General features: G+C 34.9%; 5 protein-coding genes, 2 long non-coding RNA genes and 2 pseudogenes across 8 annotated transcripts; 3 read left to right on the top strand and 6 right to left on the bottom strand.

Annotated features, from left to right (window-relative positions):
- Window positions 1–193: 193 nt before the first annotated feature.
- Window positions 194–2,875, bottom strand: LOC145960053 (uncharacterized). The gene is made up of 5 exons (XM_083079325.1): window positions 2,709–2,875; window positions 1,682–1,858; window positions 1,363–1,426; window positions 1,027–1,266; window positions 194–375 (listed from the first exon to the last, which is right to left on the bottom strand). The coding sequence occupies exons 1-5, from the start codon at window positions 2,835–2,837 to the stop codon at window positions 194–196; spliced, it is 792 nt and encodes a 263-aa protein (XP_082935451.1). The 5' UTR covers window positions 2,838–2,875.
- Window positions 2,876–16,544: 13,669 nt separating this feature from the next.
- Window positions 16,545–17,752, bottom strand: LOC145960787 (uncharacterized). The gene is made up of 3 exons (XR_014435465.1): window positions 17,658–17,752; window positions 17,498–17,579; window positions 16,545–16,691 (listed from the first exon to the last, which is right to left on the bottom strand). It is a non-coding gene; the product is annotated as an uncharacterized LOC145960787 (long non-coding RNA).
- Window positions 17,753–19,428: 1,676 nt separating this feature from the next.
- LOC145960788 (uncharacterized) lies at window positions 19,429–66,496 on the bottom strand. Of its 2 annotated transcripts, none has more exons than XR_014435466.1 (3): window positions 66,225–66,496; window positions 65,994–66,054; window positions 19,429–19,494 (listed from the first exon to the last, which is right to left on the bottom strand). It is a non-coding gene; the product is annotated as an uncharacterized LOC145960788 (long non-coding RNA). The 2 variants fall into 2 exon arrangements; XR_014435467.1 differs by lacking the exon at window positions 19,429–19,494 and adding an exon at window positions 26,367–26,769.
- LOC145960781 (uncharacterized) lies at window positions 23,573–24,271 on the top strand. The gene has a single exon (XM_083080489.1). It carries the CDS (start codon window positions 23,573–23,575, stop codon window positions 24,269–24,271), a length of 699 nt encoding a protein of 232 aa, XP_082936615.1.
- LOC145960796 (uncharacterized) lies at window positions 24,844–25,742 on the bottom strand (annotated as a pseudogene).
- On the bottom strand, window positions 51,310–57,713 carry LOC145960795 (uncharacterized; annotated as a pseudogene).
- Window positions 66,275–68,122, top strand: LOC145960782 (uncharacterized). Its single transcript, XM_083080491.1, has 3 exons — window positions 66,275–66,740; window positions 66,825–67,161; window positions 67,479–68,122. The coding sequence occupies exons 1-3, from the start codon at window positions 66,537–66,539 to the stop codon at window positions 67,592–67,594; spliced, it is 657 nt and encodes a 218-aa protein (XP_082936617.1). The 5' UTR covers window positions 66,275–66,536; the 3' UTR covers window positions 67,595–68,122.
- Window positions 68,123–73,121: 4,999 nt separating this feature from the next.
- On the bottom strand, window positions 73,122–75,182 carry LOC145960052 (uncharacterized). The gene is made up of 4 exons (XM_083079324.1): window positions 74,174–75,182; window positions 73,686–74,054; window positions 73,288–73,556; window positions 73,122–73,220 (listed from the first exon to the last, which is right to left on the bottom strand). The coding sequence occupies exons 1-4, from the start codon at window positions 75,180–75,182 to the stop codon at window positions 73,122–73,124; spliced, it is 1,746 nt and encodes a 581-aa protein (XP_082935450.1).
- Window positions 75,183–102,878: 27,696 nt separating this feature from the next.
- LOC145960599 (uncharacterized) lies at window positions 102,879–104,741 on the top strand. The gene has a single exon (XM_083080179.1). The coding sequence runs from the start codon at window positions 102,965–102,967 to the stop codon at window positions 104,708–104,710; it is 1,746 nt and encodes a 581-aa protein (XP_082936305.1). The 5' UTR covers window positions 102,879–102,964; the 3' UTR covers window positions 104,711–104,741.
- Window positions 104,742–141,046: the final 36,305 nt, after the last annotated feature.

Here is a 141,046-nt window from a genome sequence, read left to right as displayed (position 1 = left end):
TCGTAATTATCCGGATTTATTGAACGTTTATAAAATTTTTGTCGCAAATTTCGAGAATTAAATATATCAAATAAATTGTTGATCATCTGCAGAAATTCCTCTGTTGCTTCAGATTGCGCAAATGCATCTACATTTAACACACTTCTGCATGTTTTAAGTGCACTCGCAACATATAAACTAAATAACATATAAACTAATATAAACTAAATATTTGGGCTGCTAAGCGAACATTCATCTTTTTTTTGTGATATTCTATATGTCCGATTCGTACTTTGTTAGCCATATGTAAGCCTTCGTTTTCTTGCATTTTATGCAGAGATACGATATATTTCCATAATATATTTTCGTCATTCTTATTTATAATATTTTTTTTATCTCCAAAAGTCCATGTCTGTAAATTATTAGGATTTAAGTTGCATTGTAAAAGACGTATCATACTTAAATTACATGCTGCACCATCAAACGTTAAAGTTTTTATATGTATTCCGCAATCATGTAACATTGACGAGCATTGATTTACTAAATTAGCTTTTTGTTCACCGTTTATGCCATTAATTAAAAAATAACCAACTGGTATTTTCCATAATTCATTAATGCCGAAAATTAAAAATACTAACGCTTCTTTTGCAATACTGCACTCATCACTCGCAATGTTATTGCCTACATCACAATAACCGGAAAACTTTTTTCCATCATATTCAATATGTTGTCTTATTGCCATTTCGTCTAACATAAGAGCACCAAGTAATGTATGATTTGAATTTTTTACACGTTCTTTAATATATGCTAAGGCTTCCTGATTAAAACCAGGTTCACCATCTACACAACAATACCATTTGCTTAAAGTTCTTGGATGCGGAAGGCATGAATCAAAAGTTTCTCTAACGTACGAATACGCTCGTGGTGAATAGTAATGCAACGTTATGGCAAAAGTTCGTAATGCGGGTGAAAACTTGCGAGTGAGTGGCATTCCTTTTGATTTATAAATTACTCGTTTAATTAAATTTGCATTTCCTGCTGCAATACCTTTTAAATTATAAAATTCTTCTTCTTGCAAAAAATTTTTTTCCTTCAAATGTGCAAAGATGGTTGTCATTTTTGCTACCTTTTTTTCCAAACGTCTTGTTCTCTGTTTTAAAACTTTTATTTTCGATTGGTAGTGTGTTTTCGTTCTCTTTAAATCTTCTCTTAATTTTACCTTTTCCGGTGAGTTATGAATTCTGCGAGGAGATACTGCAGTACCTTTACAAACTTTGAAAGATTGTGCTAAGAAAAATAAAAAAATTTATTGTATATATTGTATAACGCATGTAAACAGAAAATATTCTTTTCTATTGCATGTCATATCTAGAAAAAACTTACGTGTTTGAGTACTTTTTTCTGCCATATTTTTAGTAACTGTTTTTTCAGGTATAGATAATATTGACTGTAAATAATACACATTAAAGCTTTAAAAGCTATTTATCTTACAAGCAAACAAAGCTAGCAAAAAAAATTATCTTAGAAAAAAATAATTTATATTATATATAATATATATATATATATATATATATATATATATATATATGTATATAGAAGACAAATTAAAGCATAGTTTTAGGCTTATTTAATATTTTCTGTATTCTAAATTAAGGAAGACATTTTACTGTTTTTATTTAATTTCCTCAGCCTATATGTTTACCTGTGTAACATCAACAATGTCCTGTTCTGTTATTTTTGTCTGATCAACAATCTGATCCATAAGTACAGGCATCATAGAATCTATTTTACTTTTCTTAAGTGGTCTGCTATCATCGTCTGTCTCTAATTTTCTGGTGCATTGTTTCTTGCACAATGTTGATGTTGATGCTTCTTCTAACTACAAATATTAACATGCAACGTTTTCGTAATACATTTTTTTACGTTTAATAAATAATTAATTAATCTAATTTTTAAAAGTTTTACAAAAGGAATTGCATCTTCTTTTAAACATATGCGTGTTTCAAAAGATCCATAGAAATCTTCTTTTTGGAAATGCAACGAACATAATGTTGAATTTTGTGTTATGCAAGCTTCTGTTATATTTATAGCTGTACACCAAGCTTTTCTTTTTATTTCATTTTTGGGAAAACTATAAACATTTTCTCTAGATTATATTTTATCCTATATTTTTTAAGTATATTCCGGTAAACATCTTTTTATATATCATTTTATATATATACAATAAGCTATTATATAATTATATCATTTTAATAAATGATTTTTACATATAATTATTACATATAATTTTTACATATAATTTTATATAATACTGGTTGACTGTAATTATATTTATGGACATATTTTATATATGGTATATTATATTATCATTTATATATAATTATATATATATAAATTTTGTCTACCGGATAGCTATTAAAAAAAAATAAATAAAAAAAATAAATAAATAAAAAGGTGAGGAGTTTTCGTAATAATTATAAAAATATGATTCAAAAAAAATTTTAATTTATTTATTTTTGTTTATTATAGACATACATACATATATATGCCTTTGTTATATACATACGTAAAAAATGATATTTTTTGTATTTTTTCTATTTCCTCCTGCTTCTTCGATTTTCTCGATGATCTATTGTTACATCCTCTCGCTATACAATGTACCATTTTTATAATATTCTTATGCGTCTCAATTATATTTTTTATTCTCCAAAATCACAACACGTGCTTACAACGGACTTTTTGTGCGATGACTGCTTGTCATTATACTCCGATTCTTCACCCTCCTCCCTCCACCTCGATACTCCAAATAATGCTGGCATCGTCCGGTAGATAGCAGCATGAGTGGCCCATACAAACATGGCCGACGATCAAATCCCCCTCCCCACCAGTGCTTCACCCCCGCATCACCAAGCTGGCCCTAATGTTCTCTCCTTTACCTCCGTGGTAGGGAGCCCCGGGCAAAAAGAGGGGGCCAAGTGGGGCGCCATCCCTTGGCGCTAAGCGGTAGCTTGGGTTTGATCTCTTGACGCTGGTCGATAACTTACGTCTATTCTCTTAGTGCTAATCGGTAACTTAGGTCTAGTCTCTTAGTGCTGGTCGGTCACTTAGGGCTAGTCGGTAACTTAGTGCTAGTGCATGCAGTGCCATCTCTTGGCTGTTGTTCGAAGTTCAGTGTCACGACGAGCCTTAGCGCGCTTTTCAAATGCGCTAAGAGAAACTTAGTTAGTTTTTATAGAGAGGACATCGCGAAAAAATTAGGCGCGGGATGTGACATCTAATGTTTTCGACGTCCGCGCTTGAGCTCCAAGATAAGGGGACTCGAGAATAATAGTGAACGCGAATATTACTAAGAGCATTCATTATTGCGAGCGTAATAATTATAAAATAATTAACTATTGTTAATAACATAAATATATATATATATATATATATATATATATATATATATATATATATCAAATAAACCGAATACTACAATATATTCAACAAAATTTTAGCAATAACAAATTTTAACTTGTTTAAAAGGAAAATTATTAGTACGTACTAATCTATTAAATAATCATAAAATGAAGTTATACATTGACAATTCATATGAGAGACTAAGAATCTAAAATCATGCACTAGCTATATATATATATATATATATATATATATATCTATACCCAACATAAAATAAACTACCATATAAAATTAATATACGCAAAATTATTGCTTGCTAAATTATTAAGACGTCTTATGAAGCGTTATAAGAATGAATTCACTTACCAAGAGATAAGCGACCCTCCGAGCTAAGAGCTCAATTGGCGATAAGATAAGAAGTCCGGCGCGACTGCCTGGCGCGACTGCCTGACGCGACGGCCACCTGCGTCCGCTGCGATAAAATTAACGCGCCACATCCTTTGTTCGAAGAACTGCAACAATTAAAATACTTTTATGTTACAGTGCTACATAATTGCTACTAACAATTATTTCTTTAATGTTAATCAAAAATACTGTACATATATACACACACATATATATATATATATATATATATATATATATATACTATAATAGTTATAGTGTATACAGGGTGGCCCATTTTAATCCATCCAGTCGAATATCTCGAAAACCAAGCCCGGGAGAGAAAAATGTTTCAGACAAAAGTTGTTTGGTTTTGAGGGGGCCATAAGATGGTACCATTGGATTGACCTTGAAGAGTCATTTGATGGTCACGTGAAGGTCACTTCAATTTTTTTAAATGGAACACCCTATATATTTTTGCACATTCTTGTAACTTATCTTGAGAGCTTTCCAAAACACTATAATTAAGTACCTTTTCGTTAAGTACTTTTAGAGTTATGAGGCTTGAAATAATTTCTTAATTTTACATAAACCGTAAAATATCTTGTAAAATATTCATTTTTCGATTATCTTACCTTAATACCTTTATGTACAAAATAATGAAAGGAATCAATTGGTGTAAAGAAAACAGTTGTCTTTAAGAAAAAATATGGAATTGTTAATTGCAAATTACATTTTTTTTTTCGAAACAATTATGTGTTTTCATTACACCAATTGATTCCTCTCATTATTTTGTACGTAAAAGTATTAAGGTAAGATAATCGAAAAATGAATATTTTACAAGATATTTTACGGTTTATGTAAAATTAAGAAATTACTTCAAGCCTCATAACTCAAAAAGTACTTAACGAAAAGGTACTTAATTATAGTGTTTTCGAAAGCTCTCGAGATAAGCTACAAGAATATGCAATGACAAATAGTAGGTTCCATTTAAGAAATTGAAGGTGACCTTCATGTGAACTTCAAATAACTATTCAAGGTCAAACCAATGGTACCATCTTATGGCACCCTCGAAACCAAACAACTTTTGTCTGAAACATTTTTCTCTCCCGGGCTTGGTTTTCGAGATATTCGACTGGATGGATTAAAATAGGTCACCCTGTATATATATATCGGCCTACAAGTTCAAGACTCTACAACTGCTAGTCCAACTATAACTCCGATATCAAATGATCAATTAACTTCAACTCAAAGCTGCCAGATCTCCGCCGCAAGCAATATGCAACACGTCGTGGAGGGAGTAACGAGGATGTGAGCGTAAGCGTACGTGTGAGCTCGGCGCTTCGGCTAGCTTCGGATAGTAGAAGAGGACAGAATACAGTCTTTTATCTTCTTCCTACCAACGAAAGCGACAGCCGACGCTCGACGCTACACGCTGCACGCTCCTCGATATCTCGATATGCGCTCAATGTTTCTCTTACAGCTTTTTTATCTCGTATATGTTTATAATATGTATGTGTCTATATATACAGGGCGATCCTGAAAAACGTTATGTCTGTAAAATGACGTATTCCTGACACCATTCTAAGACAATTTTTCCTTTACCAAAATTTGATTTGAAGCGTAGTTTTTGAATTATTAAAGGAAGTAGTTAACGTATGACGGGTCGAATACAAGAGGCAGGCAAGGGTGGCGCGATTCACCGTCAGACGCGGGTGCTTACGCGGGGCGCCTGCTGCGATCAGCTGGTCGCTATACACATACAGACACACATGCGAACACATACATTCTCTCTCTGTCTGTCTGTCTCTCTCTCTCTCTCATTCGCTCACTCACCTGTAATTTTTTTTTTTTTACGAGAGAGGGGAAAATGCATTTTATGCATACCCACCGGTCGATCCAGTGAGTTATGTGGGATTCGAGTACCAAGTCGAATTACCAACTCGGTACTCCCTACCCACTAAAAACCCCTCTCTTTTCACGAATTTCCTTTGACACACTGTCCGTCTGACTTCCCGAGATCTGTTTTCATATAACGTCAAAAAATAGTTATCATTACCTTGTTCGATGACTTTTGATGTATTGCTGTAATTGCTTGAAGGAGAAATGAATTTTCCGATAGATCATACGTTCTCAAATTTAACGTAGATATCACGTTGCAAAAGACAAGAAATCCACTAAATTATTAACTGAAAGTTTTTCTTCTTTCATGAACTGTATTCTTTTATAAACTTTAACGTAATCACATTTATTTACTCACTCGATGAGACGAGAAATTTACTAATGACTCTATCACTAATCACTATTAATCACTGTCGAATAATAACTGTTGGCGATTAAAAATCACTCGATGAAAGAAACACGCGCGGACACGTTACTACACGACGCGACGACGCGACAATGCGACGATAATTATTCGGCGACTGCAAGCAGTTTTTTGTCATGGTAGGTTGCGGTAGGTTAATGTACTACTGTCGCTATCGAACGCGATCATGTGTTCGATTGAAGAATGCGGTAAACACAATAAACATTTAACATATTAATATTATTATCATGAATGTGTGTGATATCCATACATCGTATGATATCTATTTAAAAATTAATTAGATTAAATAAGTGTTTTTAAAATATTTACTACTTTTACTATTATCATGTAAAATATTAATATTAAATATTTATTTAACTATTTTATTTATTTATTTATTTATCTATTTTACCTATTTATTTTTAACTATTTATTATCAATGATCGAAAATCAGACCGATATATATATATATATATATATATATATATATATATATATATTGTATATGTATATATATATATATATACACATACACACACACACATATATATATACAGGGTGATTCAAAATAACCCCCTTGTCCCTGAAATGACACATTCTTGAATCAATTCTAAGACGATTTTTGCTTTGGCAAAATTTCGTCCGAGGCTTAGTTTTTGAATTATTAAAGGAGATAGTCAACGTATGACAGGTCGAATACAAGAGGCAGGCAAGGGTGGTGCGATTCACCGTCAGACGCGGGTGCTTACGCGGGGCACCTGCTGCGATCAACTGGTCGCTATACACATACAGACACACATGCGAACACATACATTCTCTCTCTGTCTGTCTGTCTGTCTGTCTGTCTGTCTGTCTCTCTCTCTCTCTCTCTCTCTCTCTCATTCGCTCACTCACCTGTAATTTTTTCTTTTTTTTTTCGAGAGAGGGGAAAATGCATTTTATACATACCCACCGGTCGATCCAGTGAGTTATGTGGGACTCGAGTACCAAGTCGAATTACCAACTCGGTACTCCCTACCCACTAAAAATCCCTCTCTTTTCACGAATTTCCTTTGACATTCTGTCCCTCTGACTTCCCGAGATCTGTTTTCATATAACGTCAAAAAATAGTTATCATTACCTTGTTCGATGACTTTTGATGTATTGCTGTAATTGCTTGAAGGAGAAATGAATTTTCCGATAGATCATACGTTCTCAAATTTAACGTAGATATCACGTTGCAAAAGACAAGAAATCCACTAAATTATTAACTGAAAGTTTTTCTTCTTTCATGAACTGTATTCTTTTATAAACTTTAACGTAATCACATTTATTTACTCACTCGATGAGACGAGAAATTTACTAATGACTCTATCACTAATCACTATTAATCACTGTCGAATAATAACTGTTGGCGATTAAAAATCACTCGATGAAAGAAACACGCGCGGACACGTTACTACACGACGCGACGACGCGACAATGCGACGATTATTATTCGGCGACTGCAAGCAGTTTTTTGTCATGGTAGGTTGCGGTAGGTTAATGTACTACTGTCGCTATCGAACGCGATCATGTGTTCGATTGAAGAATGCGGTAAACCCAATAAACATTTAACATATTAATATTATTATTATCATGAATGTGTGTGATATCCATACATCGTATGATATCTATTTAAAAATTAATTAGATTAAATAAGTGTTTTTAAAATATTTACTACTTTTACTATTATCATGTAAAATATTAATATTAAATATTTATTTAACTATTTTATCTATTTATTTATTTATTTATCTATTTTACCTATTTATTTTTAACTATTTATTATCAATGATCGAAAATCAGACCGATATATATATATATATATATATATATATATATATACAGGGCGATCCTGAAAAACGATCCGTCTATAAAATGACATATTCCTGACACCATTCTAAGACAATTTTTCCTTTACCAAAATTTGATTTGAAGCGTAGTTTTTGAATTATGAGCAAAAATAGTTAGTAAATCACGCGTCGGGTACAGAAGGCAGGCAGGAGCGGCGCGGCGTGCCGCGAGCGCGGGCGCAGCTGACCGCCCGACGGGTGATTATCACCGCATGAGTCGCTAACTATTTTATCTTATAACATAAAATTATGCTTTAAATAAAATTTTGGTAAAGAAGAAAATGTCTTAGAATTACGTCAGAAATACGTGTTGCTTAAAATAACGTTATTTTAATAATGAAAAGTTGTTCCGGATCGCCGGCCGTCCGACGTTGCAATCAGCTGATTGCTACACGCGATGTGTGTATGGCGGAGTGTGTGCGTAAGAGAGAGAGAGAAAGAGAGAGAAAGAGGGAGAGAGGGAGGGTAGGAGGGACAGACATTCATACACACGCACGCACTTTTTTTCTCGCTCTCTTTCTCTCTTTTACGCAACACTCATACACTCTCTCATTCAGTCTCTCACTCACACTCTCTCGATCACTCACTCACTCACTCACCTGCTTACTCACTTGCTCATTCACCTTGTAGCAGCGTAGCGAATCTTCATGCTATGTATTGTTGTATCTGCTGCACGGTTATGATTGCTAGAGATGCGCGACACATTGAAATTTTTTCGATTATTAGTCTCACACTCGATTGACACAATACAGATTACGCGATAACGAGTTTACTGTTTATTCACTCACTATTGATTTATCGATACCAAGAATTACTTTCAAAGAAACGCGAATGCAAACAGCACATGACTCGACGCGAAGCGACGGACCGCGGAGACTGCGCGACCACAAGAGTTATGTTGCCAGAAACGCGACACGCGACATCTAACAAACGACTTGCGCGTGGCGCGTGATTGACGCGAGATAAGACGAACGATCGGCTAAAACCTTCGCATTGCGAATGCGGTAGAAAACATGAAACGTATAATGACATACTTAAAAAATTAATTATTTATAATAAATAATTTATAATAAATAATTTATAATAAATAATTAATTTTTTAAGTATGTCATTATACGTTTCATGTTTTCTACCGCATTCGCAATGCGAAGGTTTTAGCCGATCGTTCGTCTTATCTCGCGTCAATCACGCGCCACGCGCAAGTCGTTTGTTAGATGTCGCGTGTCGCGTTTCTGGCAACATAACTCTTGTGGTCGCGCAGTCTCCGCGGTCCGTCGCTTCGCGTCGAGTCATGTGCTGTTTGCATTCGCGTTTCTTTGAAAGTAATTCTTGGTATCGATAAATCAATAGTGAGTGAATAAACAGTAAACTCGTTATCGCGTAATCTGTATTGTGTCAATCGAGTGTGAGACTAATAATCGAAAAAATTTCAATGTGTCGCGCATCTCTAGCAATCATAACCGTGCAGCAGATACAACAATACATAGCATGAAGATTCGCTACGCTGCTACAAGGTGAATGAGCAAGTGAGTAAGCAGGTGAGTGAGTGAGTGAGTGATCGAGAGAGTGTGAGTGAGAGACTGAATGAGAGAGTGTATGAGTGTTGCGTAAAAGAGAGAAAGAGAGCGAGAAAAAAAGTGCGTGCGTGTGTATGAATGTCTGTCTCTCCTACCCTCCCTCTCTCCCTCTTTCTCTCTCTTTCTCTCTCTCTCTTACGCACACACTCCGCCATACACACATCGCGTGTAGCAATCAGCTGATTGCAACGTCGGACGGCCGGCGATCCGGAACAACTTTTCATTATTAAAATAACGTTATTTTAAGCAACACGTATTTCTGACGTAATTCTAAGACATTTTCTTCTTTACCAAAATTTTATTTAAAGCATAATTTTATGTTATAAGATAAAATAGTTAGCGACTCATGCGGTGATAATCACCCGTCGGGCGGTCAGCTGCGCCCGCGCTCGCGGCACGCCGCGCCGCTCCTGCCTGCCTTCTGTACCCGACGCGTGATTTACTAACTATTTTTGCTCATAATTCAAAAACTACGCTTCAAATCAAATTTTGGTAAAGGAAAAATTGTCTTAGAATGGTGTCAGGAATATGTCATTTTATAGACGGATCGTTTTTCAGGATCGCCCTGTATATATATATATATATATATATATATATATATATATATATATATATAATAAATATATTATACAAATATATATACAAATATAAATATATACTAATTATATTACAAAAATAAATTATAAAACTATTTAATATAATAATTGAACTTGTTTTCTCCATACATATACATTTAAAATAATAAAATAAAAAATTTAACGAGTGTGTCGATTTTCCACACCACCCACGGGGTATCACCAGTGGCGCGTTAGGTTTTTTTATGTGGACCTTCGCCTAGAGCCCTATTATACATAGATATAACATTGTATTGATATGTATAAGAGGAAAAAATATCTAGGAATAAAGGATAAAAGGAAGAAAATATTGGATAAATAAATATATTCTATTAATTATTTATTATTTTTTATTATCTCTTTATATATAATATTAATAATAATAGTAATTTTTAATTAAACTTGCGCCTCGGCCCCAGCTGCCTCTTCGGCCTCGGTCGCCTCCTCGGGCCCGGCCGCCTCTTCGGCCCCGGCTGCCTCCTCGGCCTCGGTCGCCTCCTCGACCGCCCGCGATGCCCCAGCCGCCCCTGCTGCGCTACGCGTACCAGCGGGCACGGGCCCGCCCGCCTCCTCTTTTTTCTTGTTTATTTTCTGAAAAATAAAACAAATAAATTATATATATATATATATGTATATAATTTTATAAAATATAATTTAATATAAAAAATAATGTACTATTTTGCTCCTGCTGTTGCTCTTCCTACTGTTCCTGCGGCGACGGCGGCTGCGGCTGCGGCTGCGGCTGCTGCTGCTGCTGAAACAATTGTTGCTGCTGCAACAATTGTTGCAGCAGCTGCTGCATATTAGGTGCATCCTGCAGCACCAGCGCATTCATCTCTTCATTAATTTCTTCTATAAAATTATTAAGAAAAAAGATTATAACAGAAACATTAAAATTTCTTAATAATTTTGTATAAATAATGATTTACTTACGAGACATTATGTCCAATCTGTCGCCGTGCTGAGCCGTGGTGAACAGACACTGAGGCACACTCGGCATTTGTTTCATGCCGTTTCATTTGTTTTATACCGTTCATTTGTTTCGCGGCATTTTTTTTCATCAGATAATCTTGTCGCCTTGTACTGTCAAGTAAACGTATTTTTTTATACGTGCTCTGAAATCTTGGTGTTCAAGAAACTATCACAATCCCGATTTGTGTGTGAGTTCTGATTATTTCAAATTTCTATATATCTATATACAGGGTGAGCCATTTTAATTAACGCACACAATTATTTCGGAAACAAAGCATTTTAGAGAAAAATGTTTCAGACAAAAGTTTTATGGTTTCGAGGGGGCCATAAGATGGTATCATTGGTTTGACACTGAAGAGTCATTTGAAGGTCACGTGAAGGTCACTTCAATTTTTTTAAATGGAACACCCTATATATTTTTGCACACTCTTGTAGCTTATCTCGAGAGCTTTCCAAAACACTATAATTAAGTACCTTTTCGTTAAGTACTTTTTGAGTTATGAGGCTTGAAATAATTTCTTAATTTTACATCAACTGTAAAATATCTTGTAAAATATTCATTTTTCGATTATCTTACCTTAATACTTTTACGTACAAAATAGTGAGAGGAATCAATTGGTGAAAAGAAAATACATAGTTATTTTTAAGAAAAAATATGTAATTTGCAATTAACAATTCCATATTTTTTCTTAAAAACAACTATGTGTTTTCTTTTCACCAATTGATTCCTCTCATTATTTTGTACATAAAAGTATTAAGGTAAGATAATCGAAAAATGAATATTTTACTAGATATTTTATGGTTTATGTAAAATTTAGAAATTATTTCAAGCCTCATAACTCGAAAAGTACTCAATGAAGAAATACTTTATTATTGTGTTTTGGAAAGCTCTCGAGATAAGCTACAAGAATAAGTAACAAAAAATAGGGGGTTCCATTTAAGAAATTGATGGTGACCTTCACGTGTCCTTCAAACGACTTTTCAAGGTCAAACCAATGACGCCATCTTATGGCTCCCTTCAAGCCATACAACTTTTGTCTGAAACATTTCTTTCTAAAGTGCATAGTTTATGAAATATTCAACCGATCCGGGACTTTTTGAACACCCTGTATATATTCTATAGATATATTCTATATATCATTTTTCATCTTTAGCTTATTTTATTCACTCTTCTTTAATTCTTTGTTTCTGCCTACTTTTTTTTCACAAAAATGTGTGATGAATTAAGAAAAAAATCTAAGCGAAGCTTTTCAGATGCTTGACTCAATGATGATCGAATTAAATGTTGGATACGCAAAGTAGCTTTTAATGAGAGTTTGTATCATTGTATTATATACAATAAAAATATTTCGTGCAACACACATGTTTTAAGACATGCGGATTCTGCGTGTCATAAAAATAATATTAAAGAAAATAATTCATCTTTAAGTACTGATAATAAAAATAATAATAAAAATTCAGATAAAAAAATATCCGAAAAATATGAATTTCAAGAACAATGGCTAGAGATTGAATTATTTAAGCCATGGTTACGCAAAGTATCACATAATATAAATTCATTTTTTTGTTTATTTTGCGATAAATCCATGAGAGGTGATTTATCAAAAATTTATCGTCACGCAGAATCCAAAGCACATATAGAAATATGTAAAATTAAAACAGAAACAAAGAATACAAACGAAAATATAAACATAACAGATGATTCCCTTTTGTCGTTTGAAGAGCGAAAAAAAATAGCAGAAATTCGATATGCTGCATTAATTGCTGATAAAAATATTTCGCATCAAACTGCAAAAGAAATCCTCAACTTTTTTCAACATATTGGAAAAGATCCTAATGTGTTAAAAAGCATGAGCATGGGCCGAACAAAATGTAAAAACATTATTACAAATGTTTTGTGCCCAGTTGAAACAGATCGTGTCATCAATAAAATTCAGAATACAAAATTTTCAATTTTTATTGACGAAACATCTGATATAACTAATGATAAATGGATGACTTTTCTTGTTCGATACGTTGATCCAGAGACATTAGATATTCGCTCACAATTAGTTAAATTAATTGATATTGATGCCAAAGATTCAAGTGCAGAAAAGTTGTTTGAGGCATTTAAATGTGAAATGTGGAAATTACAGATACCATTTTTAAATATCGTAGCTTTATCATGTGACAATGCATCTGTTATGACAGGAAAACATTTATCGTTTAAAAAAAAATTAGAAGAAATATGTCCACATTTATTAACATTTTCATGCCCATGTCATTCCTCCGCATTAGCAGCGCATGCTGCATGTTCTAAAATGCCTGCATATTGCGAGGAATTTCTAAAAAAAATTGCTACTTATCTCAATAGCAGTCCAAAATGTACGGCTATTTTCCGTGAATTTTGTGAGTGTTTCCAAGAAACAAATCGCAAAATATTGAAATTATGTGATACGCGCCGGCTTTCGCATTATTATGTATCGAATATTATGTATCGAAAGACTTCTTGAATCTTGGGATACAATTAAATACTTTCTTACTGAAATGGTTGTGAGCGAAAAAACAAATTCTGCAGAATATCTATTGTCTATGATGAACAACGTAGAGATAAAAGCTTATTTTTTATTTTTAAAATACGTTTTGAATTTCTTTAATGCATTTAATGCATTTTTTCAAGCATTAGAAACAACGATTCATTTATTGCATCCAAAATCTTTAAACTTTCTTTTCCAAATCTGTCGAAATTTTATAAAAGAAGAATATTTAAAACCATTTTCTTCAAATATTATATTCTCATTAAAAGAAAATCAAAAACCTACTAATGAAATTATTTTGGGATCAGAATGTGAGGAATATCTGAACGAATTAACGCTGAAAGATCACATAAACATAGTTACAATTGTTCGAGAGAATTGTTTAATATTTTATGTGACTGCTGCAGAAGAAATTCGTAAAAGATTACCTCTAAATAATATATTTTTATCAAAGTTACAAGTCTTTCGATCATATATAAGTTTATTTGATAACAATAGAGAAACATCATTCAATGATGTTTCTTTTATAGCTAAAACTATCGGCGGTTTTGATGAAGATGATTTAAAGAAGGAATGGATGGCCTTACCATCAGATTTTACAATGGAAGAAAAACAAAACTTTTCTAAATTAAATTTCGACAGCATGTGGAAAAAAATTTTACAAAATCGACACAATAATCTTGCTAAATATCCCAATTTAACAAATGTTATAAGTATTATTAGATCTCTTCCAAATTCAAATGCCGATCCGGAAAGAATGTTTTCTCTTTTAAATAATTTAAAAACAAAAAAACGTAACAGTTTTTCGTCAGCTACTGTTAATGCTATTTGTGTATTTAAATCTGCATTAAAAACGAGAGGCGAGACAGCTATCAAAATGAAAATTGATGAAAAGCATTTGTCTCTTATGTCAGCGGATAAATTATATGTTACCGTTGCTAAAAAAAATAAAAGTATTTTAAGGTTACATGCTGCAGATACTATTGACATAGCTGGCCCCTCATCTCATAAATAATAAATTTATTAAAAACATTACGCTTGTAAAAGTAAGTACGTGAAAAACATCTTGTCTGTGTAACAGACATCATATTTGTGGAAAGCAAAAGTATTAAAAACATCTTGTCTGTATAACAGACATCATATTTGTGGAAAGCAAAAATATTAAAAACATTTTGTCTGTGTAACAGACATCACATTTGTGGAAAGTAAAAGTATTAAAAACATCTTGTCTGTGTAACAGACATCATATTTGTGGAAAGCAAAAGTATTAAAAACATCTTGTCTGTGTAACAGACAACATATTTGTAAAAAGCACGAGTATAAAAATTATCTTGTCTGTATAACAGACATCATACTTGTAAATGACAAAATAATGCAATGTGGTATAATAGGGCTCTAGGCGAAGGTCCATATAAAAAAACCTAACGCGCCATTGGTGATACCCCGTGGCTGGTGTGGAAAATCGCCACACTCGTTAAATTTTTTTATTTCATTATTTTAAATGTATATGTATGGAGAAAACAAGTTCAATTATTATATTAAATAGTTTTATCATTTATTTTTGTAATATAATTAGTATATATTTATATTTGTATATATATATATATAATAAATATATTATACAAATATAGTTATGACTATATATAGACACATACATATTATAAACATATTATACGATAAAAAAGCTATAAGAGAAACATTGAGCGCATATCGAGATATCGAGGAGCGAGCAGCGTGTAGCGTCGCGCGTCGGCCGTCGCTTTCGTTGGTAGGAAGAAGACAGAAGACTGTATTCTGTCCTCTTCTACTATCCGAAGCTAGCCGAAGCGCCGAGCTCACACGTACGCTTACGCTCACATCCTCGTTACCCCCTCCACGACGTGTTGCATGTTGCTTGCGGCGGACATCTGGCAGCTTTGCTTCAACTATTCTTTTTATCCCTGTGTGCTTACGTTAATTGGACATCTCACTTACGCGCCCCTTTCATTTTGACAGGTGACCCCCTCACGAACATCGTAAGTAAACAACCCTCGGGTAAAAATTCAATTGAAAAATATAACGGAAATCATTTAAATTGATAGAATTCGAACACTCATTTCTCATTAATAGATGGTGAGCGCCCATCGACACGATCCTATCACGAGGCGCGAGTTTCCCATTCGAAGGCGCGACGCTTTTAATAGAAACCCCCTGTTGCGGCGACGATTATTTCGAGACGAATTAACAAACTCGCGCACGTTCTTCGTTGATCACGACGAGATACCCTTGGACATTACCCAAGCCCTCGACGAGCGTCAGGAAATCCCTTATAATCTAACGTTTGCCCCCTTGACAACCGACGAGAGTACCGACGTCCATGCAGATGCCATACCTGCCGGGGAGGAACTTAATGACGAATCATCAAGCACCACGTCTGGGATAAGTGACTGTCCAACGATAGAAGTGGACCTGGACAACCCAACAGTTACCGTTCCGCCTGGACTACTTTCGGCATGGGAAAGAAATGCTGAAATCCGCAGGACCATCGATAGGGAAATACAAGTCCCTTCTCCTACGTTAGACGCACTCTCCGGGTATTCGACTCCTAATTATTCGCCAGTACGACCTGAAGAATTCCCCCTTGACTGGTCCCCTGAGCGTATCTCCCCAATTCAAGAAGGATTTGAAGATGACGAGGTCAATATAATTCTTGACTATCTAAACTCCGAAGAATTTTTAGATGAAATCGTCGAACCATAATCTGTATTATAATGAAATACCGTCAAACCGGAATAAATAAATCACTTGTTTAAGAAGAAACCGGTCATAAAATGTCATAAAATTATAAACCTGTAAACAAAAGTATGTACTATAGGAAAAAGTATACACAGAATAAATAAATACAGAATTTATTGTTAACAAAACTAGAACTACTGTTTCGGCTCATTCCCATCCTCCTGCATTCCCAAGATCATATCGCGCAGATTACTCTGAATCTCTCGGCGTCCCAAGGTATAGCCGGTCTAGCAGGTTGCCTTAAAAAATAAGTAGAGAGATAACCTCGTTCATCTGCAAGGGTAAGTCCCGCAGGCCTGAAACAAGGGAACGAGGAACGTTAGGACGTAACATATGCTTCGAATATTTAACGAGGATATTGAATAAGAGTTGGAGACCAGAAATTAATTAGAGTTCTCAAGAAAATGTTCAATGGAAATTTTGCTCAATTAATTATGCTTTATTAATTAAGAAATATTTGAGCTATTAATTTGAAGAGTTTATTAATTGTATTTGATTATAATATAGAAAGGTTTATTATTTGGTCAGTACTGGTCGCCCGCTATTGTATTCTTGGTTATGTACAAAACTTTCGCGATTGAATAGTCGATGTGAATATATATATATTTTCATAGCCATCATATCTTCAATAATAATTTCGAAAATAAGAGGTTAAATTTTGAATGATTGATAATTGATATTAATGTCTGGTCCTTGGCAACGGAATATTAATATTAACATTAATGGTTTAAAGGAATCTTATGCTTTAATTCTTTAATACTACATTATAATTGCTTTGACTATATAGAATATTAATCATTCTCTCCATTATTATCATTATTACTAATATTCAATATTATATAAGGCAAAGTTAACAAAGATTATATATTTAAAAAGATTTTCGTTGCGGGACGTAACACTATATTATAATCAAATACAATTAATAAACTCTTCAAATTAATAGCTTAAATATTTCTTAATTAATAAAGCATAATTAATTGAGCAAAATTTCCATTGAACATTTTCTTGAGAACTCTAATTAATTTCTGGTCTCCAACTCTTATTCAATATCCTCGTTAAATATTCGAAGCATATATAAGTCCATGAGAAAAGATGCACATACGTATATGTTCACTGTCGCTTCAATGTTAGAAATCGAGTTGCCTATATCCATTAACCATCTCGAAATCTTGATATATCGATACCTGAAAAATATAATGAATAAAAAAAAGGGAAATTATTTAAAATATTATAAGGTAAAATATTCATAAAATAATACATACCTGAATTTTGTTAATAGACGATCTTATGATCCTGCATGTATTCTCTTCACGATAATATAGTCAGCTTGCCATAAATAAGCTGCAGTAATTCCGAATCTTGAAACCTGAAAAAAATAATAATTAAATAATATTTGGTTGAGAAGCATAACCTACAATAAAAATGCTAATAAATATTTCAAAAGCCAGTGCGCATAAAGAAATTATTAATATAAAATGTTAATAAACGTTAGAGTCATTTTGCCTTGAAAAAGACTTGTTAAATTAATGTTCTATAGACGTACATATATATATATAGAAAATATAAGACCAAATAATAAATAAAATGTATTAAATTAATTAAAGTATTAATACTTATGAATAATAATTTCTATTGAGACCTTTAGTAAAATAGTAATATGAATAAAAATCTTAATAATGTGAATAAAATCTTATACATAACTTTACTGCATGTAGAATTATAAATCTTCTTATAAGCGTCCAAGGTTAGCCTTCGCTTGCTCCGTTATCTTCCCTCCGTCCGGTGCGTCAACACTTGCATCACCCGACGGACGTGCTACGCTGGAAATGAAAGAATATTCGTTAATAAAATTTCGAGGCACAATACATTATAAGTAATAAAATTACATATATATATATATATATATATATATATATATATGTAAATTTAACGTTAAAATGCATTATCCAATTAAATATAAAAATTGATAAACGTACCAAATGAATTTTTAAGCGAAATATTATAAATGCTTTATGCAGCAACCTCATAAGTCCATTTGAATGAAGCCATTTCTTATATGCTTTAGGCCTGCATATTGTCCATAAAATATCCATTAGCTTATGTCCTTTCAATTATTCATATCAAGAGACACGATAGTGTCTCGCGCCAAGTTCATGCGAAGCATTCGCGCGGCACTCCGTGTATCTATACGCGAGTCGGACAGTTGAGAGTAACTCAGATTATCGGATTTCAATAACGGCTGAACGGATCGAATTCTTACTAGCCTTAATCGATAGAGCGAGTTTGAATTGTATAAAGAAAGTATCTTTATTTTTGCGCTTCGTGATCTATAAACGGAGATATCATAACGCAAAGTCTAAATCTGAAAATTTTCAATTAAGAAACATCTTTATCATCATCGTCATTAACGCACATGTACACAACACATAGAAAGAGAAAACGTACATTTCCTATTCTCGAAAGAAGATTGCGCTAGCGACGCTTTGCGATATATTAATGACATGTGTCATTAGTGACATGTATCATTAATTAATCGCATTTTGAGAAGTGATAAATAATAATAAAGTGCAAGTTAAATAATAAATAATTTTTATCTTTTTTTATTTTTATTTTATTTAATTATCATTAATAATCGCATTTTGAGTAATGTTAAATTAAATAATAAATAATGATAATAATTAATTAATAAGTTAAATAATAATAAAGAATAAATAATAATATATAATATAAATATAGAATATAAATTATGAGAGAGAGACAAAGAGAAAGAGAGAGAGGGTGAGAGAAGGAGGGAGCGAGGAAATTCAATTTTAGAGAAAGAGAGGAAGAGATAAAAACAAACTCAATATTTAAATTTATTTATTTACAAATAATTAATACAAATAATTAATATTTTTAATTTTATTTTTTAATTTATTTAGATTATTAATTTTATCATAATTTAAATAATAATAATAATTATTATTTAACACTAAATTATTAAGATTATTAATATTATTTTTATAATTTATAATCAAACTATTTTAAAATAATTTATTAATAATATTTCTGCAATCTTCTGCAACGTCAATTGGCAGCTTCTGCTTGGGATCATCACATCTGTAACAAAGTTTAAAGAAATATATATATATATATATATATATATATATATACAGGGTGAGCCATTTTAATTAACGCACGTAATTATTTCGGAAACAAAGCATTTTAGAGAAAAATGTTTCAGACAAAAGTTTTATGGTTTCGAGGGGGCCATAAGATGGTATCATTGGTTTGACACTGAAGAGTCATTTGAAGGTCACGTGAAGGTCACTTCAATTTTTTTAAATGGAACACCCTATATATTTTTACACACTCTTGTAGCTTATCTCGATAGCTTTCCAAAACACTATAATTAAGTACCTTTTCGTTAAGTACTTTTTGAGTTATGAGGCTTGAAATAATTTCTTAATTTTACATAAACCGTAAAATATCTTGTAAAATATTCATTTTTCGATTATCTTACCTTAATACTTTTACGTACAAAATAATGAGAGGAATCAATTGGTCTAAAGAAAACACATAGTTGTTTTGAAGAAAAAATATGTAATTTGCAATTAACAATTCCATATTTTTTCTTAAAAACAACTATGTGTTTTCTTTACACCAATTGATTCCTCTCATTATTTTGTACGTAAAAGTATTAAGGTAAGATAATCGAAAAATGAATATTTTACAAGATATTTTACAAGATACTCGCGCTTGGAGGAACTAAGATGGAGGGTGTTCTCGCGCGAGCCGCGGCGAAGCGAAGGCCGTCTCGAGATCTCGAAGTTGGGCGCCAGATACGGTCTTTCACGTATCAGTTCGCTAAAACGCCAGAATAACGCGAAAAACGTTAGGCTATTTCGCCACGGGCCGACTAGCTCACCTAACGGTAGAGGGGCAGGGTCTGTTGAAAAGGATATCGAATTATTTTATGCGAGGCTTTCGGTAATTACGAAAATCGACAAACACAACGGAATTTAACAATCACGAAAAACGACCACTCAAATAAATTACGCGAGCTTAATATAAAAGAAAATATAACAAATTTATTCAAGAAAAGAAATATAAAAAAATATAAAGTAAAAGAAATAACAAATTCAAGAAAGAAATAGTAATGACAAAAATTAGCCAATTTGAAATAGCGAAATATAACAGATGTTAACAGAACTTCGACAATGTGAAATAACGGAACGTATAACAGATAATTCTTCGATAGCGGTGATAACAATAACAATACGAAATCGAGACCATAAGAAAGCTCTGATATTTGTAGTTTTTCTGGCCCGTTTTTACGGCCGGACTTTGCGAGGCCGAACGGCGAAAACGTAACGGAAATTTCGACAATCTCATTGACGACTCATTTTACAGATCTATTCCCTTTGTTCTTTCACTCGCTCTTTTAATCGACAGCAATATGTTCGAAAAGAGGCTTAATAATTGAGCGAGAGTAATCAAGCAATTTGCGAAGACGGAAAATCTGGCTTGCGACGAACACGTTCGATGCGATCGAGAATCGACAGCCGTCGGACGCCGTTTACTTTCTTTTCGGCGTAACGCTTTTTACTTACGCGAAGCCCTCGAATTTCGGCGATTTCTTAATTCACTGTAATCTATTATGCACCGCAACACACTCACACGCACGACAAATATCTCGCAATAAACGCAAATCATACACGTAATGAGCGCGACAAAGACAGAACGATATTCGCAACGTCACGATACGCACACGGTCACATACTCACATACACGCTAATTAATAACGAAAATCGCACGAAGATCGATTGCGGGGATGTCTTACGCGGCTTCGACAACTCTTTTCGACAGCACGGATAGCGAACGCATTCCCCGCGATTTACCGCGCACGTGGTCGATATACGAGAGTCGTTCGCTACGCGTTTTACGACACCCCGAATCCCGGAGAGAGACGAACGGTTCCTTATCGACTACGGCTGACGTTACGATCGTCCTTGATGCCTCGGTCGCTTGTCTCCGGTCGCTCGAAATACACGAAAATCGCGAGCTCGGTACAAAACCCGAGCGACAGCGAGACACGAAAATGGCGACGGCGACAGAGCGGCCGGTCCGCGGACGGAATCGCGTACGTGGCTTACAATTATGCGATGGGCAACCTCACCGATACTTTCTCCCGCAGCCAGAGGGATGTTCCTCGGCTCGTCCTCTCGTTCCTTGACGGCGACACACTTACGACAACGACTTTACAAAAGCGACTTTACGCTAAGAGCGCCCGCACCAGAATGATTCCCTGGATAGCGGCGTCAATCCTGCGCGCAGGGGTGCGCGGATTCGAGGCCAATTCGAGCGCCGCGACACGCGAGATATTAATGCGCCCCGCGATAACGCCGTATCAGGGGCTGTAACGGCCCCGATAATTTGAAAATCTTAATGTCGGCGACCCTGCTATCGGCGGTCTTCCTGAGGATCTTTTGTCCTCCGTCCTCGGAGGGTAGCGCCGATTCGGCCCGGTGATCCCGGTCCCAGACAGCTGTTTCTAGGAGACTTTTCCTCCCTTAATTGAAGGGGGCGAATTCCACCCGCGATTCTGCGCTGTCCGGATTCTCGGGCGCTATCTCCGCTCTCTACTCGAAGGCTGGGAGCGCCGTGTCGGTGGTCGCAAAAGATTCCTCTTCGATTTCTTCCGGTTGTTTTCCGGCGGATTGTCCGACGTACAAAATAATAAGAAAAAATACAATTAGAAAAATGCGAAATTACAATAATAGCTCGTCTCTCCGGAGATGACGATACGGCTCTCGCTATCTTTTTCTGGCGCGGCCGCTCGGCTCGCGCTCCGTCAAAATATTCGGGGCGGACGTGCGTCGGGACGGCAACGTCACAACACATATATACATATATGTGTATACATATTGGGATCTGACATGGGGGCGCAGCCTATATGCATACGTCATCAACATGGCGCCGAGAAGCCCATGCTTAATATAGTGTTGTTATGAAACAATGTGATATTTTATTGATTATGTTAATTAGTATGCAAAGCATTTGTCATTGGGCTGGTACAAATCCAGCCCAAAGAAAATTCGTTGAGGATGAAAGGGTATTTCAAGCAGGGCATATAATTAAATGCGGTAAAAATATACAAAACTGCAAGAGTGATGTGGTTAGCTTTACTGCTTTATGCTTGCAAACGTCTAGTCTGAAAGAAAATCCTCATGAAATTAATGGAAAAGTGACGACAAGTGGAAAAATTGTATTTTGTACATGTTCATGCAAGGCCGGTTTAGGAGAAAAATGTAAACATATCATAGCCACTCTACTGTACTGCTACCAGTAAGTTCAAATCTCAAGCTAATGTTTATACTTGATACTCTTTGAAATGCATGTTATCACTTATATTTAAATATCTATATATTCATGTATCTTATGTAACTAAATATTAAAAATCAATTTTACATAAAAATTATATTCATAGGAAAGGAGAAGCACTTGAGACTTTATCTTGTACAGACAAGCAGTGTGGATGGAAGCAAGTTCACCAAAAAGCTCTTGATAATTACAATGCAGCTCCACTTTTACAACATCAATGCTTTCTACAACCTAAAAAAAAAATAATAATGAAAAGTGCTACAATTGAAAAAAATGTTGATATTGAAAAGAGTGCAGAAGCCGGAGGAACAACAGAAGATTTAAAAAAAAGATTTAAAATGTATTGAAAATTCAGGCTCTTCGGCATTGCTCAAAGTAAAAGAAAAAAAACATGCTTCTACACTAGTCATGGAAATTTCTGAGATTCAACAGTCGGATATTAGAAACCTTATTATTAGAAAATTGCCAGACTCTGCTTTGGCAAAGCATATGTAAGTTTAGTATGTAATAACTAACTCCATTTTAAGGAAATCTCTAACTTTATGAAAATTATTTTAAATTTTAAAAATATTTGTTAATAAATTTTGTTTTAAGATACTGAAACATATGTTAAAATTTTAAATCAAATATATTATTTATAAATGTATAAAATAATTCAATGCTTTAAAATATGATGCTTATTTATATCTTTTATTAATACATATTTTATAGATCCGGAAGGCACAATCAAATCACATTACAAGAAAAAAGTAAGACTACTAATATTGAGAAGGAGGTTATAAGAATGATTTTTCAATATCAAGACAATGAAGTAATGCAAGCGTTAAAACAGCTCCAAGTGAATGCGTTACAAGAATGTTGTGAAAATATTATAAATAAATTATCTAGTGATCTTGAACAAATATGTGTGGATACCAAAGAGTGGTTTGCGAAATGGCTTGAAGAACGACAGTTTCGTATAACTGGTTCGATTTGCTATAATGTGTATACTTACACAAAAAATAAAAATCCAGATTGGAAGAAAAAGTGTAAGGATACTTTTACGCCAAAGGCTTTTAAGATTGAGTATACAGAATATGGTAAAAAGACTGAAGAAGAAGCTCGGAATGCCTTTAGGAAGAGTACCAATAAGATAGTTATTGAAATTGGATTAGTCGTGTCGAGGTTAAATCCCTGGTTAGCATACTCTTCGGATGGAGTTATCTTAAAGGACCAAAAGCCTGTAGCTTTATTGGAAATAAAATGTCCATTTAAAGGTAAAACAAGAAATATCACAGATACTGTGGATAGTCAATTAAATAAATGTCTTATTATAAAAGGAGAAAATATTCTATTGAAAGAAAAGCATCGGTACTATGGACAGATTCAGTTAAGAATGGTAGTGCTTAATTTAAATTTAACTTATTTTGTTATTTATTCTGCTTTTGATAAAAAATTGCATACTATAAGAGTAAGTAGAAATGATATATTTATTACTAAAATGTTGACAGCATTAAAAAAAAGTTTATTATAATATTATGTTACATGAAATATGTTTAATGAAAGATAGCGGAGAAAGCTGTGAGAAACATGCTAGTGATACTGTTTAATAATCGTATGAAGTTAAGTAAAAGAATCTTTATGCAAACTTCGGAAGTCTTTATTTTAACTTTATAAGTCTTATTTTTACTTTATAAGTCTTATTTTTACTTTATAAGTCTTCGGAGCAACTGTTATGTTTTATGTTTTTTTTTTTATACATTAAGTATGTTCAAGTTTTTACATTATAATGTTTTTGTTGCACGTTGTTCAAAAAAGATTATAATATAATATTTTATTATGAAAATGTTTATTATGTATAATGTAAATACAATACAAGAGAGTATACTATGTAAAACTTACTATATAATATAAATGTAAAAGTTGAGTAATAAAATATCAGTATTAATTAAGCTACTTATTATGACTTTATTTATCCTGTGCAAAGCAAAATTTGTTACAATAGAAACGTTACAATTTCAATTTCAATTTCAATTTTTTTTTTTACTTGTATATTTTTTAATTTTACATAACCTACATACATTATAAAATTATTACATGAAATTTTCAAGTTTTCATAAAATTTTTATCACTCAAAATTGGTGAACTCATATTTATTGTAGCACAAACAACAGTAAAAATGTCTTCCAATATCGGTACAAGTTTAACAGACATGGTCGAACCTAGAATTTTAAAAGTTTTTATCCTCTGGTTAGATCTTTCGATGTGAACTCTGGCTGTAGCAATTTTAGATGTTAAAATATGCTTTGCTTAATTGTTTTTTATCTTTCAAAAATGGTGGTCTTATGCATTTCAAACGATTGATTTCACACACTTTATCTATTAAAAATCCTCGATCAACCATTACTGCATCATTTGGCTCCAATAATTTTATTAAGTCACTTTGTTGAAAAATAGTTGAATCCGTTACTCTTCCACCATAGGGCTTACTAATGTAAGTTATATTTCCTGCAGGTGAAACACCAGTCATAATTTTGCAGGTTTGAGAGCCTTTGTAATGCGAATATGTTATTATTTGGCAGCAAAGATTTGCTGGTTTCTGAATAAAAATTTCTGTGCAATCCAATATCACTCGTACATCTTCAAATCCTTCAAAACACTGAGGCAAATTTTTTAATATTTCTTCTCTTGATGGCCATGGAATTGCTGGTTTCAAGCACTTACTTAATATTTTTACTCTATTATAGAACACTCGCTGGCAATGTTTTGCTGAGTAACAGTTAAATATAATCGCTAACAAACTATAAGATACATTTTGTTTTAACTTCATGTACGTCATTATTACTCTATCTCTAGTGTTCATCCTGACATTATTTTTTTCAAATTTATCTTTGTATACTAACTTTATAGTGTCAACAATAGTGTTTAAAATGTCAAAAGATTCGAGGCCTGTTAAAGTGCTCAATTCACTATCCTTTTAATATTTTGAAGACAATTTAGATTTAAATAATCACTGTTTACTTGCACTTCAACATCTTTGACTGATGGAGTAGAACATGTGTCTTTTTCATTGACTTTAAATTAATATTTACTTGCACGTAAGCATCTTTAGTTGTTAGAGCACGAGTACATGCAGTCTCATCAATTAACATTTCACTTGCAGACTGTATTACAGAATTATTTTCTTCCTCATTTACATTCTTTTGCGTTTCATTTTCACTTATTTGTTCACCTTTTTTTACGTGATTCTGTAATTCTTCACTTTTTTGACTCCGTCTCATTCGTCTTTTGCACCGTTCTTCATTTGCTTTGACATTTATTTTCTTTGCACTGCTTACAGGTAAATTACAAGATGGAACTGCATTTTTCTTCAAGAACCTTTTTTGTGACACAGCATCTTGACAAAAAAATCATAATAATTATATATATTGCAGTATAAACAAACTATTTGCATTGGTGGTTAACCTTACTTTTTGTAAAATATTGCTTACCTGGCAGTATGTAATCAGTTTTCTTGAAATGTAATGAGCATACTTTCATTCTTGGTGTGACCACTTGTACTTTTAAAGCTATTTTCCATGCTTTTAATTGATCAACTTTTTCCGATTTGCCAAATATATTTTCAACGTAAACAACGCATTTGTTTGGCTTCGGAAAACGATGAAAACGTAGGCTTGTATTTTTATGTGCTTTACTTCCACAACCATTCATCACACAACGATCTGTATTTAAACTTTTAGAACTCAGAGAAAATATCCCGCAATCCATAATAATAATTAATTAATTAATAAAATAGCATTACAGGGCATAGCATTACTGTTTGCTATGCAAACAGTGGGCTTCTACTACTTTTATTTTTCGCCACCAGATGTCATGACTACGGATGTCAGATCCCAATATGTATATAGGTTATTAATAAATTATAAAATATTTGTATACTTTACCACATATTAAAGTATAATGTTACACATCCTCCACGTCCGCGACCACGTCCACGACCTCCTCGATTCCAACGAGCAGTTTTATGTTTTACTAAAAATTAATAATTAATAATTAATATATAATATGTTAAAGGATTATGTATTTACATATTTATGTATTTATATATTTATATTTTTATTTCTTTCATTTATATTATTTATATTTTTATTATTATTTCTTTTATTTATATTAATTATATTTTTGTATATTATTTTATAGTATTTATATTATTATTTATATTTATTTATATTTTTATAAATTTCTTTACATAATTTTCACACTTACATTTATTATTATTAATATTGCTATCATTACTATTTATTAATGTTGTTATTATTATTATTACTATTATATTTTATATTATAATATTATAATTTATTAATATTATTTATTACTATATTTACTTTATTATTATTATTATTATTTATTTATTCATTATTTATTATTAGTATTTGTATTATTATTTATTTATTATTATATTTATTTAATTATTATTATTTTATTATTATTATTTGCTCTATTACTTATTTTTTATATTATATATTTATATATTATTTAATATTTTTCTTTAAATGAACTTTTATTCTAACATTTATTTTTATTGTTCAGCGGAGGTTGCATTTCGTATGCTTGAGTTGTAGTGCCTGATTGTGGCCACTGAGCCTGTTTTAACAGCTCAGCTTGCGGAGGTTGCGGAGATTGCAAAGGTTGCGGAGAAAGTTGATGTTGTCTTTGTAGCTGTCCTTGTTGCTGCTGTTTTTTTATTGTTGCAGCTGCCAATTGGCGTGGCAAATCTGCCACCTTTACTTTTAATACTTCATTTTCGGTGGCGAGACTTATTTCCTCCAAATTATCTTCCTAAAAAAATTTAAATTAATATTTTTCTGTCATTCTTTTTGCGTGTGTATGTATATGTGCGTTTTGGATGCGTGTTGTGTGTGTGTGCGTGCGTGTGTGTTGCGTGCGTGCGTGCGTTGGCATTGCGTGCGTGCGTGCGTGCGTGTGTGTTTGTGTGTGCGTGCGCGTGCGAACGTGCGTGTGTGCGTGCGTGCATGTGCGTGCTTGCGTATATTTGCGTGTGTGCGCGTATATGTATGTATTTATGTGTAAAAATATAATAAAAATTCGTACTTACAATTTGCATTTTATTTGTGGATGATTACTGCGGCTTTTCCGGCATATTTACAATTATTATTTTTATAATTATCTGATTTTTGAAAGACACAAGAACTGGTGTACTAAATTATTAAAATAAAATGTGGTAACTATGGTAATAACTGCATTTTCACTTTTCCGCGATATTGATTAACTGTCAAGTTTGCTGTGACTTATTTCATTCGTGTTATCTGACTTGTTTTATGACTATTTAATTGTCAATTGTGAGAGAAGATTAAAAAAGACGAGAAAGAAGAAAGAAGAGAAAAAGAGGTATAATTGTGAAAGGTATTTATTTAAAATGTATAGGATCATAAATATAGGTATGTATATGTATATATTTGTATATAAGTAATTATAACAAATATAAAAAATAAAGATAAGACAGAGAGAGATAAGAAAAAGATAGTTAAATATTGTTAATAAATATTACTGATAAATATTTTGCTTTTTTTAGAGTTAAAGAAAAGTTGAAATTTGTTGAGAGAAGGAAGAAAAACATATAAAAGCAGAAGATTGCAAGGAAGGTTGAGAGAGATTGAAAAAGAGAAAGGAGAAATAAAGAAAAGTATGTATTTTTATGTATAGATATGTGTATAGGGATATATATATATATATATATATATATATATATATATATATATATATATATATCCCTATACACATATATATATATATATATATATATATACAGGGTGGGCCATTTTAATCTATGCACCCAAATTTCTTTGTACCTAAGACAGATACGGAAAAATGATTCAGACAAAAGTTGTTCAAGATAATGGGGGTCACCTACCTGTGTAACTAGCTTTGACCTTGAGACTACTTTTCAAGGTTATTTGAAGGTCAGAGTGGTTTTTTAAAATGGGAACCCCTATTTCTGACACCGGATTCGAAAAGAGCGGAAAATTTTACGTCCGAAATGATATTTTGAAGTTTTTTTCGTGACCTTGAGAAGGTCAATTTAAGGTCAAATGCTAAATAACTGCCTGGTAGCTGTTTATTTAAATTTTCTGGCGGAATAAACGTTGTGAAGGTACCTTTATAAGAAAGATCGAACTGGAATGTGACAACAACCTCAACAATGTTGACCTTGACGTTATTTTTCAAGGTCATTTAAAGAACAGAGTGGTTTTATTAACAAGAAACTTTATTTTTGATACCGAATCAAGAAAAAATGAAAAATTTAACGTTTTAAGGTTTTTCATAACATAAAAAGGCCATTTAGTGTTTCTTATTCCACAAGCTCTTAGTAGCTGTTGCTTTACATGAGTTAACTTTACTTTTAGCGTTACCCGGAAACAACGACGTGGACGTAGCAAGTTCTGTTTCCTTTGGGGTGCTTGATTAAAGTGAGTCCCCTTGCCTCTCACTATTCGGGGTGCTTGATTAAAGTGAGTCCCCTTGCCTCTCACTATCGTTACGATTATAACTTTAACCACGAAGCAAATGTTCGAAGTTGCCTCCATTTGCTTCAAGGCACAAAGTTAAACGCCTTTGAAAATGGCGTACGGTGTTTTTCAAAGTCAGCCTTGGAATTGCTGCGCATGCTTGACGAATGCGGTTTTGCATGTCAGCTCTAGTTGTGGGTCGTTGTTGAAAAATAACATTCTTTAAATAGCCCCATAAATAAAAATCTGGAGATGTGAGATCAGGTGAGCAAGGAGGCCAATTAACTGGACCTCCTCGTCCGATCCATCTCTCATTATAATTTTCATTTAAAAAGTCCTGTACGATTCGTGCGAAATGTGGTGCTGCACCATCGTGCCGAAACCACATTCTTCGTCTTGTTTCTAAATCAACATTTTCCAATAATTCTGGCAACCAATCTCTTATCAACTTCAAGTAGCTTTCTCTATCAACATTTCGCTCAAAAAAGTAAGGACCAATTAAATATCCATTTACAATCCCACACCATACCATAAGGCTCCAACGAATCTGATGGTCTACAGATCGATGCCAGTGAGGATTCTCGTCTAACCAATAATGGCAATTGTGCCTATTCAGTTGTCCGTCACTATAAAATGTAGCCTCATCTGAAAAAAGCACAAACCTGAAAAAATCTGGATTATTTTCTATCATCTGCAAAGCCCATTGGCAAAATTCAATACGCAGTTGAATATGACGTTGCTTTAATTCTTGCACTAACGTTATGTGATAAGCATGATATCTAAGGACTTTTACGATTCTTAAAAATGTTTTTCTTGGTATACCAATTTCTTTTTCAACTTGGCGACTACTGATATGAGGGTCAAGATAAACAGCTGCAAGAATAGTTACAACACGAGGATCATTTTCGTTGTACTCGTGGCGCCTACGTTGGCGAGTAAGATGTCCATCACGAGCTCTTCCAGTTAAACTGCGTATTGTCATATCACTAGGGTGTCTTCTATCTGGAAAGCGTTCATCATAACGCCTTGCTGCAGCACGATAATTGTTATTACATTCTCCTAAAACCATTATCATATCAACAATTTGATTGGGAGTATAGTCAGTCATTTTTAGGATTTTACTAAATTTCCATACGACTGAGATAATGAAATGTTAATCGAAATTAAACAGACTTACAAAAAATGAGAAATATCGAATAATTACCGACACGTATTTTGAATGTACACACTGATAGAAAAAGTTCGGTATTCCAGCGAATAATTCGGTAGCGCAGCGAAATTTCGATACTAGTTTTGGGTCAGCGAAAGTTGCCGCTTCTGCAGCACAAAGCACAAAGTTAAACGCCTTTGAAAATGCATATTGTAGCATATTGTAGCCATTGGCCAATTCAATTGGCTGCAGAAGCGGCAACTTTCGCTGACCCAAAACTAGTATCGAAATTTCGCTGCGCTACCGAATTATTCGCTGGAATACCGAACTTTTTCTATCAGTGTGTACATTCAAAATACGTGTCGGTAATTATTCGATATTTCTCATTTTTTGTAAGTCTGTTTAATTTCGATTAACATTTCATTATCTCAGTCGTATGGAAATTTAGTAAAATCCTAAAAATGACTGACTATACTCCCAATCAAATTGTTGATATGATAATGGTTTTAGGAGAATGTAATAACAATTATCGTGCTGCAGCAAGGCGTTATGCTGAACGCTTTCCAGATAGAAGACACCCTAGTGATATGACAATACGCAGTTTAACTGGAAGAGCTCGTGATGGACATCTTACTCGCCAACGTAGGCGCCACGAGTACAACGAAAATGATCCTCGTGTTGTAACTATTCTTGCAGCTGTTTATCTTGACCCTCATATCAGTAGTCGCCAAGTTGAAAAAGAAATTGGTATACCAAGAAAAACATTTTTAAGAATCGTAAAAGTCCTTAGATATCATGCTTATCACATAACGTTAGTGCAAGAATTAAAGCAACGTCATATTCAACTGCGTATTGAATTTTGCCAATGGGCTTTGCAGATGATAGAAAATAATCCAGATTTTTTCAGGTTTGTGCTTTTTTCAGATGAGGCTACATTTTATAGTGACGGACAACTGAATAGGCACAATTGCCATTATTGGTTAGACGAGAATCCTCACTGGCATCGATCTGTAGACCATCAGATTCGTTGGAGCCTTATGGTATGGTGTGGGATTGTAAATGGATATTTAATTGGTCCTTACTTTTTTGAGCGAAATGTTGATAGAGAAAGCTACTTGAAGTTGATAAGAGATCGGTTGCCAGAATTATTGGAAAATGTTGATTTAGAAACAAGACGAAGAATGTGGTTTCGGCACGATGGTGCAGCACCACATTTCGCACGAATCGTACAGGACTTTTTAAATGAAAATTATAATGAGAGATGGATCGGACGAGGAGGTCCAGTTAATTGGCCTCCTTGCTCACCTGATCTCACATCTCCAGATTTTTATTTATGGGGCTATTTAAAGAATGTTATTTTCAACAACGACCCACAACTAGAGCTGACATGCAAAACCGCATTCGTCAAGCATGCGCAGCAATTCCAAGGCTGACTTTGAAAAACACCGTACGCCATTTTCAAAGGCGTTTAACTTTGTGCCTTGAAGCAAATGGAGGCAACTTCGAACATTTGCTTCGTGGTTAAAGTTATAATCGTAACGATAGTGAGAGGCAAGGGGACTCACTTTAATCAAGCACCCCGAATAGTGAGAGGCAAGGGAACTCACTTTAATCAAACACCCCGAATAGTGAGAGGCAAGGGGACTCACTTTAATCAAGCACCCCAAAGGAAACAGAACTTGCTACGTCCACGTCGTTGTTTCCGGGTAACGCTAAAAGTAAAGTTAACTCATGTAAAGCAACAGCTACTAAGAGCTTGTGGAATAAGAAACACTAAATGGCCTTTTTATGTTATGAAAAACCTTAAAACGTTAAATTTTTCATTTTTTCTTGATTCGGTATCAAAAATAAAGTTTCTTGTTAATAAAACCACTCTGTTCTTTAAATGACCTTGAAAAATAACGTCAAGGTCAACATTGTTGAGGTTGTTGTCACATTCCAGTTCGATCTTTCTTATAAAGGTACCTTCACAACGTTTATTCCGCCAGAAAATTTAAATAAACAGCTACCAGGCAGTTATTTAGCATTTGACCTTAAATTGACCTTCTCAAGGTCACGAAAAAAACTTCAAAATATCATTTCGGACGTAAAATTTTCCGCTCTTTTCGAATCCGGTGTCAGAAATAGGGGTTCCCATTTTAAAAAACCACTCTGACCTTCAAATAACCTTGAAAAGTAGTCTCAAGGTCAAAGCTAGTTACACAGGTAGGTGACCCCCATTATCTTGAACAACTTTTGTCTGAATCATTTTTCCGTATCTGTCTTAGGTACAAAGAAATTTGGGTGCATAGATTAAAATGGCCCACCCTGTATATATATATATACAGGGTGTTTCATTTTAATCCGACCAGTCGAATATCTCGAAAACCAAGCCCGGGAGAGAAAAATATTTCAGACAAAAGTTGTTTGGTTTCGAGGGGGCCATAAGATGGTGACAATGATTTGACCTTGAACAGTCATTTGAAGGTCACATAAAGGTCACCTTAAATTTCTTAAATGGAATACCCTATATATTTTTGCACATTCTTGTAGCTGACATCGAGAGCTTTCCAAAACACTATAATTAAGTACTTTTCGTTGAGTACTTTTTGAGTTATGAGGCTTGAAATAATTTCTTAATTCTACATAAACCGTAAAATATCTAGTAAAATATTCATTTTTCGATTATCTTACCTTAATACTTTTACGTACAAAATAATGAGAGGAATCAATTGGTGTAAAGAAAACACATAGTTGTTTTGATGAAAAAATATGTAATTTGCAATTAAGAATTCCATATTTTTTCTTAAAAACAACTATGTGTTTTTTTTACACCAATTGATTCCTCTCATTATTTTGTACACAAAAGTATTAAGGTAAGATAATCGAAAAGTGAATATTTTACAAGATATTTTACGGTTTATGTAAAATTAAGAAATTACTTCAAGCCTCATAACTCAAAAAGTACTTAACGAAAAGGTACTTAATGATAGTGTTTTGGAAAGCTCTCGAGATAAGCTACAAGAGTGTGCAAAAATATATAGGATGTTCCATTTAAAAAAATTGAAGTGACCTTCACGTGACCTTCAAATGACTCTTCAAGGTCAAACCAATGATACCATCTTATGGCCCCCTCGAAACCAAACAACTTTTGTCTGAAATATTTTTCTCTCCCGGGCTTGGTTTTCGAGATATTCGACTGGTCGGATTAAAATGAAACACCCTGTATATATATACAGGGTGGGCCATTTTAATTAACGCACGCAATTATTTTGGAAATAAAGCATTTTAGAGAAAAATGTTTCAGACAAAAGTTTTATGGTTTCGAGGGGGCCATAAGATGGTATCATTGGTTTGACCTTGAAGAGTTATTTGAAGGTCACATGAAGGTCACCTTCAATTTCTTAAATGGAACCTACTATTTGTCATTGCATATTTTTGTAGCTTATCTCGAGAGCTTTCCAAAACACTATAATTAAGTACTTTTTTGTTAAGTACTTTTTGAGTTATGAGGCTTGTAATAATTTCTTAATTTTACATAAACCGTAAAATATCTTGTAAAATATTCATTTTTCGATTATCTTACCTTAATACTTTTATGTACAAAATAATGAGAGGAATCAATTGGTGTAAAGAAAAGTTGTTTTTAAGGAAATTGGTGTAAAGAATAGTTGTTTTTAAGAAAAAATATGGAATTGTTAATTGCAAATTACATATTTTTTCTTCAAAACAACTATGTCTTTTTTTTACACCAGTTGATTCCTCTCATTATTTTGTACGTAAAAGTATTAAGGTAAGATAATCGAAAAATGAATATTTTACAAGATATTTTACGGTTTATGTAAAATTAAGAAATTATTTCAAGCCTCATAACTCAAAAAGTACTTAACGAAAAGGTACTTAATTATAGTGTTTTGGAAAGCTATCGAGATAAGCTACAAGAATATGCAATGACAAATAGTAGGTTTTATTTAAGAAATTGAAGGTGACCTTCATGTGACTTTCAAATAACTCTTCAAGGTCAAACCAATGATGCCATCTTATGGCCCCCTCGAAACCAAACAACTTTTGTCTGAAACATTTTTCTCTAAAATGCTTTGTTTCCGAAATAATTGCGTGCGTTAATTAAAATGGCTCACCCTGTTATGAGGCTTGAAATAATTTCTTAAGGAATCAATTGGTGTAAAGAAAACACATAGTTGTTTTTAAGAAAAAATATGGAATTGTTAATTGCAAATTACATATTTTTTCTTCAAAACAACTATGTGTTTTCTTTAGACCAATTGATTCCTCTCATTATTTTGTACGTAAAAGTATTAAGGTAAGATAATCGAAAAATGAATATTTTACAAGATATTTTACGGTTTATGTAAAATTAGGAAATTATTTCAAGCCTCATAACTCAAAAAGTACTTAACAAAAAAGTACTTAATTATAGTGTTTTGAAAAGCTCTCGAGATAAGCTACAAGAATATGCAATGACAAATAGTAGGTTCCATTTAAGAAATTGAAGGTGACCTTCATGTGACCTTCAAATAACTCTTCAAGGTCAAACCAATGATACCATCTTATGGCCCCCTCGAAACCATAAAATTCTTGTCTGAAACATTTTTCTCTAAAATGCTTTGTTTCCGAAATAATTGCGTGCGTTAATTAAAATGGCTCACCCCGTATATACAGGGTTTGCCAAAAGTGTGGAAACCCCTTAATATTTCGAAAAATACGCATTTTAAAAAAAAATGTTTCATACAAAAGTTATAGGGTTTTATGTGGCGCATTACACAGCAACATTATTATGACCTCAAATAGCGTTGTCAAGGTTATGTGAAGGTCACCTCCAACTTTTTATATGGGACACCATATATGCTTTTGCATATTCTTGTAGCTTATCTCGAGAGATTTCCAAAACACTATAATTAAGTTAGTTTTCATTAAGTGCTTTCCGAGTTATGAGGCTTGAAATCATTTCTTAATTTTACATATACCGTAAAATATCTAGTAAAATATTCATTTTTCGATTATCTTACCTTAATACTTTTATGTACAAAATAATGAGAGGAATCAATTGGTGTAAAGAAAAAACATAGTTGTTTAAAAAAAAAAATATTGTTAATTGCAAATTACATATTTTTTCTTAGAAACAACTATGTTTTTTCTTTACTCCAATTGATTCCTCTCATTATTTTGTACATAAAAGTATTAAGGTAAGATAATCGAAAAATGAATATTTTACTAGATATTTTATGGTTTATGTAAAATTAAGAAATGATTTCAAGCCTCATAACTCGGAAAGTACTTAATGAAAACTAACTTAATTATAGTGTTTTGGAAAGCTCTCGAGATAAGCTACAAGAATATGCAAAAGCATATAGGGTGTCCCATTTAAAAAGTTGGAGGTGGCCTTCACATAACCTTGACAACGCTATTCGAGGTCATAATAATGTTGCTGTGTAATGCGCCACATAAAACCCTATAACTTTTGTATGAAACATTTTTTTTTAAATGCGTATTTTTCGAAATATTAAGGGGTTTCCACACTTTTGGCAAACCCTGTATATGTATAGATAAGTGTATACAGGGTGACCCATTTTAACTTAGGCAGCCAAATAACTCGAAAAATAAGCAAGATAGAGAAAAATGTTTTAGACAAAAGTTGTATGGTTTCGAGGGGGCCATAAGATGGTATCATTGGTTTGACCTTGAAGAGTCATTTGAAGGTCACGTGAAGGTCACTTCAATTTTTTTAAATGGAACATCCTATATATTTTTGTACATTCTTGTAGCTCATCTCGAGAGCTTTCCAAAACACTATAATTAAGTACATTTTCGTTAAGTACTTTTTGAGTTATGAGGCTTGAAATAATTTCTTAATTTTACATAAACCGTAAAATATCTTGTAAAATATTCATTTTTCGATTACCTTACCTTAATAGTTTTATGTACAAAATAATGAGAGGAATCAATTGGTGTAAAGAAAACACATAGTTGTTTCGAAGAAAAAATATGTAATTTGCAATTAACAATTCCATATTTTTTCTTAAAAACAACTATGTGTTTTCTTTACACCAATTGATTCCTCTCATTATTTTGTACATAAAAGTATTAAGGTAAGATAATCGAAAAATGAATATTTTACAAGATATTTTACGGTTTATGTAAAATTAAGAAATTATTTCAAGCATCATAACTCAAAAAGTACTTAACGGAAAGGTACTTAATTATAGTGTTTTGGAAAGCTCTCGAAATAAGCTACAAGAATGTACAAAAATATATAGGGTATTCCATTTAAAAAAATTGAAGTGACCTTCACGTGACCTTCAAATGACTCTTCAAGGTCAAACCAATGATACCATCTTATGGCCCCCTCGAAACCATACAACTTTTGTCTAAAACATTTCTCTCTATCTTGCTTATTTTTCGAGTTATTTGGCTGCCTAAGTTAAAATGGGTCACCCTGTATATAGGGATATACAGGGTGAGTTTTATTTCGTGTGTCAATCTTTTTATCATGCGGGAGATTATCGACTGCATAATAAATTATCGGTACATAAATGTATTATTTGGATCGACCGTATCAAAGGCTCGAATATAATGTGTACAATAATAATAATAATAATAATAAATACGTATCTTTAATAATAATAATAATAATAATAAATCTATACTACATAAGTTTAGCTTTTAATTTGCTTTAATTTTAATATAAATATAATATAAATATACAGGGTGTCCCATTTTAAAAAACGACCTCAAATATCTCCCGAATAATACATTTTACAGAAAAATGTTTCAGACAAAAGTTGTATGGTTTCGAGGGGGCCATAAGAAGATACCATTGGTTTGACCTTGAAGAGTCATTTGAAGGTCACGTGAAGGTTACTTCAATTTTTTTAAATGGAACACCCTATATATTTTTGCACATTCTTATAGCTCATCTCGAGTGCTTTCCAAAACACTATAATTAAGTTAGTTTTCATTAAGTACTTTCCGAGTTATGAGGCTTGAAATAATTTCTTAATTTTACATAAACCATAAAATATCTTGTAAAATATTCATTTTTCGATTATCTTACCTTAATACTTTTATGTACAAAATAATGAGAGGAATCAATTGGTGTAAAGAAAACACATAATTGTTTCGAAAGAAAAAATGCAATTGTTAATCGCAAATTACATTCTTTTTTTCGAAACAATTATGTGTTTTCTTTACATCAATTGATTCCTCTCATTATTTTGTACATAAATATATATATATACTGTAGTAACTTGAATAAAGTAAAGAGAAATTTTAATAAATTAATTAATAACAAGTCCAAAGTCGAAGTATAAAAGTACATAATAGCTAATGCCAAATTCAGAATGATAAATATATGTGTCAAAATTTAATAATGCGAAATAAATAGGATCGTGATTTTATATGTGCAAATTAATAAGTCAGTCTAAGCGCTCAAGGCTAAGCCAACGCGCTGCGTTATCTGTTGGAACGCGCCAACAGTCATCTCCCCTAATGCTTGCGACACTCATGCGTTAGCCTTCAGACAAAGGGGACTCTAAAATAATATTCTCATAAGACTAAAACGTGAAATAAATTCATACCGACTTTTCGCCTTAGCTATTAGCATATACAATTATTAATACATCTTGTACTATGCACTACGAAATCTGTAGTCACAAGAAATATGTACTATATATATATATATATATATATATATATATGTACTATATACAGGGTGAGTCAAAAGTATGTTTTAAAAATTTGTGAGCGTGTTCCTGGATAAAAAGGAAGAACAAATGTTCATATGAACATATGGTCGCAAATGCTTTGTTGTCGAGATAATGGACATAAATCAGCGGTATCAAATAATGCTTTATTTAAACGTTTACAATTTTGTTATTGTTGTTTGTTTTTTTTGTTTTTTTGTTTTTTTTTTGGTTGGTAGTGTGGTTTGGTTTGGTTGGGTGGGGGGAGGTAGGGGGTGGTGGGTGGCGCATTCGTAACAATAACAAAATTGTAAACGTTCAAATAAAGCATTATTTGATACTGCTGATTTATGTCCATTATCTCGACAACAAAGCATTTGCGACCATATGTTCATATGAACATTTGTTCTTCCTTTTTATCCAGGAACACGCTCACAAATTTTTAAAACATACTTTTGACTTACCCTGTATATATATATATATATATATATATGTACTATATACTAAAACAAGAGGGGAGATAACAAAGCAATAGGGGAGATAACGCTTCGTTAGGGGAGATAATGCGGCGTGCTCGGTTTAGCCTTGAGCACTTAATTCAACTCAATAGTTCACACGTATAAAATCCCGCTTATTAAATTATGTATTTATTATTATTAAATTTGCATTTTAATTTTATATTTTATTTTCCTTTATATTCATTCTTCATTATTAAATTTCTATTTTATTGTTAGTTATTTTATTCTTAAAATTAAAGTTTCAATTTTAATTTTTATGTTTGGCTTTCATATGTATATATATATATATATATATATATATATCCACATCCTTTGTTCAAGGAACTGCAACAATTAAAATACTTTCATATTACAATGCTACATAATTGCTACTAACAATTATCTCTTTAATGTTAATCAAAAATACTATACCTATATACATATATACACACATAAATATATACCTTATGACTATTACACAATGATTGTAATTATAATAGTTTATAATGACGCCAGAATTGATTAATCATATTACTAATTAAAGCCATGCAATTATCATAGGCCGAGTTAAATATTACTTTCGAACGGAGCATGCTAGAAAAACCGTTCACATTTCTCTTAAGAGAGCTTAAGATTCTGCATTGAAAAATATGCATGCAAATAACAAAAATTCTGGTAGCTAAATAACTATTATAAAACCTTACCTTTGTAAAATAAATTAACGAGCTCGACGCACGGACACAACTGACAGTTCCGTCGTCCCCACTATCCCCACGCAAGAGCACGCCCGCTACGCGCTCGAAGAAGAAGGGCAGCTATAGCGGCAAATAGCGGCCGAGCCGCCTACGTCCGGGAGCGCGCGCATTCTCCTACCACTGCGGACGCCCGGCACGGAGTAGGGACCGAGGGTACCTCAGGGAGCGCGGCTCAGTCCTCCGTGCATTTGACCCGGAGCTCTCGAGAAGGAAACAACCAAAGCGATCACGAGCATACTTCAAAACATCTTCGAGCCGAAAAAGGAACTTAGTCTCAGAACGTTTTTCGAGCTAAGGATTTAGTCTAGAGAGCAGTCAAATATTGTAGTATTCCTTAAAAATAAAGTGTCTCTGAACCACCACTTGGGTCTTCTGCCAGTCATTTGTCACCGGCTCCTCCGACTCTCCTACAGGGACATCGCCGAGGCGGACCGTCCTCCACGGAGATTCGTTGCATATCTTGACAGCAATACTCTTGGGTAAGTACTTGCTTCTTTTACTTAATAATTTCCTCTTCCATCTCTTTCATTTCTCGTGATTTGCAACTAGTCATCGAATATTATTATTTGAATCCATCTCAACTAATTGAAGAATTTTATTACGAATAATTGAATTTGACGACTTACTTACGTACCTATCATAACGAAGGAAATTTTGCCGCCTTCCCCTGATTACCCACATTCTTCGATTGCATTTGAACATTAGACATTCAGTCTGTCCTTGGTTCTATCCATAAGAGCGAAAAGTCGCCTTCGGCTCGTCAATCGATGTGCATTGGGTAGCCCATCCTACCCCTCTGCCGTTTTCGTGAGGGATTTTCTCCAGTGAGATCTCTTTACGGACTCTGTGCCGCTGTGACGTGACGTCTTGCACATCGACACTTGTCGTTAGAGCACAGGACGCGTTCTTTAAGGACCGAGTGAACCTTAAAATAACAGCTCTAGTTTGGTGTGATGTATAAAGAGAATTTTCTTTCTTTTTACAAAACTAAACCAGCAGATACGGCATCAACCTTACCTTCTCATATCCCCATACCTCTTTCACATTGTCACTGCGAAGGATAACTATTTAACAACCTCCTCTTATAATAAACGAATTAAACTGCGATTTCGGAATCTATCCTGTCTCTTTCTCCAAAGTTGTAATAGGATTCCAGACTTACGCGCCACGTTTATTTTGACAGGTGCCCTTTCTAAATTCATGAACGTAAGTAACTCGTTACTCCCGCGTTTTTTCGAAACAATAAAAGGAAAAATTTAATGGACAATAATTATTTCCCGGTAAATGGTTAATGCACGGCGCATCGATCCCATTATCCGCCGCGAGATTCCCCTTCTCCAAGCAGGCATAAGGCGTCGCGAGCTACTCAGACAACGTTTATTAAGAGATCGACGTTCCGTCGCGCGCCAATTATTCGTAGACAGGGATGAAGTTCCCGACGAAATAGTACGAGCGATAGACGATCGCGAGAATATTCCACTAAATCTTTCATTCGCCCCTCTGTCCTCCGAGATTAACCCCGGAACCAACGGTGAACATAACCTTCGAGCAATACCGGCTGGTGAGGAGTTAGAAGAGGAGTTGGAATCGACAGACGGAGATTCGGACAATTTGAGCGACTGTCCTACGGTTGTTTACGATCTCGACGACCCTACGGTCAGGATTCCGCTAGGCCTACTCCATGTCTGGGAACGAAACGCTGAGATACAACGAACTCCAGCAACCGTGAATAGACAAACTCAGACGTCAACACTTCTCAATTCCCCTGATTTATTTTCGGATTAATCGACGCCGAACTATTCCCCGGTTCGACCCGGAGAAATAGACTTTGAGCCTATCAATATAACTTCAATTGACGAAAGTTTTATAGATCTGGAAGTTAACGAGATCTTGGACTATTTAAACAGCGAGGAATTTCTTGACATACCCATCGAACAATAAATGCTAAAACAGGAAAAAATATATAATCATAACAAAATCATAAATCGAATAATAACCATATAGATATAACCACACATATAAATATATATATATATATATATATATATATATATACACTATTCTTCAACACCAGCGAACATATTGAAATTTATATGTACAGGAAAGGAGAAAATTAATAGTAAACACATAAAATAAATAAGTTAGCAACCATATGTCAGTCTCGATTTATTCATTCGCCAACCTGAAATACTCTCTGACGAAGCTCCTATAGATCCTGAATCTCTCGGCGTCCCGGGGTATAGCAGGCCTAGCAGGTTGCCCCAAAAGAAAATTGAAAGATACTACCTTACTCGACCGTGTACGGCAAGCCCTGCGGAATCGTTCGAAAACGATAGAGCAAGATGTAACAGCGGAATGCATTCACATATTTCGATAGTCCAAGGAGGACACCGCCAATATACGGTAGAGCTTACCGACTCCATCTGCAAGAAGTTGCAGAACACCGGGACCATCGACATAGGAACAGGTCAAAGGAGCATCCTCCAATCATTTAAAAGAAACAGCACGGACGTTCGAAGTGTCACCCTTGCCGGCACTACCAGCATGGATGGACGCTGCTCCGGGACGCAATACGGCGATGCCTACGGAACGTGGGAAAGCGTTGTCGTTCAAGCAATCGTGAAGGTAACCCTACGAGACTTTGAGGTCGCCATCGATAAGAACGCAAATGAATTGATCTTGCCATCCGGAGTTCACTGCAAGGCATCCGCAGGAGAATGCCTGGACAACGATGGTTCAGAGACTTACTGGACTGTTACACCAAGGGACAATTGCCCCTTCGACCAATATGATGTACTGTACGAGGGCCCAGCCGACAAACTTACAGCGCAAGGAAACCTCAATACGCCAACCGTCTATACAGTGACGACGAAAGAAACAATATTCGCCCTCACTAAAACCACCGAGATGACCCTGTGCGGTTACAAACTCATGCTGACGGAACACCCGAAATTATTCATATTAGAAACGGAGAGAGGGAAAACATTCAAGATTCGCACGAAGATATCCGTCAACAACTTGGATATTTTCGCGTATGTCAACTCCAAATTTATCTATGTGGAAAAACACATCAAAACGCAACTAACGCAGCTCTACCGCGATATAATGGAACAAAAATGCGCACTAAAGAGAAATATTGCAAAATGCACTCTCACTCGCCAGTTTTGCCCCGGATGAGATGGCACGCCGAATTATGAAGGAACCCGGATACACCGCAGTCATGGCGGGAGAAGCGCTACATCTAATTAAATGCATACCCGTAGAATGTCGGGTACGCCCAACGGACGCTTGCTACAGCGAAATTCCAGTGACCTACAAAAATTAGTCACTGTTCATGTTACCAAGAACAAGAATACTCACCAAAAAGGGAACGCCAAGAGACTGCAACGAACTCCTTCCAGTCATGTACAATATACACGACAACTGGTATCGTCTGATGCCACGTCCGCAGGAATCGACGGCACCTTCAATTATCCAACCGCTCACAAAACCCACCTGGAAATACGTGAGCCCCTCCTCTCTCGCTACCAGCGGTATCTACGCCGATGAAGATTTAGACAGACTCCGCGACCATATAATGTTCCCTATGGAAAAGCCTTCAATGCTAAACACAATAGCAAGAGGGGCCATGGGACAGGAAATACTGGCGGGGAGCGTATCCATGTTAAACCTGCTGGACGAGAAATCTTTGGACCAAATCGCAGAAAATGCCGGACAAAGACTGTGGAAAGGATTCATCGCATTCGGATCAGCCAGCGCCGGCGTAATCGGAATCTTCATGATAATTCGATTAGTAAAATTAATCGTGGACACTATCATCCATGGATATGCTTTGCATTCGATATACGGATGGAGCTTGCATCTTCTGGGAGCAGCGTGGACCTCAGTGACAAACTTACTCCTGTATCTGGGATCGCCAAGCCAGCGAATGAACAACGAGAATCAATAACTTTCTAAGCCCCTTTCGACGACAGAAAATCATTACCCTAAAACTCTCTCAATAACCGAAGACATTCGATCTATCCCCACAGTGCCCCCATCAAGTGAAGTGCGTGATTACCGAGAACTTCGCAAACTTTTGGACGAAGAAGTATAAAGTGCGTAAAATAGTTCTAAGAATACTGTATCTAGAATATAAGAGCGTGCGAAGCCCTTATTCTTAAGAAGCATTTTACCTTACTCTAATACTCCGTAGGTTGTACACGGAAAATGTTGGAACATCGTTCAACTTTTCCATGCGAAGGGAGGTTCCACATGGGTTTGCAACGGGGTGGGGGGGCGGGGGTGCAGTCTGTGCGTGTACTTTGCAACGCAAACTGGGATTCCACATGGGTTTATAAAACTGTGGGCAAAAGTAATGTGGGCAAAAGTAATGTGGGCAAAAGTAATGTGCGCAAAAGAACTGTGGGCAAAAGAACTGTGCGCAAAAGAACTGTGCGCAAAAGAACTGTGTCCAATTGAACGGTGGGCAAATGTAACGTGTCCAATCGAACGGTGCGCAAAAGAACTGTACGCAAAAGAACTGTGTCCAATTGAACGGTGGGCAAATGTAACGTGTCCAATCGAACGGTGCGCAATCTTATGTGTCTAATAGCACGATGTGCAATTGCAACGTGTCCAATTGTACTGTGCGCCAATGAAGGCTTCTCCTCTCAGAGAACCTGTCGAAATATCAGAGAATAGCACTGGCTTAGATTAACGCAAGACTAATAATTCTTATACCTTCATATACTAAACCAGCCACATTGATAGACAGTCATTTCTGTGACATAATCTGTACTCCGACCTCCTCTTCCTACATGACGCCTTCAATTCAATCTGAAATTTAATGCATGATTAATAACTTAAAATTATCATTCAATTCTTCTAAAGGCGAATATATTTTCCTGAATAGATATAAGTTAAACCTATCTCTACCACAATTAAAACAATTTATTTCGAAAATAAAAATTGATTTCATGATTTAATATTGAGAAATAAGATAAATTTACTCAACTACTTTCCTTCTCTCTCACGCCTCGTGTGTGCCGTCGGACAGACTACTCATGCGGTACTTTCATTTTGACAGGTGACCCCCCTTTATTCACGACATCGTAAGTAATAACTATTTTCGGACAGATTTAGATTAAAAATTATAAAATACTAGTCGTGTCAGAATAGAATTTGAACTTTTCCTTTCTTAATAGATGGTAAGCGCACGCCGTCAGGATTCTATCACCAAGCGTGAATTTCCGGTATTGCGACGCAATACGTTAAATCAGAACCCCGTACTACGACAGCGTCTCCTAAGAGATAGATTAATAAATTCACGGGTTTTCTTTATCGATCGGGACGACATTCCCGCTGAAATTGTATGGGATATAAACGAACAGCAGGAAATTCCCTATGATTTAACTTTCGCTCCCATAATAAATAACGCGAGAGGCGAGGCCTCCGCAGAAGCCATTCCCGCTGGTGAAGAGTCCGACGACAATTAATCGGATTCAACTTCTGGGATTAGCGACTGTCCAACTATCGAAGTACACCTGGACAACTCAACTGCAAGGATCCCTCTGGGACTACTGCACGCATGGGAACGAAATGCGGAGATTCGCAGGACTCCCATAACTATTGATCAGGAAATCCAAGTGCCCTCCCCCATGCCAGACTCATTCTCTGGATATACAACCCCGAATTTTTCGCCTGTTCAGCCCGGAGAAATACCACTAGATCTATCTCCCTTGCCGACTTCCCCCATTCACGAAGGATTCGAGGACGCAGAAGTCAACCGACTTTTCGACTATCTAAATAGTGAAGAATTCCTCGACATAATTACTAAACAATAACTTGTATCATATAAGAATTAGTAATAAATTGAGAAAAAGGATAATGACGATAATTCCAAAATCGTTTTAAATCATTTCAAACATACTATAACTATATATATATATATATATATATATATATATATATATATATATATATATATAGTTGATGACATATATATATATATATATATATATATATGTCATCAACCGATATATATATATTGTGACGTTGCCGTCCCAACGCGCGTCCATCCGTCCCGGAAATCTTGACAGGGCGCGAGCCGAGCGGCCGCGCCAGAAACAGATTGCGAGAGCCGTATCGAAATCTCCGGAGAGACGAGCTATTGTTATAATTTTGCGTCATTAATAATTCTTTTTTTTTGTATTATTTTGTACGTCGGGCAACCCGCCGGAAAACAACATTTGCGACCTTCGATTTGAGAGCGGAGGTAGCGCCCGAGGATCAGAACAGCACAGAGTCGCGGGTGGAATTCTCCCCGCGAAAAGAGGATGAACAGCGGAAAACCGAGCAGCTGTCAAGGACCAGAATCGTAGGGTCCGGTCGGCGCTACCGTCCAAGAATGGAGGACAAACCATCGGCATAAGAGAAGATCGCCGGTAACAGGCGGTCATCGAAATTATGTTTTTCGAATTGCCGGGGCCGTAACGGCCCCGATACGGCGTTGTTGCAGGGCGCATTAATATCTCGCGTGTCGCGGCGCTATTGGCCGCGAATCCGCGCACCCTTGCGCGCAGGATTGACGCCGCTATCGACCCTGGATCGCGAGATCCAGGGAGACATTCTGGCGCGGGCGTTCGTAACAAGTAGTCGTTTCATAACCACCGTTGTAGTTGTTGTGAGTGTCGTCGACGAGATCCGAATAAGAGGACGAGCCGAGGATCACCCCCGGACCACGGGAGCGAGTATCGGTGAGGTTGCCCATCGCTAATTTGTGAGCCACGTACGCAATTTCGTCCGCGGACCGGCCGCTCTGTCGCTGTCGCCATTTTCGTATCTCGTTGTCGCTCGGTCTTTGTACCGACCCTTCAATTTTCGTGTATTTCGGGCGACCGGAGACAAGTGACCGAGGCATCAAGGACGATCGTAACGTCGGCCGTAGTCGATATGAAATTGTTCATCTCTCTTCGGAATTCGGGGTGTTGTGTAGCGACCGGCTCTCGTATATCGACCACGTGCGCGATAAATCGCGGGGGATTGCATTCGCTTTCCGTGCGGTCGAAAAGAAGTGTCGACGCCGCGTAAGACATCCCCGTAATCGACGGGGACGTTCGTTTTAATTGGCGTGTAGGTGTGTATGTGGTCGAGCGTATCGTTGTCTTTGTCGCGCTCATTGGCTTGTGTATCGTGTGTGTGTGGGTCGCGGTGCGCATTAGATTGCGGTAGATCGCGACTTCGAGAAATTCACGCGTGTCGGAATAATTTTAAGAACCCTTTACGTTGTGAGCGGCGGACCCAGCGTCCGACGGCGATCGATTATCGATCGCTACGCCCGTGCTCATCGTCAACGAGCTCTCTCTCGTCTTCGCCTATTATTGAGTAAGTCCTGCATATAAAGTATTCTCGTTGTCGCGATTGCGGATCATTTAAATTATCAGCGAGTAAAAGCAAGGCGAAAATATAATATTACGGCGAAGCGGCGTTCGGCGAATGATAGCCGCAAGAACGATTCTGCGAATTTCAGATCTATTCTAGACTATTTCAGACGATTTCAGACTATTTCGATCACCGTTGTCGCGCTCCGGCTAATATTTGTAATCCGCCATTTTTATATTATTTGCAAATTTAATTACATTTTGATTTTCTATTATTTTTCTCACTTTCTGTATTTCTTTTGTATGATTTTCTCTAACTATAGTATCTGCCTCTAACTTTCATTGACTTCTGTTACTTTGGTTTTAATAAATCTGTTATTTTATTTTGTTTGTTATTCTAAATTCGCGTAAGTTATTCAAATGTCGCTGTGAGTGTTTAATTGTTGATTCGCCCGCCTAATCTCTCCCGTTTCAAGGAGCCTCTTAATCAAAGATTATAGAAAACTTTCCAATAACCCTGCCCCTCTACCGTTAGGCGAGCTAGTCGGCCCGTGGCGAGAAAGGCCCGTGGTTGTCGCGAATTTCGCATTTCGCGAAGTGATACGTGAAAGACCGTATCTGGCGCCCAACCTCGAGATCTCGAAACGGCCTTCGTTTCGCCGCGGCTCGCGCAGGAGCACCCTCCATCCCGACTCCCCCGAACGCGAGTACCTTTTCCGCTCTCTCTTTTTGACGACGTTTTCATTCTCCACCTTTCTCTCTAACATTCGAGAAATACCTTTTATAAATTAAAATTGAAAGACACGTCGCAATATATATATATTTTTATGTTTCGGTATATGTCAGGTCCATTTCGGAGACGCAATGGCACATACCAGGACTTTTGGCACATATCAGGACCGTCCCGGTATTTTTCTATATAAAATGTGATTTACCAGGACCGGTCCCAATATTTCCAGATATGTAACGTATCAAACCACGACCAAAATTACTTTTTACATATTGTATATTAGCAGGTCCGGTACCAATATTCACAATATATGTAACGTCAAAAACCGGGACCATTCAATATGAACAATTTTACTTTGTATTAAGTTGCATAGCCTCTGTCAACACTCATTATTTTTTAATCCTAAAAAAATTATTGTGCACTAATACGTTTAGAAAAATATTTGTCACCAGAACATAAACTTTTTCTTGCAACTTCGATTTATAAATAATGCATTACTGTTCAAAGAGAATAAAAAAAGTTTTTTAGAAAAAAAAGTACTCCCGACTGCTGCCAACAAAAAGTATAAGATAAAAAAAACAAAAAAAAACAAAAACAAAAAAGTAAATAATAAGAAACAAGAATTTAACAAATATTTAATAATAAAAAATGTAAGATTAAAAAAGTTTGAAATAACATTTATATCTATTTGTAAGTACTAATAATTAATAATTAAATTCAAATTAATAATAAATATTACATTTAAGAAATTATACATGAGGGAAGTAATAATTATTATTATTTCAATTTATTCATATTTGAATTTACTCTTTCCACATATAATTTATTATTATTAATTCCACATTTTACAAGAGCAGTCGGGAGACGCCGTGCTAGATTTAAAACATACGCACATACATGCATACAATCATGTACACATACGGAACACCCTTACAAGAGGAGTATTAAGTAGTGCGATCACCAATTTTGACGAACTTTAAATATGTTTTAGAGCTTTAACGCGGCGTCTCTCGACTGCTCTTGTAAAATGTGGAATTAATAATAATAAATTATATGTGGAAAGAGTAAATTCAAATATGAATAAATTGAAATAATAATAATTATTACTTCCCTCATGTATAATTTTTTAAATGTAATATTTAATATTAATTTGAATTTAATTATTAATTATTAGTACTTACAAATAGATATAAATGTTATTTCAAACTTTTTAATCTTATCTTTTTTTTTATCTTATACTTTTTGGTGGCAGCAGTCGGGAGTACTTTTTTTCTAAAAAACTTTTTTTATTTCATTCTTTTAAAAGCTGTAGTTTATTTACTTCTTTACTTGTTTTTATTTTATTATTTTTTAAATTAATTTTTTTTATTATTTTAAATTATTATTTGTTTTTTATTTTATACTTTTTTTTATTTATTATTTTATTTATCATTATTATTATTTTTGTTTTTTCTATTTTATACTTTTTTTATTTATTATTTATATATATTATTATTACTTTTTCATTATTTCACAATTATATTTTTTACATTTTGTTTTTGTTATTATATAATATGCATGTAATAATTTGTATCTAATAATGTAACATAATGCGAGACAGAATCTTCTACATAGTCACATAATTATGATTATATAGTATTTCTACAATCATAGAAGTTTATATATTTGTTGCATAGCCAAGAATGATTGTAGAAATATCATACCATCATAATCATATCATCATTTATGGCTTCGCAAAAGGTTTCTCTCACATTATGTTATATTATTGTTGTATTATTTATTAATAATAATTATTTTATTTGCAGCATAGTCATAATAATAAATAATATAATATAACATAATGAAAGAAAATAATCTTCTGCGTAGCCATATAATTATGATTATGTTTATTTGCAGTATAGTCATAATAATAAATAATACAACAATAACATAACGTGAGAAAGAATCTTTTGCATAGCCACATAATTATGATTATATAGTATTTCTGCAATCATAGAAGTTTATATATTTGTTGTGTAGCCAAGAATCATTGTAGAAATATATAATCATGATTATATGGCTACGCAGAAGATTATTTACTCTTGCATTGTTATATTATTTATGTAAAAGTTTATATATTTGTAGCATAGTCATAATAATAAATAATACAACAATAATATAACATAATGTGAGAGAGAATCTTCTGCGTAGCCACATAATTATGATTATGATTATATAGTATTTCTGCAATCATAGAAGTTTATATATTTGCTGCGTAGCCAAGAATGATTGTAGAAATATCATATAATCATAATTATATGGCTATGCAGAAGATTATTTTCTCTCATTATGTTATATTATATTATTATTATGACTTTGTATTATATTATATTATTATTATGACTTTGCTGTAAATATAATTCCAAGTCAGCAAAGTCTGTTCAAACAGATTTTGTCAATTTCTGCTACAAATTTTTGTCGACAGTAAGATTGCAGATTGTATAAAAAATTTGTTATATCAAATAATGATAACAGAATGTCAGCAGAAATATTACAAAACCTGCTGACATAATTTGATAGCAGAAACTGAACAGGATTTGTTTAAAATTATCATAGTATATTGGTGGCAGAAATCGAGCAAGATCTGCGCAACACAATTTGATATCAGATTGGTTGCAGAAACCGAGCAGGATCTGCGCAATGAAATTTGATATCAAATTCTCGGCAGATATCTAGTAGAGCCTGCTGATATAACTGACGGCAGATTGATGACAGAAATTGAACAGGATCTGTGAGGCGCAATTTGATAGCAAATTGATAACAAAAATCGAGCAGGATCTGCGCACACAATCTCTGATAGCAGATTGACGGCAGAAACGGAACAGAGTTTGTATGATTCGATAGTTCCTTCACTTACCGCTACGTGAGCTGTACTTTCTCGTAATCTAATTTCTGTCAGAAATATATATAAAGTCGCGAATATGAATAAAAGATTAAAAATATAGTAATTATCATTTTAATTTCTATCACTTTAATTTCTGATATCTGATGCAAACAGATGAGATTCAGAATATTAAACTGATTGGAATCAATATGATAAATGGAAAATTATTCATGTACTGCCTATTTGAGGCATAAAGCAAGAATTTAATTCTAAATAAATTACATCTCCAGTTTTACAAGTTACATTTACTTTTATCATTTACTTTATTATTAATTAAATTAAATTAAATTAGTCCTTCGCTATATGAGATATAACTACGATATAACATATATTACATTAACATATATTACGATATAACATATGACATATATGCCATTTTAGAAGAAAATTGTAATTAACTTGCCGATAATATTCTTATTTAGCACTTGTAATAATCAATTTTGTTGCATTTATATAATATTAATAAAAGTAAGTGCAAATCTTGTGTAGTTTCTGCTGTCAATTTGCCATCAGGTTGCATGCGCAGATTCTGCTCGGTTTCTGCTGGCAATCTAACATCAAATTGCATCGCGCAGATCCTGCTCGGTTTCTGCCGACAGTTTGTTGACAGGTTATGTTTTACAGATTCTGTCGCCAAAACAAAAGCTTAATGCGGACACAGATGATTACGGTTCTGGTGTAGGATTCTGATCGAATTTGCTGCCAATCTGCTGCCAACCTGCTAACACTTTGCTTACTGGGATTATTATTAATAATAATTGAAAGAGAGAAAAGCTTACCTGTTTAGGAACACTTGCTTCAGATATATCCATATTATCCATGCTGATTTTTAATTCACAATTTATTATCATTAATTAACAATAATAATTTGACATGTAGGGTTATGTCAATTATTATTGCCGCCACTACTTCGAGATGTCTCCAACTATGGCTGCGTTCCATTTGAACGCTTACACGCTTAAAGCATCATTCTGTCTTTGTTGCACATCGAATATCAAACGAAGATAGAGCGACGCTTTCAGCGCTGAAAGCGTAAAAAGGAACGCAGCCTATATTTTTCCCTATACGGATGCTTAGAACGAATCTTATTGGTGAATCATTTTTGCTTCTTAGTTTCGCTCGCAGCCAATGAGAGAACGTATCGGCGAAATAATATTGTTTTTCCGCTTTTTATTAATAGAATAAATAATGATAATTATATACTAGAAACCTTCCTTGGTTAAAAAGAAATTAATGTGCAAAAGATGATATCAAACTGCATTATAGTTATCAAGAATAACGTCGTCGAACAATCCGAGCTCGGTGAAACGCATACTCCCTCCGTCTTTTTGCCAACCGTAGGTTGGCAGCAGTCGGGAGTAAAAATACGCGCGTGAAAAGATATTATGGTGATGAATATAACTAAATTCAGAAATTGCTTCAACGAAGTATTGTGAAATGTGGGGACCGATTTCCGTGATGTAATGGCACAAAGCAGGACCACTCATTTTGATTAAAATTTTTACAAAGTTTAGATAGAAACTATGTACTTCCGTTATAACGATTCAAATTGAAGCGTTTGTCACTTCCACGTTTAATTAATTCTAATTGATAATTATTATTACTAAATTAACAGAAAATATTTTCGAGGCTCTAGTAAACTAAGAAGTTTAAGCTGGGAGAAATATTTATCATTTTCACGTACACATTCTGTTGCTTCTAACTTCGACTTTTTAAACAATGTACTACTGTTTAAAGAAGAATATGCAAAGATATTACCGCTGCGCAGATTACTACAGTTAAATTGGAAAAATGCTTTCGCAATGTATCGTGAAATACGAGGACTGATTTCCGTGATGTAATGGCACAAAGCAGGACCACTTATTTAAATTACGACTAATTAATTTTACACAGAAATTATACATTTCCGTTATAACGATACAAGTTGAAGCGTTTGTCACTGCCACGTTTAATTGGTTCAAATCAATAATTATTATTCATTAATTAACAGAAAATGTTTTTGGGGCTCTAGTAAATTAAGAAGTTTAATCTTAGAGAAATATTTATCATTTTTACAAATACATTCTGTTGCTTCTAACTTCGATTTTTGCACAATGTACTACTGTTTAAAGAAGAATATGCAAAGATATTACAGCTGCGCAAATAAATATAGCTAAATTCAAAAATTGTTTTTGCGACGTATCGGGAAATACGGGGACCGATTTTCGTGATGTAATGGCACAAAGCAGGACCACTTATTTAAATTACGACTTTAATTAATTTTACACAGAAATTATACATTTCCGTTATAACGATACAAGTTGAAGCGTTTGTCACTTCCACGTTTAATTAATCCCTAAAAAAATACCTTTTAAAAAAAGGTAAAGAAAAAGCATCGAGTTCATCTAAAAACCATCTCACAAAAAATAGCTATCACAAAAACTAGCTACCTTTATGTAAAATAATAAAAAATTAACTCTGAAAAATTTTCACAAAAAATAGTTATCTAAAAATTGTTTCACAAAAAATAGCTATCACAAAAAATAGCTATCTTTATGTAAAAATTTATTACAAAAAGTACTGATATAAAAAATTGCGTCAAATTGGGGTGCAATTTCACTTTAATTTTGTTAGTGTTATAAAATTTTATACATATGTGCTTTTATATAATCCGCTGCTGACAAATAGGTAGAAGTTCCGTTTAAAATCTATTACATTTTTGTCATAAAGAAGAACATTTTTGTTAGAGTTGAATCAATTTTTTAAAATAAAAGATTACGTTAAATGATTTTTAAATTTTCTAGAAAATTAAAATAAGATTAAAAAAACTTATTTAAAAATTAAAAATTAAAAAAATGAAAGATTACGTCAATAATTTTTAAATCTTCTACAAAAATATAATAAAAGAACAAATTTTTTAAAAAATTAAAAATTAAAAAGAATATAAATTAAAAAAATTTTAAATAAAAAAACTCGGCGCTGCCTAGTAATTATTGAAATAATGCTAGTATGTAATTGCTCATTTATTATTATTGCCAATCAAATTGGTAGCGCGCCGAGTTTTTTTATTTAAAATTTTTTTAATTTATATTCTTTTTAATTTTTAATTTTTAAAAAAATTTGTTCTTTTATTTTATTTTTGTAGAAGATTTAAAAATTATTGACGTAATCTTTCATTTTTTTTAATTTTTAATTTTTAAATAAGTTTTCTTAATCTTATTTTAATTTTCTAGAAAATTTAAAAATCATTTAACGTAATCTTTTATTTTAAAAAATTGATTCAACTCTAACAAAAATGTTCTTCTTTATGACAAAAATGTAATAGATTTTAAACGGAACTTCTACCTATTTGTCAGCAGCGGATTATATAAAAGCACATATGTATAAAATTTTATAACACTAACAAAATTAAAGTGAAATTGCACCCCAACTTGACGCAATTTTTTATATCAGTACTTTTTGTAATAAATTTTTACATAAAGATAGCTATTTTTTGTGATAGCTATTTTTTGTGAAACAATTTTTAGATAACTATTTTTTGTGAAAATTTTTCAGAGTTAATTTTTTATTATTTTACATAAAGATAGCTAGTTTTTGTGATAGCTATTTTTTGTGAGATGGTTTTTAGATGAATTCGACGCTTTTTCTTTACCTTTCTTTATAAGGTATTTTTTTAGGGATATCACTTCTTTTTGTATAAAAAATTATGTATTTTAAATTTAATTTTTGATAATTATTATTTTTCACATAATATTTATTAAACATTTTTAAATAAACCCACCACCACCCCCGTCATACTATATCAAAATGTGACGGTCTCGCTTGCTTACTATAGATATTTAAATATTATATGATCGTTTTTTACAGATATTTAAGTTTAACTTTTCTTTAAATGTATTTTTTAAGAATATCACTTTTTATGTTTAAAAATGTATGCATTACATATTTATAAATTTTTTATGAATATTATTTTTTTATAGTACGTATTTATTATACATTTTTAAATAAACCCCCCGTCATACTTTTTCAAAACGTGACGGTCTTTCTTGCCTACTACAGATATTTAAATTATTAATTTTATCATATTGGATATATTTATATAGTATATTACTTATTAGACATTCTTCGTAGGAAAAGTAAACAAACATTTTTACCACCTCTAGGCCATTGTTTTTTCTTAACTTGCATCATTGCTTCGATCCAAATATTAGATGTTCCTTCTCTGCACATACTTATATAATGGCCTTTATCAATATCAGGGTTTTGAAAAAATACGGCATTTGTCACTTTGTACGTGTGTCCATCTATTAATATCTTAGTGGTTGGAATAGCACATAAATTAAAATCATGTGTCGCTTTCATTGATTTATCATTTTGTGATGGAAAAGATATTAAATGAATCACGATTACCTCTTTTGTCAACATTATTTCTCTTTTTAATAACATATTATTTTTTTCAGCACAATATTCACACGATTCGTTATGCAGTTGAAACCAATGTGAAAAAGTAACATTTAACAAATCATTAAGATCATATTTTTTTTTCTTCAAATTATTAATAGGAATAGAAATAATAATATTATTATCAACAATAGTTTTTGTATTATCACAGATTTTACACCGTCTTGTAGAAACTATTTGATTTCTCATGAGACTTTTTATGCAATCATATTTTTCGCAAAGAGCCATAAGAAAATCAGATGCATTTTGTTTTACGGGATTTGAAAAATATTCTCCTAAATATTGTCGTATTGAATTTGTACTTAGATTACGCACACCATTTTCATATCGACATACTAATGTACGTAAAACATCTGATTTTTCGCAATGAAACAATTTTTGTCTAATAACATTAAAATTTAATAAACACTGTAATACTGCATTTGCATAGCATGAAACTTTATCTGTATTTTCGAAACCACGTATAATCCAAGCAGTACTTCGCTCTATTTTTTCATCCGACTGTTGAATGGAAGTAATTATTTTTGGTAACGCCCATAGAACATCTTTTACTTTCGGATAACGCCCTTTTGGAGGTATTATTATTTCTGCTGTTGGTTTATGTATACGTCTTAGCCGGTTATATTCGACAATAGCTTCTTCACTAGCCATTATTGACGAAGGATCAAAGTTAATTAAATGTAAACCATCTAAAGATGTTACTCGTGACAACGCAACGTAAACTTGACCACAATTAAATATAGAATTACCAATATCCATAATAGCACATTTCAAACTTAATCCTTGGCTTTTATGAATAGTTATACCATAACTCAGAGATAATGGAAACTGTTTTCTGGTAACATATGCTCTATCCATCACCTCAAATTTAACGTTTACTCTTTCAATTAAATATTCTGCACCTGATGGTAAAAGAAGTTTAATCTTTTCTACGTTATTAGTACATGGATTTTGTACAATTGAAATCACTTCAGTAATTGTACCGTTTACAAGACCCAAACTAGCATTAATATTACGCCGTCATCATAACTTTAGCTCCAATTTTAATCGTAATTTGTTTGGAAAGCCCAGCTGTTCTAGAATTATCATCATCATTATTTGATAATACTTTTAATACTTTTTTTTTTACATATGGAATACATTCAATTGTATCTTCAGCGATTAATAATATTTCTTCAGAAGCAATACGACTTAACATTGCATTATTAAGAACATCACACATATGACAAGTGGGCAATAAACAAACGGTATCTGATGGCAGAGTGTTAATAAAATCACATAATTCGTTTAATTTAGATTCAAAAGAATTACCTTTAAAAGATACTTTTTTATTTTCAAGAATCTTACAATCAGATTTTGTGACTAAATCGAAACGAATTCTCAACAGTAATTCACGATAAGAGCCATCTCCCTGCTGACGCATATTAATTGTTAATTCATCGTAATCGAATAATGTAGTCCACAAATTAACAGCATTTAAAGAGCCAAGATATTTAGCAATTTTTTCATTTGATAAGTGCATGAAAATAGGATCTTCGAGTACTGGAGGCAATTGAAGTAAGTCTCCAAATAAAAGAATGTGCTTTCGGCCAAACCAACCATCATCGCAATCATTAGTGTCAAATATTTCGGACAATCGAAGATGTATATACATTAACATTAAATTAGATATCATTGATACTTCATCAATTACAAGAAGAATAACATCTTTAAGATCCGCTCGTAAAACTTTCAATACATGATCAGATAGTTGTTTATATTTAGGAGTCTGACCATGTTGAACGGGTAATTGAAGCAACCTATGAATTGTCAAACCATCTATGTTAAATGCTGCTATTCCAGTAGGTGCTGCTATAGCAGTATCTTTATAAAGATTTTGTTTTATCCAACATTTAATAGTCTTAATTAAGAAACTTTTTCCAGTACCACCTTCTCCGCTAACGTATAATCGTAATATTGATTTATCTGATTGTACAGTATCAATAACTCTATTAAATACTCGTTTTTGATCCGTATTTAATTTTGCTATCACATCAATCTCTGGAATTATTTTCTCACCAAGATCTTTAAAATCTTGCATTGCTCCATCAGCCTTTACATTTTGAACACCTATTGGATTTTCAGGATCATCTTGAGATTGTTGTTTTTGTAAATCATCATCTAGACATTGTCTAACTAATTCTTCTGCAGTTTCAAATGCTCTTTGCATTTCTTCTAATTTTTCATGATATTGCAGTGCTTCTGTAAGATGTAGTTTTACTTTATAAAACGATTCGGCATAAGTATCGCATCCATTTTTAAGATCCTCTAATTTTCTCCAGGGGTTGAACATAAATAATAACGAAAAGAAGTACTTTTCTGGTTGATTATTAACATTAAATCTATAATGATTAATAAGATGTCCGCGCCGTCGTCGTTTAACATATTGATTATTACCTATTTTATAATATTCAATCTTTTTACTACTTGGTTTAGTCTTCGTGATATCGTACCATTGTGCAAATTCATAAAGAGATTTTTCTTCTAATTCATTTGGTCTTTGTGGATAATAATTATCTATCAAAGATGGATAAAATATATCTGTAGATTCAGCATTAAGGGTTTCAATTTCTTTACGGTTTTTTAATCTTCTATGTCGTATCTGATTAACATCTAACCATCTAATAGTCGTATTTCGATCAGTTCCATGTAAAGGAATATTTAGCAATGTATCAGCAGCTTCAAGAATTCCACATTCTCTGTTATTCGTAAATCGCAAAGCAATATTCCATAGACGACTTGCTAATGATTTGTTTTTACTATCTTTACTTTTAAGAATAGAATCAGACAATTCACTTTTTCCCGCTTTATTCATATATTTAGTAACGTAATAAGTAAGCAATGATGATTTTTCACCAATATATTGTATATCCATATTGCCTTCCCATGCAGTAAGCACAACAGGATTATAATCATTTATAAGAACTTCATTGTCTGTTCGAGGAAGATCATAAAGTCTACTTTTATGTTTCAATTGTTTCCTTCCTGCTATTGAAGTTGCCACATCCCTCATTTTCAAAGTTTCAGTAACGGGACGAGGAAATCCAAAGCGACACACACGAAGAACCTTATTACTTTCTGTTTTTTTAGAACGAAGACAATAATCGTTATGTATGTGTCGTTGATGTGTATTAACACGTCTATATAATAACGGTGAAATATCTTTATTCGGCAATTTACAACTTACGTGTTCTAAAATAAATTTAGAAACTTCTTCAACAGTAGACTCACCGAAAATTGGTGCATCCTTAATCCAAATTAATAAGTGAAAGTGTTGTATACCTCTACCTTGATATTCTCGACGCCAGAAATAGTGAGTTACTTCTCCAATAGGATTATCTTTTGAATTAATAAAATCAAGCATTGCCTGGAATTTATTATCAAGGAATCTTGATGTTGACACGGGATCTTTAGCAATTAATACGCTAACAGATAATGAAGTATCATTCCAGCCATTTATTCTACGAATATATGCACCTAAATCTTCCCATAACCATTCACTCGGACTTAATGTCAAAAACCATATTGCAGGTCCATAATGTTGCGCCATACACTTAAAATCACTTCTCGGTTTACGCCAATATTGTTCTGTATTTCGGAGCGTAGAAAATATTGTACTCAAATTAGATTCCAACAGATCTTTTGACATTGCATCTAAATATTCTGCAGCTGTATAACGAGCTCGTTGATCAGTTATATTTAATTTATGAAAAATTCCTCGACTTAATTGACGCATGTTTGCGTCGTTCAATAAATAAAATAAATATTGTGGATTTAATCTATACTGTGGATGTTTGGATATCAAACGACATTTTATAAATTCATAATCATGAAGTTTGACTTGTCTAGTCTCATGTTGATCATACATGCCAAAGGGGTATAAATCTGGAAAACACATTAAATCTAAATTTTTTTCACGGTTATCCAAGGGCATAACCTTGAACTTTTAATATTTGATATAAATCTGTTGAAGTTTTATTTGCTTTTTTTTCATATAAAGGGTATATAGTATATTGCTCATAATAACCATCGTTTCCATCAGTAACCTGAGTTAACATTGCTTTTCGTTGACCATCTAATGTAATTTCCACATCGTTTTTCGTGTCTTTTATTGAATTATTCAATAACTCATCTGATGTCATTTCTACATCATGTTCTGTTTCTTTTATCAAATCATTCAATTCATCATTTAATGCTGCTTCTTCTGTTTCTTCCATTTGAAATTCTGAATCTTTTAATTTTGGCAAACATAATTCATTATAATTATTTGGCAATATAATATGAGAATATAAAGGATTATTACTTTTTAACCATGCTAAGGCATCAAATACCTTTTTAACATCAACTACCTCTTCCCAAATAATTTTTGATTTTGTTGGAACACCTCTAACAAGAATAAACAGTTCGTGATTCATATTTATAGGATCACTTTTATCACATAATTTGTCAAATGTTTCTTGCAATGGAAGTGGTAGATGAAACGTTCTACCTTTAACTTTTTGCATCATTTGTCTTTGAGGTAACTTTTTATTCATGACAGTTCCCATCTTAAGGACAGTTTGAAACGCTTTAGCTCTTTGTATAAGAATTTTTTCAAATGTGTTAAGAGATGATATTATTTCGGGTACATGATTTGTGAAGAGGTTATTCCAAATACAATATGCAGGCATTAAACCTTTACGAAATTTGCCTCTACAATAATTACATATATATCGTGTATCTTTTTGTGTTGTATTTTGTTGTATTCGTAGCATTAAATCTCTCCACATTGGATTGTCTATTTTCACTCGACTAGTGAGTTTAGTAACATATCTTCTACAACACAACCTCTCACATGATACACAAACATATTCTGGTGTATCTAACGAACGTTTAGTTAGAGCCTTAAATGCTTCACTATATCTAGATATAATATCATCATCGCTCAGAATAGTTTCTGTTTGTTGATGTTTGTACATATCTGCTTTTTCTTGTGCAGAAGTTGCTATTTCCTCCAATGTTTTCACATCAGCAGAAGCTAATGCTTTATCTAGTTTTTCCATCTCTCGATAGGAAACTGTCAATTGATAAGTTAAACGCTTCATATTTCTTACTCTTGGAAAATGAGGTGATAATAATTTAACAGGAAGAAACATTCCCTTGCAAAGCGTTAAATCAATATGACAGCTACGCGTATGGCCTAATTTCTCATCTGAAGTTTTCATAGTACATTCATGAATTTTTGGTATTAATTTTGGCACATTTTTTAAAGTACATGTACTTATAGTTTCAAGAAACTTTTGATAACGATTAATTAAAAGTGGATTATTAATTTTACATGAAGTACTGCACGACCATGATTTTTTCGCTCCTGTTTCTTCTAGCGGTAATATATTAACAATTTTTCCTTCTGTATTTATTATCAAAGGCTCCGATGAAGTTTTTATCAATGGCATTTTATCTACTTTTCCTTCTGTATTCAAAGGCTCTTCTGCAGTTACATGATGATACGTAGAATCAATGAAATAATTTTCCGATGAGGCTGTGTGTGCAGATATACCACATAACGCTGCTAATTTATCCTCATTAGTAGAATTTTCCGCAAAAATCAGATTTAGTTCGGTCAGATTTACTTCTGCTTTTTGTCTAATCAAAGCTAAAATTTTATATACATTACGAATATAAGACTTTCTTACATACATACACCACCGTACGATTTTTTCAGCTTTTAATCGTTTTTCGATATGATCTGTAATATTAAGTTTCTTTACAATATTTTGTATATATACTTCTGAAGAATGATGAAGTTTTATAGTGTTTTGGGACTGAAATTTTCTATACTTTTTCAAAATTTTTTTTCGAACATCATAATTTTTTACTGTAGGTACGGATTCTTTACTTTTCTGATAATAACGTTTGTTGTAAAGCCATTTACGAGTAGGATCTAACCTTTTTTGTCTATCTCGTTCACGTTTAGAGTTCTTAGAATAATTTACGCACTTTTTTGCGCGTCTATTTTTTGAATTACATTTATATCGATATCGAGCTTTAACGCGTTCCTCTTTTAAATTCCGCTGATATCGATCACGTTTTTTAACACGTTCCTCTTTTAAGTTCTGCTGATATTGATTACGCCTTTTAACGCGTTCCTCTTTTAAGTTCCGCTGATATCGATCACGTTTTTTAACGCGGTCCTCTTTTAAGTTCTGCTGATATCGATTACGCTTTTTAACGCGTTTATCTTCTAAGTTTTGTCTATATCGTTCGCGTTGTTTAGCGCGCCTATCTTTTAAGTTTTGTCTATACCAATCACGTTGTTTAGCACGTTTATCTTCTAAGTTCCGTTTATATCGATTACACAGTTTAAAAAAATTGTTTTCTAAATCTTGATCATATTGATTGAATTGTGCAGCAAGATTGTTTTCTGAATCTTGTTGTTCAACTTGATCATGATTATCTAAATCTTGTATGTAACGTACACGTTTGTTAACGCTTTCATTTTCCAAATACTGACATTTATTTTCATTAGTATTATTTAACAGAATATTATTTTCACATTGAAAATGTTTTTCAGCGCATTTTTGTTCAAAGTTTTCGTTTGTATTTTGTTCACAAATGATATCATAAATAATCACATTTGATTCATTGCTATTAAATGAATCATTATTGATGTCAATTTTGCAATTATTACTTCCAATATAAAGCTTATTTTGAAGACATTTATTACTTTCTTCATAAATCTCAATATCTGTTTTTACGAGATTTTCTAGATTGTTTTTCGTTATTAATTGTAATTCATTATTACTTAATTCTTTTTTTAATTCATAATTAAGACGCTTTCTTTTTAAACAATTTAATTTTTGTTGTTTTGTTTCACATTGTCGTATAGTACGTATACGAATTGCTTCAGCTTCTCTTGCTTTTATAACAGCTAATGGAAACACTTTTTGTGGTACATATTGTGGATCTTGAGGAAAATGTTCAATAATATTAGATTCAAAAATCTTTATCAAATGCGAACGCATTAAATTTTTATAAATGATTATATTTTACTTTTTCTGGTTTAACATTAAATAACAAAGAAATTGCAAAAGCTATTGCAAAAACACCACAATCGTTACCGTTCGGTTGATATTGCACAGTTGGAAACTTGACAGGATACTTTTCAAAATCATATGTCGGAAATAAACGTCTCAAAAATTTTTCATGATGCTTATGTAATTTTTTAGTATTTAACGAATCATAAATAAATATATTCTTTCTGTCATAATAACTGCATACCCAATGTCCATCATGTAAACCTGACGAACTATGGAATATTTGTATATGTTTTTTGTCTTCTGGCACACGCTGAATCGTATCAAGACATTGTATCCGCCATGTTTCGACAGGTCTATATTCTGAATAGTTTTCTAAAAGACGATTAAAATATTCCATATGCATGTCAGTTAACCATTCACCTCGAAAAATTATATTTTTTTCTCTAGGTAATAGGTCTATATTCTTATTTTTCTTTACAGACATATTGTATATATATGTATATATATACAGGGTGTTTCATTTTAATCCGACCAGTCGAATATCTCGAAAACCAAGCCTGGGAGAGAAAAATATTTTAGACAAAAGTTGTTTGGTTTCGAGGGGGCCATAAGATGGTGACAATGATTTGACCTTGAACAGTCATTTGAAGGTCACATAAAGGTCACCTTAAATTTCTTAAATGGAATACCCTATATATTTTTGCACATTCTTGTAGCTGACATCGAGAGCTTTCCAAAACACTATAATTAAGTACCTTTTCGTTAAGTACTTTTTGAGTTATGAGGCTTGAAATAATTTCTTAATTCTACATAAACCGTAAAATATCTAGTAAAATATTCATTTTTCGATTATCTTACCTTAATACTTTTACGTACAAAATAATGAGAGGAATCAATTGGTGTAAAGAAAACACATAGTTGTTTTGAAGAAAAAATATGTAATTTGCAATTAACAATTCCATATTTTTTCTTAAAAACAACTATGTGTTTTTTTTACACCAATTGATTCCTCTCATTATTTTGTACATAAAAGTATTAAGGTAAGATAATCGAAAAGTGAATATTTTACAAGATATTTTACGGTTTATGTAAAATTAAGAAATTATTTCAACCCTCATAACTCAAAAAGTACTTAACGAAAAGGTACTTAATGATAGTGTTTTGGAAAGCTCTCGAGATAAGCTACAAGAGTGTGCAAAAATATATAGGGTGTTCCATTTAAAAAAATTGAAGTGACCTTCACGTGACCTTCAAATGACTCTTCAAGGTCAAACCAATGATACCATCTTATGGCCCCCTTGAAACCAAACAACTTTTGTCTGAAATATTTTTCTCTCCCGGGCTTGGTTTTCGAGATATTCGACTGGTCGGATTAAAATGAAACACCCTGTATATATATATATATATATATATATATATATATATATATATTCTGTTTAGAAAAATCGCTTTAAAGAATCTAAACTTAACACAAGATACTATCGTATCTCTTACTGTAATACTATGATATACCTATAATAGCTATAATTTTTGTTTAATATACACAAAATTAATTTTTTTAATAAGGCGCCTAAGGCAAGCCAGAATTCAGCGCTATTGCAGCTGACAATTTAATTCAGCGCTTACGGCAGCTTTTATACAGCGCCAGAACAGCCGATAAATTTTTATATTTTTTATAATTTTCTGCACCTGTAAAAATGAAAAGATTATATAAAATATAAATAACAGAAAATTTTTAACATAATTATTTATTTATTAAGTTAAAAACATACATATAAATATATACGTTTTACACGTTTTATATTGCAAATTCATAGTACATTATAACAAGCTCATAGTTAAATATTACAATTAACAATATCCATGTTACTATGGCCTACCACTATGGCCAATATTCATAATAATTAGATCTTATATTGAAGATCGTCTTAAGATTCCATTCAACCAATGAAATTATCGTATAGTACCACTTGATTGTTGAATGAAATCTTAAGATAATCTCAAATTTAGACAAAAATTGTATGGTTTCGAAGAGAGCCATAAAATTATACCATTGATTTGACCTTGGAGAGTTATTTGAAAGTCATGTGAAGGTCATCTTTAACTAATTTCTTAAATACAGCTTACTATTTTTCATTGCATATATTCTTATAGCTTATCTCGAAAGCTTTCCAAAACACTATAATAAAATATTTTTTTATTAAGAATTTTTTAAGTTACAATAAACCTTTAAAGTATTTTGACACAGTTCTAGTATTTTGCACAGAATGAGACAAATTGATAGATATAAAGAACACATATTTAGCTTTTAAAAAAAAATGCAATTTGTAATATGCAATTGTATATTTTTTTTAAAGCAACTATGTTTTCTTTACACCAATCTGTCTCATTATTCTGTGCATAAAAGTATTAAGATAAAATTATCAATAAATGTATATTTTGTGAAATATTTTTACTCCCGACTGCTGCCAATCTACGGTTGGCAAAAGACGGAGGGAATATGCATTTCACCGAGCTCGGATCGGTTGTTACACTTTTTTCGATAATAATAACATAGTTGTCGGTCTCATCTTTTGCACATCAGTTTTTTATTAACCAAGGATAGTTTTGATCATATAATTATCATTCTTTATTCTACTAAGAAGCAAAAATGATTCACCAATAAAATTCGTTCTAAGCATCCATATAGGGAAATATAGTTGGAGACATCTCGAAATAGTAGCGGCAATAATAATTGACATAACCCTACATGTCAAATTATTATTGTTGATTATTAATAATAAATTGTTGTATAAAGTTATTGAAAAAGTTTAAATAAACATGGAAAATATGGACATATCTGAAGAAAATGTTCCTAAACAGATAAGCTTTTCTCTCTTTCTATTATTAATAATAATTACTTTTATTTACATAAAAGTAATAAATATCATATTAATAAATAATGTAATGTAACATAATGAGAGAAAATAATCTTCTGCATAGCCATATAATTATGATTATATGATGTTTCTACAATCATTCTTGACTACGCAGCAAATATATAAACTTCTATGATTGCAGAAATACTATATAATCAATTATGTGGCTACGCAGAAGATTCTCTCTCTCACATTATGTTATATTATTGTTGCATTATTTATTATTATGACTATGCTGCAAATATATAAACTTTTACATAAATAATATAATATAATGCGAGAGTAAATAATCTTCTGTATAGCCATATAATTATGATTATATGATATTTCTACAATCATTCTTAGCTACGCAACAAATATATAAACTTCTATGATTGCAGAAATACTATATAATCATAATTATGTAACTACGCAGAAAATTCTTCCTCACATTATGTTATATTATTATTGTATTATTTATTAATAATAATTATTTTTATTTGCAGCATAGTCATAATAATAAATAATGTGATAGAACATAATATGTAACATAATATGAGAGAATATAATCTTCTGTGTAGCCATATAATTATGATTATATGATATTTCTATAATCATTCTTGGCTAATTGCAGCAAATATATAAACTTTTATGATTGCAGAAATACTATATAATCATAATTATGTGACTCGCAGAAGATTATTCATTCTTACATTATGTTATGTTGCTGCGCAGCCCTAATATTCACTCTTACATTATGTTATGTTATATTACTGCGCAGCTCTAATATTCACTCTTACATTATGTTATGTTGTTGCGCAATCCTAGTATTCACTCTTATTAATTATTTATCATATAATCACAAACTCTTACATTATGTTATGTTGCTGCGCAGCTCTAATATTCACTCTTACATTATGTTATATTGTTGCGCAATCCTAGTATTCACTCTTATTAATTATTTATATGCAAAAATATCATATTATATAGCTGCGCAAAAAGTTATTCTCTTGTTTGTTCTCTTGTAATTATTTTATTTATATAATGTGTTTAAGATTGCAGCAAAAATATTTTGATTAAAAAACAGGATACATTGTTTAAATTTAATATATTCTGTATTACATATTTCAGTAGATTGTTTAAAATGAGACATTCTATATAACTAATCCATTATTAATTATTAATCTATACGCGAACCAAACAGTTGATTAATTAAATTGTTTAATACAAATAACTAACCTCTTCTAAATTTTTTATTGCACGAGGCCTTCCTAAATTTCTCTTTGCAAAACAGATGATTCTGAAATAAATTTTACAAAATTATATACCATAATAAAATATACATTAATGGAATATTTTTAATAAATATATCTATTTTTTCATAATATGAAATTGATACAAAACATTCTGTTTATGATAAAAAAGTGCTAATTAAAAAATATTAATTAAAATTCATAAATAACAATATACCTGTTATTCAAAATCCTAGTTAATTATTAAAATATTCACATATGTAAACCATACAAGACACTATCGTATCTCTTGATACGCAACTAACAATCGATCAAGAAACAAACATTGCTGTGATCGCGTAACATAATTGCTGCGTTCGACAAAACAAATCCGAGGCGTCGAAGTGCTATCTGTTACCTCATTCTATCTTTGTTCATTTTTCGTAAGTAACAAAGATAGAATGATAACAGAACACTCTAACATCTCCGATTTGTTTTGCCAAACGCACCATATGAAGAATACGAAAAAGTAATTGGCCAATTACAGCGCATGGATTATTTTGATCGATATTTTGATCGTGTTGCGAACGCAGCCCATAAGCCAATATCAATCATGGCGGCGAAGAAGATTGGCCAATTACAGCGCACGGATTATTTTGATCGATATTTTGATCGCCTTGCGAACGCAGCCCATAAACCAATATCAATCATGGCGGCGAACAAGAAGCACGTGACGGCAGAGAAAGAACACGATGTAAGTAATTCGTGATATTACAATAAGCTTTTTATATTTATAAAATAATTATGTATATTAATATTTTTTTATACAAAATTTCAGATTATTATGGAAGACTTTATCGATGAATTTTCGATAGAGGTGGACAAACTGTCGCCGGACGATCGTCCAGTACGTAATCGTCCTGCGGCCGATCATCTACCGGACGATCGTTCGGCGACTCATCAGTCCAACCGGATCGATCGTCCTGCGGTCAGTCATCTACCGGACGATCGTTCGGCGACTCATCAGTCCAACCGGATCAATCGTCCGGCAACCGGAACCGAAATCCAGAGATCGGTTCGTCCCAGAATCGAAGCGGTTCGTCCCGGAACCGAAGCGGTTCGTCCTGAAACGGAAGCAGTTCGTCCCGGAACCGCTGATCAAAGAAATATCGAAAGTAAGACATAAAAATATTTTAAATCTTTACACTGTACAGTGCCCGTCATTAATCCGTTCCTAAACCCCTCCCGCGGGGCAAGGGAAATATTGAAGTATAGCTATGGCACTATAGGCACTATATCTATACTTTTACGTTTCCCTTACTCTGCGTGAAGGAAACATGTATATAAACTTTCAATACTAACAGTAAATATTGGAACGCAGCCACTGTCAGTACTAAAAATCTATAATTTATGTCACGTACACTATAGATTTTCAGTACTGGCAGTGAATATTGGAACGTAGTTTATATCATACATTATCTAATAATTCTAGGAAGACCAAGAGGGACTCGCGAGAGTGGGGCGCGAGTACAACACGAGCGTTTTATGAAATTCTTATATAGGCTGTCTTCCGCTCATTATCATTGGGGAAATCCGAGAAGAGGATAAAAAGACAAAATTAAATAAAACATTTTTTATTTTATTATATAAAAATTATATTATAATTTATTATTTTCTATTTGTTTTAGGCGAAAGAAGTAACCCGTCATTATTTCTTTAAAAATATGTAGCACTTTTACCTTTTTATGACTTTATTTTATATTAATTTAAAGTTTCTTAGTTTTGTATTTTAGTTTTCTTTTTAATGCAAAGTCTATCTTACTTATGCACGTTCAGCAACACAAATAGTTTATATAAAGCAACACAAATAGTTTATATAAAGTTATAAATTAAAAACATAAACGTTATCTTAATATAAAATATTGTACAATAATAACAATTATACAGTTAATTTTATGTTAAGATAAAGTTTATTATGTCTTTAAAAATATGTAGCACTTTTACTTTTTTTATATGACTTTATTCTTATATCTTTAAAAATTAATCTTTTTTTTATATGTATATGATTTTATATTTGTGTTGCTGAACGTGCATAAGTAACAAGCAGCATTGGCTGTGTCTATTATAGCGAGTATACTGAGTATATACTTAATTTTATATTAATTTAAAGTTTCTTAGTTTTGTATTTTAATTTTCTTTTTAATGCAAAGTCTATCTTACTTATGCACGTTCAGCAACACAAATAGTTTATATAAAGTTATAAATTAAAAACAAACGTTATCTTAATATAAAATATTGTACAATAATAACAATATTGTACCGGATTAATGTGATTATACAGTTAATTTTATGTCAAGATAAAGTTTATTATGTCTTTAAAAATATGTAGCACTTTTACTTTTTTTATATGACTTTATTCTCATATCTTTAAAAATTAGTCTTTTTTTATATATATTTGATTTTATATTTGTGTTGCTGAACGTGCATAAGTAACAAATAGCATTGGCTGTGTTTATTATAGCGAGTATATACTTAATTTTATATTAATTTAAAGTTTCTTAATTTTGTATTTTAGTTTTCTTTTTAATGCAAAACCTTACTTATGCACGTTCAGCAATACAAATAGTTTATATAAAGTTATAAATTAAAGATAAATAATATATATAAAATTATATAAAGTTTATATAAAGTTATAAATTAAAGACATAAACATTATCTTAATATAAAATATTGTACAATAATAATAATATTGTACCTGCTTAATGTATACCTGCGTAATATAGATTCTGAAAAAGGAATGATTTTTTTTTTGAGTCTGTTCAAGTTTGCTGTTATGATGTAAAATAAAACAGTCTTTTTATAATTATTGTTTATTGATTATTCATTTAATGTAAATATTCTGGTGCATGATAATGCTATCACAAACCATTTTATTTCTGGTTCTTTTCCATTTCCTGCTGCATCATTCCATAGTAGCTAAAGCAAAGCAAATAAAATGGCATTACAAATGATTATGTTCATCATCTGTCCTCCTTTGAGCCAAACAACTTTTTGTTTGAAACATTTTTCCGTATCTTCCATATTTTTTGAGATATTTGCCTGGAACTATTAAAATACCCCTGGGACACCCTGTATGTGTGTGTGTGTGTATGTGTGTGTGTGTGTGTGTGTGTGTGTGTGTGTGTGTGTGTGTGTGTGTGTGAGTGTGTGAAATGCTTTAATACATGAACTTGTATACATGTCGAAATACATAGATATTTTCATTTTACATATACAGGGTGAGTTTTATTGCTTGTGTCAATCTTTTTATCATGCGGGAGATTACCGACTACATAATAAATTGATCGGTACATAAATGTCAATTATTTGGATCGACCTTATATATCGAAAACCCAAATATAATGTATACAATATACTATTAAAACAAATTAAAAGCCGAAATTATATAGTATGAATGCTATTATTATTATTATTATATACATTACATTATATTCGGGTCTTCGATACGATCGATCTAAATAATTGACACATTTAATTTATGTACCGATCAATTTATTATGCAGTCGGTAATCTCCCGCATGATAAAAAGATTGACACAAACAATAAAACTCACCTGTATTTGTATTAAACGCGATTAATTAATTATTAACTTACTTACAGTCAATTCCGACAAACATTTGCACCGTACAAGGCACACTAAAGCACTTGTTATAACATGTGTTGCGTACGTGTGTTAATACGTGTATATATTATCGACAGCGACACTGTCGCTGCGACAGTCGTACGCCAGATCTATCGCCATCTGGTGTCGACAACGGCAGTCGTACGCCAAATTTTGTTCTATATATATTGTTTGATGACGACCACGACGTGGACGTTTCTTAATCGTATTTTCACGATTTTAGAATTATATATCACGATATTTCCACTTCTACAGCTCGTAGAGTAAAAATAAAGATACTTTTACTATACATATAATTCGAACATAAGCTATCGATTAAGCCTAATAAGAGCTCGATCCGTTCAGCGGTTATCGTAATATAATAATATGAAATAATCTGAACTGGTCTCAATTTCCCGTCTCGCGTAAAGAGACACGGCGCGCGTCTTGCTAGAGAGATGAACTCGACGCAAGACACTACCGTGTCTCTTGATTCTAATTGATAATTATTATTACTAAATTAACTAAAAATATTTTCGAGGCTCTAGTAAACTAAGAAGTTTAAGCTGGAAGAAATATTTATCATTTTCACGTACACACTCTGTTGCTTCTTACTTCGACTTTTTAGACAATGTACTACTGTTTAAAGAAGAATATACAAAGATATTACAGCTGCGCATATTACTATAGCTACTATAGCTAAATTGAAAAATTGCTTTTGCGATGTATCGTGAAATATGGGGACCGATTTCCGTAATGTAATGGCACAAGGCAGGACTACTCATTTAAACTACGACTTTAATTAATTTTACACAGAAATTATACATTTCCGTTATAACGATACAAGTTGAAGCGTTTGTCACTTCCACGTTTAATTAATTCTAATTGATAATTATTATTACTAAATTAACAGAAAATATTTTCGCTCTAGTAAACTAAGAAGTTTAAGCTGGGAGAAATATTTATCATTTTCACGTACACATTCTGTTGCTTCTAACTTCGACTTTTTAAACAATGCACTACTGTTTAAAGAAGAATATGCAAAGATATTACAGCTGCGCTGATTACTACAGCTAAACTGGAAAATTGCTTTCGCGATGTATCGTGAAATATGGGGATCGATTTCCTCAATGTAATGGCAACTGTTGTGTATGGGATTATGCGGCAGGAGAATTTAATAAGTATTTCGCACTATCTTCACTATAAACCAAGTATATTTGAGATATAAGTCTTTGGAGTTACAATTGCCGGAGCAGATGTGTATTGTGCCGTGGCTCGCGAGAGAAGAGAGCGAGCCGAGCGCTGTTCGGAGCGCGCTAACGTTAGTCGCCGTATTCGCGTTTCCAACGCGCGCATATCCGTAGATCGTCGCGCGTAATACGGATCGATATTTCTTTTCTCTTATAAGTATAGATGAAAATAGGTATCTCTCAACACCCTCTCTTGTAAAAAATATAATACTACTAATATACTACTGAAAATAATATTAACAGTCTTTAGAATATAATATGTGTATACGATGATATATATCTATATGTAACTATTTTGCTATAAATTCAGCCAAGTATCTCGGCCTTCTTTTTGGTCTAATAGAGCGTCGCGGTGTTTGCTGAATCGGTTCAGCTTCTTGGCGTTGTTCAGCTTGTTGGGGAGCGGGGGCATCTATTTGTATTTCGTTCGGAGGTTGTATATTCTCTGCTGGTGGATCATTGTTCTGGTCTTCTTCATCTGTTTCTGGTACGCTCCAATAAAAATTATCATTTTGAGCATTATTTACTATGGGAGTGTTTTCTCCAATACGACGTATTTGGTTAGCATGTCTAGTCCAGGAACGATCATCATCTAGTTTAATTTTGTAATGTAATTTTCCTAACTTTTCGATAATTTTACCGAATTTCCATTTTTCTCGCCCTGAGTAATTTCGGCAAGCTACTCTTTCGTCGTTTCCGAACAAATTTCCTGTTGTATTTTTATTCGCTTTATTTTCCTCTATAGGACGAATTAAATCTAGTCTAGTATAAAGTTTTCTTCCTAGAAACATCTCTGCTGGAGATTTGTTTGTGAACGCGTGTGACATTGATCTATATTGCAGTAATAATTGATTTAAGGCAACGTTGACGTTTCTAGGATTACAATTCATGCGTTTCAATGATTGTTTTAAGGTTTGTACGAAGCGTTCGGCTTGGCCGTTTGTCGCTGGGTTATATGGGGACGTTAATTTGTGTCTAATGCCGTTTTGTTTCAAGAATAATTGAAAATCATGCGAGGTAAACGTTCTTCCATTGTCTGTTACAATGACTTGTGGCAGACCATATGCAGCGAAAATTTGTTTACATTTTTCAATTGTTGACGTAGTAGTAATATCTGACATTATGTGTACCTCAGGCCATTTGGAATAAGCGTCAATTAGAATTAGAAACATTTTTCCTAAAAAGGGTCCCGCAAAGTCAATGTGAATTCTTTGCATCGGAGCTGAAGTCGGCTGCCAATTATGTACTTCTACTTTAGGCGGATTGTTTTTGTGTGCATTGCAATTTGCACAGTTTTTGGCTAGAGTCTCGATATCTTTATCGATCCCCTGCCACCAACAGTAGCCGCGGGCTAAGCTTTTCATTTTCACCACTCCGAAATGGCCTGAGTGTAGTTCCTTTAAAATTTTAGCACGCAACGCTTTCGGAATAATGACTTTGTGTCCTCGCATAATGACGCCGTTCTGTAAGCTAAATTCTGCTTGTTCTACATTAAAACGTTTTATCTTATTGATCTGAATTCCTGTTTGTAGTGTCTGTAATAACTCTTTTAGTTCTGTATCTTTGATTGTTTCTCTAGCAATTTGGGCCGCTGTAATCGGAAGCGTATTTATGGTTTCGACTTGGAATGCGTCGACTACGTCGACGGCGGCTTCTTGGGTTGGAACGGGAAGTCTTGATAGGCAGTCCGCGTTTGCATGCTTTTCCGATTTCCGGTATTGTATTTCATAATTAAATCCTTGTAAAAATATCGCGTAATGTTGCATGCGCATTGCCGTGTATATTGGTAAACTCGCAGTAGGCGAAAATATTTGAATTAGCGGACGATGGTCTGTAACCAGGGTAAATTTTTTTCCGTATAAGTATTGAACAAATTTTTTTATTCCGAAAATAATTGCGTATGCTTCCTTATTTATTTGTGAATACTTTCGCTGAGTTTCTGAGAGTGTTTGCGACGCGTATTGGATAACCCGTTCTGTTCCGTTTGGAAAACGATGGGAAAGGACAGTGCCTACCCCATACGAACTAGCGTCCGTTGCTAATACAAGTGGTAATCTAGAATCGAAGTGTACTAAAACCTGTTTACTCGTAAAAGATTCTTTCGCGCTACAAAAAGCTGCCTCGCCTTCTTTTGACCAAATAAATGGAGTATCTTTACGTAATAGCTTATTGAGTGGAAATAGAATCGAACTTAGATTTTGTATAAAACGCCCGTAGTAATTGATCATGCCCGTGAAAGCTCGAACTTCCGAAATGTTTGTCGGTCGCGGCATTTGTCGAATTGCCTCAATTTTCTGCTCTTCTTTATGAATACCGTTTTTATCTATAACATATCCGCAATAGTTAACTCTATCCGAAAAGAAAGTTGATTTATCAACATTTAAACGTACGTTGTAACGATTTAGCCTTTCTAATACTTCTTCTAATCTAGTTAAATGTATTATATTAGTTTCTCCCGTAATCACTATATCGTCAAAGAAAATCGCTACGCCCGGAATACCTTGTAAGATATTTTCTATCTCTCTTTGCCATATGGTCGGTCCGGACGCAATGCCGTACATCAATCTGTTTACTTTATACAATCCTTTACATGTACTGATTGTTAGCAATTCGCGGTCTTCCGGCGCGATTTCTAATTGTAGATATGCCTGTTCTAAGTCTAATTTCGAAAATTTCTTTCCATTAGCAAATTTTGAGAATAATTCGTCTATTGTAGGAAACGGGTGGTCATCGACTAATAATTGAGAATTTAATGTAACTTTGTAATCTCCGCATATTCGAACGTTACCGTTCTTTTTCAATATCGGAACTATGGGGGTAGCCCATTTAGATGTCGTGACTTTCTCGATTATTCCCGCGTTCTCTAATTTGTCTAATTCCTGTTCCACGAGAGATAGTAATTTGAAAGGCACGGAACGCGTTCTTACAAACACCGGTACTGCGTCCGGTTTCAGCGAAATTTTAGCTTGAACTCCTTTTATTGCTGTATATTCTGAGGGTCGCGTGTTATTGTATTTTTCAATAATAGCTTGTAGTTTGCTATTAGGAACATGCATTGAAATATTATCAATTGTCGCACTTGAAACTAAGAATTCAGATCCGTCGGATAACTGCCTAATCCATTCCCTACCAAGTAACGGCTTTCTAGAACTACCGACTATATACAAGTTAAGCTGTTTAAATTTATTTTTATATTTGACATTAACTGTTATGAAACCTTTACTTCGCAAAATACGGCCGCAATACGAAATTAATTGTAACTGTGTATTGTCGCACCTGGAAAGACTTTGTTGACGTCGTGTGTACTTATGACCGTGACAGCAGCACCGCTGTCGACCTCAAATTTCATCGGTTTATCATTAACCAGGAGCGTAACGAGGAATTTGTCTCTGTGATTTACGTACTCTAAACTCAGGATTTCTTGTAATTGATTTGCAGAGCCCTTCGAAAAGCAAACCGTACTTAGATGCCCCTGCTTCCCACAGCTGTGACAACGTACGTCCCTGCTTAGAGAACACTTATTAGCTAAATGTGCTTTACCGCAACGATAACACTTTACATTACTATTATTATTTTTCGAATGAATTTTTGAATTTAGATTAGACTGATGATTGTTATAATTGTTCTTATTATACTTATCACCCTTGGAACGCTTGTCTGAAGAATTTTTCTTATGAGGTTTTTTTCCCGCCTTCAATAGGTCCAGACTTGTCGAGGACGGTCCGGCATCCTTCATCTGCATCGAACTCTTCTCAGATAGCTCCATTGTGACGGCAGTTTTTACTGCATCGTCGAAGTCCAAGTCCTTCCTCTCCAGTAAACGAGCCTGCGCCTTTTTGTTCAATAATCCGAAGACGAATTGATTGCGAAGAGCCGTCTTTAAGTAGTCTTCGAATTTACAGTGGATGCTTAATTTATGGAGAGCCGCCACGAATTGTTGAACTGACTCTCCCTCGCATTGTTTCCGTTGGTGAAAACTGTAGTTTTCCGCTATTTCTAGCGGTGTTGGCGCGTAGAATTCTTCAAGTTTCAGCACCAGCGTGTCGTAAGGTTGAACGAAGGGGTCAGCAGGATCCAGCCTGTCGCACAGGACATCAAACGCCGAGGCTCCCACATAATGTAAAAAATAAGGCACTCTTGCGTCATCTTTTATGCCGAAAATCAGGAATGCGCCCTGCAGGCGCTGTACCCATCGCTTCCATGTAGTGGTTGATGGATCGAAAGCCTCGATTGCGAAGGAGCCGGGAATCGCTGGCCTCTCTTCACGAGCCGGCGGTTGTGCCATTTCCGAATCAGAGTAACCGGCACACGTGTATAGCTTCTAGAAGGTTCTCACCCTATTTGCGGTGTACATGGCGCGCACGACTTCGGGCAGAATTTCGGAGTAATTCGTCAATATTGTGCACATCCAGCGCATCCCATCCTCGTCGCCAATATTGTTGTGTATGGGATTATGCGGCAGGAGAATTTAATAAGTATTTCGCACTATCTTCACTATAAACCAAGTATATTTGAGATATAAGTCTTTGGAGTTATAATTGCCGGAGCAGATGTGTATTGTGCCGTGGCTCGCGAGAGAAGAGAGCGAGCCGAGCGCTGTTCGGAGCGCGCTAACGTTAGTCGCCGTATTCGCGTTTCCAACGCGCGCATATCCGTAGATCGTCGCGCGTAATACGGATCGATATTTCTTTTCTCTTATAAGTATAGATGAAAATAGGTATCTCTCAACAGCAATAACCAGGACCACAAAGTTAATCATTTATTTAAATATAAATACTGTTTGAAATTGTTTGATAAATTCTTATTGTAATTTGTAATTTTATTGTGAATTGATCTGAATGATTTTTAAATTTAAACTGTTTTATCGCACGTTACATAAGAGTTTCAGAGGGCGGTTCGATTGATTGACTAACAGATCCTAGCAATAGCATTTATTTCAATAACATTTATTGAAAGTTAACGTTACATGTACTATACACTTAAAAGCACCTTATATCGATAAAAGAGGATTCAGAATATGGGCTATAGTATATTATATATAAATTTGATAGTCTTTTGATTTTATTCGATAACTTGAAATTTATTATTTCTGTTTAAAATTTTTCAGATTTTTACCAATCATCTATAAGTTGGAGCTCTTAATAATGGATTCTTAATAATCTCTCATTATTGAAAAACACGTTCTCGGAGAATTTTACACGCAGATTCGTGAATTCGACCTGTAATTTGTTAATTGACAGATTTAATTATCTGGGTTATATATAAATAAAATAGGATACTATTTTTACAAGACACATATGTCTGCATATATTGTAAGAAAAAGACCAGATGTATTTGAAAAATACATTTACAAAATACAGATATAAATAATACAGCTAAGTAATATAAGAACATTTGTACCTCAAAATAATATATTTTAAAATAATAACATTAATTTGTTGCAAGAAATATCTATATTGACTAAATTAACACGCTGAACGATAAAAGCAATTTATTTGCTCATGAAATTAAAGATTTTATTTTCTTACTTTTTTTAGTTTGTTTAAGTTTTGATGGTTTTTTCAAATATTCTTATCAATTATTATATTGAAAATTCAACATATTAAAGACGTAGTGGGAAATTCGGGCGGATTCGCACATAAATTTTATTGTCTCTCTTTCTCTCTCTCTCTCTCTCTCTCTCTCGCATTTGATTATCTTATTCAAGATCTTTCCAACGATACCTCCCATTTAGGTGCCCTAGATAAGGTGATCAAAAATGCTGCTGCCGCCAAGACGAGTCGACACCCTAGTGATCGTAGATCAACTACTCCAAGACGTTCTACCATACCAATATGTTAGAAAGTCTTGGAGTGATTGATCTATGATCACTAGGGCGTCGACTTGTCTTGGCGGCAGCAGCATTTTTGACCATCTTATCCAGGGCTTTCACTCAAATGTGAGGTATCGTTGGAAAAGTCTTGAATAAGAGAATCAAATGCGAGAGAGAGACAATAAAATTTATGTGCGAATCCGCCTGAATTTCTCACTACCTCTTTATCTGAATACATTTTTGTTTCTTTTATCATAAGAATAATTAAACTTAATTAAAAGAATAAAATATAAAATAACACTAATATTGCAAAATAATTACGATGTAAATAATATTAATTTTGCAACAAGAGATATTAAATGAAAAATACTGCAGCAATATAAACTCAAGATACATATAATAAACACAAAGTAAACTTAATAAACACAAAATACATGTAATAAACATAAGCGAAAGTCATCATCTTTCAAACTTCTAAACATAAATTATCTTCATTAATTAAATAAATAATTCAATAAATTGAATCAAATAAATAAAGAAATATCTGTTTAAATATAGTGAAAGAAACAAATATTTGTTTTATTTTAAGTAAATTCCTTATCATTTAGACCTTTCTTTATTTGATTGTCAACCCATGTTTTAATTGCTGCACAATTCCTATTAAAAATGCATGGATTCGCATCCTTTAATTTTTGAATTTCCTGGAGAGAAGGTAAAGTCCTTGAGTTAATATGCTGCTTGAATGCTGCGTATGCAATATTCTTTTCTTCTGTAGTCCAACGTGAACGAACACATTTTCCAAATGGAGATGTTAATAATAAAAATAAATATGTAACTAATATGCCGGATGATTTGTTCTACAAGTGCAGGAATTCATATCCATTAACTTTTGAATGAGAGAAAGTAAAGTTTTTGAAGTGATATGTTGATTGAATGCTATAAACAAACCTAACTTATTTGATCGCTTCTTTTTAGTCTTATGATATATTTCTGAAGACGATAATGAAGATTTTTTTCTTGAAAGACTTTGATGTACTGTTCTTACTTGCATTAGATTCTTCAAGATTTACTGAATCTGTAAGAACGTACATAAAGCATTAAAATATAGTGTTAATCAAGAGACACGATAGTGTCTCGCGCCAAGTTCATGCGCAGCAACAGCATGCGCAGCAACAGCAAGGCACTCCGTGTATCTTTACGCGAGTCGGCTGAGAGTACCTTAAATTATTGTATCTCAATAACGGCTGAACCGATCATATTTTTAATAAGCTTAATCGATAGCTTGGGGTCGAATTATATGATAAAAGTATCTTTATTTTTCTTCTGCGTGTCGTATAAACGGAGATATCATGACGCAAAGTCGAAACATGGAAATTTTCTTTTAAAAAACGTCATCGTCAACGCCACACGTATAACACATGTACACACATGCATAAATATGTAACAGTATTGCGCTACACGTACATTACATGGATACACACATGCAATAAGTGGCAATGTATAGAATGTACGGTTGAATGGAACTATTTGATGGAAGTCGAGTTTCCAATCCCGAAGACGATTTATAATCCCGGGATTTCGGGATATTTTGTATTATATCCCGGGATCCCGGGATCAATCCCGGGATCATGTACAGGAGAAAGTTGGATAATACAGGGTAGGCGGGTCAAAAAACAAAAAAACAGTTTATTAGTTTATTTATTAGAAAAAATTGCCCCACTTTCCCTTATATATAAAAATAAGAATATAATTATAATTTATAATTTTATTAATATATGTAATTAAAAACAGAATAATATATATATATATATATATATATATATATAAAATTTATATTATTAATCAAATGTCTAACATAAACTATCAATAAGAATCTTTTAATGGAAAGTTAAAATCAAACAAAAAGTAACTTATTAAAATAAAATCTCATACTAGTAAAATAAAATCACATACAAGTAAAATAAAATTTAACGTTATCTTTTTTACGTGAAAATTAGAAATTATGAATGTAAACGCAACTCACAAATAAAGATAATTTTTATAAATTTTACAATAATTAAAACTTAAAATAAAAAATATAATTTCTAATAAATTAGAAATGAAAGATATAACTTTTACTAAAAAATTACTTTTTATAAGAAATGAAATATTTATAAACTATATACTTAATGTATATAGACTAGATTATAAAATATAATCTTAGTTTAGTAGTAATAAAAAAAACAATCTATAATATTAAAATCATTAAATAAAATTAAAATCAGTCTTGAAAATAAAATTATAAATAAAAATAAAGCTTTTGAAATTAAAAATCGAGATCTTATTTCGTTCTTTGGTTTTGAAAAAATGATCTTAAAAATAGTAATGCATCTAAAGTTGCATCCCCAAGTCGACTTCTGATCTTAGTTCCAATACATCCAGCTGCTGAAAACGCTCGTTCAGATTCCACACTTGTTGGAGGTATTGACATTAAATATTGATATGCCAAATCAAGATGATGTCCTCTTTTCCCAACTGATTCAAAAAGAGCCATTTCTTTTCTTAAGGTTGACATTAAATCATTTAATTTTTGAGTTTCTGGTTTTATTACTTGCATACTTTTTTCTATTTGTTGCTGAAATTTTTCTTTTAAAGTTAATGGCTCTTTTTCTATTATTTTTGGCTCACTTTCGTTTTCTGCATTGCTATATGTATTTTTGCAATAATTTTCATCAGCGTTCAATCTTTCTATAATTTTTTTTAATTGTTTTCTAATAATTATTTGGCTAGGCAAAGGAAATAATTGAAATTCCTCTTCATCATTAAATGCGAGTTTGTGTAAATATTGTAAAACTCCGGACAATTCTTCTTTACGTCTTTGGCTTATTCTAGTCTTCAAAGCTTGGAACATATTTTGAGCTAAATATGATTGTTTTTTGGATATCTCAGACATAAGGAGTTTAAGAACTGCATCTGCCGTACACAAATTTGCATCTCGACGACATAATGCCTCCACAGTTAATTTCACTGGAGTAAGCACGTCTATTATATCAGCAATTATATTAAAATCATCTTCCTTAAATATTATAGGAGATTTTAAATCAATCAAAGCTTTTTGTATGCATGTTTTCAAAGAAAGAAAACGTTCAAGCATTATTAAAAGAGAATTCCATCGTGTTTTACAATCTAAAAGGAGAGATAACTCTTTTCCCTTTTCTGCTTTCACATATTTTTGTAAAATAGAATCGTTTTTTGTTGAAGATTTCTTGAACAAGACAACAGTTTTACGTATTTTCTTCACTAGCTCGTTAATATTAATCTCATTCTGACTTGATAATTCAATATCTTTGTAAATAGATTCAAAGTCTAATCCCATCTGCGGATTTGTGAAATCTTCATCAACATCATCATCGCTACTGTAACAATCGTCTTCTATTTGTGAGGCAACTATTTCATTTGTTAGAGTTTCCGATATTATAGTGTTTAGTTGTAGTTCTTTATTTTTATTGTAAAGAACATCACAACCAGCTAGGTGTATACCGTGTGCTAGGCACAAATGATGTTCAGCTTCTACTATGCTTCCAACTTTTAGCATTATGTTAGGGCCATCTGTAACTATAGCAACTATGTCTTTTGTAAGTGAGATGCTGTGTTTATGCAAACATTGCTCTAAAATATCTTTACATCTTTCGGCAGACATAGATCCGTGAATACGAATGAGACCCAAACTCCAAAATTTCTCTATGCAATGTACATTAATATTCATATATCTTTTATTAGCTGTGGATGTCCATTCGTCAAAAGTTAATGAAAAGCGCATTCCCTTTGCTTTGTATTGACATATTTCTTTAATTAGACGTTCTCGTATTTGCAACGAATAATTCATAACTCTATTACGTATAGTAGTGACAGAAATAGGTAAATTATTATAACCTCTTGATATCAAAAGTTGTCTTAAATCTTGTGAAGTAACAAACAGATTAAACGACAATCCATCTAAAGCAGTCATCCGAGCTAAAATTACATCGCATGAAGATTTTTCAGAAGGTAGGAAATAATTGGAGATTTTTCGTTTCATTGGTGGCACTTCAACTTCATTGTCATTTATATTACTTAGTCCAGGCAAGTTTGAAATGTTATCATTAATCTTTTTGTTATGTTTAGACATTAAATGAGTATGTAAACCTTTTGTACTGCCACCGAGGGTCTTCAACACAGCGTTACACTGTTTACATTTTGCTGTTCTTCCATCTACAGCTTTTAAAAAATAATACCATACAGATGTATCACATTTATCTTTTTTATGTGTAATATACGTAACATCTTGTTGTTCCATGTTTTACGAATTAAAATTAGTTTTTATATTTAATGTAAAAAGACTGGTAAAACGAGCACGCATTTGTTCTAACCTAACTTATAATTGTATACTGACAAATACGCGCTAGCGACATGATCATTTGATTATGCTGCCACCTGCCGCCTGCCACCGATAGTTTACGGGTGCCGGTTATGTTATACGTACGCTTAAAAATTCCAAATAGTGAATTTTATAATCCCGAAAAATCCCGGGATTTGTAATGTTGAATCCCGAGTATTTTCGGGACCGTAAATTTGACCGTAAATTTTCCAGAGAAAGATAGGGATGTATGTGGGAGGAGGTCGGACGTGTCTTTACGCCCATTTGATCAACGAGCGACAGAATCCATCCGTGGCAACGGCATTGACGCATATCCTGTGGAGAGAGCATTCACACATTTTTCAGCCTAACGAATAATTGCTAGAAAACAATATTCGCAGACTAGAAAAATATGTGAGGCGCAAGTGGCTGGATCGGGAATCGAACCCGAGTCTTTCGCTTTCCGGGCAACTGCTCTAGATCACTGAGCTATCCAGACCTCACACCTAATGCTGCTTTTTAACACAGTGATATGCGACTCCAGAGCGATGTTGGTATCTTGCTCGATGGATGCAATGCCAATTGCCATGGAGGATCCTTGAAAAGGTCGCTCGCTGACCAAATAAGTGCCGGTGGAGGTATTCGCGTACATGCTGGCTTCCGACTGGCCTTCCGTATGAAATTAAAGTGATAGAAATTAACATAATAATTACTATCACTTTAATTTCTGATATCTGACACAAGCAGATGAGATTTAGAATATTAAACTGATTGGAATCAATATGATAAATGGGAAATTATTCATGTACTGCCTATTTGAGGCATAAAGCAAGAATTTAATTCTAAATCAATTACATCTCAAGTTTTACAAGTTACATTTACTTTTATCATTTGCTTTATTATTAATTTAATTAAATTGAATTAGTCCTTCGCTATATAAGATATAATTACGATATAACATATATTACATTAACACATATTACGATATAACATATGACGATATATTTGATGATATATGATGATATATTTTTGATCTTTTATTAATAATCGCGACTTTATATATATTTCTGACAGAAATTAGATTACGAGAAAGTACAGCTCACATAGCGGTAAGCCAAGGAACTATCGATGAATCATGCAAACCCTGTTCCGTTTCTGCCGTCAATCTGCTATCAGAGATTATGTGCGCAGATTCTGCTCGATTTTTGTTATCAATTTGCTATCAAATTGCGCCGCACAGATCCTGTTAAATTTCTGCCATCATTCTGCTATCAGTTATATCTGCAGGCTTTACTCGATTTCTGCCGACAATTTGACATCAATTTGCATTGCGCAGACCCTGTTCAATTTCTGCCGCCAATCGGACATCAAACTGCGTTGCGCAGGTCCTGCTTGATTTCTCCTGCCAATCTGCTATGATAATTCTGTACACATCCTTCGATTTCTGCTACTGACCTGCTGTCAAATTATGTCAGCAGGTTTTGCAGTATTTTTGCTGACATTCTGCTTTCATTATCTAATGTAACAGGTTTTGTATACAATCTGTAGTCTTTCTGCTGACAAAAATTTGTCGCAGATGTTTGGCAAAATTTGCTCGAACAGACTTTGCTATCTGGGTTTATCACCTAATATTAACTTTATGTTTATATTACTTACTCACTATTATTTCAGATTACGTTGTATTTATATCAAATTTTATAAGAACGATGGAACATATGTGTGCGTAATGTAAAAGATACTGCAAGGTACATATTTTCTTTCACGATTCAGATTCTATGAAACCGAAACATTATGTTAATGAGTCATGATTCATCGATGGATTTGTTATCTACATCTAAAATATCATTTTGTCCTGAATATTGCTTTGAGGGAATTTCTATTTAGATGGCAATCATGATCATAAAGTAAGTGACATTTTCTTGTATGTACATACTATGTACACATATTTCCATATAAAATGTTAGCATATTGTTTGTGTAAAAATTCATTCTAATTTCTATATGTTAATTCAAAAGAAAAACATATTGCAATTATCATTATTATTAAACACTAATTTAATAATTATTGTGAAATATTTTTGTAGAAAGAGTACAACTTAAATATTGAATTTGTTTCAAATGTACAAATTTGTAAATTGGTTTAAATGAAAAAATATGTCTTTCATTTTTTATGACTATATAATATTTTGCGTACTGTTTATCAAATAATAACGAATTAAAATAATATAAATTAATATCAAGAGACATGTTAACTTACATCATTTCAATTAATATCATTTAAATTAATATCAAGAGACATGTTAACTTACATCATTTCAATTCTTTATTATTTGATAAATAGTAAAGAGAATTATATATTGCGATAAAGAAAAAAAGACATGTTTTTTCATTCAGACCAATTTACAAATTTGTACATTTGAAACAAATTCAATATTTAAATTGTACTCTTTCTAGAAGAATATTTCACAATAATTATTAAACTAGTGTTTATTAATAATAATAATTGCAATATGTTTTTCTTTTAAATTAACATGTAGAAATTAGAATGAATTTTTACACAAACAATTTGCTAACATTTTATATGGAAATATGTGTACATAGTATGTACATACAAGAAAATGTCACTTATTATATGATCATGATTGCCATCTAAATAGAAATTCCCTCAAAGCAATATTCAGGACAAAATGATATTTTAGATGTAGATAACAAATCCATCGATGAATCATAACTCATTAACATAATGTTTCGGTTTGATGGAATCTCAATCATGAGAGGAAATATGTACCTTGCAGTATCTTTTACATCACGCACACATATTTCATTTCTGTCGTTCTTTTATAGAATCTGATATAAGATACAATATAATCCGAATTGGTAAATATATATACTTTTATTTGAAAATTAGGTATATTATATCGTCATTATGTCCAATATATCGTTTTAAATAAAAAAAACTGCTTTAATTATTAAATTTAAACAAAATTATAAATTTAAAAACAAATTAAACATTTTCATATTATATTATTAAACAAAATTAAACACATTTGACATTTTTATACATAAAGTAATATTTAATACTTATTTATTTAAAGATATTTAACATATACTATAAAAAAAAGAGTGATATAATCCCTGAAAAACTAACCTTTTCAAAAAAAGGTAAAAGAAAAGGCGCCAAGTTCACGCGAACAAGTGGAAAACTATTATATATATGTATATACGCATTTATACAAAATTAACCATAAAAAAACTTTTGTAAAATCTATATAAAAATAATATTACTATAATCTAAAATAATTATCTTAATACTTGAAAATAAAAACTTATTATTTTAACCAAAAAGTTGTACAAAGGATTTATTTTAATTTTCCACATTTGTCTTAATATATATCAAAAATTAATGATATCAAAAAATTGCGCCAACTAAAAATAAAAATCTAGAAAATAAAAATTTAGAAAAATTAATAATTAGAAACTAATGCAAAGAATTAAAAATTTATATAAAAATTAAAAATTAGTACAAATAAAAAAATTTTAATTAAAAAAAACTTGGCGCTGCTAAATAATATGCTGTATACTAAATTTGACATTAAAATTAAAATTACTATTTAACTGATTTAATATGCTTTGAAATTTAGCAGCGCCGTTTTTTTTAATTAAAATTTTTTTATTTGTAATTTTTAATTTTTATATAAATTTTTAATTCTTTGCATTAGTTTCTAATTATTAATTTTTCTAAATTTTTATTTTCTAGATTTTTATTTTCAGTTGGCGCAATTTTTTGATATCATTAATTTTTGATATACAGGGTTTTCGAAAAGTCCGGAAACGGTCGAATATCTAAAAAATAAAGCATTTTAGAGAAAAATGTTTCAAATAAAAGTTGTTTGGTTTAAAGAGTGCTATAAAATGGTGGCAATGGTTTGACCTTGAATAGTTGCTGGAAGGTCACATGAAGGTCACCTTGAATTTTTCAAATCAAATATCCTATATATTTTTACATAAACTTGTAGCTCATCTCGGGAGCTTTCCAAAACACTATAATTAAGTTAGTTTTCATTAAGTACTTTCCGAGTTATGAGGCTTGAAATAATTTTTTAATTTTACATAAACCGTAAAAAATATCTTGTAAAATATTCATTTTTCGATTATCTTATCTTAATACTTTTACGTACAAAATAATGAGAGGAATCAATTGGTGTAAAGAAAACACATAATTGTTTCGAAAAAAAAATGTAATTGTTAATTGCAAATTACATTTTTTTTCTCAAAAACAACTATGCGTTTTCTTTACACCAATCGATTCCTCTCATTATTTTGTACATAAAAGTATTAAGGTAAGATAATCGAAAAATGAATATCTTGCTAGATATTTTATGGTATATGCAAAATTAAGAAATGATTTCAAGCCTCATAACTCGGAAAGTACTTAATGAAAACTAATTTAATTATAGTGTTTTAGAAAACCCTCGAGATAAGCTACAAAAACATGCAATAAAAAATATACTGTTCCATTTAAGAAATTGAAGGTGACCTTCATGTGACCTTCAAATGATTCTTTGAGGTCAAACCAATGGTACCCTCTTATGGCCTCCTCGAAACCATACAACTTTTGTCTGAAACACTTTCTAGTAAAACTCTTCCTTATCGAGATATTCGACCGTGTCCAGACTTTTTTAACACCCAGTATATATACGTATGTATATATATATATATATATATATATATATATACAGGGTGACCCATTTTAACTTAGGCAGCCAAATAACTCGAAAAATAAGCAAGATAGAGAAAAATGTTTTAGACAAAAGTTGTATGGTTTCGAGGGGGCCATAAGATGGTATCATTGGTTTGACCTTGAAGAGTCATTTGAAGGTCACGTGAAGGTCACTTCAATTTTTTTAAATGGAATACCCTATATATTTTTGTACATTCTTGTAGCTTATTTCGAGAGCTTTCCAAAACACTATAATTAAGTACCTTTCCGTTAAGTACTTTTTGAGTTATGATGCTTGAAATAATTTCTTAATTTTACATAAACCGTAAAATATCTTGTAAAATATTCATTTTTCGATTATCTTACCTTAATACTTTTATGTACAAAATAATGAGAGGAATCAATTGGTGTAAAGAAAACACATAGTTGTTTTTAAGAAAAAATATGGAATTGTTAATTGCAAATTACATATTTTTTCTTCGAAACAACTATGTGTTTTCTTTACACCAATTGATTCCTCTCATTATTTTGTACATAAAACTATTAGGGTAAGGTAATCGAAAAATGAATATTTTACAAGATATTTTACGGTTTATGTAAAATTAAGAAATTATTTCAAGCATCATAACTCAAAAAGTACTTAACGGAAAGGTACTTAATTATAGTGTTTTGGAAAGCTCTCGAAATATGCTACAAGAATGTACAAAAATATATAGGGTATTCCATTTAAAAAAATTGAAGTGACCTTCACGTGACCTTCAAATGACTCTTCAAGGTCAAACCAATGATACCATCTTATGGCCGCCTCGAAACCATACAACTTTTGTCTAAAACATTTTTCTCTATCTTGCTTATTTTTCGAGTTATTTGGCTCCCTAAGTTAAAATGGGTCACCCTGTATATATACATATATATATATATATATATATACAGCGTGTTTCATTTTAATCCGACCAGTCGAATATCTCGAAAACCAAGCCCGGGAGAGAAAAATATTTCAGACAAAAGTTGTTTGGTTTCGAGGGGGCCATAAGATGGTGACAATGATTTGACCTTGAACAGTCATTTGAAGGTCACATAAAGGTCACCTTAAATTTCTTAAATGGAATATCCTATATATTTTTGCACATTCTTGTAGCTGACATCGAGAGCTTTCCAAAACACTATAATTAAGTACCTTTTCGTTAAGTACTTTTTGAGTTATGAGGCTTGAAATAATTTCTTAATTCTACATAAACCGTAAAATATCTAGTAAAATATTCATTTACGATTATCTTACCTTAATACTTTTACGTACAAAATAATGAGAGGAATCAATTGGTGTAAAGAAAACACATAGTTGTTTTGAAGAAAAAATATGTAATTTGCAATTAACAATTCCATATTTTTTCTTAAAAACAACTATGTGTTTTCTTTACACCAATTGATTCCTCTCATTATTTTGTACATAAAAGTATTAAGGTAAGATAATCGAAAAGTGAATATTTTACAAGATATTTTACGGTTTATGTAAAATTAAGAAATTATTTCAACCCTCATAACTCAAAAAGTACTTAACGAAAAGGTACTTAATTATAGTGTTTTGGAAAGCTCTCGAGATGATCTACAAGAATGTACAAAAATATATAGGATGTTCCATTTAAAAAAATTGAAGTGACCTTCACGTGACCTTCAAATGACTCTTCAAGGTCAAACCAATGATACCATCTTATGGCCCCCTCGAAACCAAACAACTTTTGTCTGAAATATTTTTCTCTCCCGGGCTTGGTTTTCGAGATATTCGACTGGTCGGATTAAAATGAAACACCCTGTATATATATATATGTATATATATATATATATATATATATATAGATGAAAATAAATATATGAGTCTATGAGAAACTCTTGATCTGTATAGTAAAAGATTAAATAATAATAATAAAAGGGAAAATCTTATAAGAGGAATTAATAACTATAATTCAACTTTTATTCATTCATCAACCCGAATACCTCCTGAAGAAGCATCCATAGATCCTGAATCTCTCGGCGTCCCGAGGTATAGCCGGCCTAGCAGGTTGCCTCAAAAGATAAATGGAGAGGTATAACCTAGCTCGTCCGTGAAAGGCAAGCCCTGCGGAATCGCTGGAAACACGATAGAGTGAGACGTAACACTGGTGAATCAGGCGATCACCTTCGCCCTTATGAAAACTACAGAATTACCTCTATGTGGATATACCCTTCTACGTACTGAGCGTTCAAAGTTATTCATCCTGGAATCAAAACCAGGTAATACCTTTGCTAATCGAGGGATCATTCCTGTCAACAATCTTGACATTTTTACTTACATGAATTCCAAATTCGTGTATTGTCACGTCCTAACGCTTCTCACTCTCTGTTTTCTAGGACAGATCTGCGGGACTTACCCTTGCAGGCGAGTGAGGTTAGTCTCCCAATTTATATTTCGGGGCAACCTGCTAGGCCCGCTATACCCCGGGACGCCGAGAGACTTTGGATCTATGGAAGCTTCTTTTAAGAAGTGCTCAGGTTGACGAATAAATAAGTTGAGACTTATGTAAGATTACAAAATTTCCCTTTTTATTTAGTTTTATTTAATTTTCCTTCTTCCTTGTACATATGAAATATTAGAAATACTCGTATAATGGAGATATATAAATTTATTGGTACGTGTGTATATGTCTATATAATCTTTACTCTTATAGTTCGACAATTGTGTCGAGAAACTCCTCGCTATTCAAGTAGTCTAGGATATTGTTAACTTCTAGATCTACTAGGCCCTCTTCGATCGGAGATATTTCTATGGGATCGAAATCTATTTCCCCCAGTCGGACAGGAGAAAAGTCAGGGGTTGAATAAAATGACGCCGGGCTACTGGGAGGACTGGGCGATGCTAATGTTTGGACGTGATGATCAACGGTAGTTGGAGTTCTTCGTATCTTCGCGTTTCGTTCCCAAGCGAAGAGCAAGTTATGCGGAATCCTGACCGTCGGGTCTTCAAGATCGTACACGACGGTGGGACAGTCATTCAAGCTGTCCGTGCTGTCGTCCACTACTTCAGGTCCTTCTCCAGATTCCTCCCCAGCTGGTATGATTTGAATACTCTGCTGATTGTTGGCCTCAGGGTTGAATTCGGGGTAAGGGGGCAAAGGAGAGATTTGCGGGGATATTTTCGCGATTTTCTACGGATGTTATTATACCAATTGGAATTTCGTCTCTATCTACGAATGAACGACGCACGACGGAAGGGCGATCCCTCAATAACCGTTGCCTTAATATTTCACGTCGTCTTACGCCTGAGTGGCGGAGAGGGATCTCGCGACGAATTATAGTATCTGGACGTCGAGCGTTAACCATCTACCAATAGATATTTCTTTATTATTTATCATTTAATTGTTCTATAGTTCGTGAATTTAAATTGCGAGAATAACCGGTTACTGACGATCACGGACTTCAATTGGTCACCTATCAAAGTGAACGTGGCGTGTAAGTCTAAAGTCCCATGAATAGTTTTAAAGAAAGTGACAGGATAGATCCTCAAGTCATGGTTTAATTCATTTATTTAATGAAGGGGTTATTAAATAGTTATTCTACATGCAATGATGATAAAACGAGTGTAGGGATATGGAAAAGTAGAAGGGTTAATACCGTATCTGCTGGTTTAGGTTTTATTAATTAATAATTTCATTCGATATATCACACCAAACCAAAGTTATTATTTTATGTTTCAGTCAGTCTTTAAAGAGCGCGTCCCGTGCTCTAACGACAAGTGTCGATGTGCAAGACGTCACGTCACAGCGGCACAGAGTCCGTAAAGGAATTTCCCTAGAGAAAATCCCTCACGAAAACGGCAGAGGAGTAAAGCAGGCTACCCAATGCACATCGATTGACAAGTCGAAGGCGACTTTTCGTTCTTGTGGTTAAAACCAAAGACAGACTGAATACTCGATGTTCAAATAAAATCAACGTATGTGTATATTTAAGAGAAAGAAGCGTTGGATTTTTATTTCAGATTGGATTAAGAGAGTATCGTACAAAGAAAGGATTAAGGAGCACGGAGTATGTCACTGAGGTGACAGTCCGTCAATGCGGCTGGCTTAGAGTGCAAAGGAAAGTGAATTGTTTAAAATTCTATATCGGTCTAAGCCAGTGCTCTCTTCTTATATTTCTACAGATCCCCTAAGAGTGCGTCCCGTGCCTTAAAGTCGAGTATCGATGCGCAAGACGTCACGTCTCCCAGCGCTGAATTAAAGAAGAAGTGTCCCTCAGGAGATTCCTTCTCTAAACGACCGAGGAGTAGCACGGCACTACCCAATGCACATCAAGTGACTGACCCAAAGCGACAATTCACTCTCGAAATAATTCAGAGGACCGACAGAAATTCATCGAGTCAAATCGAAATAAAGTTAAGTCCGTGCTAGGATAGCAAGGTATAATTCAAATGGATAAGGGATAACAGTCAAGTAGCATGCGACTGTGTAAATTACTAATTGTTATAGCGCGTATTCGATTGATTATGATAAAATTCTTCAATGGATCGAAATGATTTTAATATATTAATATTAGATGATCGTTTGTAGATCACGAGTGGCGAAAGAGATGGAGAAGAAGATGTTAAATAAAAGAAGCAAGTACTTACCCAGGAGTACTGCTGTCAGGATGTATGACGATTCTCCGTGGAGGACAGTCTACCTCGGCGATGTCCCTGCAGGAGAGTCGGAGGAGCCGGTGACAAATGACTGGCAGAAGACCAGACTGATGGTTTGAAGACACTTTATTTTTAAAGTATACTACAATATTTGACTGCTCTCTGGACTAAGTCCTTAACTCGAAAAATGTTCCGAGACTAAGTTCTTTTTCCGGCTCTGAAATACGCTCGTGATCTCTTAGCTGTTTTCTTCTTGAGAGCTCCAGGTCAAATGCTGGTAGTCAAATGCACGGAAGACTGAGCTGCGCTCCCTGAGGTACTCTCTGGTCCCTACTCCGTGCCGGGTGTCCGCAGTGGTAGGAGAATGCGTGCGCTCCTGGGCGTAGGCGGCTCGGCCGCTATTTGCCGTTATAGCTGCCCTTCTTCTTCCGGCGCGCTGTGACGTAGTGGGCGTGTCCTTGTATGGGGATAGTGGGGGCGACGGAGCTATCAGTCGCGTTTGTGCGTCGAGGTCGCAAAATTTATTTTACAAAGGTAAGATTTTATAATAGTTTTTTAGCCACCAGAGTTCTTGCTATTTGCATGCATATGTTTTCCAATGCAGAATCTTAAGCTCTCTTAAGAGAAATGTGAACGGTCTTTCTAACATGCTCCGTTCAAAAGTAGTATTTAACTCGTCTTATAATAATTGCATAGCTTTAATTAATAATATTGTTAATGAATTCTGGTGTTATAAACCATTATAATACCAATATAATAATTACAATTATTATATAATAATTATACAGTATATATGTATATGCATGTATGTATACAGGGTGATTCAAAATAACCCCTGTGTCCCTGAAATGACATATTCTTGAATCAATTCTAAGACGATTTTTCCTTCGGCAAAATTTCGTCCGAAGCTTAGTTTTTGAATTATTAAAGGAAGTAGTTAACGTATGACGGGTCGAATACAAGAGGCAGACAAGGGTGGCGCGATTCACCGTCAGACGCGGGTGCTTACGCGGGGCGCCTGCTGCGATCAGCTGATCGCTATACACATGCAGACACACATGCGAACACATACATTGTCTCTCTGTCTGTCTGTCTGTCTGTCTCTCTCTCTCTCTCTCTCTCTCTCTCTCTCTCTCTCTCTCTCTCTCTCTCTCTCATTCGCTCACTCACCTGTAATTTTTTTTTTTTTTTTTACGAGAGAGGGGAAAATGCATTTTATACATACCCACCGGTCGATCCAGTGAGTTATGTGGGACTCGAGTACCAAGTCGAATTACCAACTCGGTACTCCCTACCCACTAAAAACCCCTCTCTTTTCACAAATTTCCTTTAACACACTGTCCCTCTGACTTCCCGAGATCTGTTTTCACATAACGTCAAAAAATAGTTATTATTACCTTGTTCGATGACTTTTGATGTATTGCTGTAATTGCTTGAAGGAGAAATGAATTTTCCGATAGATCGTACGTTCTCAAATTTTACGTAGATATCACGTTGCGAAAGACAAGAAATCCACACTAAATTATTAACTGAAAGTTTTTCTTCTTTCATGAACTGTATTCTTTTATAAACTTTAACGTAATCACATTTATTTACTCACTCGATGAGACGAGAAATTTACTAATGACTCTATCACTAATCACTATTAATCACTGTCGAATAATAACTGTTGGCGATTAAAAATCACTCGATGAAAGAAACACGCACGGACACGTTACTACACGACACGACGACGCGACAATGCGACGATAATTACTCGGCGACTGCAAGCAGTTTTTTGTCATGGTAGGTTGCGGTAGGTTAAGGTACTACTGGCGCTATCGAACGCGATCATGTGTTCGATTGAAGAATGCGGTAAACATAATAAACATTTAACATATTAATATTATTATTATCATGAATGTGTGTGATATCCATACATCGTATGATATCTATTTAAAAATTAATTAGATTAAATAAGTGTTTTTAAAATATTTATTACTTTTACTATTATCATATAAAATATTAATATTAAATATTTATTTAAGATAATAGTAAAAGTAATAAATATTTTAAAAACACTTATTTAATCTAATTAATTTTTAAATAGATATCATACGATGTATGGATATCACACACATTCATGATAATAATAATATTAATATGTTAAATGTTTATTATGTTTACCGCATTCTTCAATCGAACACATGATCGCGTTCGATAGCGCCAGTAGTACCTTAACCTACCGCAACCTACCATGACAAAAAACTGCTTGCAGTCGCCGAATAATTATCGTCGCATTGTCGCGTCGTCGCGTCGTGTAGTAACGTGTTCGCGCGTGTTTCTTTCATTCGAGTGATTTTTAATCGCCAACAGTTATTATTCGACAGTGATTAATAGTGATCAGTGATAGAGTCATTAGTAAATTTCTCATCTCATCGAGTGAGTAAATAAATGTGATTACGTTAAAGTTTATAAAAGAATACAGTTCATGAAAGAAGAAAAACTTTCAGTTAATAATTTAGTGTGGATTTCTTGTCTTTTGCAACGTGATATCTACGTAAAATTTGAGAACGTACGATCTATCGGAAAATTCATTTCTCCTTCAAGCAATTACAGCAATACATCAAAAGTCATCGAACAAGGTAATAATAACTATTTTTTGACGTTATGTGAGAACAGATCTCGGGAAGTCAGAGGGACAGTGTGTCAAAGGAAATTCGTGAAAAGAGAGGGGTTTTTAGTGGGTAGGCAGTATCGAGTTGGTAATTCGACTTGGTACTCGAGTCCCACATAACTCACTGGATCGACCGGTGGGTATGCATAAAATGCATTTTCCCCTCTCTCGTAAAAAAAAAAAAAAAAAAATTACAGGTGAGTGAGCGAATGAGAGAGAGAGAGAGAGAGACAGACAGACAGAATGACAGACAGACAGACAGACAGACAGACAGAGAGAGAATGTATGTGTTCGCATGTGTGTCTGTATGTGTATAGCGACCAGCTGATCGCAGCAGGCGCCCCGCGTAAGCACCCGCGTCTGACGGTGAATCGCGCCACCCTTGTCTGCCTCTTGTATTCGACCCGTCATACGTTAACTACTTCCTTTAATAATTCAAAAACTAAGCTTCGGACGAAATTTTGCCGAAGGAAAAATCGTCTTAGAATTGATTCAAGAATATGTCATTTCAGGGACACAGGGGTTATTTTGAATCACCCTGTATATGTTTCTGTGCGTAGTGTCTTTAATTAACATCGAAGAAATAATTGTTACTAATAATTCTGTAGCATTGTAATATAGAAGTATTTTAATCTTTGCAGTTCTTCGAACAAAGGATGTGGCGAGCTAGTCTTATCGCAGGGTGACCTCATGTGCAGCTGCACCGAATTAAGCTCGGAGGGTCGCTTATCGCTTGGTGAGTCAATACGTTCTTATAACGCTTTATAAGACGACTTAATAAAACGGCTTACTAATTTAGCTTGCAAATAATTTATTCATATAGTTTTGCTATTAGCTTTATTATGTAGGATATATATATATATATACAGGGCGATCCTGAAAAACGTTATGTCTTTAAAATGACGTATTCCTGACACCATTCTAAGACAATTTTTCCTTTACCAAAATTTGATTTGAAGCGTAGTTTTTGAATTATGAGCAAAAATAGTTAGTAAATCACGCGTCGGGTACAGAAGGCAGGCAGGAGCGGCGCGGCGTGCCGCGAGCGCGGGCGCAGTTGACCGCCCGACGGGTGATTATCACTGCATGAGTCGCTAACTATTTTATCTTATAACATAAAATTATGCTTTAAATAAAATTTTGGTAAAGAAGAAAATGTCTTAGAATTACGTCAGAAATACGTGTTCCTTAAAATAACGTTATTTTAATAATGAAAAGTTGTTCCGGATCGCCGGCCGTCCGACGTTGCAATCAGCTGATTGCTACACGCGATGTGTGTATGGCGGAGTGTGTGCGTAAGAGAGAGAGAGAGAGAGAGAGAGAGAGAGAGAGAGAAAGAGAGAGAGAGGGAGGGTAGACATTCATACACACGCACGCACTTTTTTTCTCGCTCTCTTTCTCTCTTACGCAACACTCATACACTCTCTCATTCAGTCTCTCACTCACACTCTCTCGGTCACTCACTCACTCACTCACCTGCTTACTCACTTGCTCACTCACCTTGTAGCAGCGTAGCGAATCTTCATGCTATGTATTGTTGTTATCTGCTGCACGGTTATGATTGCTAGAGATGCGCGACACATCGAAATTTTTTCGATTATTAGTCTCACACTCGATTGACACAATACAGATTACACGATAACGAGTTTACTGTTTATTCACTCACTATTGATTTATCGATACCAAAAATTACTTTCAAAGAAACGCGAATGCAAACAGCACATGACTCGACGCGAAGCGACGGACCGCGGAGATTGCGCGACCACAAGAGTTATGTTGCCAGAAACGCGACACGCGACATCTAACAAACGACTTGCGCGTGGCGCATGATTGACGCGAGATAAGACGAACGATCGGCTAAAACCTTCGCATTGCGAATGCGGTAGAAAACATGAAACGTATAATGACATACTTAAAAAATTAATTATTTATTATAAATAATAACTATTTCTAATTATAATAAATAATTATTATTTTAAAAAGCATGTGTTGTACGTTATTACGTTTTCGAAATTATTGCATTCACGATGCGAAGATTTAAGTCAATCGCAAGAATAATGTAATTTTAATTACATTCGTCTTATCTCGCGTCAATCACGCGCCACGCGCAAGTCGTTTGTTAGATGTCGCGTGTCGCGTTTCTGGCAACATAACTCTTGTGGTCGCGCAGTCTCCGCGGTCCGTCGCTTCGCGTCGAGTCATGTGCTGTTTGCATTCGCGTTTCTTTGAAAGTAATTTTTGGTATCGATAAATCAATAGTGAGTGAATAAACAGTAAACTCGTTATCGTGTAATCTGTATTGTGTCAATCGAGACTAATAATCGAAAAAATTTTGATGTCGCGCATCTCTAGCAATCATAACCGTGCAGCAGATAACAACAATACATAGCATGAAGATTCGCTACGCTGCTACAAGGTGAGTGAGCAAGTGAGTAAGTAGGTGAGTGAGTGAGTGAGTGACCGAAAGAGTGTGAGTGAGAGACTGAATGAGAGAGTGTATGAGTGTTGCGTAAAAGAGAGAAAGAGAGCGAGAAAAAAAATGCGTGCGTGTGTATGAATGTCTGTCCCTCCTACCCTCCCTCTCTCTCTCTTTCTCTCTCTCTCTCTCTCTCTCTCTCTCTCTCTCTCTTACGCACACACTCCGCCATACACACATCGCGTGTAGCAATCAGCTGATTGCAACGTCGGACGGCCGGCGATCCGGAACAACTTTTCATTATTAAAATAACGTTATTTTAAGGAACACGTATTTCTGACGTAATTCTAAGACATTTCCTTCTTTACCAAAATTTTATTTAAAGCATAATTTTATGTTATAAGATAAAATAGTTAGCGACTCATGCGGTGATAATCACCCGTCGGGCGGTCAGCTGCGCCCGCGCTCGCGGCACGCCGCGCCGCTCCTGCCTGCCTTCTGTACCCGACGCGTGATTTACTAACTATTTTTGCTCATAATTCAAAAACTACACTTCAAATCAAATTTTAGAATGGTGTCAGGAATACGTCATTTTAAAGACATAACGTTTTTCAGGATCGCCCTGTATATATATATATATATATATATATATATATATACAGGGTGGCCCATTTTAATCCATCTAGTCGAATATCTCGAAAACCAAGCCTGGGAGAGAAAAATATTTCAGACAAAAGTTGTATGGTTTCGAGGGGGCCATAAGATGGTACCATTGGTTTCACATTGAAGAGTCATTTGAAGGTCATGTGAAGGTCATGTCAATTCAATTTTTTTAAATGGAACACTATATATTTTTGCACATTCTTATAGCTTATCTCGAGAGCTTTCCAAAACACTATAATTAAGTACCTTTTCGTTAAGTACTTTTTGAGTTATGAGGCTTGAAATAATTTCTTAATTTTACATAAACCGTAAAATATCTTGTAAAATATTCATTTTTCGATTATCTTACCTTAATACTTTTATGTACAAAATAATGAGAGGAATCAATTGGTGTAAAGAAAACACATAGTTGTTTTTAAGAAAAAATATGGAATTGTTAATTGCAAATTACATATTTTTTCTTCAAAACAACTATGTGTTTTCTTTATACCAATTGATTCCTCTCATTATTTTGTACGTAAAAGTATTAAGGTAAGATAACCGAAAAATGAATATTTTACAAGATATTTTACGGTTTATGTAAAATTAAGAAATTATTTCAAGCCTCATAACTCAAAAAGTACTTAACGAAAAGGTACTTAATTATAGTGTTGTGGAAAGCTCTCGAGATAAGCTACAAGAATGTGCAAAAATATATAGGGTGTTCCATCTAAAAAAATTGAAGTGACCTTCACGTGACCTTCAAATGACTCTTCAAGGTCAAACCAATGGTACCGTCTTATGGCCCCCTCGAAACCATACAACTTTTGTCTGAAACATTTTTCTCTCCCGGGCTTGGTTTTCGAGATATTCGACTGGATGGATTAAAATGGGCCATCCTGTATATACAGGGTGAGCCATTTTAATTAACGCACGCAATTATTTCGGAAACAAAGCATTTCAGAGAAAAATGTTTCAGACAAAAGTTTTATGGTTTCGAGGGGGCCATAAGATAGTATCATTGGTTTGACCTTGAAGAGTTATTTGAAGGTCACATGAAGGTCACCTTCAATTTCTTAAATGGAACCTACTATTTGTCATTGCATATTCTTGTAGCTTATCTCGAGAACTTTCCAAAACACTATAATTAAGTACCTTTTCGTTAAGTACTTTTTGAGTTATGAGGCTTGAAATAATTTCTTAATTTTACATAAACCGTAAAATATCTTGTAAAATATTCATTTTTCGATTATCTTACCTTAATACTTTTACGTACAAAATAATGAGAGGAATCAACTGGTGTAAAGAAAACACATAGTTGTTTTGAAGAAAAAATATATAATTTGCAATTAACAATTCCATATTTTTTCTTTAAAACAACTATGTGTTTTCTTTACACCAATTGATTCCTCTCATTATTTTGTACATAAAAGTATTAAGATAAGATAATCGAAAAATGAATATTTTACAAGATATTTTACGGTTTATGTAAAATTAAGAAATTATTTCAAGCCTCATAACTCAAAAAGTACTTAACGAAAACTAATTTAATTATAGTGTTTTGGAAAGCTCTCGAGATAAGCTATAAGAATATGCAATGACAAATAGTAGGTTCCATTTAAGAAATTGAATGTGATCTTCATGTGACCTTCAAATAACTCTTCAAGGTCAAACCAATGATACCATCTTATGGCCCCCTCGAAACCATAAAACTTTTGTCTGAAACATTTTTCTCTAAAATGCTTTGTTTCCGAAATAATTGCGTGCGTTAATTAAAATGGCTCACCCTGTATATATATATATATATATATATATATATATATATATATATTTAAAATTTTGTAGTTAATTTTTAATTATATTGTTAAATTTATTTTATAATTATTTATGTATTAATAATTTTCTTTTGGAAAATTTGGCATATGAATATATACATATCCTTTTAACAATTTATCACTCTATAATTTATTACGCTCGCAATAAGGAGTGCTCTTTATAATATTCATGCGTGCTATTATTCTCAAGTTCCCTTTGTCTTAAGACTCGGGAGCGGACGTTGAAAACATTAGGGAGATAACAGTGATAGGGGAGATAACGCGGTGCGCTGGACTTAGCCTTGGCCACTTATAAGAAGACTTATAATTCAGCTTAATAAGTCGCACGTATATAAAATCATATGCTCATTAGCATTATTAAATTTTATAAGATCATGTATAAATTTGCATTTTAATTTTATATTTTATTTTCCTATGAAATGTATATATATATTGAGGCTTGGGCGCGTAAGTCGAAAACAAGAGGGGAGATAACAAAGCAATAGGGGAGAGAACGCTTCGTTAGGGAAGATAATGCGGTGCGCTGAGCTTAGCCTTGAGCACTTAAGAATACTTAATAATTCACGCATATAGAATCATATGCTCATTAACATTATTGAATTCTTCTATTCATATTTTAATTTTTGTTGTTTATTTTTATTATTTTAGTTATGTGTATATACTCATTTTCTATTATTGAATTTGTATTTTATTGCTGGCTATTTTATTTCCATAATTAAAGTTTTACTTTAAATTTTAACTTTTAATCTTTATGTTCGGCTTTCATATGTATATATGTTACATATTTCTTGTGACTACAAATTTTGCAGTGCATAGTGCAAGATGTATTTTATTAATAATCATATATGCTAATAGCTAAAGCGAAGTCTGTTTGAATTTATTTCACGTCTTAGTCTTATAAGAATATTATTTTAGAGTCCCCTTTGTCTGAAGGCTAACGCGTGAATGTCGTAAGCATTAGGGGAGATAAGACTGTTAGCGCATTCCAACAGATAACGCAGCGCGCTGGCTTAGCCTTGAGCGCTTAGACTGACTTATTAATTCACGTATATAAAATCACGTTCCTATTTTATTTGCATTATTAATTTTTGATGCATACGTACGTATATCGTTCTGAATTTGACATTAATTATTATGGACTTTTATATTTTGTTTTTGGATTTACTATTAATTAATTTATTACAATTTCTCTTTACTTAATTTAGGCTATTAGAGTACATATGTATCCCTATCTTTACTGGAGGCCTGCCCCGGCCCTATCTTAGGGTCCATCCGCCACTGCTATTTGGTACAGTGAGGATTTTAGTATATACTAGAGGGATCTTGGGGGATGTGGTCACTCTACGGCGTTGTGCTCGTCGGTGCCGTTTTATACGGAAGGCCAGTCGGAAGCCAGCATGTACGCGAATACCTCCACCGGCACTTATTTGGTCAGCGAGCGACCTTTTCAAGGATCCTCCATGGCAATCGGCATTGCATCCATCGAGCAAGATACCAACATCGCTCTGGAGTCGCATATCACTGTGTTAAAAAGCAGCATTAAGTGTGAGGTCTGGATAGCTCAGTGGTCTAAAGCAGTTGCCTGGAAAGCGAAAGACTCGGGTTCGATTCCCGATCCAACCACTTTCGCCTCACATATTTTTCTAGTCTGCGAATATTGTTTTCTAGCAATTATTCGTTAGGCTGAAAAATGTGTGAATGCTCTCTCCACAGGATATGCGTCAATGCCGTTGCCACGGATGGATTCTGTCGCTCGTTGATCAAATGGGCGTAAAGACACGTCCGACCTCCTCCCACATACATCCCTATCTTTACTGGATATATTGTGACGTGACGCCTTTTTGCGCTCCGTCACAGTGACCCCGCCGGGGGAGGAAGCGTACGGAGGGTCGTTCTTCGCACTAGAGGGGGGCCCCTTATCCAATCTCGTGATATATATTTGTATAGATTTCTGTGTTTGAGATTAATTTTAAGCGAGCAGAGCGCGGCAATCTGAGCGAGCGGATAATAAGTGATGTAGCAAGATCCCGGAGGGTGCAGTTACCGAAGAAAGGAAGAGGAGAGTAGCGGACCAATGCCTCCACCCCAAAGGAAGGTCGTGTATCGAGATCCCACTCCGCCGCTATCCATATGTAACCATTATATTAATATCCGCTAATTTTAGAGAAACAACGACGGGGAAACCAGGACGAAGGAACGATCAACACTCTCCCAGGCTGCAGACTGAGGAGAGGAGATACATCCGGAGACGGACGAGGATACGGCCTGGCCAGCCCAACACGTCCGATCTACCGAGAAAATACAATCGTCCAGAATACCGTCAACGTCGGATTTTGGCTCCTATCGAAGGGCAACCCGCACTACAGCAGGACGAAATTTGAGAGGGCGGAGAATATTGACCCCTTCTCATCGAAAATCGACAGGATGCGCGGAAAATCGGCGCGGGACTCGAGGGCCTTGCGGAGCATTTATCACAAGTCACTGTTCGACGAGCTACAATAGCAAGAGGACGATTCTCCGTACGAGCTGCGATACCGAGAGAACGATCACAGCTAAGCAGCGAGGACCCGGACACCGGAGATAAACTGTAAGCCGTCGCTCAGGTAGCCGTAGAAATATTCCCGGATACAACTGGCGTCGTACTCTTTCGTGATACCGTCGCGAGGCGACGGTGAACTCGTTACCGAATTGTTGTAGAAAGCCTGCGTGCTTTTCCCGTGTTTCGTTGCCGGACGCCAGTTGGGCCCCAGGTATCGCGGATTTGTCCCTCTCAGGGAGTTCGTCGCCGACAGTCATTATACCGTATCGTTAGCGCCGTATCGTTTTGTTTCGTATCTCGTTATATCGTTACGTGGAGCGTCGAATTGTGAGTAGTAATAGAGTCACGAGATTCCAACGCTATCGTATTGCGTAAAGAATAGCGGGGTTTGCGTGAGATCGTTCTTCGCGAGTGAGAGTTACCGTATATCCGAAATCCACTCAGCAAGAATTGGATAATTTGCGAAATCTCTGTTTAAAATTTACGTCCGTTACCGTTCGTGTTGTTCGAAATTACGTGAGGGTCGAGTTTGTTTTCGCCGAGAGTGAAAGGTCGGGAAGATACCGGATAACATTGCGATATACTTGTGCCCGCTGACGTGGAATTACCGTTACTTAGAACCGTCGTTACATTTGATTTTTTTTCCGCAAATTTCTTGTAGACTTTACTCATCGCGGTCTGTAAATTATATTCGATCTCGGAATTATCTGTTAGTCGCGCGTATCATATGTATTCGTTCCCGTATAGATAATAATCGACTTTCGTATCTGTCTTATAACTCTGATGTTTCTTTCTTTCGAAATTTATATTATCGATTTCGTTACTTGCGTATCTTCTGCATGTAATCTTTGCTATTTTCTCCGTACCGTTAACCTTTTCTACTGTATTCATATCGTCTTTGTCGTATATTTTGTTATAGACTTTGTCCATATACTATAATTGTTAAATATATTTATAATAATAATTGAAGGAGTGTCGATCATTTCTCTCTTCCGGAAGTTATTTAGTGCTCTCTCTCTCTCTCTAACCTACAAAGAATCCTGCCCCTCTGTCATTTACTGAGCTCTGGGTTATCGAACCCTTCCGTTACCGTAACGATATCGTGGCGCGGGAGACCGCGCCTGGCGCCCAATACCGCTCTCCTTGTGAGAGCTGCGAGATACCGTACGCTACCGTACTCTGAGATACCGTTTTTTTATAAATCAACTATTTTCTTTATCGGCTAAAATTGCACGCCGCCTCCTCCGGATCGACGTTCCCGAGGCGGACAAAGGCATTGCAATATGAATAACTGAAAGGACATAAGCCAATGGATATTTCATGGACAATATGCAGGCCTAACGCATATAAGAATATGCTTCATTCAAATGGACTTATGAGGCTGCTGCATAAGGCATTTATAATACTACGCTTGGAAATTCATTTGGTACGTTCATTAATTTTTATATTTAATTGCATAATGCATTTAAACATTAAATTTGCATATATGTATATGTACCTTTATTACTTTAATATATTGTACCTTGAAATTTTATTAATGAATATATTTTTTTTCACTTTCAGGGTAGCACGTCCGTCGGGTGATTCAAGTGTTGACGCACACCGGACGTAGGGAAGATAACAGAGCGAGCGAAGGCTAACTTTGGTCGCCATTAAAAAGACTTATAATTCTGCATGCAGTAAAGGGTTATGTATAAGATTTTTATTCATATTATTATTTTTACTAAACGTCTTAATAGAAATTATTATTTATAGGTACTAATACCTTAATTAATTTAATACATTTTATTTAATATTTGGTTTTCTTATAAAAAAAAAAAAAACCCTTTGTTTAAAGTCCCTAGCTTTTTCAGCCAAAGAGACTATATCTAAACCTTTATTTCTTTTTCCTATAATACATTTCATTTCCTTATAAATAACTTAACCTATATAATCTTATACCTAAATCGTCTGGATGAGTTCGAGACTGCGTTCCGCCTTACTGTTTCGCCTTTAAGGGGTTATATCTGTTTGAAATTTTTTTTTTTCCATTTTTTTTTATTGGCTCAAATTACGCCAAAACATCCATAGATTTATAATCAATAACACCCAAGCATGAAAAAAACTTAGAAATGTTCTGAAAATCATTTTTTTTAGAGCAATTCTAAGATGTAAAAAAAAGCAAATTTCGAATATATCGTTGACTCTGCATTTTTGAATCTCGCGGTCATATATATGCCTATAACTTATCGACCGCCGAGAATATAATTCAAAACTATGTTATGGATGTCGCTGCGTACTATACATACACTATTGTTGACTATATAGTACGTGTTTACTGTTGTAAGAGCACGTGTTTCGTCAATCAGCTGTACGCTGTAGTTTGAGTCGTAGTTAAGTGTTTACCGTTGTTATTTTGCCTCTATAATTCATTTAAACGTTCAGAATTATGAGTGATAAAGTGTATAATGGCCGTAAAGGCACTAAAGAAAATTATTCAACGAGAAAAAGAAGCAAAATCGGAAACAGGCGTCCGCCAAACCGTCATTCTTTCGAGCACGATTCGGAGTACGTTAGCGCGTCGGCAAAAAAACTCAAAATGAACGATGAAAAGTGTGATAGAGAAGTGGATGAATCGTTTGGCTACCGTTTCATCAATTTTCTGACTGTTTTTAGTGCTATTTCTCAAGTTGTGGTATGCAGAGAATGCAAAGGTGACGTGACATTTTCAGAGGGCAGCAGACGCGGGCTTGGCTCTAAAATCATTGTAAACTGCAGGAATTGCAGTGATTATTCTATAAACAGTTGCCCATTAATCAATGATCGTGCCTATGAAATCAACACACGTATGATTTTTGCGATGCGCTTACTTGGTATTGGAATCAATGGCATTAAAAAATTCTGTGCTTTCATGGACCTTCCAAAGCCAGTTTTTCAAGTAACGTACGATAAGATTATTTCTAACATTGCGATTGCTACCGAACGCGTGCGCACTTTATGTTTGAAAAGTGCAGCCGAAGAAGAAAAAGTATTAAGTATAGAGCACAATAATAGTGATGGGCTTACAGTATCTGGCGACGGTTCTTGGAGAAAGCGAGGTTTCTCTTCTCTTTTTGGGCTCGTTACGCTAATTGGTTGGTATACTGGTAAAGTGCTGGATGTTTATGTAAAATCTAAGTATTGTAAAGTATGTGAATATTGGAAGAAAAAAGAAGGAACTGCAGAATATGAAGAAAAATTTACTGACCATGAATTGCATTGCGAAGCAAATCATGAGGGTTCAGCGGGCAAGATGGAGGTCGACGCCGTCATTGAAATGTTCCAGCGCTCCGAATCACTTTATAATGTGAAATACGTCAATTACATTGGCGATGGGGACTCGAAAACCCATAAAGGAATTGTTGACGCCAATCCGTATGATAATGTTCCTGTTGCTAAAAAAGAGTGTATTGGCCATGTTCAAAAGAGAATGGGAACTCGCCTTCGTAATGTGAAAAAAAATACCAAAGGCCTCGGTGGCCGAGGTAAATTGACGGGTAAGCTCATTGATGAACTTACTATTTTTTACGGACTTGCTATTAGACGCAACACTGATTCAGTTGAAAAAATGAGAAATGATATATGGGCAACCCTCTACCATAAAATATCCACAGATGAAAAACCGCAACACGATAAGTGTCCAGTCGGAGTCGATTCTTGGTGCTCTTGGCAAAAGAGCAAAGCATTAGGTACTCTTTCTACTTATGAGCATAAGCCTCCGATGGATGAAGATGTTTTCAAAGCAATCAAACCGATTTACAAAGAACTAAGTTCTGACGAACTTCTTTCACGTTGCTTGGGTGGATACACTCAAAATCAAAACGAATCATTTAATGCAGTTGTATGGAGCATCGCACCGAAAACAGTGTCAAGCGGAAAGACTGTGCTTGATATAGCGACTGATATCGCTGCCATCACTTTCAACGAGGGGTTGTCAGGCTTATATTCTATCTACGATGCACTAGGAATAACGGTTGGACGTACATTATTCGACTATTGCATGGAATCGGACGCCAACCGCATCAAGGCCGCTGAGCACTCCATTTCTGAGATTGAGAAAACGGCTAGACGCAGCCTTACATCGGCGAGAAAAGAGCTGGAGGACAAAAATACGACTTTAGAAGGACAATTATACGGTGCTGGGATAGCAGAGTGAAGGTAAAAAAATTATTATGGACTATATTATTATGATTCCGAAAAGTTATAGAGTTTTTAAACTTTAAATGCGTTTTTCTCGAAACTATGTTTTTGAAATCGGCACGCAGCTGAACTCGAAGAGTTTTCATCCGATTGACTTGAAATTTTAACTGTAGCTTCTTCATTCGATTATCTAGTGAAGTACACACGATTTTAACAATCGGTAAATAAGAAAAAAAAATATAAACAATTTAAGTCGATTTTTTTTCGTCGAAAATGCAATTTTTGTTTAAACAATCGCCATTTTGCGAAAAAAAGTTCTATAACTAAAATCGTGTGTACTTCACTAGCAAAACTCATGTAGTTTAAGAAAAAATTTTTTTTATGCTTCCAGATGGTAATCCAAAGGACTTCTACTGCGTGCCGCGGAGACACTTTTGTAAATGTTGCTTTTAATTTATTGACCAACAGCCGCCATTTTGTAAATTTATGCAAATAAAAAAATTTTTTCATATTCCTGAAGAGTTGCTTAATCGATTCATATATTATTTGTTTATGTTTATTTAAAAACGAGCTCATAAAAAAAAAATTAAAAAAGGCCTTTTTTTGGGGCTCCAAACAGATATAACCCCTTAAGCGAGTTTCGGCGACGCAGCGTGCACATCATCATACGACTAAATTTTCTCATTCCTATTGGGTCTGGGTGGACTCGAACCCGCGTTCCGCCTATTCTTCGCCTCAGGCAAGTTTCAGCGACGCAGTGCGCACGACCACCGTTCGACCCTATTTGGTTTTCTTATATTTTCTATATCTATATGTATATGGGTGTCTATAGAATATTAATTTAACAAGTCCTTTTCAATGCAAATGACTTTAACATTTATTAACATTTTATATTAATAATATCTTTATGTGAACTGGCCTTTAAAATATCTATTAGCATTTTTATTGTAGGTTATGCTTCCATACGACCAAATATTGTTTAATTATTATTTTTTCAGGTTTCAAGATTCAGATTTGCTGCTTACTTATGGCAAGCTGGCTATATTACTCATCAAGAAGATCCATGCAGAATCACAAGATCATTCGTTAACAGAATTTAGGTAAATATTATTTTCGCAATTATTTCGACTTGTGTTTTGAGAGATTGCTTCTAACATTACTTTTATAATTTTTAGGTGGAGAATAAATCTTTGTGAGGTAGTTCGACATGCTCGTTCGTGCGAGATTTTTCATGGAGCTATTGCAGTAAGCACGTACGTATAAGCGCGTCTTCTTTTCTTACGGCATCATGGCCTTGACAATAAGATTTTAACAATGACTGTTTCGAAGTATTTTCTTTGATAATACAATTTTAAATCTGTTTCGCTTTTGAATAAGATTAATTAATAATAGTATTTTATATAATGATTATACTAATTTAAAGGAGTATATATATTGGGTATGGGAATAAGTTTTAATCGTTTTCCCATAGATGGCATTAATAGTATCGCTTGTATCTTTTCTAATCTTTCGATAGATGGATTTAACAGGTGTGTATGTCAGCTGTTAAACGCAGTATAAGACTTCTGTTTGGAGTGTAAACAACAAGTATTCGTATCACATCGAAAATGTCGGAATTTGTTCCAAAAAAGCAGCATTTGCGGGAAGTTCTTCTCCACTACTATTTTTTGAAGAAAAGTGCTGCGGAAACGTGCCGTTTGCTTGTGGATGTTTACGGCGACCATGCTCCATCGGAGCCAACTTGCAGATATTGGTTCCAACGCTTCAAAAGTGGTAATTTCGATGTCAACGACAAAGAACGCGATGGTGCCCCAAAAAAGTTCCAAAATGAGGAACTTGAGGAATTGCTTGATATTGATCCAGGTCAGACACTTGAAGAATTGTCTGAAGCATTGGGTGTTGATCGGTCCACCGTTGGAAAACGCCTACATGCGTTGGGAATGGTTCAGAAGGTAGGAAATTGGGTGCCACACGAGTTGAAGGAAAGGGACATTGAAAGGCGTTTGGTCACGTGCGAAATGTTGCTTCAACGACAAAAAAGAAAGGGTTTTTTGCATCGGATCATCACTGGCGATGAAAAATGGATTCACTACGACAATCTTAAACGCAAACTAGCATGGGTGAAGCCAGGTAAACCAGTTCCATCAACGCCAAAGCGCAATATTCACGGGTCAAAGGTAATGCTCTGTATCTGGTGGGACATGCGGGGTGTAGTCTACTATGACTGAAACCGTCCGAAATTATCAATTCCCAACGTTACCGACTTCAACTAATGCGTTTGAAACAAGCTATTCAAGCAAAACGGCCGGAATGGCGCGATAGACACGAGAAGCTGATTTTGCAGCACGACAACGCTAGGCCACATGTTGGTCAACCCGTCCGAACATACCTAGAAGGGGTGAAATGGGAGGTCCTACTCCACCCGCCGTATTCACCAGACATTGCCCCTTCAGACTATCATTTGTTCCGGTCGATGCAGTCGGCACTTACTGGAGAGCGCTTCACTTCATATGACAGCATACAAAAATGGGTCGATGACTGGATCGCATCGAAAGACATAGAATTCTTCACTCGAGGAATCCGTTTATTGCCTGAAAGATGGGCGAAGGTCGTCGCTTCAGATGGAAAATATTTTGAATAAAATCATTTAATATTTTCATATTCAAACTATGCTTTTTTTCTACATAAAAAACGATTAAAACTTATTCCCATACCCAATACTATTCTTGCACATATGACTGATTGCCAGGTTAGTACTGCTGGTATATCATAATATACATATTTCTGACTATATTAATTAATTTGTCATCGATAATTAAAATATGTGAATATACAGGGTGAGCCATTTTAATTAACGCACGCAATTATTTCGGAAACAAAGCATTTTAGAGAAAAATGTTTCAGACAAAAGTTTTATGGTTTCGAGGGGGCCATAAGATGGTATCTTTGGTTTGACCTAGAAGAGTTATTTCAAGGTCACATGAAGGTCACCTTCAATTTCTTAAATGGAACCTACTATTTGTCATTGCATATTCTTGTAGCTTATCTCGAGAGCTTTCCAAAACACTATAATTAAGTACTTTTTCGTTAGGTACTTTTTGAGTTATAAGGCTTGAAATAATTTCTTAATTTTACATAAACCGTAAAATATCTTGTAAAATATTCATTTTTCGATTATCTTATCTTAAAACTTTTATGTACAAAATAATGAGAGGAATCAACTGGTGTAAAGAAAACACATAGTTGTTTTTAAGAAAAAATATGGAGTTGTTAATTGCAAATTATATATTTTTTCTTCAAAACAACTATGTATTTTCTTTACACCAGTTGATTCCTCTCATTATTTTGTACGTAAAAGTATTAAGGTAAGATAATCGAAAAATGAATATTTTACAAGATATTTTACGGTTTATGTAAAATTAAGAAATTATTTCAAGCCTCATAACTCAAAAAGTACCTAACGAAAAGGTACTTAATTATAGTGTTTTGGAAAGCTCTCGAGATAAGCTACAAGAATATGTAATGACAAATAGTAGGTTCCACTTAAGAAATTGAAGGTGACCTTCATGTGACCTTCAAATAACTCTTCAAGGTCAAACCAATGATACCATCTTATGGCCCCCTCGAAACCATAAAATTTTTGTCTGGAACATTTTTCTCTAAAATGCTTTGTTTCCGAAATAATTGCGTGCGTTAATTAAAATGGCTCACTCTGTATATATATAATTATACAATATATTTATATAACGATTTATAAAGCAGTTTTCTATGAATAGTTTTTACGTAGTTATATAGAGTTTAAGTAATTGAAAAAGAAATTTTGTGACGGGACGTAACACCTCTCCCCTAATAAGAACAAAATCCGATATTTTTGGAGGATTTTGGTCTAGGGAGTTTAAACAATTTCCTCTAAGGAATTTAGGCGGTTTCTTAATTTAGAATATAGCATATGGGTATTTACGTTTTGTGCATCCTCTTGGTTCTCGTAGCAAGGTCTCGTCGTCCTTGGAGGTCGGGTTGGAAGAGGTTGTTGAACAATCACTGCTGGCGGTGCAGTGGATTCAGTATTACCAGTTGAATTATGGGCGGTTGGTTGATTGTCACCGCTGTCGTTTCCAGGTTTCTTAGGAGCAGGTTCTCAGGCCAAGTGAAGTAGCAGGTTTGCGAGGGAGCTCCACAAGGCTCCGAATAAGTGCAGGCTACAGCCATATACGATATGAAGGGTATATCCGTGGATGACTGTGTCAATGACCAGTTTGACTATGCGAATGATCATGAAGATTCCAACAAGTCTTGCGGTTGCTGATCAAAAGTTCATGAATCCTTTCCAGATTCGAGAGGCGGTGCTTTCGACGATTTTATTTAAAGAGTTTTCATCTAGCAGATTATATACTGAGATTCCCTCAGTGTTCATAGTGTGGCCAGTTAGTCCTCTAGCAACGGCGTTGAGTAAAGCTGGCTTTTCGGCTGGGAACATAATGTGATTCCGTAATTTCTCCAGGTCTGTATCAGAATATATTCCGCTTACGGCCAAGGGTCTCGGTGTGAGGTATCTCCAGGTTAGAGCAGCCATGGGTTTTAGCTGTTGAGGTGATAGCTGTCTAACTTGAATATTAGGTGATTTAGACCCATGTATCTTCAATTCTATACAAGGTAGGGAGTTCTATACTGCACTCTCTTTCATTACCGATTTTGGTGATGATTCTTGACTTAGGCGTTAGAAAGTGTTACGTCCCGCAACAAAATTTTTATTACTTATTCAAATACGCAAAATTTGCCTTTATGATCTTCAATTTGTAATCTCACCAATAAATATATTAATCTCAACTCATCGCGTTACGAACTATTGCTAATATTTCTCATTATATTATCCCACCGCGCGAAATATTATTGTCAATATCCCTGAGAATAATCTTTCTTTATTAAGTATAAAATAAAAGTTAGCTATACATAACATAAACTCACTTGAGAATGATAGAAATAATTTTAAGGTAGTATTTACCCTCATAAATTTAGTATCTCCCCTGACCAAGGATAAAACAATCACCGACATAAGATAATGTTGTCCGCATAAAAATTACCGACATGTAGTTATCTACCTTACTGACGGAAGATAATATAGTTTCCTACCTTACCGACAGTAGGTAAGGTAATGTCACCAACACAAAAATTACCGATATGATAAGGCAGTTTTCTACCTTACCGACAGAGTAAATGTTACCGACACAAAAATTACCGACACATGATAACACAGTTTACCGACATTACCGACTGAAGATAGTCATTTCCTGCTTTACCGACATATGATAATTACCAAACGTAGGATAACGATGTTACCTACCTTACCGACAATAGATAATGATAATACCTACATTACCGACGTACGGTAATACCAACATGAGATAATGATGTTGCTAACTTTACCGACGTATCGATCGTGTAAACTCAAGGCTAAATACAACGCGCTATTTTTCCTTATCGCTTCTCAGAAGCGCCGCGCGATTGCAATTCTCAGAAATCCCGAGCGATTGCAATTCTCAGAAAGGCTCGAGCCCGACGCATTCCAAGACCAAGACTAAGGAATATCACGCTCGAATATTATTTCATATGAATATTATTAAGACATTTTATATTCTCAAATGAATTTACCGTTAATACGTATATACATATATACAGGGTGTTTCATTTTAATACGACCAGTCGAATATCTCGAAAACCAAGCCCGGGAGAGAAAAATATTTCAGACAAAAGTTGTTTGGTTTCGAGGGGGCCATAAAATGGAATCATTGGTTTGACCTTGAAGAGTCATTTGAAGGTCACGTGAAGGTCACTTCAATTTTTTTAAATGGAACACCCTATATATTTTTGCACAATCTTGTAGCTTATCTCGAGAGCTTTCCAAAACACTATAATTAAGTACTTTTTCATTAGGTACTTTTTGAGTTATGAGGCTTGAAATAATTTCTTAATTTTACATAAACCGTAAAATATCTTGTAAAATATTCACTTTTCGATTATCTTACCTTAATACTTTTATGTACAAAATAATGAGAGGAATCAATTGGTGTAAAAAAAACACATAGTTGTTTTTAAGAAAAAATATGGAATTGTTAATTGCAAATTACATATTTTTTCTTCAAAACAACTATGTGTTTTCTTTACACCAATTGATTCCTCTCATTATTTTGTACGTAAAAGTATTAAGGTAAGATAATCGAAAAATGAATATTTTACTAGATATTTTACGGTTTATATAGAATTAAGAAATTATTTCAAGCCTCATAACTCAAAAAGTACTTAACGAAAAGGTACTTAATTATAGTGTTTTGGAAAGCTCTCGATGTCAGCTACAAGAATGTGCAAAAATATATAGGGTATTCCATTTAAGAAATTTAAGGTGACCTTTATGTGACTTTCAAATGACTGTTCAAGGTCAAATCATTGTCACCATCTTATGGCCCCGTCGAAACCAAACAACTTTTGTCTGAAATATTTTTCTCTCCCGGGCTTGGTTTTCGAGATATTCGACTGGTCGGATTAAAATGAAACACCCTGTATATTAGAATTAAGCACATGCAATAATTCTTATTAAATTCAAGAACTCAATGGTTATAAACATTAAGATTAAATCCAAAGAATAAAAATTGTTGCATACTTACTGAATAATCTTTATTACTAAAATTATATCCCACCGCGTGAATTAGCCGCAATAATTTATTACCAATATTAAAGACAATTAATTAACATTACTTTATCCTACCGTGAATTAAAATTACATTCATATTGAATGAAATTAAAATTATATTATTCTTTTAAATGTATTTCACCGCGATACAAAATAAATTATTGCACGCTAAAATATGATATATTCTTATAAATATATATATATATATATATATACATATATATATATATATATACATATATATATATATATATATATATATATATATGTCCCACCGCGTAATCATAAATATATATATTTTCATATGTTAAAATAATTGTAATTATAATAATTATGATATCAGAATTTATTAATAATATTTAAAAGCATTTTTCATACATAGAGAAATAAAAATGAACTTTTGAACGGAGCATGCTAGAAACTCCGTTGACATTTCTAGAATTAGAACTTAAAATTCTGTCTCAGGACATATATGCATATGAACTGCACATAAATTCTGATAGCTTAAATAATTATTATAAAACTTATGTCAAAATACGATGTAATCAGCCAATTCTATACTGACCGCTCCGTCGCCCCCACTCCAACTCAGAGGAGTCCCACCATCTACAACTCAAACTACGCCCACTCCCTGCGGCAACGCCTAGGCGCGCGCATCCTTCCCAGTCTATGCCCAGCGGCGCGCACATCCAGCCCGGAGAAGGGAACCAATAGCGACCGCGTCGCCCACGCCTGAGGCGCGCGCATCCAAGCACGTCAGAGGGAGCCAATCACAATTCGACGTCGACATCTTCCAAGGCGCGCGCATCCAAGCACGTCAGAGGAAACCAATCACCAATCGACATCGAAGCACGTCATCCAAGGCGCGCGCATCCAGAGCAAAGGAGGGAACCAATCACAGCTCCACTCCCTCCACATCAAAGCGCATCCTCCATCATTGGGCCCCGGACGCAAAGTAGGAACCGACGACTATATAAACTCATGCAGAGCAGTCCTCCTCGCATTTTGGCAGCATCTTGACAGTTATTAACTTAATTAGTACTTACCGGTCATACTTTAACCTCCGAGATTCTGTACTAATATTCAATTAATAAACTCAGTGACTACTGAACTTCGATTCTCTCATTCAAACTCCTGGACTGCAACCTTCTTCCTGAACCATCACTGAGGTAGACGGTATCCAGTGGAAGGAAGCAGTACCCACTCATCGAAACATAGCAATCCAGTGAAGGGAAGGCGCCTTCACACATCAAGGTACAGCAGATACTGGTAAGTACTCAGCCAATTTGTCATTCATCTTAATTCTTAATTCAATTTCATTTCAACTCACTACTAATACTAATCAAATTTATTTGCATGATAATTTTAATTATTCGGGAATCTTTACCTCCAATAGTCCACATTCCCGCATCCATTCATTCAATTAATTTGAATTTTCTCTCGAATTTAAAAGACATTTACTGGGACTAATCTCCTTGATAAGACGACTCGATTGACAGTGAGTAGTGCGAAACTGCTTCGGCAGGGCGAACCTGATTCTGGCACAGTGAAAAGGCAATTATCTTGAGGAATTTATTCCAATGATAAAGGTTTCCTTTTAACTTGTAGCTGGTGAGGCAAATAAAAAATTAGCGGCCTCCTGCCACATCGACGTTTGATTAGGCAAAGATACAATTTCGGCCCGGTTAATTGGCAATTATCATGAGATTGTCTTTTAATTTTGGAGCTGGTTGACGTGAACAACGTCAGATTGAATCTAACCTTGATTTCAAGATACGAGGTACATCCCAGAGATTAGCAATGATACACTGGCTTAGCTTATAATAATTTCAATTATTATTTTAATACACTTCATTAATTACAACCTGACATTGCAAGGTTGATACTAAGCCAGACGTTTGATAGGTGGATACCTTGTCAGTGTATCCAACCTCCTTATTCCTTCTTGAATCCCTCTCCGATTTTCAGCAAATCAAAATAAAAATTAAATCAAACTCGAAATCGAAACAGCAAACCTAACCCAGCTAACGATTTAATAAAATCATATAGTCTCTGCTTGATAACATCATCATACCACAAGTCGATAATTACTTTCGACCAATAATTATTTACCGTCGATACATACTTACAGTTGCTGATTTACCATCGGTCGATAACTTACCATCAGTCGATAAGTTACCATCGGTCGGAAAAAACAGAAATCTACATTACCATCGGTCGGTAATTTTCGCGAATCGATAATTATCCCGAGTCGGTAAATGTCATGGGTCGGTAACCCATTATGTGTTTTCTTTACACCAATTGATTCCTCTCATTATTTTGTACATAAAAGTATTAAGGTAAGATAATCGAAAAATGAATATTTTACAAGATATTTTACGGTTTATGTAAAATTAAGAAATTATTTCAAGCCTCATAACTCGGAAAGTACTTAATGAAAACTAACTTAATTATAGTGTTTTGGAAAGCTCTCGAGATGAGCTACAAGAATATGCAAAAATATATAGTGTTCCATTTAAAAAAATGAAGTGACCTTCACGTGACCTTCAAATGACTCTTCAAGGTCAAACCAATGGTACCATCTTATGGCCCCCTCGAAACCATACAACTTTTGTCTGAAACATTTTTCTGTAAAACGTATTATTCGGGAGATATTTGAGGTCGTTATTTAAAATGGGACACCCTGTATTTATACACTCACCCGCAAAAAAAGCGGTACACCTAAAATTTGAGAAAATTTCATCAAATTTTAAATGATCATAACTTGGTAAATAATGATGATAAAAATATGTTTAAAAAAACAAAATGAAGGCTGTAATGTCCACTTTAAGAATATTTAAGTGGCAATTATGCTCAGCCATTGTTTTCAAAATGGCGGATAAGGAAGTGAAAGGATGTAAAATTGATTATTAAAGGATCGAGTTTGGGACGGTGCACGGCGTAAATCAGGTAACGCAGCCCAATGAGACCAAATGCTCGTGAAAGTGTGGAGTGTTATCTTTAAAATGTTTTTTTACCGAGCTCGATACGATGATTTTTCGCTGAGTTATTCCGAATTTAATTAAAAACGCTCTTTTTTCTTCTTCAATTTGCAGCTCAGCGAATAATTATCGTATCGAGCTCGGTAAAAAAGCATTGTAAAGGTGATACTCCACACTTTCACATGCATTTCGTCCCATTGAGCTGCGATACCTGATTCACGCCACGCACTGGAGCAAAGCGGGAACCTTTATTTATCGGTTTTGTATGCTTTCATTTATCCGCTATTTTGAAAAAAAATGGTTGCACATAATTTCAATTTAATTTAGGTGTGTGTGTGTGTGTGCTCGTTTGTATACCACAAGGATAAGGACCCCGTGGTTCGTCAGCTCCACAGTATTTAAAGACTCCAAACCCTCCTTGTGGCGTGTGTGTGTGTGTGTGTGTGTGTGTGTGTGTGCTCGTTTGTATACCACAAGGATAAGGACCCCGTGGTTCGTCAGCTCCACAGTATTTAAAGACTCCAAACCCTCCTTGTGGCGTGTGTGTGTGTGTGTGTGTGTGCTCGTTTGTATACCACAAGGATAAGGACCCCGTGGTTCGTCAGCTCCACAGTATTTAAAGACTCCAAACCCTCCTTGTGGCGTGTGTGTGTGTGTGTGTGTGTGCTCGTTTGTATACCACAAGGATAAGGACCCCATGGTTCGTCAGCTCCACAGTATTTAAAGACTCCAAACCCTCCTTGTGACGTGTGTGTGTGTGTGTGTGTGTGTGTGTGTGTGTACGGGCGCACGCATGTGTGTATTAATAGTGGGTATGACCTCCTCGTGCGCGTATTACCTCATTCATACGATCAGGCATACTCTGTATTAGTCTTTTTATTTCATCCTGCGTAATTGCATCCCATGCATTTTGAAGAACTCTTTGAAGTTCTTGCAGTGACTGAGGTGCAGGTACGTGATTTCGTACTTTCTTGCCGAGATTGTCCCACAAATGCTCAATGGGATTTAAATCCGGACTACTTGCTGGCCAAACAAGTCGATTTATGCCAACTTCATCGAGGAAATCAAACACTCTTCTCGCAGTGTGTGGTCGAGCATTGTCTTGCATAAACAAGAAGTTCTCTCCGATAAAGGGTGCATACGGAACAACATACGGAAGGAGTATGTCTTCCACGTATACATCTGCGTTCATGTTCCTGTCAAAAAAGTGCAAATCTGTATGAGCGTCCGCTGAAATACCTGCCCAAACCATCACAGAGCCTCCATTGTAGCTGTACCTTTCACTTACAGTACAATCTGCAAATCGTTCTCCACGACGACGATAAACTCGTTCTCGTCCATCTGGAGAATAGAGACAAAAACGAGATTCATCGCTAAAGAGTACTTTGCCCCAGTCTGCGTAATTCCAGTCTCTATGCGCAACTGCAAAATTGAGTCGAGCTACGCGATGACGACCTGTAAGAAAAGGTACAGCCGCTGTCCTGCGCGAAAACAGATTTTGTTCCGCTAATCTTCTCCGAACGGTGTCAACGGATACATTGCAATTGTGGACATCCCTTAAATTGTTTCGAATTTGAACAGCTGTTCGATGTCTGTCTCTTAATGAATTTAAAACAATAAATCGATCATCGTTTTCATTGGTACGTCGAGGGCGCCCAGAACCAGGCCTCCTCTTGAAAGAATTGGTGTCTAAGTACCTGGCATAAGCACGTTGCACAGTTGACACTGACAGATCAAATGCCTCAGCAACGTATCTTCGACTTCTGCCATCTTCAATTAAAGCAACAACTTGAGCAGCTTTTTCTGGAGTTATCGTTGCCATAATCGAGAAGTAATTTCGAGAAGAAGTAATTAATTATGGTTTCAATAGATGAAGTCGCAAGGAGCAACGCGTCTAGAGAGCTAGCAAATCAATCGCATAACTTGTACTATAGTCTTTCAATGTTTTTTCCGTTTGAGACGTGCTTATGCCAGGTACATTGAAAGACTATAGTACAAGTTATGCGATTGATTTGCTAGCTCTCTAGACGCGTTGCTCCTTGCGACTTCATCTATTGAAACCATAATTAATTACTTCTTCTCGAAATTACTTCTCGATTATGGCAACGATAACTCCAGAAAAAGCTGCTCAAGTTGTTGCTTTAATTGAAGATGGCAGAAGTCGAAGATACGTTGCTGAGGCATTTGATCTGTCAGTGTCAACTGTGCAACGTGCTTATGCCAGGTACTTAGACACCAATTCTTTCAAGAGGAGGCCTGGTTCTGGGCGCGCTCGACGTACCAATGAAAACGATGACCGATTTATTGTTTTAAATTCATTAAGAGACAGACATCGAACAGCTGTTCAAATTCGAAACAATTTAAGGGATGTCCACAATTGCAATGTATCCGTTGACACCGTTCGGAGAAGATTAGCGGAACAAAATCTGTTTTCGCGCAGGACAGCGGCTGTACCTTTTCTTACAGGTCGTCATCGCGTAGCTCGACTCAATTTTGCAGTTGCGCATAGAGACTGGAATTACGCAGACTGGGGCAAAGTACTCTTTAGCGATGAATCTCGTTTTTGTCTCTATTCTCCAGATGGACGAGAACGAGTTTATCGTCGTCGTGGAGAACGATTTGCAGATTGTACTGTAAGTGAAAGGTACAGCTACAATGGAGGCTCTGTGATGGTTTGGGCAGGTATTTCAGCGGACGCTCATACAGATTTGCACTTTTTTGACAGGAACATGAACGCAGATGTATACGTGGAAGACATACTCCTTCCGTATGTTGTTCCGTATGCACCCTTTATCGGAGAGAACTTCTTGTTTATGCAAGACAATGCTCGACCACACACTGCGAGAAGAGTGTTTGATTTCCTCGATGAAGTTGGCATAAATCGACTTGTTTGGCCAGCAAGTAGTCCGGATTTAAATCCCATTGAGCATTTGTGGGACAATCTCGGCAAGAAAGTACGAAATCACGTACCTGCACCTCAGTCACTGCAAGAACTTCAAAGAGTTCTTCAAAATGCATGGGATGCAATTACGCAGGATGAAATAAAAAGACTAATACAGAGTATGCCTGATCGTATGAATGAGGTAATACGCGCACGAGGAGGTCATACCCACTATTAATACACACATGCGTGCGCCCGTACACACACACACACACACACACACACACACACGTCACAAGGAGGGTTTGGAGTCTTTAAATACTGTGGAGCTGACGAACCATGGGGTCCTTATCCTTGTGGTATACAAACGAGCACACACACACACACACACACACGCCACAAGGAGGGTTTGGAGTCTTTAAATACTGTGGAGCTGACGAACCACGGGGTCCTTATCCTTGTGGTATACAAACGAGCACACACACACACACACACACACGCCACAAGGAGGGTTTGGAGTCTTTAAATACTGTGGAGCTGACGAACCACGGGGTCCTTATCCTTGTGGTATACAAACGAGCACACACACACACACACACACACACACACACACGCCACAAGGAGGGTTTGGAGTCTTTAAATACTGTGGAGCTGACGAACCACGGGGTCCTTATCCTTGTGGTATACAAACGAGCACACACACACACACACCTAAATTAAATTGAAATTATGTGCAACCATTTTTTTTCAAAATAGCGGATAAATGAAAGCATACAAAACCGATAAATAAAGGTTCCCGCTTTGCTCCAGTGCGTGGCGTGAATCAGGTATCGCAGCTCAATGGGACGAAATGCATGTGAAAGTGTGGAGTATCACCTTTACAATGCTTTTTTACCGAGCTCGATACGATAATTATTCGCTGAGCTGCAAATTGAAGAAGAAAAAAGAGCGTTTTTAATTAAATTCGGAATAACTCAGCGAAAAATCATCGTATCGAGCTCGGTAAAAAAACATTTTAAAGATAACACTCCACACTTTCACGAGCATTTGGTCTCATTGGGCTGCGTTACCTGATTTACGCCGTGCACCGTCCCAAACTCGATCCTTTAATAATCAATTTTACATCCTTTCACTTCCTTATCCGCCATTTTGAAAACAATGGCTGAGCATAATTGCCACTTAAATATTCTTAAAGTGGACATTACAGCCTTCATTTTGTTTTTTTAAACATATTTTTATCATCATTATTTACCAAGTTATGATCATTTAAAATTTGATGAAATTTTCTCAAATTTTAGGTGTACCGCTTTTTTTGCGGGTGAGTGTATATATACAGGGTGTATCAGACCACCCGTGCCAGCCAAATATCTCGAAAACCAAGAACGACAGACAAAAATATTTCAAACAAAAGTTGTAGGGTTTCAAGTAACGTATTATATAGTAATATTGGTACGACCTTGGATAGTGTTGTCAAGGTCACGTGAAGGTCATCTTAAATTTCTTAAATGGAACCCCCTATTTTTCATTACATATTCTTGTAGCTTATCTCGAGGGCTTTTCAAAACACTACAATAAAGTATTTTTTCATCGAGTACTTTTCGAGTTATGAGGCTTGAAATCATTTCTGAATTTTACATAAACCGTAAAATATCTTGTAAAATATTCATTTTTCGATTATCTTACCTTAATACTTTTATGTACAAAATAATGAGAGGAATCAATTGGTTTAAAGAAAACACAAAATTGTTTCGAAAAAATAATGTAATTGTTAATTGCAAATTACATTTCTTTTTTCGAAACAATTTTGTGTTTTCTTTACACCAATTGATTCCTCTCATTATTTTGTACATAAAAGTATTAAGGTAAAATAATCGAAAAATGAATATTTTACAAGATATTTTACGGTTTATGTAAAATTAAGAAATGATTTCAAGCCTCATAACTCGAAAAGTACTCAATGAAAAAATACTTTATTGTAATGTTTTGAAAAGCCCTCGAGATAAGCTACAAGAATATGTAATGAAAAATAGGGGGTTCCATTTAAGATATTTAAGATGACCTTCACGTGACCTTGACAACACTATTCAAGGTCGTACCAATATTACTATATAATACGTTACTTGAAACCCTACAACTTTTGTCTGAAATATTTTTGTCTGTCGTTCTTGGTTTTCGAGATATTTGGCTGTCACGGGTGGTCTGATACACCCTGTATATATATATATATATATATATATATATATATATATATACATAGTAATCAAATAAAATTAATAAATTCTTTAAATTAATTGTTTGAAACTTTATACTAAAGATTTCATTATATATTCTCAGTATGCAAAGTTACTATTGAATGTGCAATCTCATCAAGATGTCACAAAATTTTCCTTTCATATACATATACTCTATGCAATTACTCGAAAGAAAATTTGCTTTATAAGTCAATATATAAATCCGTAGTGTAGTATTAAAACATAAGATTTTCTTAAAGCTATTCTTTAATTAATATTACTATTTAGTTGTTAAGAACCAGACATTAATATCAATTATTAATCACTAAAAATTTAACTTATTTTCAAGTCATTGAAAATATGATGACTATAAAATGTATATATACGCTCACCTCGACTATTCAATTACGAATGTTTTATACACCATCAAGAATATAATAGTGAACGACCAGTATTGACTAAATAGTCAACCATTTTATATTATAATCAAGTGCAAGTAATAAACTCTTCAAGTTAATGGCTTAAATGTTTCTTAATTAATAAAGTATAATTAATTGAGCAAAATCTCTATTAAATATTCTCTCGAAAATTCTAATTAGTTAATTCCAATTAATTTCTGGTCTCCAACTCTTATTCAATATCTTCATTAAATATTCAAAATAGATATAAGTCTATAAGGAAAGATGCACATACGTATACATTCACTGTCAAAAATCAAGTCATCTATTTCCGTTAACCATCTCGAGAATCTCAGCAGCTTGATACCTGGAAAATATAACAATAATGAAAAAGGGGAATTATTTAAAACATCATAAGGTAAAATATTCATAAAATAATACATACCAGAATTTTGTTAATAAGTGATCTTATGATCCTGCATGTATCCTCTTCTTAATAATATAGCCAGCTAGCCATAAATAAGCTGCAGTAACTTCGAATCTTGAAAGCTGAAAAAATAATAATTAAATAATATTTGGTCATATAGAAGTATAAAATACTGACAAATATTTTAAAAGCAGTTCACATGAGGAATTTATTATTATAAAACGTTAATAAATGTTAAAGGCTTGTGAAATTAATATTTTATAGATGCACATAGGAAATATAAAAGACCAAATAACAATGAATAATAATTTCTATAAGAATCTTAATAGTATGAATAAAAATCTTATACATAACTCTTTACTGCATGCAGAATTATAAGTCTTCTTATAAGCGTCCAAGGTTAATCTTCGCTCGCTCTGTTATCTCCTCTACGTTCGGTGTACGTCAACACTTGCATCATCCGACGGACGTGCTACACTGAAAATAAAAGAACATTCATTAATAAAACTTCGAGGCACAAAATATTAAAGTAATAAAAGTACATATGCATATACAGGGTGTCCTAGACCACACGTACACCCCTTTTCTTTCAAAAACTAAGCATTTTAGAGAAAAACGTTTTCGACAAAAATTGTATGGTTTTGAGGGGAACATAAGATGGTGTCATTGGTTTGACCTTGGATGGCATCGTTAAGGTGAGGTCAAGGACACCTTTAATTTCTTAAATGGAACCACCTATCTTTTATTGCATATTCTTATAGCTTATGTCGAGAGCTTTCCAAAACACTATAATAAAGTATTTTTGAAGTACTTTTCGAGTTATAAGGCTTGAAATAATTTCTTAATTTTACATAAACCATAAAATATCTAGTAAAATATTCATTTTTGGATTATCTTACCTTAATATTTTTATGTACAAAATAATGAGAGGAATCAATTGGTGTAAAGAAAACACAAAATTGTTTCGAAAAAAAAATGTAATTGTTAATTGCAAATTAAATTTTTTTTTTCGAAACAATTTTGTGTTTTCTTTACACCAATTGATTCCTCTCATTATTTTGTACATAAAAGTATTAAGGTAAGATAATCGAAAAATGAATATTTTACAAGATATTTTACGGTTTATGTAAAATTAAGAAATTATTTCAAGCCTCATAACTCAAAAAGTACTTAACGAAAAGGTACTTAATTATAGTGTTTTGGAAAGCTCTCGAGATAAGCTACAAGAGTGTGTAAAAATATATAGGGTGTTCCATTTAAAAAAATTGAAGTGACCTTCACGTGACCTTCAAATGACTCTTCAGTGTCAAACCAATGATACCATCTTATGGCCCCCTCGAAACCATAAAACTTTTGTCTGAAACATTTTTCTCTAAAATGCTTTGTTTCCGAAATAATTGCGTGCGTTAATTAAAATGGCTCACCCTGTATATATATATATATATATATATATATGTATATATTGTGACCGTTAATTTATTAAGGGCTGATGACATTAAATGACCGGTGATAATGGCCCACGGCACACCTTCGGCGCGATCTTCTAATATAAAAGAAAAGTGTTTCTTCTCCAAAGTAAAATATATGGGCGCCAGGTGCGGGAATCCGCACCACTCTAATAAAATTTAACGTATCGGCAGTACACACAAAAAGATGCAAAGCTCTCAGAAAAACCGCGACGGACGCTCGGCTAGCCCTGTCTCGAAATTGGTAGAGGGGCGGTCCGTTTTAATAATTCACAAGGAAGAATCGAGAATACAAGGTGGCTGCAAATAAAACATAATATTATAATAACAAGAATTGATATATTTAATAAATGAATAAATTTCAATGACACACAAATTCGCGTGGATGTAGAACGGATCTATACAATTGATTATCGGATTATTAGCCGGCGGCGACGGGCCGGCATTCGAGCGCGATCACCGCGGGATCACGTGTCACGCGGCAAGAAGAAAGCGTAAGAGAAAAGTCCCGGAATTCCGCGCTAAACGAGACTTGTTAGAGTCTCGGCAGCTACGAATCCCCAAATAACTTTTAATAATGAGCACCGCGGTGTCGACTCCTTTAATGACATTCGTCTTTCATAAATAGAAATAATTAATTATAATAATGGATCTACTCGCCGCCCACACAGTTAACAGAATCGATTATAGATGCGAGTCGATTATACAGATCTGCTGCTTTAACGAAAGAATTGAGCGACTACTAACGTATCTAACATGGACGGTTGAATCTAGACATGAAAAATTATAAATAACAATAAAGTATCAAACGATTTGAGCCTCGGAAATATGCGAGCCGACGCCGCGACGTAGTTGCCGGTTATCGAATATCGCAATCGCTTTTGTGCGTGAGCTCGTCGTATCGAAAGTTTAACAGGCAAAGATTTTCATAAAATCACAATAAACGCAACAAGAAAGACAATTAATTTGACTGTCGGCGCATACTCGGGAGAGAGGGCACTTGATTTTACTTGAGCTCGAACAAGACATGTCGGCCGGCCGCCATACGTTAATGCGCAATTACAGAAAGCATGAATTCGTCTCACGAAAAGAATTTTTAACGGCAGCAATTCGGCAGCGATCCTGTTCGAGCTACTTCTACCTGATAATCTAAACGATAAACGGCCTGATGGGGTCGACGCTCGTCTCACCGATGACTCCGTGAGGTCCTCGGCGCTCTCGGCATCAGCGTGAGAAATCGATGGATTTGGGCCGTCGTACTCCTCGCCGGTCCGCCGAACAGTGACGAGCGGAAGGCCCGTCGGATTCACGCCGGCAAGTTAATGCGTAACTGGGCCATTTGTGGCGCTTCCGCAACCCTCAGGATCGTCACGCGTCCTAATTAATCCTGCGGCCTCCCGGGCCGTATTCGCGCCTGTCGCACCCTGTCTCTTCTCTGATTATTTTTCTTGGCCCTCCTGTTGAAGCCCGGTGTGAAGGGTTTTTACGGTAGCCGCTCGCTGTTGTCGTTCTTCGGTAGCGCTTAATTCGGTCGAAGTGGCTCCGTTTCGGGGTTCCGGAGTTCGATCTTATTTACTGGTCGACCTTCCCCGCAATTGTTCCTCGTACCTGTTAGCTCGGCGTTCTCCTTCCAGTCGGCGCCTCCGCTCGTCCCGTATCTCTTGGCCTGGTCTTCCGCGCCGGGTCAAGTCACCGGGTGAGACCCCGCTAGCGTCCCCCATCACAGTAGCGCCTAATCTTAATATTATTACCGCAAAAAAAAAATATAATGAATCTCTACGCACGGGAGGCGAGGCTACCCCCGCCTCCAACATCCGCTCTCTCTCCCTAAATCAGGGGAGAACGAGGGCCCAAAAATTCCTCCCGGTCGGATCTCGCGATCCTTGTGACGGGCCGCCAGGCGTCACGTCACAATATATATCCTACGTAATAAAGCTAATAGCAAAACTATATGAATAAATTATTTGCAAGCTAAATTAGTAAGCCGTTTTATTAAGTCGTCTTATAGAGCGTTGTAAGAACGTATTGACTCACCAAGCGATAAGCGACCCTCCGAGCTTCATCCGGTGCAGCTCCACATGAGGTTGTGATCGGACGACTTATATTCGAGTAAAATTATCCGATGTAGTTCTCTTACCTTTAGTTATTACGGTCGCCAGCTTGTTTATCCACCAACAAGCAAGGATATTCGGTTGAGATAATCCCATATCCACGTCGAGTATCCTGGAATATCACCAGCCTCGCCGTATTGCGTCGAACCGCCGTATCTGATTACAAGATGGCCGCCGACTGCCTCGCCTTACTGCGTCACGCCACCGTATCAAGTTACAAAGTGGCCGCTGACTGCGCATCAACGAGAGAAATTTGCGACGTATTCTCGTCGTGCTTCCTCTCGTTCCAATGCTTCCTTTTCTGTTTCAGGTCGCCGCTGAACGATGGACTTCGCCGTTGGACAACGCTGGAATGATGACGTCACCGCTGTGGATTCCTCCTCAGGTAAGTCACCGTGGTTGTTGAAATATTCGTTTGACCAATACTTCTTTTTTAGATCACTCCCGGATAGGCAAATCACTACCGGTATCAAGGATCTGGTAATTTATCACTTGGATAAATAATGACTGCTACCGATCAGATATATGTTTAAATTAATATATTTAATTAAATAAAATATAACTGAACTCGGATTATTACAATCAGTTTTCGCTTTAATAAAAACGGTTGATTTTACACAATATCGCCGTGTACGCGGAACAATGTTCTCGTTTGTACGTTATTTTATTTCAACTTCCGTTAATCGCACTATTCGCTCGAAAGTTCGCAACGCACGCATCCGGGAAAATGCCCGGACTCGGGAAAAAAGCTCAATATTTGATTTTACATTATATCGCCGTGTACGCGGAACAATGTTCTCGTGTCGTTTCGATTTCTTATCATATCGAATGCGTCCGGGAAAAAGCTCAAGACTGAGCTCCGCCGCCCATTATATAGGCCTCCCCACTCTTCTCTATCCCCTCCAACAGCGCTTCTGGGCGGTCCGATGTGTTCGTAGACGCTACGCGCTGTTAATCGGGTCGCTTTCCCATTGGTTTAAACGTTTCTGCTGTGCGCAGACGCATTGTGCATGCGCACTTCGGTTTTCTTCTGCGCAGACGCATGCGCAGTCGCTCTTTTGCACTTAGTTTCTATGCGCAGTTGACTTTTCATGCGCAACTTACAATTTTAGATGCGCGCTACATTAATTTATGCGCAATTAGTCTTTTACAGTTCCTTTTTCATAGTATTACTATAGTATATGCTACTTTATTATTTTAAACATATTTTGCTATTTTATTAGACTTACATGCTAAAGTGCACTTGCGGTGTACACTTACTACACTTTCGTCTTCTTGGGCAATTTCTTTAACGTGCTTCCCAATTTTGCACTGTTTCCTTATAATTATAGGTTAGGATAATACTTTTACAATATTTTTCGCATAATAATATATATTTCCTTTATATCTACAATATAAATTTATAGTTTTGTGGATCGGAAGTATTTCTATCGTCTTTTTGGCCTCCGTCATCCTTCACTTTATCCAGCATCCTGAACGGGATGAGTTTCCCGTCTGGGCTTAAAATCATTGCCCTTCCTGTGAACTTGTACTTATCTTTCGTATCCTCAGACGTTCCCGGAGTCGGCTCCTTCATTTCCTCATCCTTGGGAGTTGGGGTGCCTCTGATTTCCGGTTTCACTTCCCCGGCCAAGCCGTCTTGCCGCGACTTTGAGGCGTGGTGAGATGGCTTTTTATTTTTGCCGCTCTTTTTCTCTTTTTCGTTTGTTTCAAGGTCTCTGGTTCTTTTGGTTGACCTTAGCTGTCTTGGTTCTTTAAGGATTTTCATTTCCTTTATTGTGGGTTTTGTTGATTTTAATTTTCTCGCCAGTTGTTCCATAGTTATGTTTTCTTTGTTATCTTGCGGATTTTTTACCGTAATCTCGTTAATTACTTTTCCTTCGATTGTCGATTTATTTTCGATACTTTCTATGACGTTTTGTTCTTCTTCACCGTATTGGTATTGAATTTGCCATTGCTTGTTTTTCACCTTGAATGTGCCTTGTATTTGTATGTTGTCGTCTGCTTGTTTCGTTAATTTCTCCGTCATTACTATTGATGTAACACGGTATTGTGGTTCTCCGTCTCTATTTTTTATTATAGACGTGTTTTTGAAGGTGTCCGTTGCATCCCTCATTCTTAGGTTATCATAAATTGTTTCGAGTACCAATGTTGTCCTGTTGGTTTCCTCTTGCCATTCTCGATCCATTTTATCTATATTAAATTCTTCGCCTTCATCCCCGCTGTCGGATGGTAGCATGCAGTCTCTCAGCAACTGTATTCGCTGCATTCGTAATCTGCGGATCGCTTCCTTATTAGCCTTTGTTATGGGGGTTATACGGGATTTTTCTAATAATTTGTTTTCTTCCCTTCTTAGATCTTCGCGTGGATCGTTGTTATCGTTGTCCATCGCTAAGTTATCTTTTTTCGACGTTTTTTCGTTCTGTACCTTGCTGCTGTTGTTGTCTCGTGAACACTTGCTGCTGTACTGATTTTTATTTATCTCTGGTAACGCCTAGAGGTCTAAATATCAGAGAGACGCCAAACTACCCGCACCATGCCGCCGCGCCGCCATCTTAGATCCTACACGCACGTGATGTTATAGTGGTAGTGACGGTGTTTCAGTATTAGTCCATGTAAATCGCATGAACGTAAACAGAGTTCGGAGCATGATTGTCAAATCAATTAGACTGCGTACTTGAAGTAAGTATATATATTCTTCATATATCTGTACCGATTTTACACACACATCACTGTATATAAAAAATATAAATTATCCAATCTTTCGAACTCTTAAAATTGAGATATTTGCTGTTTGTTTGAAGTTATGTCTACACCACTTGTAATATTATTTAATAATTTTCTTCTGTGCAGGAGAAAAAAGCAAGTTGTTTGACTATCAAATCATCTTACCGATTCATTTCTGAACATGTTTGAGGTAAATTCAACTTTATTCGAAAATAAATTACAAATACTTATTGTACTTAAAACTGTAACTTAATATTGATCTTTTTCAGAGCTCCAATTTAAATTTCAACTCTTTTCCATTGTCTAAGGCGAATGAAATACAACGTCTCAAGCTTCAAACCAGAATGGTGGAAAAACAAATAGAAGATCTTCAAAAACAGTACAACAGGGACTTAATCAATTTTCAAAATATGATTTTCAAGATGCATTCAATGAAGCAAAAACTACATAGTGGCAATCACTTGTTGAAGAAATTAGATTGTTTGTAAGAAGACTCTATCCATTCTCATGTTTTATTTATTACGTAATTGTATATGCGTTAAAATGAAAATTCTGTATATATTTTTATGGACAAAATCTTTTCTAAGTTTCATGACATCTGAATATCTGAAATCATATCTGAATCAAAATCTGAAATATCTATATCGTTCAATTATACATATATATCAAAAAGATTTACTGAATAGAATGTATATATAGCTTTTGTGGGATTTTATGAAGCATATGGTGTATCTTTAAAAAAATAAAATTGTTAAAATTATCAAATAAATTTAATTATTTTTTTATTACTTTATAAATTGTTTTCATAACACATTTATTTTATATGAACTTTAAGAATAACAAATGGAATATAGAGTGGAATATAGTGGAATATAGCTGAGCATTTCAATTTTCTTGAACCATCAACTCTTTGCCGTTCCCATTGATCCTTGTCAAAGTGAAGCTACGCATTAAAAAAAATGGACATTAGTATAAAATTTATTAGTATAAAATTAGTATAATATTTTACATTATTTATTAGTAAAATTATTGATATCACAAAACATACATACTTCGCATAATGTGTTACTTGTAGAAGGTTGCCAATTTAATCGATTTACAAATGAAATCCATTTTACACGCCTATCAGGTTCTTTCAAAAATTTAAACAACGTAAGATTCTGCTTTGGCCTTACATTACAGCCACTGGCAAAACAGCGCTTTCCCATCTAAAATAAAGGAAAGAAATAAATTATAATAAAAATGTTATACATGAATAAATAGATTAGAATGCACATATGTTGCTACATAAATAAGAATTTTGCAATGTCAGTAAAGCTTCTATAACTATTTAAACAAGATAAAAAAAGTATTTCTTCTTACCGTGATAAAAAATAACACGGATATATTTTAATTTTATTTTAGTACACACTTAATTGTTTGTCACCTATAAACAAATGCTTTGCGATGACTAGAATACAGATGTAAGGTTAGTTTACCTTAGTATTCCCTAGGTTTACTCCCACTTTGTCACCGTAGCCGCCATCTTAAGAACGGATACCACCAATCAGAAGGAGGCACGAGTTGGCGCCTCTCTGATATTTAGACCTCTAGTAACGCCGTGTCCCTGAAGGTTAGGTCGGTTCGTTCGTTATTCGAGCGTATATAAGCATTAGCGACTTTTTCTAACTTAGCGTATATAAGCATTAGCGTATATAAGCATTAGCGACTTTTTCTTAACTTACTTTTTAATTGGTTAATCGCTATTTCTCTATATTCTTTTATTGAATTAAGTAATTCTTGCTTTAAATTTACTTCTTTTTCAATTACGTATGTTTTATTCAAGTTACCGCTTATCGGTGTACTTGTGATTAAATTTAATTTATTCAGAAAATTAATCTTCGGAGATAAATTAGAGTTTGTATTATCGCCTATAGAATGTGGCTCGCATTGTATTATTTCTATTTGGTCGCTCGCACTTAATTCTAACGCATCGCTGTGTAGCTTACTGTTCTTAAATTGTTCATCTGCACTTTTCTGCACTTTTGTGTTTATTAACTGTTCGTCAATATTCTTATCGCTATCTCGCACGCAAGTTTCCGTATTCTCTACGCACGCATTGCTTTTATTGTCTTTAAATTGTTCTTTAGTCATTTTCTGACTTTTGTCGACGCAATTTGACGTCGTTTTATCATTATCACGCACTGACTTTATTTCGGTACTCGCATGATTTATTTTATCGTTTTTCGCGTTTTCTATCACTTTTCGGCTGATTTTATCGCTCGAAATTGACTTTTCGCGAACTGCACTATCTACACTTTTTTCAGTGGGATCTGCACCTTTGGGTTCTTCTTTGATCTCGATGATTTGTACGTCCTCCTCATCGGATTTCGGCTCGTTCGGATATCGTCCTTCCTTCGTGGGCTCGTTCGACGTTCTCCTTCCTCCGGGTTGCCGCTCCTTTGATTCCGTTTGCGCCTCATGATTTTTCAGACATTCCGCATACAACTTTGTCATTTGAGTTGCACTGCGTTTTTTGTTCCATTTAGTTAAACGGAAATTATCGTCCGCTTTTTCTTGGGCTATGTATTTTAGTCCAAGTTTTTTGCATACATGACGCCCCACAATTATGTATGGTTTGTCATGTTGTATTACTACGGCTTCTTCGTAGGTTTTTTCGAATTTTACTTCGATCGTTATTCCGACTGCTTTGAATCTTATTTTTCTTTCGTTTCTTAGAAACGAAGGTATACTTTTCGCATCGTAGATTCTTCTGAGTCTTCCATTTTTCTTTTCGATGATTTCTAATGCCTTTCTTGTTATGACATTAAATTCACCTCTGAAATCAGGTAACAATTTCAACGGTACTTCGTTTATTAATACGTCGATTGTTATTTCCTTTTCTTTGTCGGAAATAAATCTTGATATGCGTATTATGTGACGCATTCCTTTCTCACTAATTTGACCCGATCTTTTTCTTTTCAGGTTCCTTTCTGCGCTGGATTCCGTGATGTTGGCTCCGTCGTCCTCCGCTGCTCTTGGTTGTTGTACCTCCTGCACTTCGGACTCCTTTTGCTCTTCAGACAAGTCTCCGGATTTTTTGGTAAGTAAATCTGTTCTTTCACTTACTCTATCTAATTCTACTTTTCTTTTCAGATTTTTGCAGAAATCTTCGATTTCCTGTCTTTGAGGTTCTTTGATTCCTCATTTGACTGAAATCATATTTATTCTTGCCACCGGTTTTAATTTTGCTTCCCGATGTGGTCTTAACAATCGTGAATTGAATATCCCGATCGTGTTTCCTTCTTCGTCTTCCACAGCATAAGCGTTTTGTCTAATCTGGGCTCTTATTTGAAATGGTCCATCGTAGACGAGATGTATCCTTTTTGTAAGCCTGCGGCTCGCATCGCTTCGTCGATGGATTTTTACCCACACTTTCTGCCCCTGAGTGTAGACTTCCGGCTCACCATGTTTATCTGTTTGCTTCTTTCTTTGTCCAGCTCGTTTTTTAAGAAAGTTGGCTGCACTTTCGATTTTTCTCTCCAGTTGTAGGTCTTCGTCCTCCTCCTGGTCTTCCTCTGGATGTAATCTCGGATCCATTGGTAAGTATCCTTCTTGTTCCGGGTGTAGTTCCAGTGGTACACACTCCGTGCTTCGATGTTTAGTCGAATTTATAGTCCTTTCTGTCCTGGGTATTATTTTGTTCCAAGACGAGTGTCTATCATGCGCGTAGACTCGTATTATTCGTCCGAGTTCGCGCATCACCCTTTCGACTGGATTACTCTGCGGGTGTGGTCTTCCGTATTGCGAATCCCATGTTTTCCGCAAATTCTCTCCATCGGTTGGTTATGAACTGGTCTCCGTTGTCGGATAGTATTTCCTCCGACATTCCCAGTTGTGGAAAGTGTTCCAACTGCAACGCGTCCATGATTGCGTCGAGTTTTTGGCTTTTCATTGGATACAGTTTTGTCAGCTTTGAAAACTGATCCATTACGACCAATATATACTTGTATCCCTTTGGTGTTTGTGGCAAAGGTCCAAATATATCGATCGAAATTACTTTACCTGGTCTTTCCGGTAAAATAAAATATTCTACTCCCCTCGTTGGTCGAGTATAATACTTTGTCGCCTGACACGTGTTACACGATGCAACTACGTCCCTAGCTACTCTTTCGAGATTTTTAATTTTAAAGTATTTTTTCGCGAAATCCGCGACTTTATCTGTTCCGTAATGTAAGAGATAATCGTGTATTCTATCGATTAAATCCCAACTAATTTTATTTGGAACGATTATTTTTTCTCCCGACGTTTCGCGTACTCTCACTAATCCGTCGCGTATGTAAAAGTTTAAATCTTCACGCAGGTAATTATGCAACGTTTGACATTCTACCTGCGCTTGTTCGATTATGTTGCACCATGCTACGGTGTCTAACTTGTCGTTCGGCTTAGCTATCGCGGCTATCCGTTTTATTGACTTTTCCTGTTTAACGTACCCGTTATTTACATTCCGTCGCGATAAAGTATCCGTGATCACGTTTTCTTTTCCGGGTACATGACAGATTTCGATATCAAACTCATTTAGGAACGTTATCCATCTCGCGATCCTGGAACTATCGTCCGCACACGCTGATAAGAATTTCAACGCGCGGTGATCCGTATGGATTTTTATACGCCTTCCTAGCAAGCTTGCATACCACTTTCTCAGTGCCCACACTATCGCTAAGTACTCGAGTTCAGTGATAGTGTAGTTAAGTTCTGCACCTTTTAGGCTTTGACTCGCGTAAGCCGCTGTGTACTTAACGTCGCTATCTTCCTCGTCGTACTGATATAACATCGCACCGAGTCCAAATTTTGACGCATCTATATATAAGCCAAATTTTAAATCTGATCTTATTATGTATAATTTAGGCGCTCTTTCGAATGCCCCTTTTATTCGGTTAAATGCTTTGTTGGCTTCTTCCGTCCACTCGAACATTACGCCTTTGCAAAGCATCGCCTCTAATGGTTTGGTCAACGCGGCTAAATTTTTTATAAACCGTCGATCCCAATTGACGAGACCGAGAAACGCTTGTATACCTTTTTTATTTCGCGGTATCGAAATCCCGTATAGCCTTTTTAGTGTCGTCGTTCATTTCAGCTTGAATGCTGTCGAACTTGTGTCCCAAAAATTTAATTTCGGATTTAAAAAATTCACATTTTTCCAGATTTAATTTAAATCCTACGCTTTTTAGTTTCTCAAGCACGTAGTTTATATGGAAAATGTGTTCCTCTTTGGTATCTGACGCGATCAATATATCATCTAGGTATATTATCGTGAACGCATCACAATCATCCCCCAACGCTTTATTCATCGCTCTGGTGAATGATGATCCCGATGTTTTTAGCCCGAATGGCAATCTTCGGAAAACATACGTTTGATTATCAAATATAAAACCGGTATACTTTTTGCTGTCGTCTGTCAGCGGTATTTGCCAGAATGCGCTGGTCACGTCCAAAGTCGAAAAATATTTTTTATTCCCGATTCTGCGGAAAACTTCTTCGATCGTTGGAGGTTGATCATGCTCGTTACACATTCTCTTATTAAGGGGGGAAGACCCTCCAGACAACAGGTTTTTCAATAATTTTTTACAAAAAACTGAGAGTATTTATTACATTGAATGAAATTACATATTGACATTGATGTTCAAATGTATACACACAAATTTTTTTATAAGAAAAAAAACAAAATGGCGGCGCTACAGCTGCTCAAACTTGGCTCCTTCAATTTGCGCTGTGGAATGCCCAGCCCCTTGTAGTCAACTGAAATCAACCAATCAAAAGTTTTTCATTAAAATAAGTTACTTCGCTTTGTATGTATCTATTTTTAACGAAAAAAAAAATGAAAATTTGAACACAAAAAAAAATTAAATTGTTAAAAACAATATTTTTAGTAATAATTATTACTAAAAATATTGTTTTTAACAATTTGTTTATAAAAAAAAAGTGTAATTTTTTTCTTTTTGTGTTCAAATTTTCATTTCTTTTTTTTTTCGTTAAAAATAGGTACATACAAAGCGAAATAACTTATTTTAATGAAAAACTTTTGATTGGTTGATTTCAGTTGACTACAAGGGGCTGGGCATTCCACAGCGCAAATTGAAGGAGCCAAGTTTGAGCAGCTGTAGCGCCGCCATTTTGTTTTTTTTTCTTATAAAAAAATTTGTGTGTATACATTTGAACATCAATGTCAATATGTAATTTCATTCAATGTAATAAATACTCTCAGTTTTTTGTAAAAAATTATTGAAAAACCTGTTGTCTGGAGGGTCTTCCCCCCTTAAGCTCACGCGCGTCTAGACACAGTCTAATTTCTCCCGATTTTTTAATCACGACTACGAGTGGATTTATGAACTGAGTCGATGATTTTTCGATGATACCTGATTTTTGTAGATCTCTCAGGTGTTGTCTTACCTTTGATCGATGAGCATCCAGTACTGGATATGGCTTCATTCGGAAAGGTCTATCATGGTTCATAAGGATTTGATGGGAATAATGATTAACACACCCTATCCTATTTTCGAACACATCTTTGTGCTCTCGCAAAATTTTATTTAAACACTCTTCGGTCTCTTCTACCGAAAAAGCAAATATTTCTGCGCGATGTTGCTTTCCGTCGCGGAATTTTATCTGCACGTCATTCGGTTCGCAGTATATCGCTATGTAATTCTGTCGCATAAAATCGAGTCCTAGAATTACATTATACGCGATGTCTTCGCTACTACGAATTCGTGAGTAAATTCTTTCTCGCATAATCGGAAAGTTATTTGCGCTCTATTCGCGACTGTTTGCGATTTGTCGGTGAACGCGCCTACCAGCGAAAATTTTCTCAGCGGTATCACTCGGGTTATCGCTTTAATCTCAACCAGCGAATCAAATAATGCTTTAGTCATCGCAGATATCTCGGCACCGGTATCGAGCAATGCTTTTACGCTCATATTACCTACTTCGATATCTATGTACGCGGAACCGATCGATTTTTTCTTCTGTTGGTCTTTCCGCGATAATTCATCGACTTCGTCGATTATTTTGTTAATTCTTACGGACGATATTACTTTTTTGTTAGTTTTATTCCGTTCCGTTTCGAATTCGTGTTCGGAATGGTTTCGATCCATCCCCTTTAATTCCGCATTACGCGTAGTTTGTGTGCGTCGTAGCACCTAATCGCGTTTGACTCTATCGCCTTTAACGCGCTCTCTGTCTCTCTCTAACGTCGCGTCGCAGTACTTTTCCGTACTACGCGTCTCGTCGCCGCGCTCAGGCATATCGCCTTTCACGCGCTCTCTCTCTCTTTCTGACGTCGCGTCGCAGTACTTTTCCGTACTACGCGTCTCGCCGTCGCGCTCAGCCATATCGCCTTTCATGCGCTCTCTCTCCTTTTCTGACGTCGTATCTCGGTATTTTCCCGTTCCACGCATCTCTTTATCGCGACTACGTCGTTTTTAACGCGTTTTTTATTCTTGGAACTGTTCGTCTTTATGGTTTTTTCCGTCTCGATATCGGCTTGGATTATATTTTCCGTATTTTCTTCGACATCTTCGACTAACCAATCAACGTTTGTCGCCCCATTATCGCTCGGATTAAATTCTTTATCGGTATTTTCGTCGTTTAACGGTTTATCCGCTAACACGCATACTTTTTGTTTGTCGATTTTTTGTAATTTTCCGTCGCGATTTTGTTTGCCTTTATTTTCCGTCGCGCTTTCAGACTTTATATCCTCTTCGACGTTTATTTTTAACTTCGCGAATCGTTTTTCGTTTACACGATCGCGTTCAATTTTATTTTTGTTTACGCGTTTATTCGGCTTTTGTCTGTTTGCTCGAATAACCGCTAGTTTAGGCGACTTTTCATCGTCCTCTTCGTCTTCATCAGACTGTTCGGTTCGGTTTTCCGCTTTAACGACCGCCAGATTACGCTGCGTCGAAAACCCTTTATTAAACGCGGCTTTATCCGTTTTCGCGGACACGTTATTATTTTTTGGTTTTTCGTTTTTTCGCGTAGTCTCGTCCGTTAGTTCGCTTTTCGCGTAGTAACTTTTCCCTTCTTCTTCTTTCGATTTCTCGAAATCCTTATTTTTCGTATATTTATTGCTAACATACGATTCGTTTTGTTTTTCGTCGCGATTCGGTTTTTTCTCCTCCGCGGCTTTATTTTTATTCCACGGTTTTGTCGCGCCTTCGCGTTTTTTATCCGTCGGAACTTTATCTTTAACTTCGCGTTTTTTAGCTACGAATAACTTTTCATTCCGCTCACGCTCTATTTCGATTTCGTCGAGTAGTTGTACGAAATCTTCTACGTTTTTTACCGTAGTAGGTCTTATTTCGCGCGCGACACTATTTCCAAAATGTCGTTTTACGCACCTAATTATTTCTTTATCCGTCATCGGCGGATCCAGACATTTCGCCTGTTTCATTACGTTTAACGCGTATTCGACCATCGTTTCCGTACCGTTAGCGTTATATTTTCCGGTATACATTTCTTCCCGAAATCTCGCCTGTTGTTCTTCATTCCAAAAATGTTGGATGAATAACTCTTTGGCTTCATCGATCGTATCCGGTTCCCTTACTTCGAACCACGTCGATGCAGATCCTCGCATACATCTCGCGAAGAAATATATTTGATCGACTTCCCCGACGTTTTCATACTCTACGATTTTCTCGAATTTTTTGATGAATTTAATCGGGTTCTGTCGGTCGGTTCTCCCGAAGTATTTAAGATCTTCGGAAGGATTTTTAAGCCAGCCTCCACGCGGTAATCGCGCGTTTAAGACTGCGTTTTCCGAAATTTTTACAACGCTCGACGCCGTTTCCTCTTTTCCGCGTTCCGTCACTTACCGAAGAGGCTTCATGACTTTTGCCGTCGCGTCTAGATTCCACGATTTGCGTCTCTAACGCGTCTAATTTCTTGTTTAATTTGACGAACATTTCCCAGAACTCTCGGTCTCTAGGATTATCCGTCTCTTTTCCGCCCGCGTTTTCCGTTTCGCGAAAATCTTCTCTATCCTCATTCACGCGTTTCGCTTGCGATCTTGTGAGGATATTTTCCCTCGATTTGACGGGTGATCGCAATACTCTCGCGCCCGTCGCTTCGATTTGCAATCTGTCGGTTTCCTTTTGAATCGACATTTTGCGGTATAACTATTGCGCGTAATCTATCCTGCCGTCGGCTAACACGCGAACTTTGAGTCACACGCCTGCTTAATCTTCGAATCGTTTTTTAGAAAAGCGTCGCGAATTTATTCCGCACGTTTTCTCGTTTCAAATTTCGGCACACACGTAAATGACTGTCCTGTCACGGTCGCCAAGTTTTTCACTCTACGACGGTTTTACCTGTCGTCACTTGGTATTTTTTATCGTAAACACTCGCGGACACGTCGCCATACGACGAACGCTCGCCTTTACCGCAAACCCACGGATCAATGACTATCGAACTTCGAAATCCTACTGCTACAAATCCGAAAGACGCGGTTTATTTCCGAGAATAGTCACGCACAACGTTTTTACGCGCCCAATATAACTGTGATCAGACGACTTATATTCGGGTAAAATTATCCGAGGATGTAGTTCTCTTACCTTTAGTTATTACGGTCGCCAGCTTGTTTATCCACCAACAAGCAAGGATATTCGGTTGAGATAATCCCAAATCCACGTCGAGTATCCTGGAATATCACCAGCCTCGCCGTATTGCGTCGAACCGCCGTATCTGATTACAAGATGGCCGCCGACTGCCTCGCCTTACTGCGTCACGCCACCGTATCAAGTTACAAAGTGGCCGCTGACTGCGCATCAACGAGAGAAATTTGCGACGTATTCTCGTCGTGCTTCCTCTCGTTCCAATGCTTTCTTTTCTGTTTCAGGTCGCCGCTGAACGATGGACTTCGCCGTTGGACAACGCTGGAATGATGACGTCACCGCTGTGGATTCCTCCTCAGGTAAGTCACCGTGGTTGTTGAAATATTCGTTTGACCAATATTTCTTTTTTAGATCACTCCCGGATAGGCAAATCACTACCGGTATCAAGGATCTGGTAATTTATCACTTGGATAAATAATGACTGCTACCGATCAGATATATGTTTAAATTAATATATTTAATTAAATAAAATATAACTGAACTCGGATTATTACAATCAGTTTTCGCTTTAATAAAAACGGTTGATTTTACACAATATCGCCGTGTACGCGGAACAATGTTCTCGTTTGTACGTTGTTTTATTTCAACTTCCGTTAATCGCACTATTCGCTCGAAAGTTCGCAACGCACGCATCCGGGAAAATGCTCGGACTCGGGAAAAAAACTCAATATTTGATTTTACACTATATCGCCGTGTACGCGGAACAATGTTCTCGTGTCGTTTCGATTTCTTATCATATCGAACGCGTCCGGGAAAAAGCTCAAGACTGAGCTCCGCCGCCCATTATATAGGCCTCCCCACTCTTCTCTATCCCCTCCAACAGCACTTCTGGGCGGTCCGATGTGTTCGTAGACATTACGCGCTGTTAATCGGGTCGCTTTCCCATTGGTTTAGACGTTTCTGCTGTGCGCAGACGCATTGCGCATGCGCACTTCGGTTTTCTTTTGCGCAGACGCTTCGCGCATGCGCACTTCGGTTTTCTTCTGCGCAGACGCTTCGCGCATGCGCAGTCGCTCTTTTGCACTTAGTTTCTATGCGCAGTTGCACTTTTCATGAGCAACTTACAATTTTAGATGCGCGTTACATTAATTTATGCGCAATTAGTCTTTTACAGTTCCTTTTTCATAGTATTACTATAATATATGCTACTTTATTATTTTTAACATATTTTGCTATTTTATTAGACTTACATGCTAAAGTGCACTTTCGGTGTACACTTACTACACTTTCGTCTTCTTGGGCAATTTCTTTAACGTGCTTCCCAATTTTTCACTGTTTCCTTATAATTATAGGTTAGGATAATACTTTTACAATATTTTTCGCATAATAATATATATTTTCTTTATATCTACAATATAAATTTATAGTTTTGTGGATCGGAAGTGTTTCTATCGTCTTTTTGGTCTCCGTCATCCTTCACTTTATGCAGCATCCTGAACGGGATGAGTTTCCCGTCTGGGCTTAAAATCATTGCACTTCCTGTGGACTTGTACTTGTCTTTCGTATCCCCAGACGTCCCCGGAGTCGGCTCCTTCATTTCCTCATCCTTGGGAGTTGGGGTGCCACCGATTTCCGGTTTCAAGGTCACCCTGCGATAAGACTAGCTCGCCACATCCTTTGTTCGAAGAACTGCAAAGATTAAAATACTTCTATATTACAATGCTACATAATTATTATTAACAATTATTTCTTCGATGTTAATCAAAGACACTACGCACAAAAACATATATACATACATGTATATACATATATATCGTATTATTATTATATAATAATTGTAATTAGAATGGTTTATAACACCAGAATTCATTAACAAAATTATTAATTAAAGCTATGCAATTATTATAAGACGAGTTAAATACTACTTTTGAACGGAGCATGCTAGAAAGACCGTTCACATTTCTCTTAAGAGAGCTTAAGATTCTGCATTGGAAAACATATGCATGCAAATAGCAAGAACTCTGGTGGCTAAAAAACTATTATAAAGTCTTACCTTTGTAAAATAAATTTACGAGCTCGACGCACAAACGCGACTGACAGCTCCGTCGCTCCCACTATGCCCACACAAGGACACGCCCACTACGTCACAGCGCGCCCGAAGAAGAAGGGCAGCTATAACGGCAAATAGCGGTCGAGTCGCCTATGCCCAGGAGCGCACGCATTCTCCTACCACTGCGGACACCCGGCACGGAGTAGGGACCAGAAGGTACTTCAGGGAGCGCAGCTCAGTCTTCCGTGCATTTGACCACCAGCATTTGACCTGGAGCTCTCAAGAAGAAAACAGCTAAGAAATCACGAGCGCATTTCAGAGCCGGAAAAAGAACTTAGTCTCGGAACATTTTTCGAGTTAAAGACTTAGTCCAGAGAGCAGTCAAATATTGTAGTATACTTTAAAAATAAAGTGTCTTCAAACCATCATTCTGGTCTTCTGCCAGTCATTTGTCACCGGCTCCTCCGACTCTCCTGCAGGGACATCGCCGAGGTAGACTGTCCTCCACGGAGAATCATACATCCTGACAGCAGTACTCCTGGATAAGTACTTGCTTCTTTTATTTAACATCTTCTTCTCCATCTCTCTCGCCACTCGTGATCTTCAAACGATCATCTAATATTAATATATTAAAATCATTTCGATCCATTGAAGAATTTTATTATAATCAATCGAATATACGCTATAACAATTAGTAATTTACACAGTCGCATGCTACTTGACTGTTATCCCTTATCCATTTTAATTATACCTTGCTATCCCAGCACGGACTTAACTTTATTTCGATTTGACTCGATGAATTTCTGCCGGTCCTCTAAATTATTTCTAGAGTGAATTGTCGCTTTGGGTCAGTCACTTGATGTGCAATGGGTAGTGCGGTGCTGCTTCTCGGCCGTTTAGAGAAGGAATCTCCTGAGGGACACTTCTTTAATTCAGCGCTGGGAGACGTGACGTCTTGCACATCGATACTCGACTTTAAGGCACGGGACGCACTCTTAGGGAATCTATAGTAATATAAGAAGAGAGCATTGGCTTAGACCGATATAGAATTTTAAACAATTCACTTTCCTTTGCACTCTAAGCCAGCCGCATTGACGGACTGTCACCTCAGTGACATACTCCGTGCTCCTCAATCCTTTCTTTGTATGATACCCTCTTAATCCAATCTGAAATAAAAATTCAACGCTTCTTTCTCTTAAATATACACATACGTTGATTTTATTTGAACATCGAGTATTCAGTCTGTCTTTGGTTTTAACCACAAGAGCGAAAAGTCGCCTTCGACTTGTCAATCGATGTGCATTGGGTAGCCTGCTCTACTCCTCTGCCGTTTTCGTGAGGGATTTTCTCCAGGGAACTTCCTTTACGGACTCTGTGCCGCTGTGACGTGACGTCTTGCACATCGACACTTGTCGTTAGAGCACGGGACGCGCTCTTTAAAGACCGACTGAAACATAATATAATAACTCTGGTTTGGTGTGATATATCGAATGAAATTATTAATTAATAAAACCTAAACCAGCAGATACGGTATTAACCCTTCTACTTTTCCATATCCCTACACTCGTTTTATCATCATGGAGAATAACTATTTAATAACCCCTTCATTAAATAAATGAATTAAACCGTGACTTGAGGATCTATCCTGTCACTTTCTTTAAAACCATTCATGGGACTTTAGACTTACACGCCACGTTTACTTTGACAGGTGACCAATTGAAGTCCGTAATCGTAAGTAACCGGTTATTCTCGCAATTTAAATTCACGAACTATAGAACAATTAAATGATAAATAATAAAGAAATATCTATTGGTAGATGGTTAACGCTCGATGTCCAGATACTATAATTCGCCGCGAGATCCCTCTCCGCGATTCAGGCGTAAGACGACGTGAAATATTAAGGCAACGGTTATTGAGGGATCGCCCTTCCGTCGTGCGTCGTTCATTCGTAGATAGAGACGAAATTCCAATTGGTATAATAACGTCCGTAGAAAATCGCAAAAATATCCCCGCAAATCTCCTTTGCCCCTTTACCCCCCGAATTCAACCCTGAGGCCAACAATCAGCAGAGTATTCAAATCATACCAGCTGGGGAGGAATCTGGAGAAGGATCTGAAGTAGTGGACGACAGCTCGGAAAGCTTGAGTGACTGTCCCACCGTCGTGTACGATCTTGAAGACCCGACGGTCAGGATTCCGCACTTGCTCCTCGCTTGGGAACGAAACGCGGAGATACGAAGAACTCCAACTACTGTTGATCATCACGTCTAAACATTAGCATCGCCCTGTCCTCCCAATAGCCCCGCGTCGTTTTATTCAACCCCTGACTTTTCTCCTGTCCGACTGGGGGAAATGGATTTCGATCCCATAGAAATATCTCCGATCGAAGAGGGCCTAGTAGATCTAGAAGTTAACAATATCCTAGACTACTTGAATAGCGAGGAGTTTCTCGATACAATTGTCGAACTATAAGAGTATGGATTATATAGACATGTACACACGTACCAATAAATTTATATATCTCCATTATACGAGTATTTCTAATATTTCATATGTACAAGGAAGAAGGAAAATTAAATAAAACTAAATAAAAAGGGAAATTTTGTAATCATACATAAGTCTCAACTTATTTATTCGTCAACCTGAGCACCTCTTAAAAAAAGCTTGTAACGTACGCTCCTGTATCGCGTTCTCGGATCTTATTTTTCGTATTATTATTATTATTTATTATTTATTATTTCGGATAACTCGTCGGAGCCAAAGGTTCGGGTCGAGAAAGATAGACGCGAGTTATTATATTTAAATGTAC

The sequence above is a fragment of the Camponotus vicinus genome, unplaced genomic scaffold, assembly GCF_025532165.1.
Source record: "Camponotus vicinus isolate PSW18456_S1 unplaced genomic scaffold, iyCamVici1.0 SCAF_10, whole genome shotgun sequence".
NCBI lineage: Eukaryota > Metazoa > Arthropoda > Insecta > Hymenoptera > Formicidae > Camponotus > Camponotus vicinus.
This window is presented reverse-complemented; position numbering and strand designations above follow the sequence as displayed.

What these genes read in the sequence shown, in the direction of transcription:
- LOC145960782 (XM_083080491.1), top strand. Translation starts at nt 66,537, where the DNA reads ATGGATTATTTTGATCGATATTTTGATCGTGTTGCGAACGCAGCCCAT. An exon ending in CGGCAGAGAAAGAACACGAT is followed by an intron (nt 66,741 to 66,824) that starts GTAAGTAATTCG and finishes ACAAAATTTCAG; the next exon opens with ATTATTATGGAAGACTTTAT. An exon ending in TGATCAAAGAAATATCGAAA is followed by an intron (nt 67,162 to 67,478) that starts GTAAGACATAAA and finishes TAATAATTCTAG; the next exon opens with GAAGACCAAGAGGGACTCGC.
- LOC145960599 (XM_083080179.1), top strand. Translation starts at nt 102,965, where the DNA reads ATGAGTGATAAAGTGTATAATGGCCGTAAAGGCACTAAAGAAAATTAT.
- LOC145960053 (XM_083079325.1), bottom strand. Translation starts at nt 2,837, where the DNA reads ATGTTTGTATGGGCCACTCATGCTGCTATCTACCGGACGATGCCAGCA. An exon ending in ACATTGTTGATGTTACACAG is followed by an intron (nt 1,427 to 1,681) that starts GTAAACATATAG and finishes TATTATTTACAG; the next exon opens with TCAATATTATCTATACCTGA. An exon ending in AGAATTTTATAATTTAAAAG is followed by an intron (nt 376 to 1,026) that starts GTATTGCAGCAG and finishes GGACTTTTGGAG; the next exon opens with ATAAAAAAAATATTATAAAT.
- LOC145960781 (XM_083080489.1), top strand. Translation starts at nt 23,573, where the DNA reads ATGCAAGCGTTAAAACAGCTCCAAGTGAATGCGTTACAAGAATGTTGT.
- LOC145960052 (XM_083079324.1), bottom strand. Translation starts at nt 75,182, where the DNA reads ATGGCACAACCGCCGGCTCGTGAAGAGAGGCCAGCGATTCCCGGCTCC. An exon ending in CGTCAACAAAGTCTTTCCAG is followed by an intron (nt 74,055 to 74,173) that starts GTGCGACAATAC and finishes ACTTGTATATAG; the next exon opens with TCGGTAGTTCTAGAAAGCCG. An exon ending in TCCGATATTGAAAAAGAACG is followed by an intron (nt 73,557 to 73,685) that starts GTAACGTTCGAA and finishes TTTCGAAATTAG; the next exon opens with ACTTAGAACAGGCATATCTA.